The sequence below is a fragment of the Cololabis saira genome, chromosome 5 (assembly GCF_033807715.1).
Source record: "Cololabis saira isolate AMF1-May2022 chromosome 5, fColSai1.1, whole genome shotgun sequence".
NCBI classification, from domain to species: domain Eukaryota; kingdom Metazoa; phylum Chordata; class Actinopteri; order Beloniformes; family Belonidae; genus Cololabis; species Cololabis saira.
This window is the reverse complement of record NC_084591.1, coordinates 21,240,231-21,384,409: the sequence shown is the minus strand read 5'-3', so window position 1 is coordinate 21,384,409 and position 144,179 is coordinate 21,240,231. Positions and strand designations below refer to the sequence as shown.

General features: G+C 42.0%; 2 protein-coding genes across 11 annotated transcripts; both read left to right on the top strand.

Annotated features, from left to right (window-relative positions):
- Positions 1–30,351: 30,351 nt before the first annotated feature.
- mical2b (microtubule associated monooxygenase, calponin and LIM domain containing 2b) lies at positions 30,352–99,914 on the top strand. Of its 10 annotated transcripts, none has more exons than XM_061721182.1 (37): positions 30,352–30,479; positions 52,221–52,621; positions 53,880–54,087; positions 56,137–56,253; positions 56,824–56,925; positions 57,508–57,663; positions 57,765–57,865; positions 60,391–60,648; positions 60,730–60,845; positions 62,116–62,242; positions 63,945–64,032; positions 66,730–66,877; positions 68,006–68,205; positions 69,804–69,892; positions 70,449–70,517; positions 70,646–70,774; positions 71,115–71,291; positions 71,441–71,707; positions 71,802–71,924; positions 72,722–73,165; positions 73,776–73,877; positions 74,004–74,096; positions 77,097–77,283; positions 77,445–77,518; positions 78,527–78,608; positions 82,488–82,649; positions 83,538–83,588; positions 86,900–87,021; positions 87,311–87,520; positions 87,692–87,861; positions 87,959–88,326; positions 89,745–89,818; positions 89,909–89,998; positions 97,412–97,505; positions 98,134–98,242; positions 98,350–98,423; positions 98,506–99,914. In XM_061721182.1, exons 2-37 carry the CDS (start codon positions 52,358–52,360, stop codon positions 98,721–98,723), a joined length of 5,463 nt encoding a protein of 1,820 aa, XP_061577166.1. In that variant the 5' UTR covers positions 30,352–30,479; positions 52,221–52,357; the 3' UTR covers positions 98,724–99,914. The 10 variants fall into 10 exon arrangements, with proteins under 10 accessions (XP_061577166.1, XP_061577169.1, XP_061577163.1 ...); XM_061721185.1 differs by having other exon boundaries at positions 30,352–30,498; positions 70,646–70,762; XM_061721179.1 differs by having other exon boundaries at positions 30,352–30,498.
- Positions 99,915–100,873: 959 nt separating this feature from the next.
- parvaa (parvin, alpha a) lies at positions 100,874–129,861 on the top strand. The gene is made up of 13 exons (XM_061721178.1): positions 100,874–101,163; positions 110,934–111,023; positions 111,639–111,709; positions 112,342–112,444; positions 112,960–113,100; positions 117,881–117,996; positions 118,354–118,412; positions 122,459–122,478; positions 122,580–122,641; positions 123,805–123,873; positions 124,056–124,157; positions 126,952–127,024; positions 128,807–129,861. The coding sequence occupies exons 1-13, from the start codon at positions 101,028–101,030 to the stop codon at positions 128,881–128,883; spliced, it is 1,119 nt and encodes a 372-aa protein (XP_061577162.1). The 5' UTR covers positions 100,874–101,027; the 3' UTR covers positions 128,884–129,861.
- Positions 129,862–144,179: the final 14,318 nt, after the last annotated feature.

Here is a 144,179-nt window from a genome sequence, read left to right as displayed (position 1 = left end):
GCAGGCGGGTCAGGGGGTCGGTCTGGGAGCTTGGCAGGCTGGTCAGAGGGTCGGTCTGGGACTGCGGCAGGCTGGTCAGAGGGTCGGTCTGGGACTGCGGCAGGCTGGTCAGAGGGTCGGTCTGGGACTGCGGCAGACTGGTCAGAGGGTCGGTCTGGGACTGCGGCAGATCCATCCAGGATCGCCTCAGGAAGGGGAACAGAGACCACCTCCAGAACAGAGACCGGCGGGGCCGCCTCAGGAACGGAGACTGGCTGCGGGACCGCCTCAGGAACAAGAGTCGGGGCTGACAGGATGCGGGGAGCCGGAACCGGGGCTGACAGGATGCGGGGAGCCGGAACCGGGGCAGACAGGATGCGGGGAGCCGGAACCGGGGCAGACAGGATGCGGGGAGCCGGAACCGGGGCAGACAGGATGCGGGGAACCGGGGCAGACAGGATGCGGGGAACCGGGGCAGACAGGATGCGGGGAGCCGGAACCGGGGCAGACAGGATGCGGGGAGCCGGAACCGGGGCAGACAGGATGCGGGGAGCCGGAACAGGGGCAGACAGGATGCGGGGAGCCGGAACAGGAGCCGGAGCAGGAGCTGGAGCTGGAGCAAGCTGGGGCTGGGGCTGACGCCTTCGTCGTTGCCTCCCCTGAGCCTGCAGGCTCCTGGGCCCACCCAGAGCCAGGCGTGTTCCCCAGAAAGGGGGAAGGGACTGGGGTGGGTCTGGGACCACCTCGGGAACAGCAACAGGCCGGAACTGGGGGCATGTCCCCGTCCCCTTCACCGTACGGTAGTAGAACGCCACTTGGTCCCCATAAAAAAAATCCCACAAATCCTCTTCCTTACGTGGTAGGTCCATGTTGGCTGGGTTCAGTCTTGGCCAGATTGTACTGTCACGGCTCAGACAGGACAGAGAACCCAAATGCACAACACCAGGCAGGATCTGAGTCCAAGAGGCTTTAATCTTTGTCAAAAGGCAGGCAGGGGTCAAACCGGGTAGTCAGGCAGATCAGGCAAACAAAACCAAAACGGGCAGGCAAAAATCCATAAACCAAGAATCAGGCAGGGTCAAAGACAGGCAGGAACAGGACAGAAATCAGGAAGGCTGGAAAGTGGGGCAAAAGCACACGACAATCTGGCAAACTAGAAGGTGGAAATGGGCCGGTATATGAGGGGAACTGCTGATGAGGGAAACCAGGTGTGGAACTGGGTGGGGAAGCACAGGTGAAGGGAATGAGTGGATTTCTGGCTGATTAGGGTGGCAGGATCTGGAAAAACAGGGGAGTGAGTTAACCAGTAAAAAAAACCTATCCTACACTGTGAAACTGTGACATGCTCACTAGATTGGTCACAATAATTCAGTCTCTAGCAGAAAGGAATTTGGCTTTTAGGGGGACGGCAGCTAATTTAAATGAACCGGACAATGGTAATTTTCTTAAACAGGTAGAGCTCATGGCCAAATTTGACCCTGTTATGATGCAGCATGTTCGTAGGGTGGAAAGTGATGCCAACAATCACCCACATTACCTGGGCAACAAAATTCAGAACAAACTGATTGCCTGCATCAGCACACAAATTCTGGAGCAAATGGTGGAAGAGATCAAAACATGCAAATATTACTCCATCATTTTAGATTGCACACCAGATCAAAGTCACAAGGAGCAACTCTCTGTCATTGTCAGGATTGTGACACAAGATGACAAGCCACAAATTAAAGAACATTTTTTGGGCTTTCTTGTGGCAGAGGAGTCACCAGGAGAGAGCTTGTCAACTCTCATCCTCAAAAGACTGGAGGAGCTTAACATTCCGTTTGAGGACTGCAGAGGACAGTCCTACGATAACGGCGCCAACATGAAGGGGAAGAAAAAAGGCGTTCAGGCTAGGCTGCTTCAGCAGAACCCAAGAGCCTTTTATGTCCCATGTGGTGCTCACACTTTAAATCTGGTAGTAGCTGATGCTTCTAAGAGCTCACCAGATGCCATTGGCTACTTCGGATATTTGTCCAAAATATACACAATATTCTCAGCCTCTACCCACAGATGGGATATCCTCTTGAGACACGTCAAAATCACCCTGAAATCATGGTCAGAGACAAGGTGGGAAAGCAGAATAAAGAGTGTGGAGGCAGTGAGGTACCAAGCTGGGAAGGTGAGAGATGCTCTTCTAGAGGTCAGGGAAACAGCTACAGACCCTGTGGTGAAAATTGAATCCCAGTCTTTGACTGAGGAGGTTGGCTCCTACCGGTTTTGTATCTGCACAGTTGTTTGGCATGACATCCTCAGCAAGATCCAGCATGTGAGCAAACTTCTGCAGTCTCCCTCCATGCAGCTAGATGTGGCTGTCAACCTACTGGACAAAACCAAATATAAAAATATATTTAATTATTTAATACATCCTAAAGAAATTGCCATTCCGTTTCTGTGTGTTTATGTGTGTGTGAGTGTGTCGGGTGGTAGTGGACGGGACGGGACAGGACGGGAACAGGGTGGGGCGGTGGGGGGGCGCCAGCAAATATTTTGCCTAGGGCGCCAAATGGGTCAGGAACGGCCCTGATGACACGCTGCTGGTAGGAACTAGTTTTTTTATTTTCATTTTTATAGTACTTCTAATTTTTGTTTATAATTATCTTATTTATTTCAATGGTTTTATTATTTTTAGTGATGGAAACACCTTTTTCAAACACTGTAGTTTTTTTGTTGTTGTAATAGTTCGGCTATATTGTGAATAAGGCTGCTACCTCAGTAGGCTATACTGCTGACTTTAAAATAAATAGCTAAATAAGTGACTGTGATGTCTTGTATTCTTAAACTATCGAAAATACACCAATTTTTTTTTTTATTTATCAGGCACATTAGGTTTATTTGCACCATGTATTGGTATCGAATCTGTATCGCCGATACCAGTCTGAATTTTACTGTTCGGTTCTTTAAGATTTTCCCCACCGAACAGGGCGCCAGAAGAAGACACGTTGTTTTAACTCTTTGTGGTTTTTTATTAACTTTGTTTGTTGATCTTTTAAAGTTGTTTTTTAGTCCACAATAGCAGGTTATAAACCTATAAAATAGAAAAGCTATGGTGTAAACAGCAATATACATAATATATTATAAATTCTGAATAAATAAATTATGCAAATATAAATTACAAGTATAATTTAGTAGTAGTAAATATAATCAGTATTTGGTGTTATAATAATAAAATTTGAATTACAATAATTAGTTTTTTAAACTGTATATATGCAATATTTGAAGAAATGCAACAATTTCCCTCACAAGAAATATTGAACATTGCACATTTAAACATTGCACTGCTGCACACAAGCCACATTTCATTGCCACAAATTTGTTAAACCAATTCAATTACTTAAACCAAATGTAAATAAATAGCAATGCCACACATTAAAGCAACAGCCTTAACCACGAAGTGCTCTCAGTAAATTGGCCCAAAGTGCAAGTAATGAGTGTAGTTTTTTAGTAGCAACGCTGAGCAAAGCAAATCGTTACCCATGTAAAACAATTAACTACATTTCCCAGCATGCACCGCAACCAGGAAGTACAGTGAAGACGCCACAATTGAAACTCAAACATTTACGGATCAAGCACACAAACGGCGCACATAAACAATGCCAGCACAGCGGCAGCGTTTTCAAAACAAACTTAAACCAGCCCAATTAATATAAAACAGCACCTTACCGGTGGCGCATCTCTCCCGACGTGACAACATGCTGCACTAGTGCCAGCTCCCGTTTACAGCCCGTGCTTCAATCAGGTAAGTGAAACCTCCCACTCTCATCATCTCACCTGCGCCGCACCGCCGCTGAACACCCGTGACGTAGTGAACGTAACACCTCCCACTTGACCGTCTGATCATGCGATTCAAGGCGGTCACACACTAAACATTTCATCTTTTTTTTTTTTTTTTTTTTTTTTTTTTTTTAAAAGAGTCAAGAGTCACTGGTCTTCCACGGGGATGAGGACTACCAGTCTCCTTATGTCTCTCCGTAAGACGACTGCCGTCAGCTGCTGAGGGTTCCTCTTCAGCCCAACTATTAGGGAGGCAGGGAGGCCAGCACACGTCTTGACATCTGCGTCTCTCACAAGTCCTTTCTTGTCAGGGTGCACGGCTTCGATCCTTCCAAGCCGAAATTGCCCTCGCAATGCATTTTGATCAGCAATCCATACAATGTCACCGATGGCTACATTCCTTCGGGTCTGGTGCCACTTAGGCCGAATGAATAGGTTAGGTCCGGCAAGTTCACTCCACTTCTTCCAGAACATATCCACACCAATTTGGATGGCTCTGAGACGGCGCCAGGGGTGGGTGAACAAGTCGATTCCTCCTGTATCTCCTCCTTGCCTGGTCCTCCCGAGGAGCAGAGTGTTGGGGGTCAGATACTCTACAGAGTCTTCTTGTTCTTGTGCCCTTGCATCTATCGGCCGTTCGTTGGTGAGGTTAGCTGCCTGGAAGAAGAGGGTTTGGAGTTCACCCCAGGTGAGTGAGCTTGTCGTCCCTCCGAGGCTAGTGAGAGCCCTCTTTATGAGCTTAACTGCAGCTTCTGCAGCCCCGTTACGATGGGGTGCGTCAGCTGGATGAAAGTTCCATGCCCACTCTGTCCCATTCTTGGCAGCTTTGTCCTCTACGGATGCTTCCTGTAAGGTAGCTAAGTACCTATGCAAGTCTTGTAGGGCAGGTTTAGCTCCAATGAAATTGGTTCCCCTATCTGACCACAATTTTCTAGGATGGCCTCTCAATGCTACAAAGCGAGAGTAAGCTTGGACAAAGCTTTCAGATGATTGGTCGTCAACAATGTCCACATGAACTGCCCTTGATGCCATACAAGAGAAGACTATACCCCACACCTTTTTTCCTGTCCTCTTCTTGACAGCATCCTTGATTTCAAAGGGGCCGAAGAGGTCAAGTGTGGTATGCTCAAATGGGTCGGCACGCTGTGAGCGTTCTGGCGGCAGATCGCTCATTACCTGCTGGCACATCTTTGCTTTCAGTTTGCGGCATGTAAAGCAGTCGTTCACTACTTTCTTTACTGCTCTCCGACCTTGCACAATCCATGCTTTCTTCCTGGTGCGCAGAAGTGTGGCAGCGACACCCTCATGGTTCTCGTCATGGGCTTCTCTTGATAGCAGGGTTGCGAGCCATGAATTAAATGGGATCAGAGGAACAGCTGTTCCATCTTCTTTCCAGGACTGGATTCGTCCTCCACAGACAAGGATTCCTGTGTTCTCGTCCTTGTGGACCACCAAGCGGTTCAGTGTCGAGTCCAGGAACAGACTGCCATATTGGGTTGCGAGGACCAGGTCTCGGAATGCTTGCGCTCTTTCCTCTACAGACAGGATAGAGCAGTTTGCCTCCCACTTTGATGAGTCCGATGTCTGGCGACTTCCTAGCCAGGTTTCTGCAGCACGTCGAGTCCAGGCTATGGAACCACACAGTTTGGACAGAGAACTGAAGCGTTGAGGTTCCACAAGTTGCACCAGTCCAATTGTCCAGGGCCTTCTCTGTCTTCCTGCCACTGATGTTACACCCGGGACAGCTGGTGAGGTCAGTCTACCATTGGCTCCTTCATGCTTGAGTTCTGCCTTTATGCCAGGCTCGTTGGGGCCAGTTCTTCCTTTTGACTGGGACCTGGTGACCACTGCTGAAAAGGCTTTCCGCTGAAGTTTCCCCACATCTTCAGCAGCAGAAGGTGTAATTTCACTGGCCATCTTCATTGGCCAGTCAGTCACGGGCAACTTCAGGAACTCGGGGCCTTGCTGCCACTCTGACCCTTCATTCAGTTCCTCAGGAGTTGTACCTCTGGTAAGTATATCAGCAATGTTTCGTTTGCCTTCGATCCATCTCCAATCTTCCACTTGTCCAGCTTTCTGAATCTCACCGATTCGATTAGCAAAAAAGGTCTGGTAGCCATAGCTGTTCTTTTGGATGGCTGCCAGGATCGTTTGGCTGTCCACGAAGTGAATCCATTGCTTGACATTAATGTGGCAGTGCTTTTCAAAGTATATTTTTAGGCGGGTGGCAAAGACCGCACCACATAGTTCCGCCTTGATCACATCTCCCTTTTGGTCGAGAGGGGTTAGTTTAGCTTTGGATTCCACAAACTTCACTTCAACTCTGTCCCTGGTTTCCCACCGCAAGTAGAGCACAGCTCCATAGGAGGATTCGCTTCCATCTGAAAAAGTGATCCCTATTGGTGGGCCTATGGCTCCAGGTGGCGTGAGGCGTCTCTCAAACCTGACCTGGCCAAGTCTCACGTATTCTTCAAAGAGCGTTATTGCGGCTTCTCGAAGTTTTGGTGAGAGTGGGGCATCCCATGTGTCTTTAGATGGGTTGTCTTTGCCAGCTTCCTGGAATGATTCTCGTACCAACATCACTCCCTTTTGTTTGGCTGGCGAGGCAAGACCAATTGGGTCATACAATGCAGCAATTTGGCTAAGAAGTATGCGTCGGGTAAGGGGATTTGGTGTTGCTTCCCTAACATCGTCCATGCTCAGATTAAGTCCTGTCCTCATTTTCCCTCTTTTCTTAGAGAAGTTGATCGATGTCAGCAACCGAAGCTTGTCTGTTTCAGGTTCGTAGCTGACCCCGAGTGCTTTGTTTTCCCCATCATGCATTTGGTTGGGCAGTACCAGAGTCCTGGGTGCAGTTGTTTCTGCAGTAGAGTTAGCAGTTGTTTCAGCAGGGGCTCCACTCCTCCCACTTTGGTGTGACAGGACCCACGGTTTGAGGAAGAAGCCTCCCGCTTTCAACATCTCCTCCACTCCTTTGGTGATCCTTTCCAGCGTCTTGAGGTCATCGTGTGAGGTCAAGATGTCATCCACGTAGCTGTCCTCAGTCAGAGCTCGCCGTTCTTCAACCATATCAGCGAACTGAGGAAGGTTGGCCGTCTCCTTCATGGCAACTTGTGCAATACATCCTGCGGGTTTATCACCAATATTGACTCTGACAACTGCAAACACCTCAATGTCATCCTCAGGGTTGTCTCTCCAGAGAAAGCGGTGGAGGTGGATTTCTTCATCTTTCAGCCACACTGAGTTGTACATCTTTTTTACGTCACCCAGTGCAGCATGGAGTCCACTCCTGAACCTCAGAAGGACACCTCTGATGGGATTGAGGACATCAGGACCCTTGTGAAGAAGATCATTTAGGCTTATGCCTCGGAACTCCTGGCTACTGTTCCACACAATTCTCACAGGGGTTGAGGAGGAGTGAGGGTTTGGTGCAACCAGATGGCTGATGTACCATTTAGGTCCTTTCCAGCAGCTGATTTCCTCCTTTGTGAGTTTAGCAGCAGCTCCTCTTGAGACCATTTCATGGATTTGTTCTTTGTATGCAGCCTTCCATGCAGGTTCCTTCTGCAGACGTTTCTCCGTGTTTCTGAAGGTTGCCTCCACCGCATGCCGATTGTCTGGCAGTGTTGAGAGGTCTGCCTTCCAGGGATAGGCTGTGTCCCAGTGGGGTAAGTTGCTATGTTTGTCTGCCAGCACGTATGTTAAGCAATCTTTTATCTTTTCCAGGTCCCGCTCTTCCTTGAGGGTCATTTCTTTTCCTCCAGGGGGGCACCTGCCACACTTGCATCCGCCACATTGAGGACTGCACGCCGCTCCGATGCTGTCCCACCTGAACCACTCGAACACCTCTTTGTTGGTGGTGGCTGCGGTGCTCCGGACAAGCGGATTTCCTTCCTCTTCTTGAGGTATGACGGTCTCTTTATACGCCATTACGGCTGATCTCATGGTCCTCGCAAGGTGAGTTTCAGAGCGGTACACGGCCAGATCAGCTGTCTCCATGAGGTCGGGATGGGTTCCCCCGATAGTCTTTCCCAGCGGGCCGTCCCAGAGGACGAGGTCTCCCACAATCTTGATTGGCTGGGGAACAAGACGACCTTCCCGGTGACTGATAAGGAGGTCGATCTTTGTGGGACGGACCAGCTCGTCTCTGGGTACATTTGGAAAGAATTTCTGCAGCTGCTTGGCAGTGACTGGTTGGGTCACCTCCGCAATATTTTCCAAGCCATAGCAGAGAATTCTATGTTCTGCCACTTTTCCCTTGGATGTCTTCACCTTTAACCGCAAGGAAAATCTTCTGGACAGGACAGTCTTCTTCATCCCCCCGACTCCATGGACAATAAGCCTGATATTCTCACCGCATAGTCCAAGACGATCGGCTGCTTCGTTGGTAATATAATTGGTGTCAGATGCGAGGTCGATTAGGGCACCAATAAGGCAACCAGAGTTTGTTGTTATTTCCATCAGCATCATCACAACTGGATGTTCTTGCAGTCCATCTCCAGCCTTGACGCATACAGTTGAGGAAATTTTGTTTGAGAATGCGTTCTTATACTTCTCTCTTTGTTCTGGAGTAAGCTCTGCCAGAAACTCCTCTTGCTTGTTGGTAAGGCCAAGTTTCTTTCCCCCAATTTTTATGGTGCTCTGCTCATCACTGCTGCTGTCCTTCTTTGGAGTTGGTGGCTTAGGACACAGAAGGTAATTGTGGTCCGACACCCCTCCTCTCCGACAATCTGCTTTTGGGCAGAGGAATCTGGGTGTGCATCCTTTTCCATCCTTGGGGTGGGGCCGCAAACACTTGAAGCACAACCCTAGCTTCTTTAAATGGGCCCTTTTACTTGAGAGATCTTGCTCTCTGAAGACCTTGCATGCAAATAGCCTGCCGGCATGGGAGTCATCTTCACAGACAGTGCAGCTGGGATGGTCGTCCTTCTGACCTGCTGTGGACTTAGTGAAAGCCTTCCTCCCTCTCTTATCTGGGTAGTCTGCGCCGACCTTTTCCACGGGGCCTTTGTCTGCAGGGCTAGGTTCCAACTGATCCAACTCTTCAAGAATTTCCTCCTGCTTCTTCAAGAATCTCAGGAGGCAATCAAAGTGGTACAGTGGAGAGAACCCGTTTGCTGGGTTAGTTTTGTGCGTAATCCACTCCCTCTTGAGTAAACTGGGAAGCTTGCTTTCCAGAGATTGCGCAACAACACGGTTCTTCACAGCGTCCTCTTCACCAAGAATCTGGAGATTGCACAGTGCCCGTTCCACAGCCTGGATCAATTCAATGGTTTTTCTGGGATTGTTTCCTTTGACTGGGGGAAGAGACTGGACCTCGTTGGTAATCATTAGGACTATTTTTGCTTTGTTCCCGTATTTGTTGTCCAGCAGCCAGAATATCTCATCGGCGGATCCACAGCTAGATAGGACGAGATCCTTCTTGACCTTTTCGTGGAGACTATTTAATAAGTGGAACTTTTTTATACAATCCGTACCTTGTGGGTTACCCAGTTGTTGTAGGTCCTCCCACTCAGTCTTCCAACGGTAATAGTCCCTCATGTCACCAGAGAAAGTGGGAAGTCGTGCTCTTTCAAGACTAATTTGAGGCTTGAGATCAGGGTTTCTTGCGGTCATCGGGCTGCTTTGCCGTGAGAGGGGCTGGGTTGGCCGTGAGGGTAGCCGGGTGTTCATGTTCGAAGCCCCCATAATTGTTTTAGGCTTGACCTTGAGATCAGTCGACATGTCAGGGAGAGAGGGAAAAGATGGGAAATAAGCATCTTTTGGTGGATCACCAACCATGCTGCCATCATCTCCCAGGTTTCTTTCTCTACCCTTTACTTGGTCGGCTTCATCTTCCTCCAGTATGTCCAACAATGCCAGGACCCTCTTCTTTAGAGCCCTGTGGCGTGTCCTGAGATCTATTACCTTCGAACCAGGAAGTAACTCCTTACACTCTGCTATCATTTCTCCGAGTTCGTTGACCTCTCTTTCAAGACCTCTATTCCTCAGCCTTCGGTCCTTGATTGACTTCAGAGGGTTACCTTCCTCTTCCTCTGCCTGAGTGATGGCCAAGTCAGCCGTTTCGGCCTGCCTGAAGAAGGCCTCCTCTGCATAGCTGGTCCAAAAAGTTTCCTGGGCGGCTGTTTTTACCTCGAGGAACCTGTTCTCACACTCCGCTGTTTTTGTATCAATTTGGTCTGCAGATGTTATGACCTCTTCATCCGTTGACTCCCTCAGGGCTTCAGCATACTCATACCCTGCATCTGTGACTTTAGAAAAGTCCGTCTTGAAAATCTTCCATTCCCTGAGAATCTCAGTCGATTCCAAAAGTCCCGGTTTGGTGAGAGTATGGGCCCTTTTGGTGAATGAAGCCTGTGCTCTTGATCGCACACTTTTAAGCTTCTCCAAGTCTGCCATTATTACTCCTTTTGTGTTGACTGGAGAGCTGTCACTGTCAAAGTGTATACACGCTCCTTTATCCTTGATCAACGGGCAGTTTGATTAGTGGTAAAATTGGAGTAGCAGAAGTGAGAGGCCAGCTGGTCCTGGGTTGATTATTTAAGCTTCCTTAATGAAGCAGTCCGTGGCTATTTTTGCTGCACTCAATCCAGTGCAGTGGGCCTCGGTTTATAACTGTTCGGTTCTTTAAGATTTTCCCCACCGAACAGGGCGCCAGAAGAAGACACGTTGTTTTAACTCTTTGTGGTTTTTTATTAACTTTGTTTGTTGATCTTTTAAAGTTGTTTTTTAGTCCACAATAGCAGGTTATAAACCTATAAAATAGAAAAGCTATGGTGTAAACAGCAATATACATAATATATTATAAATTCTGAATAAATAAATTATGCAAATATAAATTACAAGTATAATTTAGTAGTAGTAAATATAATCAGTATTTGGTGTTATAATAATAAAATTTGAATTACAATAATTAGTTTTTTAAACTGTATATATGCAATAATTGAAGAAATGCAACAATTTCCCTCACAAGAAATATTGAACATTGCACATTTAAACATTGCACTGCTGCACACAAGCCACATTTCATTGCCACAAATTTGTTAAACCAATTCAATTACTTAAACCAAATGTAAATAAATAGCAATGCCACACATTAAAGCAACAGCCTTAACCACGAAGTGCTCTCAGTAAATTGGCCCAAAGTGCAAGTAATGAGTGTAGTTTTTTAGTAGCAACGCTGAGCAAAGCAAATCGTTACCCATGTAAAACAATTAACTACATTTCCCAGCATGCACCGCAACCAGGAAGTACAGTGAAGACGCCACAATTGAAACTCAAACATTTACGGATCAAGCACACAAACGGCGCACATAAACAATGCCAGCACAGCGGCAGCGTTTTCAAAACAAACTTAAACCAGCCCAATTAATATAAAACAGCACCTTACCGGTGGCGCATCTCTCCCGACGTGACAACATGCTGCACTAGTGCCAGCTCCCGTTTACAGCCCGTGCTTCAATCAGGTAAGTGAAACCTCCCACTCTCATCATCTCACCTGCGCCGTACCGCCGCTGAACACCCGTGACGTAGTGAACGTAACAGCAAACTGAGCAAACTTCTGCAGTCTCCCTCCATGCAGCTAGATGTGGCTGTCAACCTACTGGACAAAACCAAATATAAAAATATATTTAATTATTTAATACATCCTAAAGAAATTGCCATTCCGTTTCTGTGTGTTTATGTGTGTGTGAGTGTGTCGGGTGGTAGTGGACGGGACGGGACAGGACGGGAACAGGGTGGGGCGGTGGGGGGGCGCCAGCAAATATTTTGCCTAGGGCGCCAAATGGGTCAGGAACGGCCCTGATGACACGCTGCTGGTAGGAACTAGTTTTTTTATTTTCATTTTTATAGTACTTCTAATTTTTGTTTATAATTATCTTATTTATTTCAATGGTTTTATTATTTTTAGTGATGGAAACACCTTTTTCAAACACTGTAGTTTTTTTGTTGTTGTAATAGTTCGGCTATATTGTGAATAAGGCTGCTACCTCAGTAGGCTATACTGCTGACTTTAAAATAAATAGCTAAATAAGTGACTGTGATGTCTTGTATTCTTAAACTATCGAAAATACACCAATTTTTTTTTTTATTTATCAGGCACATTAGGTTTATTTGCACCATGTATTGGTATCGAATCTGTATCGCCGATACCAGTCTGAATTTTACTCAATAAAATGGAAAGGAAATCGGTGGTATCGAACATCACTAGTGATGACAATAAGGGTCAGGTGTGTGCCAGCTGCCTAACTGGAATTAAATTAATTTCAGCTCAGTTAAAGTGAACCGAGTTGTTGCTCAGGTCAGGACTCTTCCTCCAGTGTGACCTTTGCTGACTGCTACTGAGGTACAAAGGTGTCTGGGACGACTAGTAACTGCAGCTGGTGCTAGAGATGCTGACACTTTGCAAAATATTTTGTAAATAAACCATCTCAGAATAAAAATGGCAAAGACAAATTTATTTGAATAACATTACATGTAACCTCATCAACATGAATCAAAATTAATCAGCAAGAATTAACTCTGAGATGAATTAGAAAACATTTTCTGGCATAAAACAAGAGCTCAAATGCAATTTATTCTTTAAGGCTTCATTTAATCTCAAATGATTAGGGTGGGTGTTGAACTTCTTGGATGTTTTTGGTTGATTTAACATTTTTATAATCTTTGTCGTGGTTTAGGGCAGCACGGTGGCTTAGTGGTTAGCACTGTTGCCTCACAGCGAGAAGGTTCCCTGTTTGACTCCCTGGGCCGGGGGGGACTTTCCGGGTACTCCGGCTTCCTCTCGCAGTCCACAAACATGCATACTAGGTTAATTGATGAGTATAAATTGCCCGTATGTGTGACTATGAGTATGTCTGGTTGTTTGTCTCTATATGTGGCCCTGCGATGGCCCTGTCCAGGGTGTAACCCCGAGCCTCTCGCCTGAATTTAGCTTGGATAGGCTCCAGCAGACCACCGTGAGCCTGCAAAGGATAAAGCGAGTATAGATAATGGATGGATGGATAGACCGTTTAATTAAAAAATAACTTTTGAATCTAATGGGGTTTTGGGGAGGAAACTGGAGACACCAACTTCTGCTCTCCCAGTTGAGAACGGGGTCCTCCAAATATAACCCCCAAGTGTTTCATGAACAACATCCCGTGGTGGTGATGCTGCAGCAGGAGGTGGGTTGTGACTGAGCACTGTACTGGTCCTCTTTAGCAGAGCTGAAATCAGCAGGTGCTGGTGTTGAATGGATCTCTCAGCCAGTCATACGGAGCACTGTTGTCTGGGAAGTATTTTTGAAAGAATCCTCTCAGAGTAGAGATGCTAAAACCGGAAATCACTGTGGTGATTCCATGTTACTGAGGTACAAAGGTGTCTGGGACGACTAGTAACTGCAGCTGGTGCCGGAGACACTTGTGTGACGGAATGGATGTCAAGTTACTTTTATTTTCTTGACAAACTGATCAGAATGGAAGTTGAACTTAGGTGTTTTTGGTTGATTTAACAATGAGAACCTATATAGTAAAAGGTTTCTTTGAAATAGTTGTGGCTTATTTAAAAAATAAAGTATCAATCTAATGGTGTTTTTGGGGGATTTTGGGAGGACACCGGAGCAGCTGGAGAAAACACATCTGCGTAAAGGGAGAAGATGCAAATACTACATTGGATTTGAAGTTCTGTCCAATATTCTGTGCTGGTTAATCTGATTTTTTTCTTGTGTAGGCAAATGTGGACTTCCAGATGTTGACAGGAAATGACTGATCAGCTGGAGCCTGAAATTCACCAGAACAGCTTCCAAACATCTGAGGGGTTTCCGGAGGATTTTAGGAGCGATAAGAACCTGTTGGTGCATGGTTTGTTTGACACAGTTTCCAAATGTTTTATGACGGTGGAGTCTTCAAATGGAGAGTCGTCCGTAACCAAGGACAGGATCAAATATATTGGACACTTAAACTGTTTGTACAAGTCCTTTAAAACATCCTTGTCAAGTGCTTCCACATTTTTTGGGGGAATATTTAAGTCTTTGTCCTTAATTTAAATCCAGATTTGATCAAATAGACAGTCACTGAGGAAAATCTAACCTTGATTTTTCAATAATCAACAAAATCAGACTCAACTTTATTTATAAAGCATTTTAAAACAACCACAGCTGAAACAAGGTGCTGTACACAAATAAATCACAGGAAAATAAGACAACAAGAAATACTAAAATAATTTTTTTTAAAACTAATTAAGACTAACTAAAAACAAACCATAAAAACACTAAAACAGGAGCAGAGTCTCATGCAGGGTTGAAAGCCAAGGAATAAAAATGGGTTTTAAGATGAGTTTTAAAAATGGACATGTAGCAAAGCTCGCTACTTGGGGTCAACCGACAGGACAGAGGACACAAGGCTTCGTGAAGAAATTCTTACTTTATTCCGAATCACACGGCCGTGAACCAGCAGAACCTTCAGCAACTCTGTCCTTCCTCCCAGCAGAGACCCCTTGCTGGTGTGCAGCCGCCCTGTATGTAGCCAGGCAGGGTGGAGAGGTTGATTGGGCACAGGTGTGCCCAATCAGCTGAGTGGCTGCTTCCCCGCAGCCCACACCCAATTAGTCCATGGGCCAGACCAGAGATCAGTACCACTCAAGGTGACAAAACTTGCTTATCATTTTTGAAAAGATCCATGTTTGTAGATGATATTTTGGTATGATAATCCTTCCTGAGTGGCAGCTGTATCATAGTTATCAGCTCATGAAGTTACCAACCCCCTTCAGAAAATTACATTTTAGATGCTGGTGCGTATCCTGGTTTAGACTCATGTACAGGATATCTGTCAATGTTTCACAATATTGTGTTTGGTATCATTTTAAAGGGGCCTCTTAAGCATTCATTCAAGCTAAGTGAATGTGAATCTTTCTGACCAACATAGAGGTCACTGCAGCTCTTTAATCTATAAACAACACACATTTTTACACCATTTTTGTCTAAATGATATACTATCTTTTATCCCTGTGTCATCTAGGAACAACAGAGACACAAAATACAAACACTGGAATGCTCACAGGAGCATAAGGATTACCTGTTACAGGTCATTGTGAGCCTTAAACTAGAAGAGCATCATTAGGCTCCAATGAAACTATAACAGCCACTAGGCTAATGGTAACAAACTGGTCTTTATCATGCAAATACAGGACATAAAGGACACCACAATGAGACAAGGAATCAGCTTACTTTTATAAACAACATTATAAACATAACAATATTGTAAACAAAATTAACATAATTATTAATGGGAATATGTCAAGATCTGATTATAGTTGGGCTATCAAGTTCTGTGTGTACTTAAGATAGTGTTAAGAAGGTTAACCAAGTACAGAATCATCACATAATGTCACTCAAACTATGATACAGTTGCCACTCAGGAAGGGTTGTCATACCAAAATATCATCTACAGATATAGATATTTTCAAAAATCATAAGCAAGTTTTGTCACCTTGAGTGGTACTGACAAGTGAAATTTTGGGCTCTGGCCCATGGACTAAATCCTCCACCCTGCCACAGGACAGTGAGGAGGCTTGTCTAATGTTTAAAGGAAGTTCGTTCCATAATTTTGGAGCGGCAACAGAAAAAGCTCTATCCCCTCTGCGTTTCCGCTTTGACCTCGGTACCTCCAGGAGCAGCAGATGAGCTGACCTGAGGCACCGAACTGGAGCATGGGGGTGAAGGAGCTCAGAGAGGTAAAGTGGGGCCAGACCAATTAAAGATTTAAAAACAAATAAAAGAAACTTAAAATGGACTCTAAAGTGCACAGGCAGCCAGTGGAGGGAGGTAGGATGGGAGTTACTGTACAGTATGTGCTCCCTCTTACGTACTCCAGTTAAGAGGCGAGCGGCTGCGTTTTGCACCAGCTGGAGACGTGCAATGGAGGACTGACTGACTGCAAAATAAAGTGCATTACAGTAATCCAGCCGAGATCTAATCTAGTCTAATATGAAAAAAGATGGACTTCACCACAGCACTAATTTGCCGATCTAGTTTAAAATCACTGTCTATTTTAAAACCCAAGTTTGTGACTGTTGGCAAAATAATCTGCCAAAATGCCCAAGTCAACAGGGAGGGGTTTACAAGTATGGAACTAGAACAGTCTCATAATTCACAAATGCACAGACCGATTCACAAATGCACAGTACGAAATTCACAAATGCACAGACTGATTCACAAATGCACACGCCGATCCACAAATGCACAGAACAATTCACACGTGCGTAGGACAAGATACACAAGTGTATTTTTGATGCACACACAAATATAACTGATTGATATACAAGCGTTTTTTTGTCTGTGAGCTGCGCTGGATTTGCGTGTGACTTTTGAGACTCCCCTGACGTGACTCGATCCACAAATGTGTTTTTTTTAACGCGGAAGGATCTGCAACCAATCAGATATCTTCTCTTGTTTCAGCCAATCATAAGAGCGCACCCCATGTGGGGGACTTTACTCGTAAACCAATCAGATTAAAGGGGCGGGTACACCTGCTGTTTGAGCTGCGTTTGCGCCGTTCGCTTAGATTCAATATTTCGAGTTGGTGGAGTAAAGATAAATAAACAAGACAGCAACACGGGATGGAGAGGAGATCACTGCTCTGCTTTTCTTGTGATCTCGGTAAAGAAAACAGCGCGATCGGAGATGGTTTGTCGGGCCGTTCAACCAGAGCCGTTGGGAGACTGGAGAGCTCTTAGTCCTGCCGATGCAGCAACTGACGATGAGAAACAGTGGAGATATTTCTGCAGGTCCTCCGTTTGGTTAGACAACGTGTTACATGGGATTGTCCCGCTTTTGTGAATCGGTCTGTGTATTTGTGGATCAGTCTGTGCATTTGTGAATTTTGTCCTGTGCATTTGTGGATCGGTCTGTGCATTTGTGTATTTTGTCCTGTGCATTTGTGGATCGGTCTGTGCATTTGTGGATCGGTCTGTGCATTTGTGAATTTTGTCCTGTCCATTTGTGAATCGGTCTGTGCATTTGTGAATTTTGTCCGGTGCATTTGTGAATCGGTCTGTGCATTTGTGAATCGGCGTGTGCATTTGTGAATTATGAGACTGTTCTAGCTCCATATACAAGGGCCACTGGGATCAGACACCATCACCTCTGTTTTTTTCTCGTTGAAGTTTAAAAAGTTCAAGGCCATCCAGGCTTTGAAGTCTTCAAGACAAGCCAGAAGTGGTGTGGCCTCTCTAAAATGAGTTGATACAACTCAAGAGGATATCCTTTCAATAAAGGTTCATATAAACAGGGCTGCACATAATTATTTTGGTCTGGTGCTCAGAGGAGCCCCTGGATATGTGACTTGGGGCTCCAAAGGGGGCTATGTACAAGTGTGTACAGTCAGTCATTTTTTTTCCCCTCCACCCAGCTTTGTTTCTCTGCCTCATAGAAAGGAGAAGCCTGAAAGTCTCTCCAGGTCATCTCCTTGGCCATGCCCTTCTCCCTGTACAGAGAGAAGACTTTGGACGGGCAGTAGATATATTTCCCTGTCACGCCAGGGAAGCAAGTGTGTGTGTGTGGGCTGTTTGGTCCCTGTTTCAGCTCCAGGTGGCAGAATCGGCAGAGACGGCCTGTTTTCTCCTGGTCTGGGATTTTCCTCTTCTCTCTGTTCCCCTGTATGCATAATGCAGTGGCATTCAGCTCTCTTTGAAACAATTCAGTCCTCTTAAATTCTTCAAAGGGCATTTTGGGGTCAGAGAGTCCATCAGCAGCATAGGTCTGGTGCACCTTCTTTGAGCAGTAGAAGTACCGCACAGGCCCCTGTTGGAAGAAGAAGTGCACCGATGATCCATCTGTCAGATATTGGGATTTAGGCTGACCACAGGCGAGACAGGTCTTCGTCTGCCTTTTCTTCTGCTCAGGTTGCTGCTGCTGTTGGTGTTTCTGCTGCCTCTCCAAGATGCTCTCCACAATATTCTCAATAGAGTCTTGTTTGAGTGGTGTGGACAGGGCAGGTGCACCTGGATTAAAAACAGCCGGCTGCAGGGTGACCACTGGAACACTGACTGTTTCACTCCCCTCTGATAAAGCGTGCCACAGCTGCTGCGTCTGCACAGGTTTCTCCTGGCTTGTGTTCAGAGAAGAACGTGTATTGAGCAGTTTTGCCAGATGCTTCACATAGTGTGATATGTGAACCCTGGTTGTTGGATGCAGCAAGCTGTTGGGATCAGAGGCAGACTGATGGACCATTTCTGCATATTCCTGATCCACACGCTTCAGCATATCCTTCTCTCCACGATGCTTCTGCAACAGGCCATCGTTTGCAGCTTTCATGGGAGAGGTCCAGCGTGTGAAGGCCAACACAAACACACGCCCACCTGTCTTTATGGGACCGATGCGGGCACCAGCAGGAAATGACCTCAGTGGCAGTGGCAGGGCGTGTGATATTTCTGTAACACAATTAAGCAGTAGAGATCCTCAGTTGATCATGTTATTAAATTATACACAAAACTTTATACACAGAGCATTATGTTTACTTACCCATTGCTGCCAGATGTTTGTCATCTTCTGGCAGCATTTCCCACCTTAGCTGAAAACTACCAGAAAGGACAGGGCTGACAGATGGTGCTGGACCAGGAGATGGGATGGCAGAGGGAAGTGTCAAGCTGTGAGGGTGCCTTCTCTGGGGTTTGGACTTGGACAGGAGAGGGTGTCTGCACGACATGTCGGTCTTTCTTCTGCGTCCGGTGTTTGTCCCAATCCAGGGGGACTGGAAGACAGCCTGGCTCTTTGTATTCAAGCCCGAACCTCTCTCCGTTGTCTCTGTTGGAGAGCCGGAATGCAGGGTACATCTCCTGACCAGTCACGTTTAATGAGGCAGAGTTCAGCTCAGCTATTAAAGCTGGATCAAAAACAGCAGGGAGGACGACACCTGGCTGCTTAAGATCCACCAGCCGCTGGTAGTTCCACCGCACTAACCCTGTCAAGTTCTGGGCCTGGAACAATTCAGGGGAGACGTTAGTCCCAGTGACAAAGTGAGCCTGATGAGAGTGGTAACCCTCCTGCTGTGACGTACCCCTGACAGGGATCCAGACAGGGACCTTGGCACCCTCACCAGGTACATGGTTGAGCTGAAGGGTGCCACCATACCTGTACATGGTGCCGTCAGAAAGCACAGGGTCACTGAGGCAACCACGGAGAATGTGCACACGCTGTATGCGCCACGTCTTCAGCATGGATGCCTTGAAGAGTGGGACATTGTTCGGGTCTGTGGCCAGGTGAAAATGCTGCATTACTTGCTCCACTCTGTCCAGTAGCTCCATGGGCTGTGGCACTATGGTCCTGCAGTGCTCTCTTATGTGCTGCTTGGTGGGATAGGCAGGATGGATACCACAGAAGTCGTAGGCATCCCGGAGCTTCTTAAGGTCTCCCTGATCGACATCAGAGAAAGCAGCAGAGAGGAGCTTGCAGAAAGTGCTGAATAGAGAGTGATGCTCAGAGGTGCACTCCCGCGAAAAGCGCCTCAAGCAGTGGAACAAGTCCAGTTTCGCAACCATTTTGCTGTTGTAATGGGACCGTGATGCACAAGAGTTTTCCAGGGGTCCCAAGGTGGCCTCAGCAACAATGGACGGGGTGGTCTTCCAGGCATCCCAGTGTAGATGTTTTCCAGGAATGCAGTCTTGGATCCTAAATGCAGCACAGCAATCCCTAAACACAAGAAAGCAAGATGTACAGCAATTTCGATTTTAAAAAGATACAAATTCTGTTGATTATACATCACATTTGTAATTTGAAGGAAAGTGAAAAGAGAAATTGGCTGTTCTCACCTGTCCATCCAGTGGTAGCCTGCCTTTTCCACTCCAGCATCGCTGTATCTCTTGGCCATTCCCTGGAACAATGGCTCTAGAGACTTCTCAGTTTCGGATTGAACCATGGCCCAAGAAACAATCAGCCAGTTCTCATTCATGACAGCATAGCTGGACATAACCCCAGATGCCAGAGTTACTTTCCGGGCCACTTTCCTGGTGTGGTCAGAATGGAAGAGCTGTCCAAAAGTGCCCTGAAGAAGTCCGGACATGGCTGGCTCTTGACCCCTGAACTCATCCAGCAAGCAGTCGGTCAGGTAGTGAGACGACACAGAGACCCCACACCAGCCAACTGAATCCTCATACGACCTGAAAGCCTGTGGTGTGTATTCCTTCCTCAGGAACTGCCCCAGAGTCCTCTGTCCATACACCCCAGCTTCAGCATCCCTGACACTTTCTATTGCGTGCAGGTATGCCAGGTGAGCTCGCTCATATTTGAGGTGCAGGAGTTCATTCACCTGGTTGGCCATGTCTGTGGGTGACTTGCCTGTGCGCCTCAGCTCATCCATGACAGACTTGCAGATGGCCTTCTTGTATGTCAGGAACACTGGCAGGAGGTTGGTGAAGAGCTTGGGCAGTTTCTCCAGCCATCAGGGACTGTCAGCAAACCAGTATCCCCGACAGGCCTTGCAGAAGAGGCGTGAGGAGAAGATGTAATACTGCCCACTGGTGCCAACAATAACCCGAGGCCTGCCCACACCGGCAGAGACCACCTGAGGATGAGGACAGTCTTTGATGCATGGCAGAATGTAGTTGTTCCTCAGCCTGACCATGATCTCACTCTCCGGCTTCCAGATGAAAAACGGGTGCAGCTGGAAGAAGTTGGGGGACGGGAGGTCAGCCACCGTGTCGATGCGCTCAGGCTGCGGAGGAAGGCGCCACAGAGAAATGGTCTTCCCTGGGTTACGTACTGGCTGTGACCCGGGCCACAGCCCAAGATCCTGAAGCTCTGTCTTCATCCATAACCTCTGCTGTGGAGAGCAGCACCAGCTGCTTATGTGCTGCTCAGGCCCAGACAATGGCAGAGGAACGGGAGGCTGTGCGGGGGGAACTATGAACAAAGGGGAAGACAAATGGGATAAATATGATTATAATTATAGTTAGTGTGAAAAATTAAATTACCGTATTTCAAAGTCACTTAATTCACCTTTCTGCCCCGTTCTGATGCTGGTTTTAACTGCAGCAGATTATCTTGACCATGTGTAGTTGCTGCCATGTGATTGGCTGATTAGAAATTTGCATTAACGATCAGTTGGACAGGTGTACCTAATAAAGTGGCCGGTGATTGTATATAACAATGTCACCAGGAGACAGAGCCTCTGTACAGGCTCTTGGTAAATGCATTGAGGAGAATAATGACTGGATGTGCCACAACTTTCTCCAGTTCAACAAAAACAAAACTGAGGTTATTGTCTTTAGAGCCAAAGAGAACCGATCACAGGTCACAACAGAGCTTCAATCTATACAACGAAAAACCACCAACCAGGCCTCATGGATTCAGACCTAAATTTGGAAAAACACATTAAGGCAATAACAAAATCAGCCTACTATCACCTTAAGAATACATCAAGGTTAAAATATCTGCTGTGTCAGCAGGACCTGTAAACACTAGTCTGCATTCATCTTCAGTAGCTTGATTATTGAAACAGCATCTTTACAGCTCTTCCTAAAAGATCAGTCAGCTGCTCTAGAAAGCAATGAAAGGTCCAGGACCAGAGTACACCAGTGACCTCCTGACCCAGTATGAAACTTCCAGACCCCTCAGGTCATCTGGATCCAGATTTTTATCAGTTCCCAGTGTCAGAACCAGACATGGAGAAATTTAAATCATGCTTTTGATTTCTACTATGTGATGTATTGTCTCTTTAAAGCACTTTGAATGAACTTCTTGTTGATAGTATAGTATAGTAGTAGTATAGTATAGTAATAAACAGCCTTACAGTCATTTTGAATTGTTCTTTCTCTCCTCTTGCAGACGCTTCAAGTTTTTGTCTGATTCCGTTGGAGACACTGGGATAATTACAGCAGCTTCAGTATCATTGGGACATCAATCTGTTTCTGCTCAGACTTTGGCGCTTAATTTTTCAATCTAGGCTCTGAGATATTAGCTCCTGGTTCTTGGATCCGATTACTCTTCTCACTTACCTTTTTTTAAGCCTCCCCCTGAATTTGTATGGACTCAAGCTTTTTCTTGAAGCTCTTGTCAAAGTCATTGTAAAGAGATGAGAAAAATTTGGCATTTCTTTCACTAGCTGTTTTGATGCACTGGTACTACTTGAGAATTACACCAATGGTTGGACAAGGATGGAGAGAATTTTTAGGGAATCCAAAGATTTCCTGGCCCTTGATGATGTCTGGCTAATACACTGATTCAGATTCCCTAGAGCAGTGCTCTTGGATCTATGTGTTGAGCTGGTCCCAGTGTTAAGCAGACCTATCCACCAGAACCACGCCATCCTGGTGCATGTACAGGTGTTGACCGCTCTCAGTTTCTGGACACTGGCTCTCTTCAGCAGAAAAACTGTACGACAGGTATGTGTTTGATGGGATTAAATTGTTCTTGTTGCGGCTGCAGAGTGGAGGTATGATGACCTGGAAGATTGGATGAAGTAGGTTGATCCTCTTAATCTACTTGACAGCTTGATTAGCCTGATCAAGTCTGTGAGCAGCAGCGTGCTGAATCCACTGGCAAATGTTAATGTGCTCAAAGAGCCAATGGAGGACTACATCAGCCCCAAACTGTACCTTTCTGAGTCAAAGGCAGCTGAGCTTCACCTCATTCCTGAGGATGAAGAAAATGTTTCAAAGTGGGTTGTCGCCTTCCCCATCTTCCTCACTAATGATTTGAGGTTGAGACTGGTGGCATTGCAGCACATGTCGGTTGTCGAAGGAAACTCTAAAGCACAATAAGAGCCCTGGAAAAATAGAAAAAACAGCCAAGCTCCTCGGCTATTCCCCTGCCGAGATAGACAAGCCTGTCCAGAAAAGGCGTGCCATCCATATTAGTAAAGATACAAAAACATCCAGGGCTTCTGAGCGAGATTTGAGTGTTCAAGGATACAGCTGATATCAGCCCGTTTCAAGAACCTTCCATGGCTGCTGTGTCCATGTGGTTCTTTTCACAGTTGACTGCAGAAGTTGAAACATTATTCAACCAGATGAGCGCAGTAGAAACCCAACTTAGAACGCGGATGTCTTTGCAGAACTAGATTCTGTACACCTGATACGGACCGAGGATGTCTGGTAATTATTCCCATGAGCGCCAACTGCCTGATAAAGTTTTGCATCTTTTTGGCATGCAAGCTGCTCACTCATTTAAGTCAGTTCCCTCAGTTGCTGAACCTCTCATAAAGGGCCTTAACAAATGTGACAATGACCCACTCTTTCTGTGAGCCAGCACAGCCTGTGTATCTGTGCAGGGGGTCTGAAAAGAAACAAACAGCAACAAAATCAATTAATGGACAGTCTAGTTATAATCATTTGCTGACATTGCCATTGACAGGTTTTTTTAAATAGTAATTTTTTGGTGAATTTAGATTAAAAAAAATATTTAAGGTGTTTTTTGTTTACTCACTTTTTGTTTCTCCCACAACATTATCTCTCTCTTCTACACCGTACGTTACAATTAAGTGCACATGGCCATTTATGCGAATTAGGGGATGATGCCATTTGTACTGTAACTTGGCAACAATGGTTTAAAGTCTGCACAAATCTCCTCTGAACGCCTTTCCCATCAGAATTACATTGAAAAGATGTTCAAAAGATTATTTTCCATCTTCCAAACAATGTTTTCATTTGGTTGAAAATGTAAAGGTGAAAGCTACCATTTTCATCAGACGATAAGAGAGGGGTTAAACAACCATGATTGGACGTTTACCTTCAATACTATTTACTTAAAAATATTTCACAGTTTATGATCACACAATAGTTATTTTCAATTCTGTTTTACTTTTATACCTTTTATTTATTGGCTATACAGCACTTTTTTCCATAGTAGCATCTTAAAGGGATTTATGAATAAAGATTTCATGGTATGTTATGTTGTGTATTTCAGCAAGTAAAGACTTCTGTAGCTCTGTCCAGTTTAAATCCATAAATGATATAGATTATGAAAAAGGCTAATTAAACCAGAATTTAACAAACCGATTATGAAGGAAAGTGTTTAAGACAGACAGATAGATACGCTTTATTTATCCCAAGCTAGGAAATTTTAATGTAGCGGCAGCATTACACACAGTGACGGTGCACAACATATAGGATAAGAATAAGTAACTATAAGAACAGACTGTACAAAATGTACAAAATAAAATATCAACATATAATCAAATTAAATAAAGCAAAACAGTATCATAAAATAGATGAAGTAGCAGGCGGTAATAACAAAGTGTTGTACAAAGAGTATATACAGTAAATGGCAGTGTGTATAGGAAATAAAGTGCACATTGTATGTAAGTTATGAGCTGGGATTTTTTTTTTTTGAAAGCTGAAACTGGAAAATGAATCTAAAGATCTTCTGAGACAGGAAATGGCATCTTTAGGGGTGAAACTGGATCTTACTGTGGGCCTTTAGAGGGAATGGCTTGGACGGCGTGTAGTCAGGCGCTTCCATGTGACATGCTACTGTTAACCATGTAGACTGTGGGTTTCAATAAACAGTTGGAGAAAGATATGTCTGGTACATACCTGATGCTGGGAGCTGTCAAACACAATACTGACAAGTACGCTAAACAGAAGGGAGTGCGTGGAACAGATTCTTCCCAGGACAATGATAAAGTCAAGAGCAGACCACAGGGAGATAGAAGAAGTGGTGTTGTACGTCATCGCACTCAAGCCTCCCTGAGTCATAATCTGGATTAATAGGTGGGAGAAATACATCAGTGGTTAGCACTGTTGACACCCCGTGAGAAGGTTCCTGGTTCAACTGCCTGCAGAAGTTGGTGAGGATGTCTCCTGGAAGCCTTCCTAGTGAGGTCTTCCGGGCATGTATGAGGAGATCCCGGGGAAGACCCAGGACAAGCTGGAGGGACTTTGTTTCTTGGATGGCCTGGGAATGGCCTGGGAATGTCTTGGGATCCCCCAGATGAGCTGAGAGGAAGTGGCTGGGGAGAAGGAGGTCTGGGCTTCCCTGCTTAGGCTACTGCCCCCGCGACCCGACCTCGGACCCATCACTTGATAACCCGGCAATAAACAGAAGCAGTGATTAAGCTTCTCATCATTTCGTTGAAAATAAACGAAGCCAACGTGCAGTATTAAAATTGTAACTGCTTCTAAACCAACCTGTAGCAGACATAACTCCAAAAACGGTTCAAACACGCAGGACTTTGGACCTCAAAGCCTTCACAGTCATAGTGCAGTATGACAAGGCTATATGTGACTACATATGCCACGTTTTAGCTGTCATACAGATGCCTTCACATTTAACTCCATACAGAGGTATAGAAAAGAGGTTATGGTCAAATAAAGGACTGTAGGCTGTTCAGGTTCTGTGGCCGCAAAACAAACCTGAATCTTTACTCTCACCACAGTTCTTGACGCCGATATGAATTGTTGGGTGATTTGCTGTTCTTAGTTTTCAGCAAATATGTCTGAGTGTAACAGCTAAGCGTCATCCTTCCTGTCAACAGAACACTATTACAGAAGTCTGGCCGTTTGCTCCAAACCCAAGTATGCGCTCTGTAGAGAGACGAGATTTCTCCGGGCAACTCTTCCAAACAGGTCACATTGGTTCAGTCTTTTTTTAAAGGCGCTGTCATGAACTCTAATATCTGACAAGCTGGTTAATGTTAGTACTCTTAAAATGCACCATACACGCCTCCATCCAATCAGTCAGCATATTGGACATATTGGATGTTCCTGCTGAAAGGCTTGAATCCCATGTAGAGTTTGGTTCTTCTCCCTTCATGGGTTTTTAATTTTCTACCCCACTTCAAAAAAATAATATTAGTCTAAATTAGTCACGACTATCGATGAAACTGTAGCCCCCAAAAAATCTCCTTGTCATTGTTAAATCTACCAAAAACACGTCAGAAGTTCAATCTCCGTTGTGATCAGTTTCAAGAGGGGGAAAGTGACTTGATATCTGTTTCTCCACCTCTCCTACTTTTTGCTCCACTCTTTTTTTCGGGCAGCACTTGGGGATCCACAGAAAACTCCATTTAAAGTATTTTTCTCCCAATCCTCCAATATTTATCGATCCATGAATGTTAAACTCACTTTCACATTATAGTCAGGGGGCAAACCCTAAGATTGATAACTATGCTTACGCTTCTGGGTAAAGTTTGACAACCTTATTTTTTTGTTAGAAGGAACCCCTAGGAGGAATAATAGGGGTGTTGTCATCTTGGATTTTTTTGCTGATGAAAATTCATGCATATGGTCACAATAATGGTCAAAATGTACAGTTTATGCAAAATCAAAAAGATTTTATATTTAGGGAAATGGATAAAACATCAATTAAAAAACTTTTTTTTTTTAAATTGTATTGCTATATTTTGTCCAATATTGGTTAAAAAATATGACTTTTTTTATAGGTGTTTTTTACACACACATAATAAGCATCATTTTTTTTTTTTTTTTTTTACAGTGAAACACATTTTCTATGAAATCAGGCTTTTTTAGTATTGTTTTATCTATTTCCTTAGATATACAATGTTTTAATCTTGACAATTATGCATACAAATTGTACAGGTTGACCAAAACTGACCATATGCCTGAATTGAGAACTTGAATATTCTAGCGCCTCTAGTGGTCACCAGCTAAAAAATTCAAGATGACAACACCCCTAAAATTCCTTCTATAGATTTGTTCTAACAAAAAAAATAGGTTGTCAAACTTTGCCCAGACATGTGAGCAAAAGTCTTAACGGAGGCTCTTTTATAAAGTTGCCCCTTGACTATTATTCAGTACCTGCAAAACCACACCAAATCAATCAAATCCTTCCACAATACGGAAAAAGTTTCCTTGTTTCATTTCAGAAGTCATTCAATTATTCAGCTCAGAATGAATTATCTGTGATTGATGTTCATTAGGTTATTTGTAAGATTTTAAATTAATAAACTCATTTATGTAATTTTTATTCTTAATGGGAGCATGATCAGAGAGAAAATCATTTGGAAAGTATCCAAATCTGTGATATCATTGTTGTCACCAATCATAAATCAACACATTTTTCTCTAGAAAGTCAATTTATTCAGTTAGAGCATATTCAGGATGTTGTTGCAGAGCTGCACCACCTGAGGGCAGCACACAACCAGATATTGACGGAGCAGGCTCAGGGACGACACCTGAAGATGGAAAACTACAAATCAAATATGTTTATGCTCATCTGGATATATTTCACTAAACAATTACATACAACTAAGGAGTGTGCTGTTTTATATATATAAAAAAAAAAACAACAAACAGTGGCCTATACTGGATCCAACACCAGGATTCTTACTGGACATCCTGAGCTGCTGCCCTAAAGCCTTGAGAGAGAGGGGAGGTAGAGGGGTGATGCCACGAGACAGTCCCCTTTGGGCTCCAGTACAGGACATACCAGCTTCCAACAAGGTGTACTCTTCTGTTAGGGTGGGGGAGGAACCTCAGGGGGAGCCTGCGGTGGAGGTGCAACTGGGAAAACAGATGACATTTCTTGGGCACATTGCCAAGATGACACTAGGACCAGACCTGGTTCTGACGTGTGACACGTCCAAGCAGGTGGTCATAGAGGAACTCACTGAACCCTGGAAAGATTAAATTGAGGAGGCCAACGAATCCACAAAGTCCTCGTAACGAGAACTGCTAGAAGACTGCAGAAGGCATGGGTAGCGGGTCTGCTGTGAGCCCATTAAAGTGCCCTGCAGGGGCTTTACAGGACAATCTCTGCTTCACACTCATGGACTTCTTGGAGTTAGAGGGTTGCAGGGAAGGAGAGTAATCAGGAATACCACTGAAGTTGCAGAAAAAAAGCGTGAACATGGCTGCGGATCAAGAATGGGTTATCCATGATGGAGAACACGAGCTGGGGACGGACCAGACCCAGTTGGACCACCCAGCAGGGAGTCTTATGATTCAAGATCTGAAATATGATCCTGGGTTCGTCACTTGATAATAGCTTTTATTTGCTTGTCTTCCTTTTGTTTTGATCTATTTATTTATTGGTGTGTATGTTTGTGTGTGTGTGTTGTGGGGGGAAGGGGTTGTTAACTTACACTGGCCACGTCTGGGTTGCTCCCTTGTCCCCACATTTCTTTGGGAAATGGCTGAGTCATTGTGGCTTTAATATCCTCTCAAACAGTCCCCGAGGTGAATGCTGCATGATGTGAATGTTACACTGATTTAGTTATGTGGTGTTTTCTTTAAATTTAAGTTCCCTTACTGCCACTGATAAAAATAATGAAACGGTAGAGCACTCAGTTAGCACAAACAATAATGATACAACTTTTAATAATGAATATCATAGTTCTAAAGAGTATTTTAGTGCTGTATTAGAGTATAATGGGGGATGTAGTGGGAGTTTAAGTGAGGCTTAAAAACAAAGTTTATGTCTTAAATTGCATAACGTCCAGGGAGGGAAGAGTGAGATCCAATTATCTTCAACTGCCTGCATCCAGTTATTCTGAAGCATACCGTAATTGTTTTTAAGGTGGAATATTACCTCCTAGTGATAACGACCTTAGTAGAATGCAGCACATCCTGTAAACTGTTGTGTGCATGATCAATACTCAGTGGTTTTGAAAACAGGCATTTTGAACATCAAAATGGGGATGAAAGCTAGTCAGAGGCCTCATGTCCTCACTTTCTTTTGGTCTTTGTGTGTTATTTAATGGAGATGGGCTTATACAGCTCATTTTTTAATTAATCTGTTTCTGATTCTACAAACGTGGGTGAAGCGACACATCTTAGAGTAGAGAGCCTTAACGTGAACTGACTTTGATCAGAGGACAGAATTAGCGTTTATCAATAAAGAAAGCAATGCTAAAATAAGGCAACGTTGAAATGAATGGTTTAAACCAGTATCAGAATCAGAAGTTATTCACCAGTTCGTCCAACCAAACAAGGAATCTGATTGGGGCAGTCTCCGTCTCTCAAATCTCAGTAGATAAAATAAAATAAAATAAAATAAAATATACAAGACGAACCCAATACTACCAGACACTTTAGAATTCAGTCAGTCATCCAATATTCTAATCACTTTCAGAGTCACATGTTGCGTTTCCTGGATGATGTTGATAATGTTGAATGTCGTTCCGACCCTGCACCCCGGGGGGCAGCACATAACCAAACATTTCATCTCAGGGTGCAGAAAAGCCGGCTGAAGATGGACAGTTGAAAATAAGCTCCACTGTTTGAAGAAAAAGGTTTGTAACATACTTCTTCCTCCCTCCCCCAACCCACGACCATACAATCATGCCCACCTGAATATTTCTCATTATTTTACTGGACTCAATTTTATTTATTACAACAAAAATATGTACTCCACATTCATTTTCTTGCGGCTTTCTGTCTATGATTCTTTGGCTGATAGTCAAAAAAACTATTTAAGCTTCTGAATTCCTGTCAGCTGTCTGGGGATGCGCCGGAGTTGTTAAGCTCCCCAGAAACTTAAACAACATCGAGAAATTTGGATGCAATTTAATTTCAAAATAAATGTCTTAATCATTATCCCTGACCTGACACGACCTAAATTATAGCATTACAGCAGAGTACTAAATCATATTACTGTTACTGTCGTGTAACCTGTATAATTAAATATATTACTGAGAACAATTAACTCAAAACGAAGCATTTTTGCACGGATTTTTGACAATTTGATAATAATTAGCAAACATATTTTTATTTAAATTATTGTCGTCCTAATCATATTCCCTTTCTGCAGCAGAGTTTTGCTTTCAATGCGTAGTGATCAGTGGAATCACCTTTTTAAGCATTTCAAGTGCGCGACCAGCGCATGAAAACGGTGAGACTGGTGAAACCAGGAACCTTCATGCATATGGTCTGGGAATGCCAACCTGTTGCAAACTTCTGGCAACAGGTTGCAACTACATTATCTTCGATAAAAGTACAGAATATCCCAGTAAACCCTCAAACACTTATTTTAAATAATTTATCCACAATTAAACCTTCACTATGTCAAAAAGGAATCTTGCTTGCTGGCCTAACAGCAGCAAAAAAGATAATTGCAGTAAGATGGAAACCACCACACACGCTTAACAGCTCCCATTGGTATCTGACTTTTCTTGATATTATCTATCTGGAAATATCTACAGCCTGAATCCATAATGCAAAACAACAAAATATGTTATTTTGGTATATAGCAGCAGATCAAATCAAAGCCAAACTTGAAAGATGTATTTAAAATTGATATAGACCACCTTGTTGCAGCTATCCTTGTCCAGTTTTTGATATTATTATGTTTTGCCTTTGTTTTATTTTGTCCTTTGTTCTATTATCTTTGTATTATCTTTTTTTCTATTTTTCTTATTATTAATTATTAATTGTTTTCATTGAATGCTTAGGTCCGAGGGGTGGGTTTGGAAGGGGGTAAAAAATATGTGTTAATGTATGTTTAACATAATTGTGGATGCCACCGTTTATAATTAGAAAATCATGAAAGATAAACAAAAAACATTTGATCACAAAAAAATAAAACGGTGCGACTTTTATTCTGAAAAGCAGGCGGACATGTACACCTGGTGCTGTCCGGGCTCTTGACGCGGAGCTCAACAGGTCTGAGCTGCTGGTGATAAACGGCGGCGGACACGCAGGACGCCGGTCCGTGAAGGAGACACGCGGGGACAGAGACGAGTGTGTGAGCCGGCAGACGCTCTGTGGGTGTTTTTCCGACTGTTTGACCCGCCGGGACCTGTTTAATGGACCCTCAGGTGTGAGACGCGCACGGACGTAAGTGCTGACCTGCGTCCTAAAGGCTGATTTATGGTCCGCGTTACACCGACGCAGAGCCTACGGCGTAGGGTACGCGGCGACGCACACCCTACGATGTGCGTCGCCGCGTACCCTACGCCGTAGGCCCTGCGTCGATGATTGCGCAGCTGCAGATGATTGGACAAACCAATAACCTTAATCCACTGCTAAGTGATTCTGATATAACATTTGTGAAATGCCGCATCTGGTTGTTTTTTTTTTTTTATGTATTTTTTATAGGTAAAACTCAACACTTTAACTAACTTATGTCAACTAGTTGCGCCCCTTTTTTCTGAGTTGATTACCTATTCTGGTCTGCAAATGTTTGTTGTTTTTTATTCAGAAGAACTTCAAGCTAACTTGGTACAAATTGCTATAGAACAAATTTACACATACTGTACAAATGGCTGAAAACATGTTGAAACTTTATGTGACACTCATGCCATTAAATCTTAGGAAAAATCTTAGGAATAACACAATGAATGTTCTGGATGATAGATACTTGATCAGTTGTTTGGTGTTAGGACATTGTATTTGTGGTTCTTTTCTTTTAATTTTTACTTTTTTTTTTAGCAGAAGAATTCATGTTTCATTTCACTTTTACACTTGTGTTACTTTGTTAAAAATGGAATCAGAATTGGTAAGCAGGATGCTGAACAGGAGACATTTTAAGCCTTTCTATCCATTGTTGTTTTTTGCAGTACCAGTGTGTCCTCTTCAGTCTGCTTCTGGGAGTCTGCAGGTTTAGAGCAGTAAGGTGTGGTAGTTCAGCTCCGGCTCCACACAGCACTTCAGTCTTGTTTAGATTATTGAAACGGACTGAAGGAAGGAGCCTGAGTGTGCATAGATGTTTGTTTCGCTTGTCTCACGCCCCAGATCCAGAAAATAAATGGATGGGTGGTGTCTGCATTTCACACGGTGGTGTTGCGTGCCAACCATCCAGTTGGCTCTCGTCTCTAGCAGGTGGCTTCGCGTCCTCTGAGACCTGAAATCTAGTCAGGCGTAGAAGGCTCATCTTTAACCCCCAGTTGTTTCGGACTTATGCCTCAGGAGCAAGATCAACTTCCCTCAATTTTCACCTCGGTGAGATAATGGATTAGCTTTCATTAGAGCAGGATCTGCATGAAACCCTGATAAATGTTTCTATCTCTATTTGCAGGATCAGTCCTAGCAGTGTAAAGGTTGCTAGTCAGTGATGGTCCCGTGGTTGCTTTAGAGACAAAACAGAGAGTCCACTGTTCATTAACCACAGCTTTATATCTATATATAGGAAATCATGCATCAGAGAGAGGTTTGTTCGCTGCTGTGTTTTTAATTTTATCTTTTGGTTGTTTCCAGATGTGATTAGCTTTATCCAGATTCTACAAAGTCTAAAATTAGTTCAAGAAATCATGACTATGGTTCATATGCTGTCTTGTTTATGATTCTGCTTGAGGAGGTTTATTAAGGCTGTGTCTTACATCTTTTGTTGCGTCTCTTCTTGTAAAAGTCACCATTGTCGAATCTCAAACCTTCACAGTACAAGCTATAGAAAATGTTGCTGTATATGAATTTATTTATTAATTGATGAACTGTAGGAGACTGTAAATGGACACCAGGGTGGAGTTGAAACCTGACTAGATAGATGTGAGGCCTAAGATGTATTTAATTACTGAAATAACGTCACACCATAATGGCTGGTGGGAAAAGGGGATCCAATATCATTTGAGACGATCTTTGTGTGATCTTTTTTGGATGGAAGTTTTCAGCACCTTCAGACGAGGATATGTTTGCCTTGGACAAAACTCATTTTGTTTGTCGATTCGGTTGAATATTTCGCAGAGTAGAATAAATGATGGACAAAACTGAAGGTATAACTTTAATATTTTATTGAACAATCTTTGGCAGCAGTAACTGCAGCTCTCGGACCTCTGCAGGTATATTGGCATGCTCTTCCTGAGCAACATCCTTCAGGGGTCTCAGCTTTGACCAAGACCTTTTTTCCCACTGGATTTTTCATATCTTTCAATAGATGTTGAATAAAATAAAATGTATGTCTCACAGAAAGCCACTCAGAAGCAGCGAAGCACTGACACATGGGCGAGCCCACCTCTGTGTTTACAGTGCTGGTGTTTTCTTTGAAGAGCTTCGGTTGACGTGACTTGCCAAACACCTGCACTTGTGTCTCATCAGTCCAAGTGGCGTTCTCCCAGCAAACCTATGGCCCGCCAGCATGCGCTTCAGGACTTTCAAGCCTGGCTTTGGTATTTTGTTTTGACTGTGGAGTTTCCCTGGACCACTTTCTGTGGAACGCTATGGTTCAAAAAAGTGAGAGATTTCTATCATTCAGTAATGTATCTTGACTAGTTAGTTCAACTTGAATGTTCTCCTTGGGTTTTGTATTTATTTATTTTTTGTCTATCCTTCTGATCAACCTCAGCCTGCATTTCCTGTTGTAGCCACATCCTGGGAGATTGGCGGCAGCCAAAGTGCCAACATTTCAGACTGTTAAGACTATTTATAAAAAGTTCTTATGAAACATTTCAAACTTTAATTGCTTTACTTTATTGCATGCTAAATCAGTTTACTTGAGACAATTGTCTTTTTACTGTAATCAGTTTTCAGCAGGAATCAAGCTGTGAGGTATACCTACTGATTTATCTGTGCAGATATTTCCAGTGCCTCATGAGTCCCCGGTTCTGAGCTTTATTTTCCACTTTGACTTCATCTCTGACAGCGGATCAAGTTCATCTTCAGCCTGCGGTCTCTGGTAGCACTGCAGGCGGTCACAAGAACCACGGAGCCACACTGAATCCTAGGAGGAGGAGTTGCACGGTTTATGGAAAGGTTGCATTTTTGTGGGGTATTAGATCCATCAGCACATAGTATTGCTATTGTAGCGCACACATTGAGGGCAGGGGTGACGGCTTGAACATACAAGACGCTGCTGGATCAGATTGGCAAGGTTTAATGTGAAACCACTAAGTTATGTCACAGGTGGAGTAAGCCGGTAAGGTGGATAGCTTATTTTTCTGTTATAACTTGATGAATTAGAACGACTGAGTACATTTGCAGCTGGTTGTGAGCATTAATGTCTTCAATCATCTTTGTGGCCTTGAAGGAGACTTGTTTCATAAACCATAACTAGGCTTAATTGTATAACAATTGTGTGGATTTTTTTTTTCTTGTGTTCCCTTCATCTTCACTTCCTCGTGCCGTGCTGCCAACCCTTGAGATGTTAATCTCAGAGCATTTTATGCTGCCGTTTCCCACTTATCTGGGCTGTGGTGCCTGCGGGGCACAGAAAAAAGCCGTTGCACAAGCTGTCACTTCCTGCAATGAGCGTTTGACTTATAAGGGGGTGTCGCTGCATATCTCAGCTCGGAGGGGGGGCGGTAGGAGCGGTAGGACAAAAATACACCAGGGAGCGGAGCGTCACTGTTACTGGCTACCCAACTGCTGTCAGATGAGAAAGGCCAAGTTGAGTTTCAATGTGTCAGACGGTTTTGAGACGATTGGAAACCAACTTTTGTGGTCGTTCTTGTTTTGAGATTGTAGCAAACTTCAAATTAAGGCTTTATTGGACTGTGTGGGAATACTTTGATCAAGATATTGGCATTTTCAAAAAAAGAAAAGATGTGGATTATGCACCCACACAAGCATCTGTGGGGTTTCAGACTGTGTAAGGTATCACTTAACACGACAAAATATACATTTGTACCTTATTTAGCAGTTTTATGGTGCTGTCTGTCCAGTTTGAGAGCCTGTAAATTAATTGTGCTTCATCAGTAACAACTCATTAAGGTGCATTTAAGTCTGTTTTAGTCATTTCAGTGATAAACTCAGCACTGTCAAGTTTTAGTGTGATTGTTGGCACTAGTTTCTGTTCACTTCCCCAATTTGGTGAAATTTTATGGTTCAACATGGAAGCTGGTTGTTAGCTCATTTAAACCATAATTGGAGCAATCATTTGGAGTGAATTTTACTTAAATTGTTCAATGAAGTTGAATCAAAGTTTAAAAGCCTGAGGTTTGGGTTACTGTCAAAACGTTTTGGATCTTTGTGGCCTAGTTGATTAAACTGCACACCACCAATGCAGGGGTCTAATTCCCCTTATCCTACCAAATCCTGCACCTCTCCAGGACACATGGGTCCAAATCCCACTCCATAAGTTGTTGTCTCAAATTTAATCTAAAACAGCATGGAGTTAACATGGTCTTTTTAGCATATTTTTTTTTTTTTAAGTTTTGGCAATGGCACAGCCGTAATTCAAATACTGTATGTAATTGGCTGCTTCATTGTATCAAGACCCCCTTCAACCCACCATAACTTTGCCATTCACTTGCACGGGGCACATAACTGCTGACAAGTGGTTGGCGTAACTCAAGCCCCGCCGGGCTGCACTGTGAGCAGCGCTGAAGCTGTGAGGGATTAAGGGTTTGATTTCACATGAACCAGTTAAAGCCTCTCTCAGCACCACCAAACATATGGTGTTCAGTCCGGGCAACAGTAATCTGGGTTTTTACATGGGACAAAGTGAGACGTCACGAAAAAGTTCGCATTTTTGTAATTAACACAGATGATGTTTAGAATTTTATTGGATCACCAAAATATTTCCCTTTTTTACCAAATTCTTGTTTAAATCATAAAGTTTGTGTTACATTGACCAAGAGTGTAATTTGACATTCAAATGTTGTCAGAAATATATTCTTGCTCTTAAAGCTAATTGTTTTTTTTTTTGTTTTTTTTCAAATCTTTTTATTGGTATTTTTGGGCAATAACAAAATGGTAAAAACACAGATATCAAAACCAACCCTATCAAGTATGCCATTTTTTAAACCCCAACCCACCCCACGATTGCATGGCTGTACAAAATAATATACAGAAGTGCAGAGAAAAAAACTAAAAGCTAATTGTTTAACTCTGTGTCAATTCTAAAATATGCTATTGTGTTTTTTCACAAATAATAGATCAATAAACGTAGGATATGATATGTGGCCAGGACTGGAAACGGCTAAGAATAACAACATAATTTAGTCAAGCAAAAGTTTAGACATTAGATTAAAAAGTAAGACTTTAATAAATAATAATTAAAACAATTACAAGGGTATTTCATCTTAGAAGTGATATTTTTAATGTATTTATTTTATTTTTTTGAGGTGTAGCTTTACTGGCAGCTGTCTTACAAAGGTCCAGGTCTCCCAGCCTCCCAAATACTCTCAATGCTGATCTGAGCTCAATGAAGGTATTGAACTGTTTTTAGAAACATTTGCGTAGTTCCTCACTGATATGGTGAATATTTGTATTGTTTTTGTTGTTTTATATTGATGCCACTCATGGCCTTTTGCACCCATGCTGATTGTATATGTGTTTATGTGTGGACACTCCCACACGTGTCAATGCAACCTTTGTACCAAAGATGACAGCCAACAGTATGTCCTTATTAGTAAAACAGGCTTCAGAGAAACAGGCTTTTTCACCTGATCAATCCCTATTCGGAGTCTCCTGCATAAAGACATTATCTGGCTTGTTGTCATCAGGTATAAATAAGAGCAAACGGCTAACCTTATTCAGAGATCACGGAGGCTGTGGTGGTTTTCTTCGTTTCATGGTATGTATGAAAAATAATGTTTCCTTAAGTTTTTGGAGCAACGTATGCATCCATATGCAATAATTTAGATTTTAATTCTGACCTCAAGATTTAAATTCATATAGACTTTCAATCCCCGGTCCCTTTTCAGGGATAGACCGAAGAAGACAGTTTGAGGCTTGGAAAAATGTTAATAACCCAGAAAGTGTGTGAGAATCTTGGCACGGTGATGCTTTGCTGAATTGTTTTCAGTGTCACCTTGTAGGCTTGTCAGGGCTTGTGTTTGAGAGTAAATCAGGACTGATTTCCATGCATTTTGAATGTTTATCTGGAGGTTGCAGCTATCCTTCTGTAACGTCTATCTGATTAGATGCAAATGCTCCTCTGCTTCACCAGCTTCCCTGTTTTATGGACCAGGTGTCAAACACTAGTGGATTGTTTTATTAGCAATAATCTAATCTCCCTGCACCTTTTTTATCCAGAAATCATGACTTCTCATTCATGTCTTTGTGTAACTCATTTAGATCAGATGCAGCATGTGCTTTTGAAGATTGGGACAATTTTACGCTGTTTTTGTTTCTACATTTCTAAAATGTTAATGACTGTCAGAGCAATCATTCACAGTAAACGGGAGGTTTAATCAGATGATGGTGTTCATGTTTGTCTGCCGTGACAAACCAAAGTTTCAGTGAACGTTGACATTTTTGTCAATTTCATGCTCTGTTTGAATTTTCTCAATATTTGCTCAACCCTTTTATAAGGTACTAAATTAAGGAGTTGCCGTTTTTGCCATTTCAACTCCAGGGTTATTGGAGAATATCAAAGGACCTTTAAATGTTGTAACTTTTTTTTCCCTCTATTGTACAAATAGGGATGTTGAAGTCATCAAATATTGTTATTTGCCCAGTAAAAGGTTAAAGGCTTGTTAGATATTCTTCTGAACCACTTTTTGCTGTTACCTGAAATTTTCTTTACCCACTGATGGCAAACAATTCAATGTTTTTCAATTGTTTTGTTTGGTTTATCTGCAGTCACGAGGCAAAAAACATAGACCTGCAAAACACTGCCCGGTTCTTCCTGAACCTTTGTTCGTGCTGCTTTCATTACAAGAAGTCTGACAAGACTCAGACGAGGAAACTGTGAAACTGGAAATAGGATATGACTGTACTTTATCCTCAGGGAAGTTTTGCCATAAAACTCAGCTGCTGTTCTTTGGCCTTTGTGATCATCATTGTTGTTGTGCTCATCTGGGTTTTCAGGACTCTCAATGTGCACATTTACAAGAAAGACTTGTGTGTTCTGCTTCATGGTGTTAAGTAATTAGGTGAAGATATTTCAGGGGTTGTACAAATTAACTTTTAAGAAGGCGTCCCACAAATGGAAGAGTGAAAAGTCCAAACTTAGTATGGACCTTTTTAAAGTGTTGATCCTTTTTATAGAGTTGTAAACTAAGCATGTGGATTGTCCTCTGGGATAATTGACTTGGATGATCTAAATACCTTTGATCCATTGTTAAGTACAACAGTGAACTGTTTTATCTCAGCAAACTGAGTTTTGTGTCTTGGACTAAAGTCATAAGACTGAGCTGTCCTCGGAGGCGCGTTCATGGGGGAGATCTTAAATTTGGGTCAATTTGATAAGGTACTAAATTAGTGGTCTTTTTATGTTAAACTACTCTTCCTAAATTATTCAATTTGTCTTTAAATCAGTTCAACGCATATTGAAAATGTTGCAAAAAGTGCAGGATATAGAACTTTAAGTCATGTATCCGTACATTTCTTTTTTTCATATACATTGCTAGCATTTGTGGTGACATGTTTGGATTTGGGCTTCAGCTTTTACAGCAAAGACGTTATCGTTGCCATCACCAAGGCTTACTGACATCACAGTCTACAGACCTCTTTTAAGGTAGTGTTTTAGCTGGCTGATCTAATCAGATGGATTATTTGATTCCTTTTGATAATCACTGTCAGCAAACAGCAGAGCATGTTTAGTGGGTTGACATGTGGGCCATCTGTGTGTTGCAGAGGGGGTGTGCTTCTTCTTTTTTAATACATTATATAAATTACACTATAAATCTTTAATTTAAATGAGCATGTCTGCGCATTATTTTTTTTTTTTTAAACAGATGTATCTTGTTATGCGGCAAGGACAAAAAAGTCAGCCCAACATGTAAAAAAATAAATGAATGCAAATCATAAATCAGATTCCTTCAGTTCTGAAAGTCGACATCAGCCGTAAAAAATCCCACATCCATCGACTTCCGCGTCCTTTCTGTCAGTTAATTAAATTCTTTCTGTGTTTTGTTATCTCATAGATTTGTCCCTCCCCTTCCTCAAGTTTGGAAAAAACCCAACCTCATTTAAAATTTTAAAGAATGACATACTTGCAGGCTCAGGATGTCTGAAAGCAACTGACACAGATGCAAACCATTTTTCTTCATTGGCATACTCTTTGTTTTTATAAGTTGGGGCCTGTGGTCGTAGCTGAATTAATGGGGAATTGTCTAGTGTTTGGTCTTTTGAGCAACATGACAAGTTTATGGAAATTTCTGTATGCATTACTGCACAGTTGGCTACATACCTCCATCCTTCATCTGCTTTTCCTGTGCTGTTGGCGGTGCAGAAGGGAAAACCTTTTTCTTTTAATTTATAGTTTCAACATATCTTCTCATGCTCTGACACGTTGAACACCTCAGACATTACAGATTGCTATTGTTGGGTCCTCCTCACTCCGATGATGCTTTCAGCTGCTCAGCCGTCGGTGTACAGTATCTGCAGCGAGTACTTCATCATCCCGACTTTCTGAAATGTGGTTTTTGCAGCGTTGCGTGAGGTCTGATTCAGGGAGTTATGCTGCTCTTTCCTCATCATTTCCCCGTTAGTCATCATTGTCTTGAACAATTTAAATCTTTCCATTGTAAGCCACAAAGTTATGAGAAGAAAATCATTGTGTGTGTGGTTTTATTTATTATTTGGTATATTTGCAGCATGCCTTCTTTACACTTCCCTTGCTGCTTCTTGACAGTTGATTCTCAAACTGTTTTGTTTTTAAAGCATCATTATTGAACATGTTGGTCGTTTTTTGAATTTCAAAGAAAGCTTACTTAGAATTACTAAATTAGAAGCACATGCACGTTTGGTTGTACTCTTTCCATCAATCGCCCCCTTCATTGAGATCTGGCGTGCTGCCCAGGGAATAACAAATATGTAGATGATGGGAGTGTGATCCCTCTCCTCGCCCCTTATCTGCAGGTTAAGTACGGGCGCGTCCCTCTCAGCTGTGGAACAGTCTGATGTGGTTTAGAGATATTCACGCAAAAGTTTTCCCTCCGGAAAGGCTTTTGGCAGTCTTTACTTTTTCAGTTGTCCTTCACTTCCTTTGAAGTAATTTCTCCCACAAAGGGAATGAATAAAAAGGACATTTCAGAACACGCGCCACAACATACCGATACATATTCATAGTAAACTGGAAAAAATAGATACAGAAACAACTTAAGTAATATTTGAAATGTAAAAGCTGAAGGAATATTAAATGTGAGGACCGGACGAATTAAGGCGTTTTTTATAAGTAAGTGGAAGCATTTGAAATTTGGTGAAATGTTACGTGATGATGGTTAAGACGAAGGTTTGTAAGATGGTAGTGATGGCGCTTTACATAATAACAAAGTCTTTTCTAATGATGTGCTAAGATCATGTCTGTTGGATGACACTGAAGTATTATTGAATATGAGATTTCTTTTGTTTTTAAATCAAAACTCTTTCCCACAGGTTTACATAGTTTTGTGTATTTACCCAACTTTGCAGGCTGACTGCGTTTTCTGCATCTTGGCATTATGATAATCTCAAAACGTATTTGATATGATCGAAAGTATGTCATTTCGTCTCATGCATGTTCCATAGGGCAGTTTGTGTCGGTGACCGACTGGAAGAGTTGTTGTGCTTTGGTTCACAGAGGAATCAGGTTGTGGTTGTGTAAACAGTGACCCGGAAAATCTCCCTACTTAAGTCTGCAACATAAAGCTCTGGCTTATAGTCTTTAGATGTGAAAGGGTCCAGTACAGTCATCTGTTTCTGCAAAATATACTGCGTAGTCGTCATGAGAAATATAATCAAGCACATACAGCGGCAGCTTCTGTACCCTATTAGCTTCAATTTGAGCTTTTTAGCCTTCATTAGCCTCCTTAGCAGGCTAATGCTCTGAGTGTAACATTGATTTTATTTCCTCATATATGTTGGTTCCTCCCCCTCCATGGATTATAATAGTTGTAATTGCTCTTCAGTTTTGTACAACAGCCCTGAATTAATTGCCGCCATAGTAATAATATGTAGTTTTAATAGAAACAGATATTTTACGGTCATCTTTGACACTGTAGTATAAACTTCTTTCCAGCAGTATGTGTGCATTAATAAATCAGGAAATAATTGACTTTTTTCGTTCTTCCTGTTGGTAAAAATGGCAAGTGTGTGTATATGGGGGGGAGTTTGCACCGGACAAACCAGGGTGTAGACTCCTGTAGACCCCGTGACCCTGGATGGGAATAAGCAGCATGGATGATGGATGTTGTCGTGAACTGTGGTGCGAGCTGCCTGTACGTCACAGAGAAGCAGCATTTTTCAGAGAGGACGGCAGGTTCACGCTTCAGCTTCTGGACATCACGTCTGTTCACATTTCCTGAGTTGGAGGTAAATCGCTGCAGCAGAGGCAGCGTGTCTGCTCAGTGAGGCGTGCATTTATATTCCATGGACTTCATAACTCCAGATCTGCACCACTGCTCCCCAAAGCAAGCACTCCCAGCGTGTCTCCCTCTAATCCACGTCTGTGGCCTTTTCTGTCTCTCCCGTCTCGCCGGTGTTTTCCTCTCCCCTACCGTCCTCTCCGTCTTGGCAGGAACTTGTTGACTCAGCTTTGATCCCACACTTATCCACGGGCTGTTGACTCCACAAAAGTCAAGCTCTCTTGTGTTTAACATGACAGAGATAATCTATTCTTTCAAAAGCAGACATTCATCATTTCTCTACTGAAGACTTAATGGCAGTTGTTTTTTAAATTATTATTATTTAGTAGTGTGATAATTGGAATTACGACTTGGTTGACTAACTTGCTGTTAATATTTATTTCTAGTCTAGCGAATAGTAAAACAGTAACTGGGTTCATGGGGCATTTATTATTACGTCATCCAGCATTCATTGATTTATTGACAGTCACCAAATGAAATGTCTGTTTTTTATGTAAGACAGGTTTTTAGTCTTTAACACTTTGTACAGTTTAAAAAGCATCCTTCCACATTGACATGGTGAAAACTGTAAAAGCGTAAGGATTTAAATCAGCGAAGAGGTCATTTATAGATCAGTTGGTCCCCCTGATATGAAGATGCCGAAGTAATACCACTTTGATGTCTTTGTCCAAGATTGACTCTTGTTTTGTCTCCTGCTTGGTCAGCTTTTTTTTTTTTTTTTTTTTGTTTAATCTTAATAGCTTGGTTGCCTCTGCTGTGACGTCCACTGTAGCTCTGTGAGCTCGTTTCATCGTTGTTGATTTTGTGCCGCTGTTGTACGATACGTCAAGAGTCCAAAAAGCAGGGACGAGAGGTGGCAAGAGCTAGGCAAAGGTCCCTAAAAGTAATAAAATAAACCTTCAGTTACAGGCCCTGTACTGAAATAAACACAGTAAAGTGTGGGAATGGTGGGATCTAACATGAACAAAAGAGGATTTTGTTGTTGAAAATGTTTTTCAATAAGCTGAAAATCTGACTAAGCTCTTGCAGCGTTGGACTCTTGGTTAATATTACGTGGCTTTAACAGATTACGGGTCATTTCTGGCCCAAGGACCAAGCGTCCTTTTTAGTGTGGGTCACATCGGATGGGTGTAACCTTGGAAGTAACGCTTAATGTAAGTGTAATGTGTGTACCCCTCGATAGTCTTTAAAGAAAAGTGAGATCAAAGCTTGTCTAGGTAAAAAAGAAAAACAGCTAATTTTCTGTTGTCAGTCATCATGAATCAAGTGTCTGTCTGTGATCCAAGCACACATTTCTCCTGCTCCATTTGTCACCTCCACGCTCCAGTTGTTTCTGTCTCAGGTGATCGCTTAACTGCTTCCAATGTGTGAAGTGATTTGTCACCTCCAACCACGTCATGTTCTCATTTCTGACATCCTGCATGACCTGGAGCTCTCCACGGACATTTCTGGAGGATTCTTCAGAGAATAAATTCATCTTCTTCTTGAAGATTCTTCACACTATTCCGATGTATGGAGTTCTAGGCTGAAGAGAGTTTTTGAGTTTGGGAATCTTCCTGAAGTATTTAATTTCAAATGCGGCTGATGCCACTAGCTGTTACGATCAATGTTGCACCGGATTTTCTTGAACTATATGTGAGATGCAAAAAAACGTTCATTGAAAGGTGCAAGTGCAGTGATTATTTTATAGCCTTGCAAAGTGCTACTCAAGAAATACACAATAATCTGGCCTAAAAACATTGAAACTCTATAACATCATGTGCATTTGGAAAATAATGCATTTAAATTTTTTGATTGACCATTAGGTACGACGTTTAATTATGTGTGGATAGTCTTGGCAATCTCTGAAGCTCCCCTAGGTGTAATGGATTTGCTTGTAGAGGTGTTAATTAATGCATCGTTACTGCAAAAGAGCTGACGGGATTAGTTCACTGGATGCCAGGAATGATGGTGCAACACGTTGTGAAAGAGAAGGTGGCCTCTTTTGGCTGAGAAAGGAGATGACGCACATGTGGGGTGCTGAAGACTGCTCATACTCACAGAACCGTAGTTCCAACCTTATCAGCTACTCTCTCAGGAAGAGATGACCTTTCTTTACCTGCGTGAGTGGACCACAGTTTCTGATAGGCACGAGTTTCTAAGAAGTGCCTTATAATTTTTGACTGGACTGAAGGAGTTGGGCTCATGCAGCAGGACTGACGGGGAGTTGCCGTCCTTAAAATTGATCCTTCATGCTTCTGTTGTCCAATATTTACTCAACATGTAAGAAAGTGGCTTGCAGCCTGAAGTACAACACATCAAGTAAAATGGTGGTGGGGGGAGTCCCATGGTCCTGTGTCAGTGCAGATCTGATCTGGACCTGCAGCTACTGACGGGTCGTTTGATGAGCGACTGAATGTCAGTTTAGTCCTTTCCCAGTGTGAACAATAACAAGTTTTTTGTTTTGTTCTCTGTATTGGCATTGTGTCAATGGATGAACTTCATGATTGCTAGTAGACTTTGCTTAAAGGAGCTTGAGGCTCCTTTTAAGAAATGAGACTCTCTAGCGCCACCCTTCACCACGACGGTCGTTGGGGGTACTGCAGCCAACAGCGGAGCCGGCACGGGATAACGGGGAGAACGCACATGCAGCGTCATGTGACGTCACATCAGCAGCACAGCGCGGGAAATTCGGCCCCCGAATTGCAGCACATTTTGCAGCACACAGCCTGTTCAAGGCAAAGGAGAGATACACTAGAGGGCTCATTCTTTTGGGTTTGGAACGCTTCATCTGACATTATTACTAGAAAACTTAAAACGTATACGGATTTTTTTCATAAATCCTGCCACAATCCGGCCTCAAGCTCCTTTTAAGTAGGTAATGTGATCAGTTTTCCCATCGCATGTATCTATGCAGCAGCAGTGCTTCTAAACTTTGCTTTCAGCTCAGATGTTTTTCTGTTTTGTGTGCACGAACAACAGTTGATCTCTGGTATCGTTAACATTGCTGTGTATCAATAAATGTCCTCAAATGCTTCTGGCATTTTGTTACTTTGGAGAGGTTCTTGTATTACATGTCACATCGCCCCTATGGTCATCCATGATGTCAGTATTCAGGTCCAAGTTTTTGTACCCGTCAGAGAACCTTTTTCGATTCACATTGGTGAATGCTTTTCTTTTTCAGCCTCCTTAAATTATGGGGTCCCTCAAGGCTCTGTTTTGGGCCCTTTGTTATGGCTTTAGAAATGTGTATAGTAATTCATTTATTTGTTTGATTTAGATGTGTAAATAGAGTAGAAGTTATTAAAGTAATAATTGGTTTGTCATTTGTTTGGTTACTCCTTACCACACGGTCGCAGCAGCGTTCAAGCTCAGGATACTTTTGAACAAAGACACAAAGAAGAAGCAAGGGATTAATTCGGTACTAGGAAAGGAGAATGCATACATTTTGACTGACAATATACTGTAACAGTGTGCAAACGTTCATTACACATTTACGGGAAGATATAAAATGTTTTGTCATTCCGCTAAGTTCACACACCCTATGTTTTTACTGCTCATGTTGCCTGTGGGGTCAATATTTAGGAAGCATAATATTGCTTTTCAATGTTTTACTGATGATATCCAAGTTTGTTGCCCATCAGATCAGACGGCAACATTTTACTACAGCCTCTCTTGGACTGTCTCAAAGATATTTGATGAAACTCATCGTTCTGAAGCTCAATGAGAAGAAGATGATAGTCATTTTGGTTTGGAGAATCAGATGAGGTCTGCGGTCCGGCTGACGTTCTTGGCCTCCTGCAGTTGTTCTTGTGTCAGGAATCTGGGTGTGATGGACGGCTTTCTTGAGTTGGACAAACTGAGGAATGCCTTCGTTAAATTAAGCGTTTTTCCACAGGTCATTGCTAAGGTGAAGCCCCATGTCCCTGATAAGGACCTAGAAAAAGTTTTCCTTTTATTTTTCTCCCCTCACATTTAGACTTCTAGACGCAGCAGCTCAACTTCTAACTGGCACCAAGAAGCGTGATCATATAACTCCAGTCTCGGCGTCCCTCCACTGGCTTCTCATCTGATTCAGTATTTAAATTTAGGATTTTATTGTTGACTTGTAAAGTTTTAAAGGGATTGGCACCTTCTTATTTGTCAGGACTCCTGCTCATCCATGTACCAGTAAGAGCGATGTGATAAACCAACCAGCTGCTTCTAGATGTCCCACAGTCACGATTAAACCATAGCGGGGACGGTGCTTCTGCAGTGGCAGACCCAAAGCTGTGAAAGGGCTTGCTTTTTTTGTTTTAATCGCACTGCTGTATTGAAATGTGATTTATATAAATACATTTTCAATTCAATTTTATTTATATAGCGTCTAATACAACAGATGTTGTCTCTAGACGCTTTCCAGAGGTCATAACAATATAAGCAGAAGACAACACAATCCTTATCACTCTTTTAGCCATGACTCCCAGGCATGTTTTCATTCAAACATTTCATGGCCATTCTGAGTGCTGAGCTTTCCAGCTCGAGAAAGCGCTGGTTTCTTTGTTGCACCAGCAAATACAAGTCTGCTAATGCACATTTGTTTCCACACAGCGTGTGTCTAAGTTCTCAGGTATATTGATTTATCAGAGTTGATATGAAAGTTTGATTGACAAAAAGAAAACCTCAAAATCTTGACTCTAATTTGCATCGCTGCACTCCATCACGCAGGAGCTCAGTCGCGCCATCTGGCTCACAATTAGTGAGTTTTCGTCTGAAATGGGAAATACTGAACAAACTTACATTTGATGTTTGTGTCTGACTGATTAGCCCTGATTAGTTACATGATATTCTCTACTACGCTCTCGTATGTGAAGAAATGTTCATTTGAACCATTTCCTGTAATGCACCCTTCCAGATGTGGTTGTATAAATAGTACAGCTTCCATGTTTGGGATCTTTTCCCATAACCTTGTCTCTCAATGCACATTTTGTGTAATTTGCTTTGCCCTCAGCTCCGAGGTCTTCTGTCTCCATTTGCTAATGTGGCCCAAGGGTTTGTCGAATAGACAAACACAGTGATTTGTGAGGATTACTGCTGGCTTGTGGATCAGGGTATGCTCTTATTTTCCCCTTCAGCACTGTGGAAAACAAAGAACAAAGGTCTGGAAACTTTTTTTGTTTTTTATCAGGGCATGTCTTGAAATGACATGGATGGTATGAGGGCGTTATGTCTGTGCGTTAGTAGAGAGTAACAGAAGCTGGGAGGCTGTCGAGCTGTGAGGAAGTGGAGACCTGAGAGCCCCTCTGGGCCACTCAAGGATTTAAAGGGAAAGTGTGTGTTTCTCTGGGACTGAGGGATATGTGACCGGCACACAATTAAAGACCAACCAGGTTTTGTGTCACTGTCCCTTGATACGATGCCATCCTGCAAACAGTGCTATTGCACACTGCGTTTAAGCAAAGGTATGTGCAGTGTATTATCTGTGTGTGTGTGTGTGTGTGTGCGTGCGCGCGTCTCGCATGCGTGTGAGAGAGAAACACAACCCCTCTCAGCTCCTACAGGTCAGCACTTTCCACGACTGTGAAAATAATGCTGAGAGGCTTCCAGCTATTGGGATTTGATACTCGACTTTGACAGAACTGTTATTCTGGAAATGCTCGGCGTCAGCTCCAGATAACCAATACCTGTCATTAGGTGGAGTTGTCCTTGTATGGAGCAAAATGGCAAATGATTCTGTTAAAACATGCTCCAGTGTTTCATAAGGTTTGCACATAAAAAAAATCCAATAATAGTTTTAATTTTGTTTTTAAATTTAGGCCTTTTGGATGCTTGACTTGAGGTTAAATGCAAATGGACTGAAAGTCTGCAGAACCGTTGAGTCGGAGACTAGAAGCTGATAAATCCAAGGTTAACCCTCCGGGACACCTTTAATAATTGTTACACTCTGACCCCTTCGCGCAGAAAACGCGCTTTTCATAAGGTAGCTATAAAACATATTATACATTAATATTATATTCCACTTTAATTGAGCTAATTTCTTTCACCAATATCTGACCTAAGTGTTGATATCAAATATTAATGATATTTTAAAGATTTAACCCTTTAAATGCCAGGTTTTTGTCACGATGCCACCATGTTTTTAGATGAAAAAAACAGAAAAATTGAATTATTTTCAATATACTACATGCAAAGTAGATTTTTTTGTTTTGGGTTATTACAGCCTGGGATATGTCAATGATGAGTAGCAACATTGATTTTCATGCATTATTATTTTTTGTGCAGTGTCAAATAGTTACACTCTGACCCCTTCGCGCAGAAAACGCGCTTTTCATAAAGGTAGCTATAAAACATATTATACATTAATATTATATTCTACTTTAATTGAGCTAATTTCTTTCACCAATATCTGACCTAAGTATTGATATCAAATATTCATGATTTTTTAAAGATTTAACCCTTTAAATGCCAGGTTTTTGTCACGATGCCACCATGTTTTTAGATGAAAAAAACAGAAAAATTGAATTATTTTCAATATACTACATGCAAAGTAGATTTTTTTGTTTTGGGTTATTACAGCCTGGGATATGTCAATGATGAGTAGCAACATTGATTTTCATGCATTATTATTTTTTGTGCAGTGTCAAATAGTTACACTCTGACCCCTTTGCGCAGAAAACGCGCTTTTCATAAGGTAGCTATAAAACATATTATACATTAATATTATATTCTACTTTAATTGAGCTAATTTCTTTCACCAATATCTGACCTAAGTATTGATATCAAATATTCATGGTTTTTTAAAGATTTAACCCTTTAAATGCCAGGTTTTTGTCACGATGCCACCATGTTTTTAGATGAAAAAAACAGAAAAATTGAATTATTTTCAATATACTACATGCAAAGTAGATTTTTTTGTTTTGGGTTATTACAGCCTGGGATATGTCAATGATGAGTAGCAACATTGATTTTCATGCATTATTATTTTTTGTGCAGTGTCAAATAGTTACACTCTGACCCCTTCGCGCAGAAAACGCGCTTTTCATAAGGTAGCTATAAAACATATTATACATTAATATTATATTCTACTTTAATTGAGCTAATTTCTTTCACCAATATCTGACCTAAGTATTGATATCAAATATTCATGATTTTTTAAAGATTTAACCCTTTAAATGCCAGGTTTTTGTCACGATGCCACCATGTTTTTAGATGAAAAAAACAGAAAAATTGAATTATTTTCAATATACTACATGCAAAGTAGATTTTTTTGTTTTGGGTTATTACAGCCTGGGATATGTCAATGATGAGTAGCAATATTGATTTTCATGCATTATTATTTTTTGTGCAGTGTCAAATACTCACACTTTGACCCCTTAGCGCAAAAAATGCGCTTTTCATAAGGTAGCTATAAAACATATTATACATTAATATTATATTCCACTTTTATTGAGCTAATTTGTTTCACCAATATCTGACCTAAGTATTAATATCAAATATTCATTATTTTTTAAAGATTTAACCCTTTAAATGCCAGGTTTTTGTCATGATGCCATGTTTTTAGATGAACAACACAGGGAACACAGAGCAGCAACATTGATCTTCATGCATTATTATTTTTTATGCATTTCAAAAGGTAGCTATAACACATACTTTTTTACCCAGAAGTGAAACAATGAACAATGAACCAGGAACAGTGAGCCAGGAACATCAAAACTGACTAAATAACATTCAATAACATTCAATAACAGCAACAAAATTGTGACAGAGAGAAAGAGACTGTGTGCGTGTGCGTGTGTGTGTGTGTGCGCGTGTGCGTGTGTGCGCGTGTGCGCGTGTGCGCGTGTGCGCGTGTGCGCGTGTGCGCGTGTGCGCGTGTGCGCGTGTGCGCGTGTGCGCGTGTGCGCGTGTGCGCGCGTGCGTGCGTGCGTGCGTGCGTGCGTGCGTGCGTGCGTGTGTGTGTGAGAGTGTGTGTGAGTCAGTTCAGGTGAGGCAGGAGCTGCAAACAATTTGGTAGTGCTCCTTGCAGATGGGACTGTCGCACTTTCTGCAGGTGGAGTACACGTAGGAGTTTGTTGCTGGTGCTCAAAACACACTGCCTCCTCCTCTGGGTGGTGTGTGGGGATGGGCTTGCACTTGAGCTTGGACCTGGGTCTCCTTTGAGTTCAGCACCAACACCAAGGCCGCAGCAGCTGGTGTGCGGGGAGGTGGCGTCTCCTTGCCATTTGTGGAGCTACAAGAGTCTTCCCCAGCTCCTCAATGAACAGCCTCCTCCGCTAACTTTTTCCCCGTTGCCATGAGGGATCCACGGTGGTCCAAAGGATGAAAGCAAATTTCACCGCCACTGAATTTTCCCCACTTCTGGAAGTCTGATCTTCCTCACTGTCAGAGGACACATCAAAGCTCTCAGAAGACGATTCAGACACCGGTTCCTCGTCTGTAGTATCTGTGTTCTCTGTGTCAGATTCCTCTTGCCCGCGATCAGAATCAGACTCCATCGCTATGTCCAAAGCGTTGTGCACTCAATAGGCTCTCTCCATCTTGCCAAATAAGAAATGACTAGTTCCACAGGTTGCATTTTTATAAACTTTGGCTGCAGTCGCAGCTGTGTAAACGACTCAACAAAAAGCATGATTCTCTCTATGGCTGCACCTTTCATGTGATTCAAAATGCCCCATGTTTGGATTTATTTGTGTTTATGGACCTCTTGTGTAGGTGTGTGTGGTGTGCATTTATACAAAATAATCTTAGAGGGGCTTTAAACTTCTGCACAAAAACCATGTGAATGAATGAAAACAGTGGCACTTGAAAGCCTTTGCTCATAATGTCATAAGGTCACACACACACACACACACACACACCACACACACACAAACACACACACACACAAACACACACACACACACACACACACACCCATATACTAACTGTACATGCACACATACACACACACACACACACACATTAAGGGAGGGGGAGGGGTGAACTGTGACGGTGCCATCCAGTGGAAATAGCATGTTTTTTCTCCATATGCCAAATATGGTAAAAATGAGGTAATCTGGTTCAGAGTAGTAAATATGATCAATTCCAAGGCAAAAGACCAGATTGACACCTAGATATAATAAAATGCATGTATCATGCTTTAATGGAAGCGAGATCAAAAATTGAAGTTTGAATGGGTTTCAATGGCGCGTTTTTTGCGCTAAGGGGTCAGAGTGTAACAATTGTATTTTACAGAGTGTATTTTAGACTTACTGTAGGAGCTGAGCTGGAAATTAAAAGATCATATAAAAATACACAATCTCACCAAAATTCATGCCATATGGATGAACTCAGCCAAAATTATCCAAAAATGAAAAGTGAAAAGCGCGTAAAATGCGCCTAGGTGTCCCGGAGGGTTAAAGGGGACCTATTATGGCATCTAATACCTATTTTAAACAGGCCTTGAATGTCTTAAAAACAAGCTTTTGATTGTTTTTGCTAAATAAATTAGAAATTCAGCCTCTGATCCATGTCTTTATCTTCCCAGGCTCTAACCTCATTCTCTATGTGGGATTCTGAGTGGGCGGGGAGGCTATGATAATGAGGCTCTGTGCTGATTGGCTGCCTGAATGACGCAATACACCGCTACAAAAAAATGGCGGAAGCTCTGGCCGGCGGAGTTAGTTGTGGGCGTGGTTTCACGCATTGGAGGCCAACCTATGTAAATCGCGCCCGTCGTCACGTAACGACGGAAGCAGAATCTGAACGGCTCGTAGAAGCCACATCACGCCGGCTGTACAGACACTGCAGAATTTGGTTGCTTTCCTCCTTCTCTGAGTTGGCAGGCTGAGGGGAGACCACTTTATATATGTTAAAGCAAGAAAAAACGTGTTTTTCATAATAGGTCCCGTTTAAGATGGTTAACGGTTGAGGTATGAGCATGATGGTGGGTGGGTGCAATGGAGATAAACAAAACAAAAGCAGTGGAACTATGAGAAGGCTGAAATGTATTTGTGTTGTAAAAAAGAGAAATTCCCTGAATAATAGAAGAAAGATGTTGGTGGATACGTCTGGTTTGACACCTCTGAGTCGAGGTCTCTCCCACCATCTCTGCTCCAGCTCTTCCTCCGCCTGAGTGGATGAGAACACCACATCCAGGTACTTTGCTGGTTTACCTAAACAACCACTCTGGATTTGAATGGCAATGCAACTCATGAGGTGTTTGCTCATATAAAGGTGTTCAACTGTAGACACACTGTTGCTTATTTGATGCCCAAATCACTTACCTGCCAAGCAAACACTCCTACAATGCTGTTACTGAATCACCACAGTTGTATGGATGGAGCTTCGGATGACGAAGGGGGGTTGTACTCAGCCCGCCTCCATCAGACTGGATGAACGATGCCATCAAGTGACCAGATGTGTCGTATCCTGGTGTTTATAAACTACTTTTACGAACCGTCCTTTTCAATGGAGCATCATATTTGAGTTTTCTGACTGCTGAAATGAGAAGCAATTGCTTTTTAAGATTTATATTCTATTTTTTTATGTTTATTCACTTACCTGTGAAGGTGTATAGGTGACAGCTGGTCACATCACACAATATCCTGTTTACATCATTTCTGTGGACTTTGTGGACTTCCTGAACTTGCAGATCTCGTTTACTGTCCTCCTGTCACGGAGGAAATGGACAAAGATCCAAACTTGTACATGTGTCTCATGAGTTGCTGTTCGTGGCAGCAGAGGGACATGCGCTGTGCCGTGGGAGGCTTTTACATTTCATTTCTGTGCCACACCGGGTTGCTGCTGGCGTGTGACTGTGAAGGTCCCTCCTCCGTATTCCTGCTCCCATGACTGCTCAGCTGAGCCCCTCCATGTGCACGCTCATAATCCCATCAGGCATTCGGCATAGCTGCAGGAAGAAAGTGTCTTTGTGCACAGAGAACTATGTGCAGATTTTTAATGACTGTTTGAACTGCTCAGGTTGGTTGGTGCTCACTGGAGGTTTGAGGTTACACAGAAATGTGTGGTTGTAGCAGTGTACATCCTACAGAAAGCAAACATCTGAGTGTGTGAGGGGAAACACTCACTTTGGTTATTTTGGGTGTGAGCTGCAGATCTTACTTTGGGAGTACAATCTCTTCCTTGTTATCTTGAGTTTTCCACCCTGAAGCTTGTTCAATCTCATGGTCCAAACTCAAATAACACATCTTTCAGGCTCTGAGAATATATTCCTTTTATTATTTGAAGTGGGAAACCTAGATGAAAGCCGTCCCCTGTTTGGTAAATGACAGGTTTTACAGTACAGTAACTTGTATATTGGTAAGAGCTGCTTCTCGGTTATCAACAATTGCAGTAAACTGCAGTTTCATGTGCCAAATGTAAAAGCAATGATCATCCGTTTGCTCTTTTTTTTTCTCCATTCTCTAATATTTTTCCTTTCCTTGTTTCTTTTAGAAGCATTTGAATATGCCAGCACATCTGAGAGGAGACTGAAGTGCTGACCGTGGAAGCTCAGAGCAGAAGAAGAAGGCAGAAGTGGAAGAACTCAGCACATTGTTAAGGAGAACAGCCTCCAGTGGCTCTCGGGGCAGATGGGGGAGACGGAGGACGAGCGCACAGCTCAGGCCAGCCGGCTCTTCGAGACCTTTGTCCAGACGTCCACCTGCAAAGGGACTCTGCAGGCCTTCAGCATCCTCTGCAGACAGCTGGAGCTGGATCCGCTGGACTACAGCAACTTCTACAGCTCACTGAAGGCAGCAGTCTGCTCCTGGAAGGTCAAAGCCTTGTGGACTAAACTGGACAAGCGAGCGCAGCAGAAGGTGTACAGCCAGGGAAAAGCCTGCCAAGGCACGCGGGTAAGAAAAGGCCGGGTCAGAGTGACGTGTGCAGGGATCCGGGGCCTGTCGGAGGTGGTGCACAACTTCTTAGCAGTTTATAGCTAAATAATACTATTTGAGATGTTTGCAAAATGCACTCGTACCAAAGAAAGAACATTTGTGTATTTGGAGACGACTCAAAAAAGTAACTACAATTCAGAAACAACCTTAAAAAAACAACAGCTGCAGGTATTTTTAAGAATTATTCTTGAAAGATGAGAAGAAAATAGGCCCTAGATGAACCCCTCCACATTATTGTTGCAGTCTTCTTCCTCTGCTCTCCTTTCATGCTCATGATGGACTGGAAGAACCTGCCTTGTTCTAAAGTAATAAAATATTCCCCAAAGCGGTTATACGCAGAATATACACAGTTATAACAGAAACATAATGTGTTACATGCTGTTTCCCTCAAATAGTGAGAAGAAAGTCCTGAGTTCAGGTTCATCGTGTAGAAAATGGAGTTGAAGTGTTTTGTTAGAGAACCAACATAAGTGGACTGTGTTGGAAAGACTTCATATCTGAAAGAGAAGATAAGACGTACGAGGAGTAGCCGCAGACTTGCAAGGGGGAGATAACGCAGAACAGTTTAGCCGAGGGTCGGCCAAAAATAACAGCGACACTATTATAACTTTTTTTTTTTTTTTTCCGTGGGAGAGACTGCTATTTGGAGATAGATGACCACGTGAAGCTGGGGGACTTTTACTTTTAGATCTAGTTTTGGAAAATAGATAAACTGGAGGGAGATGTTTTTGGATTCTGTAATTGGTTGTTTTTAAATGTACTTTGGTTTTACTGGGAAGTTGGTCCAGTTTAGACGATTTATGCTCTTAACTGCTAACGTGGCATTTCCCAGATGGCCGCTCTAATCGTTGGTGCTGGCCTGGAAATGGGTCATTTGCTGTAATTGTAGAGAACCGTTGGAAAAAGGGTTTTCTTTTCCATTAATGATTCTTTTCTGCTGGTTTTCTTTTATCTTATTTATGTCCCCCACAGTTAATAACAGAGTTCTCTGACTTCAGCCTAAACAACACCGATGCTGTGAAATACACAACTACTCATGTTTCCCATGTTTGGTTCTGAATAAAGAGTAGGTCACCAATTTACCAGAACCAGCTTGTTTTAACATGGCAGGTGTGTCTTAAAAGAAAAAAGAAGATGGTTAAGTTTGAAGGAGGAGTAGTTTATGCACATATCAATGATATGCAAGTGCTCATCTCTGCTTGGCCTCTACCTCCAGTGTCTCATCATCGGCGGGGGGCCCTGCGGTCTGCGGACGGCCATCGAGCTGGCCCTGCTGGGCTGCAAAGTGGTGGTGATTGAGAAGAGAGACACATTCTCCAGGAACAACGTCCTCCACCTCTGGCCCTACACCATCCACGACCTCCGGGGGCTCGGGGCAAAGAAGTTTTATGGGAAGTTCTGCGCGGGCGCCATCGACCACATCAGTGAGTGGAACTGGCTTTTACTCTCGTTCCTTACGGTGCGGCGACTCAAAGATGGAGCTCTTGTGAAGTGAGGGGACAAAGGTGAAACGCGGACTAAAGATTAACCGTTTTACTTTTCATAGAGCCAAGAAGTTAATCAGTACTCTGTTGTTTTAATGTATTTTTTAAAGTTTCACTTACCGTATTTTGCGGACCATTAGGTGCACCACATTATAAGGTGCAGTATCAATGAACGGGTCTGTTTTCATACATAAGGCGCACCGGGTTAAAAGGCCAATGATAAAACATATAAAGAAAAACAAAACAGTCTGGTATGTCAAACTTTATTCAACTCGTTCACAAAATACACATTTCAAATTCGTTTTCCACAAATCCACCAATAAAAAGTGGAGGAGTTAAGAATCGTACTACGTCCTGTTCTCTGATTGGTTCATCGTTGCTAGCAATAGCCGACACCTGAAATTAGTGTGAGGTTGGAACAACGTTGTATTCCAACATTTGATTCTAATTATTGCAGATTATGATTTAGATTTGAAAATCGGGTTTATGCTAAAAACCTAACGTTGGCTTGACGTCTTATTATATTAAGGTAACATTGACTAGATGTTGGATCTTGGTTGCTTGCCAGCACTAAGTAATTAGTTATCTAACGTTGTCTGACGGTGCAACCCGTATCCAACCAAGGACAGACTTAATCTGTCAGATGAACGGTCCGACAATCGATCAAGCAAAGCGGCTTCGTCACTACCAAAGTCCACTAAAACTGCACTATTTTTGAGTGCAGTGTACCACATAAAACTGGTTCAAGGTCAGTAAGCACAACAAAATTCATACATAAGGCGCACCTGATTATAGGGTGCACTACCGGTTTTTTTTAGAAAAATTAAGGATTTTATGTGCCTTTTTATAGTGCTGAAAATACAGTAGTTAATTAATGAACAAATGTTACGACAAGCTATGGGACATGTACATTTGGAAAAAAAAGTCCTATTTAAAAAGTCCTATTTAAGGATCCTCTTTTCTCTTTTTTTACTTCCTGTTTTAATAGAAATCATGCAAAATGCTCCAGAGCTATAAATGTAAATAATTTCTACGTTGTGCGTTCAATCACTACCAAACATATACGCGAGCCCCTTTTATCTCAAAACCACACTTGTGATAAAAATTTACTTTTTTTATTACATTTCTCTGTATTTATGTGTTTCGGGGTTTCGGGGTTGTGTGTTCTTCTGTGTGTTTATCTGGTGGGATGTTTGTGTTGGTGCTTGTTGCTCACAAGCTCTAGTAACATTGATCTATATTAAGTAATTACAAAAAGAATGTGACTAAAACATCTTGACTTGCTAGCACATCTTCAGTCTTGAAAAAGTAGCTTTTGAATTCCAGTAATTCGTTAAAATGTAAAACTTTTACTGAATCTTTTTTGGGTTTTAATTTTCAATATGACTAATACTTCAGACTGTATTTTCAGAGTTACACAATTGTCTCCCATCCCTAATCTATTTAATTTAGCTTGCTTGGTTAGGTTTAGTCTCTGAACCTACTTGGTCTTTAAGTAGATCCTCTCACAACATCAGTCTACTTCACATCCAGCCAAGGCTTGGAATCCACCTCATCAGGGACTCGACAAGTTTTTCAGGCACCAAAAGTTTTGAATGAATATGATTTGACCACCAGGGAGTGAAGTTGATCAAACTGTCTTTTTATATATCAAACATTGTTCACATCATACTTGCTGCTGTATGAGAGTCAGTCCTGTTTCAGGGTAACTTTGGGCACCGTTCTGTTATGTAATGAGGTACATCAAATGATAAGAAACTCTGATTTCAAATGTTAGGATCTGGGTACTAATTAAAGAAGAAAAAGTTTGAGTGCTGCATCTCTATTACTGGCAGACAAGCTTTGTTTTTAGTGTTTGCTCATTTTAAAGGGCATCCTTAACAATTTTGTTTCAAAATAAGGATAAAGCACCACTGTAATTCCCTGGTTAGGTTTTCCTGGTGCAGATTGCTCTTGTCTTCATAGCACGTGCACATGTGTCCACTGCAGGTATCCGTCAGCTGCAGCTGATGCTGCTGAAGCTGTGCCTGATCCTGGGAGTAGAGATCCACGTCAATGTGGAGTTTGTTACGCTCGTGGAGCCCCCTGAAGAGCAGACGGAAGACGGTAAGTCTGTCAGATCTGAAGGACTCCTCCAGGTTTGCAGACCTTTCTAGGCAAGACGTTTTCTTTGAGCGTCACATCTTCAGATGTGATCTGAAGAACTGACTGAGAGGTTAGGATGCAGTCCAGGACGAAGGGTTGGTTATAGGGGCCAGGGAGACCTATTATATCTCAATAATGGTCCTCACAAGTATACGAATAGAAACATTGACTGAAAATCTCAACCAAATATACAAATTTCATGTATGCAGTTGAAAGTTATCAGAAACCCTCCTGGCAAGTGGAAAATAAAGCTGTTGGGCTGTTTTTTTAGTTACATTTCTTCCTTTTTTTGGCTCTTGTAAGGGTCCTAAAATACCCCAAACATTTTCCACTGGGATATTTTCACTTAATGCTTCCATTTTTACTGACTTAGCCAAATGAGATCAGAAAAAGGAATCCGTTTTGCTTTCAAACTATTTTTCACATGAAAGGAGCTGTGAAATGTCTATTGCGTGACCCGTCACACTGTTGTCTTGCTGTCCTGTGGACGCTCCCTCTCTCCTGAAGTAACACGTGTGTTGCGTTCTCCAGGTCCTGCTTGGCGAGCAGAGGTCCGGCCCTCCGGCCATCCCGTTGCAGACTTTGACATTGACGCGGTGATTGGAGCTGATGGGCGCAGAAGCACGTTAGAGGGTGAGAGCTGAGAGCGACTCACTGGGGGGAGTAAATGTTGACATTTGGTTCAAAGTGAGAACCCAGAGAGGTTTTGTTCCTGGCCCACATTTGCAGCGTATGATCTTGAGGCCAAAGTGCTACTTGTTTTGACTGGAAATGAGGTGAAGTTTTGCCAAACTGTTTCCAGCTACTCAAGCATTTCCTGTTGACGTGTTTTCAGCTGGAAACTCAGTGGTGTGTACAGGCTCAGCCGTGTGTGTTTGTGTGCATGAGGGTTCGTGCTCAAGGGCTTATTAACTGTGTCTGTGACAAATGTGTGTCAGTGTGTTTGTGTATCACGTGCATTTGTTCTATCTTCAAATGACTGGTGACAAACATAAGTTAGCACCCATAAACCACTACTGAAGCTTGTGTCAATGTTTACTGAGAAGAGGCTTCCTGAAGTGAACACGGTGGTGCCTTTCTGCATAATTATGTTTATGTACTTTAATGACAGATTTCTTTTTTCCCTCAATGGTTTCTTCTCATAAGTGTGTGTGTATGTGTATGTATGTATGCATATATATATATAATAAACTTTTTTTTTTTTTCTCTTGGAAGGTTTCTCTCGCAAGGAGTTTCGGGGCAAGCTGGCCATCGCTATAACGGCCAACTTTGTCAACAGAAACACCACAGCGGAGGCCAAAGTCGAGGAGATCAGTGGCGTGGCCTTCATCTTCAACCAGAAGTTCTTTCTGGAGCTCAAGGAGGAGACTGGTGAGACAAGGCTTTTTTCACACGTCCGGATGTGTGATTTTTTTTTTTTTTTTTTCTTAAGTACTGGGAGGGTTCTGTAAACACAAAATGTATATTTTCAGGAATCGATTTGGAGAACATTGTTTACTACAGAGACAACACCCATTACTTTGTGATGACGGCGAAGAAGCAGAGCCTGCTGGATAAAGGAGTCATCAGAAATGTAAGTTGACCCAGGAGTACATACTTTCTCGTTACTGTTCCCAAACTGTGTGCTTGCCGGGTTCGTGCTGCCGTCCATCGCTTCTGCAGAGCAGCAGACACCCACAGATTTAGCCACCTGCCTGTCACAATAAGTGACAGGCAGGTGGCTAAATCTGTGTGAGTTTATACATACCTATATGCATCTCTCACTCGTCCACGCACGCAAATATTTAGAGTCAGATCTTTGAAGCAAAGGACCTGGCTTTAAATACTCTCTGGCCAGAGCAGCGACTGGTGTCATGGTGGTGGGTGGTGGTGGTGGTGGTGATGAATTGGGCTCTAATTAAAGGCTCGCTCTCACGTTTCTATTATCTCTCTCACACACTCATGAATTCTTGCTCCGAGAAAAAGACTGAGATTAAATGGTATAGTTGGGTTATACAAAGGAATGCATGTGGGAACTTTAGTTGTTGGTGTACACGTAAACTGAAAAAAACCCCCAAAACATTCACGTGTCACTGCCACAATACTAACTTCCATGAAATACTGGCTAAACAAACCTGTAACCTCTGCTACGTAACTCTAAACACCAACAGACTTATCCTCATGTTGCATGTGCTGCACGGTAGCATGCATGCACGTGTTGAAATGGTGCCGCTGCTGTGCCCTCAGGGGTCTTCCTCTCGTCTTACATGAGCCATCGCTGCTGACTGACGCCTTCTTGTGTCAGCAGGGTCACAGCCCGTACAGGCTTTTTCTGGTTGTGCTAATGCACCGAGGTTGAGCACCGCTTATTTTAATACATACTTTCTTTTAATTTCACTAGAAATGTCTGTCTCTATTCCACATGTTTTCATAACCAATCCCATTATGCCTTTGCCCAAACTGCACTGCTGCCTGTCAGGAAATGTGAATAAAAAAGATTAGATTGGGATCTCCGAGTCACTGAGAGGATGACGATGTATTTCTTGGAAAAGACATGTACAGGCTGGATCCGTCAGGACAGTCATGTTTACTTGGTCGCCTAAGTTTTAGAGACTAATGGATTTGAAAACAGTACAGCTACAGTGAGGAGAGAGAGAAATGAACTTAAAGGGGACCTATTATGAAAAACACATTTTTTCTTGCTTTAACACATATAAAGTGGTCTGACCTGAGCCTGCCAACTCAGAGAAGGAGTAAAGCAGGGTCTGTCCACCCCGCCCGGAGGATCCTTCCAGTGTCATGTGACTTCTACGAGCCGTTCAGATTTGCGCATTTTCGTTACGTAAGCAAAATGCAAACCACGCCTCGGTCTCCTCCGCTGCTGAAACCACGCCCACAACTAACTCCGCCGGCCGGAGCTTCCGCCATTGTTCCGAAACAGGGTGTCCTGTGGCTGTTTCCACAGCGAGGGACAGTAAACATTAGGTTTTGCATCAACATTTACCCTCATAAAAGGATCAGTACCAACAGTACAGACCCGGCAACTGCACACGAGTCAGCGGTAAGTGACGTTAATTTTTTATGTTATTTATATTTGTCTACAAGTATGATCTTTGCATGGGCTAAGTATTTAGCTTAGCTCCGGTGTTACCCGTTAGGTAACACCGGAGCTCTATTAGTAATACATTTTTTTCTGTTTATGGTTTCAGATCTTCCAAGCACCTGAAGCTGTTCAACGACACCTTCAGAAGACGCACGGTCCTTCCTTGAGCCAGCAATAGTGCATACATGTTTTTTTTTTTTTTTAACAATAAAGTTGCCATTTGTGAACATTCAGTGTTGCGATTTCTTTACAGTTGACATGATTCATTTGTCTTGTAACATAAGAAATGAAATGATGAAGTATCGGAGTAAAGAACTGTTAGTGTGAAGACGGGGTGACCCGTTCCCCTCTTCAGGTAACTAAAGGCTTTATTTATTTTATTCCGCGTTACACCAACGCAGAGCCTACGGCGTAGGGTACGCATCGATTTAACGCAGAACCGTAATTCAGGCTTTAAGATCCGTTTACACCGTGTCATAACTGCATGCGAGCGTCCGACTATCGCGTCGAGCTGCGTGACATCGGACGCTCTCTGTCCACACTGAAACCGTTAAACTCGCGGCCAGTTAGGACAGTCCAATAGAAAATAAAGCAATGGAATTGATTTTGTCGCTGACGCTCGCTCGCATGGGACACGCTTTAATAGTGTACGCAGCCGCTGCTCTTCTGCCCGGAGCGAGGCTTTGTGCCCTCCCCTGCTACACGTCATTCAGGCAGCCAATCAGTACAGAGCCTCATTATCATAGCCTCCCCGCCCCTCAGAATCCCTCACAGAGAAGGTTAGAAGCGGTAAAAATAGAGACCTGGCCCAGAGGCTGAATTTCTAAATTATGTAGAAAAAACAAGCTTTAGATTGTTTTTAAGACATTCAAGGCCTGTTTAAAATATACATTAAATGCCATAATAGGTCTCCTTTAACTGATTTACTGCAACATTCATTATCTTGGATATCGTGATCATACATGTAGAGATACAGTATGAATGTCCTCACAAACACTCCTGTCTTCTTGAAACAGGACTACATAGAAACGGAGCGACTGCTGGGTCCTGACAACGTCAACCAGGAGGCGTTGCGTTCGTACGCCCGGGAGGCCGCGGACTTCGGCACCAACTACCAGCTGCCATCCTTGGACTACGCTATCAACCACTACGGGCAGTCGGACGTGGCCATGTTTGACTTCACCAGCATGTACGCCTCGGAGAACGCCGCCCTGATCCGGGAGAAACACGGACAGCAGCTGCTGGTGGCTCTGGTGGGGGACAGCCTTCTGGAGGTACGGCGAGCCGCGCTCACCTGTCCCGACAGTCACCTGTCCCCGTGTGTTTTATGACCGCGTGATGTTCTCCACTTGCAGCCCTTCTGGCCGATGGGGACGGGCTGTGCTCGGGGCTTCCTGGCTGCCTTCGACACTGCTTGGATGGTGAGGGGCTGGACGCAGGGAAAGAGCCCCCTGGAGACCCTCGCCGAGAGGTAAATGTGGTGATGCTGAGAGATGATCAAACCCCAACAGAGAAAAGGGCCAAACCCTTTGAACAATGGCACTTTTCCACTAGCACCTACTCGGCTCGACTCGACTCAACCTTTTCTAGTTTCTGTTCCATAACAATTCAGCACCCGGAGCAGAAGTAGGCGGGTTGGAGTGAAGCTGCTGTGACATATTTGATTGTGTGATCTAAACGAAGAAGACAACACTAAAGATGTAGAACCTGGAGGAGAGGATATATGTGCTGCTGGGTCTGTGGCTTGTGTTCGATATCAAGTTAAAAAATGAGAATGAGAGAAGCTTCAAGTGGCAACGCTTTTTAATTTATTTTAGTTTGTCTCGGCGCTGCTGAAAAATCCGTTGGTAGCTGAGCAGCTGTGAAGTGACAGAGCTCCTGGTAGATCTGGTCGTTCCTTATGGCCCGTCTAGATCCCTTTTTTAATTCTCTCCTCAGCCACCAGGTTTAGGAACATCTGCACCTCAGAGTTGGATCACCAAACAGACTTTTGCTGCTATTACCTGTCTAATAAAATGAACCAGAAGCCGCCGTCAGAGTCTCTCTTTCGCTGATTTCCGCCTCCTGACTCAGACGTCTGACTCCCAACCCCCCGACCAATCGGTGGACTGTAGTGTGATGACGTCAGATGTAGTTACAGAAAAAGTATCTACTCGGCACGGTTGGACCCCTATTGGAAAAGCGCAAAGGTGAGTCGAGTCGGGCTGTGTGGAAACTAGTGGACTAGTGGAAATGTGCCACAACTGACATCCTACGAGCTCCTGTCCTCCCAATTTCCTCATCTTCTGACAGTTTCTTGATGCCTCTTAAAGAAATTAGGAAAACCAAACAAATTTTTACAATTCTATCTTGTCTAAATGCACAATAAGTTAAAGCAGCATAAAAGACTCTCTTGCATGTCGAAAAATCAGTTTCATTTTAAGGAATATTTTCTTTTTAGGAAGCATCATCCTGCTGCCACGTATCACTTTCGTCTTGTGACAACAGGGTATCACTTACAGCGCTATGTCAGTGATGACACACGCTCACAGAGCTGCTGAGGCCGTCAGAGACTGACTGAGCTCAAGCTCACATGAGTAATCCTGGGTAGCATCGTGACAGAGACTGAACCTCAACGCCTAGCTGTAGTTCTCTAAAGCTTCACCTGTCCTTGCACACACATCTACCGGCTGCAGTAACTGGGAATGTTGAAGCTCTTTCTTTAACTTCAAGTCTGACCTTTTGTCCTTGTCTCTTCCCAGGGAGAGCATTTACCGACTGCTACCTCAGACCACCACAGAGAACATCAGTAAAAACTTTGAGCAGTACAGCATTGATCCTGCGAGCCGCTACCCCAACCTGAACTCCAGCTGTGTGCGTCCACATCAGGTCAGTCCAGCGCTCAGAAACCAGCGCGTGAACAGAGTTTAGCTTCGGTTGAAGTTCAGGGTCCCCCTTTTGCCTTACAAACTCCCTAAACGTTCGTAATGGCATCGATTGAACAAGGTTCCTGAAGTATTCCTCAGAGATGTTTGTTGATGATCAGATGTTGACGTAGCTGCTACAGACTCTACTGGACCGACAGCACTCCTGCTTGGTCTCAGTGAGCCTGTGTGGATTCTAGCCTCGTCTTCACGTTGTAACAAACATTTGTGTTTTATGTTGACGTTTTTGAACCAATCTGGCGTCTCATCTTACCTCTGGCATCAACAAGGCATTTCCACTTAGAGGACTACTGCTCACTGGACAAGTTTTTAATTTTAAGACCGGCCTCTATAAGCCTTGGACGTGGCTGCGAAGGGAAATCTCTGCAAGCCACAGCAGTCCGTCTGGCATCAACATCCATTACGCATCCAAGGTCACTTAAATCACCTTCTTCCCCGCCTGATGCTCAGTTCAGACTTCCGCGGGTAGTTTTGGCTGTTTGCAGTCCTGAATGTGTGGATCTGCTGCCAGATGGATGGGAAGATGGATATGGAAACTAATGAAATATTTCAATACATGACTGAGAAGTTTGGTTTGTGGTTGGAGTCGATGGACTCGCCTCACCTCCCTTTAAAACCAGTCGGTAAGGATATGAAATAGTTGTACTGTGACTCTCAAGCATTTCATGAAGACTTTACAAAACTGTCTTTGGGGAAAAAAGGTCTCATGTCTCCTTCAAATCAGAGGGATAAAAGAGAATTTCACCATAATTACTTTACATAATACATGAATATTTTCCGTATTTGAGGAAAAAACATGTTTTTAAAACTTTCCACAGTGGCAGAGAAGCAGCTTATTTTAAATCAACAAACAAGCAAAAAAACAACGTACTAGCAAGCACAGACTTGTTTTGATGAGTTCTGACTGCACTCGCTGTGTCGTAAGATCAGATCTGCCCTCCCACTGTACTGATGCACATCAGCTGCCTTCGTGCAGGAGCAACAAGGGGCGCTTGAGGCAGAGCTCTGGCATGCAAAATTTTGTTATGAAAATAAATGAACTGAGGAGGTTATTTATCCTGATAAAAAAACATGCAAAAATATGGCATTTGCTTGCATAACTACTGTACTGAACAATGGCTCTATGCAGTTGTGTCTTAACTCATGTACACTGTCACCTAAATGTGGATGCCAGGTGTCTTCCATCAGCTGCTCAACTTCCAGATGCTTTGAAGTGCAGGAATTTGTGATTAAAAAATAGTGTCTGTGTGGGGCTGATGACCAACATCCACTTCTCAGATCCACACAGAAACTGACTGGATGATTCTGAGGGAGGCTGGTTCAGCTCCTACTTAAGCCTGTTGGGAAGCTTGTTGAGTTATTACATGAAAGTTTTGCTTCAGTAAAAGCATGAGTTGTTGATTTAGGTTTACCCATGTATTAAACGGTCGGTCAGTCCATCCATTAGATGCTGATCTGGATCTTAGTCGCCTTAAAAAAAGAGCAAGTAACCTTCTTTCTCACTTTCCTTGTGCAGTATGATTTGTTGTTATGGTTTCTGAATATGCTAAAAAAGGCCTCAGCTCCTTAATATAGAGAGGAAACGTATTATTCAAACAGGAATGTTATTATTCTGTCTGTCATCCTTTTCTTTTACATCCTTCAAGGTGCGTCACCTGTTCATTAATGGTCAGCGTGACTTAAGTCAAGTGGAAAAAGGGCCGACGGGGAGATCTGTCAACCTGTCCAGAAGAGGTACGTACTTCCCAGACTCCACTCACGCCGTTACAAGTAAAGCAAGTGAGCATGGGAGACGTAGAAGACTTCCTTTAGTCCTGTTGTACAGTGAGACCCACCATATTAAACCTGGCTCATGAACATGAACCTCCTGAGACCTGGCGTACACATGTGAACATCACACTTTGTGTTGTCTATATAAGAATTTTTAATTCTTTAACGGTGGTCAAAAGCAACAAGAAAAAAACTGCACCAGGTCTTAGGAGGTCAGTATTTGTTGGCTGATTAATAAACATTTAGTTATTTTGCATACTGACAGAATGTAATGTCTCTGGTGTGAAATGCCTTGCTGGTGGTATAATTGAGTGGCTTCATCAGCCGTCTATAAAGGTCTGGTTCTGTCATCTGCTGTCTGACTCGCTCTCAGCTATACTTGGACTCACGAGGACGATGGTCGGTGCCGGGCCCCCGCTCATCTCCTGATTTATACCTGCAGAGTGTTCATGCTAAAATTATAAAATGCGGACTGTATTCGCCTGGAAGTACCACTGGACAAAATAGTGATGTACTGGCTGCTGCCAGCTCATGAGATGTGACTTTACTGCAGGTTTAAAGCTCCCTGGCAGCATTGTAAAGGTGACCCAATCAACCAGGGGTCAACACAGGAAATCATCTTCTGCTTCCTCTTCTCTCACACCAACTACATTCATGTCCTCATTCACTACATCCATAAATGTCCTCTTTGGACATCCTCTAGAGCAGGGGTATTCAACTAGATTCAGCCGGGGGCCACATCTGCAAAAAGACTGTATGGAGAGGGCCGCACAATTTGAAAATGTGGGGGTTCAAAATTTATTTTGCACTCAAAGACGAAGACTTATGTATATATAATACATTTGTATTATACATTTGAATATATCTAGTTTACATATTAATTATGTATTAATTGTCTCCAGATTTAGTCATTGTGAATGTTAAATATAATATTCAGATAAAGAAATATTATTTTGAAGGCAAGTTCATTTTGAAACCATGCATTGTGCAAACTTAATGAAATTGATATTGACCTACTTTTAATGAAACAAGCCATAATGACAAAGCACCACTTTCCACCAAGACTTCCTTATTTGAATATTATATTAAGCATTGAGCACAACCATTTTAGTCCATAGTAGCCAGTTATAAAAATATTATGGGGAAAAAATAAATAAATAAAAAATTCAACAAACACCCCCTTTTTTGAAATATGGCCAGGGGCCACATAAAAGCTCCTGGCGGGCCGCATGTGGCCCGCGGGCCGCATGTGGCCCGCGGGCCGCCAATTGAATAGCCCTGCTCTAGAGCTCCTTCCTGGCTGTTCTGACCTCATCATCCCTTTAGAGATGTATTCACTCTCCCTCCTCTGTACATGTCCAAACCACCTCAGTCTGGCCTCTCTGACATCCAGAACATCTCAATGTGTTGTCCCTCTGATGTCCTCTCTCCTGACTGCTACTTCCAGCTCCCCCTCCTGTCTTCTCCTCGGCACCACAGTCTCTAAACCACACATCTCATCTTGGGTGGCTCTCATTCACACACATGTATTATGTCTTGCTGGAGCTAACCTTCATTCCCCTCCCGTCCAGGGCATCCCTCCACCTGCTCCCTGCTCTGACTACAGATCACAGCGTCATCTGCAAATAACTGAACATGACGAGTATCAATAACCGTGACTGAGTTAATAATTCTGTTCACTGGACTCGTGGCATCGTGTTCGACATGTTTCCAGAAACTCAGACACACCTCATTTCAGACATGGCTGAACGATTGTACAGTCAAGAGGGTCAAACATGCTTGGGAATCCTGATCATAAACAGCGTGGGGGTCTGCACTGACCAGCTTTATCTGAGCAGACAATGTAGTCGTTTAGAGTTAAAGATGTTTTGATGACAACCTGACATGTCAAACAGCGTGCGTATTCACGCGCTGAAAGCAGCTTTTAAATCCTTCTGGATTTACTTGGGAATATGCTCCATTAATTTTAGCTCATTTTTAGTTTCCGACTCTGGAAAAACTGTTGTTGTGGTTGCTATCTTGTTGTAAATGACGCAAGAAAAGAGAAATTAAACTGAAAAGTTTGCGGGTCATTAATCCAAAAGAGGAAGCTAAAGGTGCTAAAAATGGAGCTTAGAAATGCACAATTTATTTTCCACTCTGCTACACTTAAATACATGCAGCTCCATCTTTTTCTTTTTCCTTGAAATAGTGCTGGTCCGAGTTTTTTGTTATGTCAGGTCGCAAAACTTCTGTTGTTGTTTTTATAGTGGACACTTTCACAAACACCCCCCCCCCCCAGGGCATTGGTTCAACTGTAAATCCTGATGTGTGAAAGAAAACTCTTATGCATTATAAAATGTTTGAAGGTGTGCCACTGCTTTTTCTAGGAAAGTCTTTTCTGTTCCCTGTCCTGCTGCTAAAGTTAGTCTGCTTAAGCCTAAGAAGGTGGATAGCTTTTTACAATGTTGTTTTTAAATTTTCCTCCAAGTCACATGGCTCAGGTCCAAAAGAATCTGCAGTTTTCACATTTCATGGTGTCAACACGTCCACTTCCCAGCCCAGACAGAAATAAAGCTCTCCGGGGAGGACGATAGCCTTCCTGGCACGAAAAGGGCCTTTCCTTTGATTTGACGCAGCCGTCTGAACAGTATGACCGGCATGCCGTTCCCTCTCGCGCAGGGTCCGAGGTGCGGCCCAGCCGGCTGCTGACCTGGTGCCAGAAGCAGATCCAGGGCTACAGAGGCGTGGACGTCACCAACCTCACCTCCGCCTGGAGGAATGGCCTGGCCCTCTGCGCCCTCATCCACCGCCAGAGGCCCGAACTCATGTAAGAACACACACAATGTGCCCAGGATGCACCTGCCATTGTTGTTCAGGTGTGGGTAACTTCCTCTTGGCCTATGAAGTGTCAGATATCCTGGCTCTCTGTAAACGAGCAGGGTTGAATCTAATCCTGTTCTAAGATGTTTTCTTTCTTTGTTACTGCAAATATCCTTTGCAGTCTTCAGCAGATATTTTCAGAGCCGTGTGTCTCGTCTTTGGTGGATGTTTAACTGATTTCCTTGAGTGATGTTCAGGTTTACAGCTGAATGTGAAATTGCATACAGTCTCAATACTAATCAATAATCCGACTCATAAAGCAAGCTGGCAGCTGACGTGCTTCGTCCTGAGCACTTTGTTTGGTCTGCTCTTCACCGTTTGTTTACATACAACCGAGAACGCTGATCCAAGATCCACAGTGATGCCTGTGAATGACTTCATCTCTAGTTATTTATTTAGCTTCATGCACTCGTGTCATCTCAGTGGCTGCCAGATTACACCAACCAATGTTTGTTTTTTCTTCTTCGTTTCTTTTTTATATTACTCAGACTTTGTTTTGGCCGCATGAACCTTTTCCAGGAGCGAGTCTCTCTGAGGCCCTGCCCATCTCAGTCACGTCACATTTAACATCTGTTAACTGCAAGTCGTCACAAAAATAGACGTTTCTGTTCGTAAACACATCAGTTATGGCCTTTAATCTTGAAACCACTTAAAATACCTAGAAATGTGAAATAATACATTTTTGGAACCACACCTCATTACGGAACCAGCTGGTGGTCGGAGTGAGAGGGTTGGGTATAATTAGAGTCCTGGAGTTGGTAGTGACCTCAAGCAGACATGGCAATGTTGTCTAGCACAGAAAAGATGTTTTCCCCTCATTATGATCATTTTCCTATTATAACTAATCAATTTAGTAGAAGCACAAACAAACAACTGAGTCCAACAAAGGAAATCATAGTACCGCTCATACATGTCAATATCATACTGATCAATATGGATCAGTTGTCATCAGGATGAAATTATCGGCAGGACAGTTTAGGCCTTTCATAGTGATTGTCGTGTATGATATTTTAAAAAAAGATGAAAAATGAAAACTTAACGTTCCTCATACCTCCCTTCTTTTTTTCAATTTCAGTGACTATGACTCTCTCAACGAGGAGGACGTGGCGGGGAACAACCAGTTGGCGTTTGACGTTGCCGAGCGAGAGTTCAGCATCCAGCCGGTGACGACGGGAAAGGAGATGGCTGCAGAGGCCGAGCCGGACAAGCTGCTGATGGTCCTCTACCTGTCCAGGTTCTACGAGGCCTTCAGGAACTCACCGAGAAACAACAACGGTCAGTCTTGACTGCCGTAGACACAGAATCACAAGCTTGACCCTCTTATTACCATTTACCCCAAATAGATAGATTGTTTTTCTTTCTTTTTTCAACACAGATTTAGTAGTTCCTAAAATAGGTGTTATTATGTCAGCTCTTTTCAGACGGTATTTCTTGTCCTCATCTTCTCAGGACTAGTAGCCATGAACAATACTGTATTTTTAGACAGTTAACTTGGGTATAGTTGGTTATGTACCGAGTGAACATCCACCAGAGGTTTAATTATGGAGCTGAAGTTACTGAACTAATAAAGCTTGTAAACTGTAGCCTCATAAGCTGTCATAGATTTCTAAGACTTGGTCTCTCTGACTTCCAACCAGAGTTTGACATAAGGAAATGATTATCGTACAAAGTCACTCCAGCGTATTACAAAAAGAATCTGGTCCTGCAGGAGGAAACGGGAGGAAAAACTCTCGGGCCAATTGAACTTTTCACTCACTGAATGCAAAGCTTCCCTTTTAACCACCAAATATGTGAAATATTTTACGCCCACCCTTTAAAAAAACCATCACACTGTAACGGCACAACAGACCTTTCAGTGAAAAGTGAACTGAAGGTGGATGGTGCCTCAGTGCTGCTGCTGCACGTTTTAATTTGCTTTTCAAACCACCTCTTAGTCAGTTTAAAAGCGGACGTGTCTGCGTCTGTGACATGAGATAGTTGCGTGTTACACAACTGCGGTGAGGTTAGTCCCTGCCAGAAGCTCGACTGGTATGCCTGCTATGTTTGCAGCCATATCCAGTCACTCCACGTAACTCCGCGGCCCTCATCCACGCAGCCTCGGCAGGATACGGACGGTTCCACGTGTCCAGCTTTATGTAAATGTCATGTGACAAACCTTTGTCACTCTGGATGAAAATGTGGGGACTTTTCACGTTTGGTTTAAAATTCCCTACCGTTTTAAATTTAATTTGGTTGTATATAAGCATTAATGAATGTATAAATTCACAACTTGGTCAGGTTGGACACAGTAACCTAACATTCTTGAATAAAATGCACGATTTTAACAAGGATTATCCTTTTGAACGCAGATTTTCAGAATAATTTGAAGGAGTTGGATGCGGTTCACCTCGTTACATCCACTGCTGACGATATGTAGATCCTCAATTTTAGCTCAAAGATTTATAGCAGTTTAGTGAGGGGGGTTTTAAAAAACCTGCGGATAGTCGTGCAAAAAAAAAAAACACGAGGAAGAAGCTCTGATTGTGAGTTATGCAAACAGGCACCAGGATCAATGTTTTGTCTGTTGGGCTGATGTTATCTCTGTGTGTAGAGGTCTACTAACTTCAACATTTCAGAGGCAGTGAAAAGCTCCAGGTGTTCAGACTCTTGTTATATCTCCCTCTGCCTGTTCATGAATAGTGCGCTTTTTTAACTGAAAGATTAACTGAAAACAAGGTCACTTCTGTTTTTCCTCTCACGCCACATTGTCATGACCATGAGGTGGAGCTTTCTTTTAAATCAGTCTTGCACTGCTATTAAACCATCTTAATGCTTTTAAGGGTTTTTTAAGGATGCTCTTTATGTATTTAACTATTTGTGTGTCTTTCTCTTAGTTTGTAAAGGAGCAGATGAAAATGGTGAAGAGTATCCGTACAACACCAACCACAAGCCGGTGCACCAGCCCAGGAAGAGGGTTCCCAGGGTAAACACACACACACACACACACACACACACACACACTCCTCTTTCCTCCACCAGTCACTTCAGTGGAGGTATAGGTTTTTCTTCCTGACTGGAGATCCATCTGACCTTTTCCTCTGACCAGTTCCTCACCCGTGCATCGAAACGTCAGCATTAGATCACATGAGATAAAACACAAAGGTATCATACATCACCTGGCGGGTTATCTAATCATCGTTCTCAGCTGTCAGACTTTGACATGATACTTTACATGGATAATGTTCATATACAATGCAAGTAGTTTTAGCTGCAGTTCTTGTTTTTAAGATGCTTTCTTTTTGTTGACCTTAGAGACTTCCACAGTTCTGACAGGTTTGCCACTTAAGTGCGGTGGTTTTAGTTTCATTGTGGCAATAACCCAAGACTTATTTCCCCAGAGACAAAGTGTATTTGATCTTGAATATTGATTTTTTTTTTTTAGTTTTTTTTTTTTTTTTTTTTTAAACAATCTAATCAAGGTATTCTGTCTGGATTTTGAAAGGGTAATTCAGTTTGTGAGTGGATCTTTTCTGTGACAGGATGACAAGAAACAGGAAGAGGATTCTGTAAACAAGAGACAACGGAGGGGCAACAATTACCTCTCAGAGGTAGGTTCAGGAGTTAATCAGTGGTCTTTTGTGTTTTCAAACGGGTAAGGAACCAGGAAGTGTGCTTACAGAGCTGCATTTTCATTTCTTATCATTTCTTCTAATCCCATTTTCCTGTCTGGCCACAGTTGTCCTGCCACAGTGCTCCCCCTGTTGGTGAGGACGGGGAGCTGCGGGAGAACAAGGTCCGCTCCATGGCAACGCAGCTGCTGGCCAAATTTGAGGAGAACTCCTCGACGGTGAAGGTGCGCACCAAGGTGAGAAGTTCACCAGCTGAATTACAGATGAAGTCTAATCATGGATAAAAATGTCAAATGAAATATAACCTTATATTTCATTTGAATATGTTCTTAAACCTGGAGATATTTTTATGGACTTTTATTGTTTTACATCTACATGTAAAAAACTTCCAATCCATTATCTGATCTTCTTTTGAAGATCTTTAGATTTTACAGTGAAAAATTAACTCAAGAATACTTATTCTTTTAAAATTTTCTTTTAGATATCAGTGAGTGTTTGTTATTCGTTCTTGAAATGTTTTGAAACCTGCCAAACTCTTTCCTCGCCTGTCCTTTCCTCTTTCTTACCTTGTCCCAGTCTGATGAGGACCTCTCAAGTCCATCCCTTTCTCCTCCTCTGTCTCCTTCCACCACCTCACCTCCTCTCTCGGAGGAGGAGGATGAGGAAGAAAAGGAGACAGAAAACCCCCGTTTTGCTAAACCCAAAGACCCTCCCGCTCCTCCTGCTCTGTGTCCTCCTCGCCCGAAGTGGCAGGTATGCTTCTCTCCGCTACTCGCAGACTCCTCTGCAGGATGTCTCTCAAGATTGATTCCAGAAATACAGATGAGCACCACAAACATGTTGATTATTTGTTGTGAACTCTACACTTCCTCTTTCTCCTCCTCTCCACCTCTGGTGTCCAGCCTTCCGTCTATCTTCGCTTGCTGGAGAATCCCGGTACTGTGGCTGATCAAGCCGGTTTCCTCTGTTCCCCTCAATCATCTCCCTCTCCGAGCGGTTACAGTCGCTCTCCATCACAGTCCCGATCTAAGAGTCCTCTAACTACCAGTCCCTCTCCAAGCTTTGGTGTCTCTGAAAGCGTCTGCCCTGACGCTCCAGGTGGTTTCTCTGCTCTGTCTGATTGTGGTCCCGGCCGGTCCTCTGAGAGATCAGAGGAGACTCTGCAGCAGGTGACTTCCATCCCACCTCCGAACACTATTTTCTTCATAACAGCTCGCTTCCCCATCCCCTACCAACTTTGATCACCACTTGCTTTTCCTTCAGAGTAAATGCCAGAGATTGTCGGCCAGGGAATTTTCAAAGAAGAGTATCAAGGAGAGAGCTGTGCTCCTCTCTAACTCGTTTCACGGCTCCAGTAAACCATCTGCTCGTCTTCCTGTTTCCCAGGTTTAGTATCGCAGCAGCTGCCGGCATGAAAGTGTTCACACTCCTATAATATAGTAGCTGAGGCTGCAGCATCTTCATAACTGCTTTCATTTACTGGATTTCAAGTACAAGCACATTCAATTACTTTCTCACATTTTTCATCCTAAAGATGTTACTTTTCAGTGATTTACTTGGTTGAGCAGAAGCATTTGAATATATATGCGTGCGACTGATTGCATATTATAGCTGGTCTTAACATATAAGGGCCCAACACCCTAAACCAGAAACATTTCCACCTTTGTGTCTGTGCTTAATTCCTCTACTTCCACTTCATCAACTTGAGTAGTTACTTCTGTTTTAAACATAAGGAGGTGAAATGGCATTGAGGAAGAAACACAAGCTTCTGCTCTGTAAATGGAGAAATCCTCTTTAAACACAGTGACTCTAGTTTTTTATTCGGTCTGTCAAAACAGTTTCAGAGGAAATATATAGCTTTAAAACAGTGAAAATGTGACTCACTGTAGTCTTTACAGGCTGCAGCTAAACTGGGGGCTGTAACAGCTGGCGGTGGAAATGTCTACTCTGGACCTTTTTTATTTTTTAATTCACACTTTTTCTATATGATGAGCTGACAGTTATCAAATGGCATCCTTGAACTGATTTTTAGCCACAGTCCCAGTAGTCTTTCTGTTGGGTTTGAGAAAACCAGCGAAGCTTCTTTTGACGCATTTCTAAGTTTTTCTTTTACAAGATGATGTTAATTATCCTGTAATTTCATCCCACTCGGGGTTTGACATCTCTCTGGCTCCCTTCTGTAGATGGAGTTATCTGCATCCTCTCCTCCCTCCTTCCCCTCACCTCCTCCTGCTCCTCCTCTGTCTGAGAGCTTCACCACCCACCCCGGGCTCTACCCGGCGGTCCACCCTGTCCCTGACCCCGCCGCCCAGGCTGGTTTCTTCTCTGTCCCGCTCCTCGCCCCGGGCCACAAGGACAGGACCCTGACCCGCTCTCTCGCCTCTCTGTCGTGCTCCGACTCGGAGCAAAACTCTCCTCACACTAAGTCCTCCACAACCGATGACAAAATATGTGGTGGGGGTTGCTCCCCTTGTGACACAGAGAGTCTGGAGATCTCCGTCAATCGTGACGGTCAGAGCTTAAACGAGGATTCACAGACTCGAATGGAAAATGAACGAGGGAGAGAACACAGAAGTCCTCGGAGAACATTTGATGACAGGAAATTAGCTGAAGATGAGCAAGTGAAGGTAACAGGCGTCTGTTGATTGCAAAGGCATATTGATTCGGCTTTAATTATGCGTTAGTGACCCTGACACTATTTGAGTGGAAACATAGGACATGTAAAGTTTTTATCTTTTATGTAAAACATAAAAGATAATACATCTACATCTTATGTAGTTTTTACAGCAATCCTAAAACATTGAACATTGTTTGGTTCCCATACTTCATGTTTAATAGTCTGCCATATTTCATATGTCAAGTTTATTTGCTTTGGCAATACTTTTATTGGTAAAGAATAACAGCTGCATCTATATATGAGAAATTTCATAAATAGTGTGTTTTTTTTTAATTATGACTAGCAAGCAACTTGAAGTTCTGCATTTGTAGCACATCTTCAATAAATCCTAAAGTTTTGGTTTGTAAGTGATGCTGTTTATACACTAGGAACTTTGTGGGGAACAACACACAACGTTAGACCTTGTAAAATGTAGATTACGTTTAAGCAGGACACAAACATTTCTTTGTGTGAGAGCTTATATTTATGTAGCCGCGTGTTCAGCACAGTCTAACATCAGTGTCATGCCTGTCTGTAAGTGTGAATCCTAGTACCAGTGATCATCTCTCATGTTCATTCAGCGCGCTGCGGGCTGTGACACCGACCACATTGAAGGAAACGTCCCCAAATCAATAGTTCGCTCCGAGAGCTGTCCCACCGGAGCTCCTCGTTACAGTAAAGAGGTACCAGTCAATACCTCGGTCCTAATACAGCTCTGCCTTTTCTAAGTCAATCATGCCTGTTCTTCTTTACCCGTCTTCCTTTTCCTCTTCTTTCATCATCACTGTTGCACTTGGCATTAACTCTAGCGTACAGTTGGAAAGGTGTCATCGGCCATTGATGCTAAAGCTCAGATGCTGGCCATCCTCTATGAGACAGACCACAGGCCCGGTGGCCCGCCGGTAAGATGCATGCGGATGCCCAAGTTCGCTTTAACCCAGAGTTTGTGGTCTTTTTGAAACTAAGCGTGCGCTTCAGCTCACCTGTTAAACTATCAGCCTTGCCTTTTAGGAAGGTGTGTGTGTGTGTGTGTGTGTGGTGAATAACCCAGCTTTTGACCATTATTTGCCTTTTCAGGCTCTGGTTTCCAGGTCTGGGAGTGTGTAGGGTCCGAACATGGAGAAATATGATACCTCTGCAGTAGGGCTGTTCGATTAAATCGTAATCGCGATTATGTAATTAGAACGATGTTAAAACGTGAAAATCGTAAAATCGATTTTTCACTTTTTTTTTTTTTTTTTTTTTTTTTTTTTATATCTTGTCTGCACACATATTAATGATTGATACCATATTAATGATTGATGGAAATACCTCTCAATACCTGCGACAAGTGCCCCATCGGAAAGGCTCTTTAGTGTAGGAGGGGGCGTTGTAACAAGCCATCCTCAAGCCAGATGCGGTAGACCGGCTCGTGTTCCTTGCAAAAAACTTGCAAATGTGAACAGCAAATGTGTGACTGACATTACACACCTCTACCTCCTTCATGGGTTGCATTATTATTTAGCATGCAAAGACCCAGTTTAGTTTAATTAGAAAATGTCTTGTTCTATTTAATTGGAAATATAACTTACTGTATGTTTGCAAGTTCTGATTTGCTGATTTTTTTTTTTTCCAGAGATAAAACTTTATATTTTATTATATTTTTTAAAACTTTTTTTCAACTTATTTTACAGAGTTTTGCACTTTATTCATTCATTTTTGGTTTAATAAGAGCAAAGTTTGCACTTAAAGCCCAATGGGGCAAATGTTCAATAAAAAAACAACATATTTGAAATAATTTCTTTGCCTTTTGCAAATTCACAAAATAATCGTAATCGGATTTTGAGAGAAAAAAAATCGAGATTTTATTTTTGGGCAAAATCGAACAGCCCTACTCTGCAGGGGGCCAGCTTTGTTTTTGTGGAACTTCTGCACCTTTGCATGCAGTTATCACTAATTATACCAAGGTCTGTGTGAATACTCGATTCTGATTGGCTGGCGCAATGATATTAAAGATATCAGGCAATTTGACCGAACTTGTTTTCTAGGTGTCCATTAACACTTTTAATGGACACCTAGAAAACAAGTTCGGTCAAATTGCCTGATATCTTTAATATCATTGCGCTGGATCAACTGCCAGGTGGTAACCGTCCTAGTTACTGGAGAAGTCAACACTGTGTCCATTGCATAAGGACCTTATGGGACGGTAGTGATTGTCCCAGGTGTTAGTCAGACCCTCAGGTGTTACCAAGGAAACTGAGTTATGGCTTGGCAAAAAAACTTTAACTAACCAGGTTACAACGGCTGCAGACGAGAGAATAAATAGTCCGCTCAGCTGTGGCTTGTTATAAAACTAATGATTTCAACTGAAAACACATTAAAGCATTGAAGCAATTGGCGGAGGCAAACCGTCCTCTGCTTCGCGTTGGTTAATGGACTTCTCGTCGGGCATTATCCCTTACCTGTAACACGCTGCCTGCTTAGTCATTTGAGATGATCCTTTGTTTCCTGCTACCATTTTCTGCAGTGAAACCTTATTTTATGTTTCTCAAACAACTTGAACTTCATACAAGCTCCACATTTCTCATTCATTTGTGGATGCCTTGAAACAGCTCTGGCAGTTTTTACAAGCACAGAAGCTTGTGGTGATGGTGTGACTCGCTCCCTATAATCAACTACTGTGCGAAACCAATATTCTACATTGGACCGTGGTTTTAGTGGCATGAAATACCCCGGGGCACCATTGTTGTTGCGCTGCATTGTTTGGATTTAAGCACTAAAGCAACTCCAACCAGGTCCTCAACTGGTTGGAGTTGGGGAGGTGGTCATGGTCTGGAAACTGGTTTCCCACAAAGCATCTTTGATTCATCAAGGAGCTAACAGGGAACTTCTGGAAGGGATGTGACTCGATTCAAGTGCCATTATATGGATTCAGGCCACATTTGGTGACTTGGTATGTAATGGGTTTGATATATCAGGAGAATCTGCTGACCCTGGTCCGGGGTTCTAGTTTTGTAAGTTTTGAGAAATAAATGTTGACTGGAAAAGCGGTTGGAAAAATGCAGATCTGTCTGACCAAGAAGTGTGTTTGAGTTGATGTGTTCCTGACACGGATGATAGATTCTCTGCTTTTGGTCTCATTCACCATCCTGGGCTCCCTCCCCTCCGTTCGCTCTTGATTTAACTTGGTGTGCGCTGCTGCCGAGCGCCGACATCAGTGGCTGAGTTTAAATTAAGTGTTTACAAAGAGTTCCAACTATTCCTGCACTGAAACGTCGAGGAGCTGAGTGGAGAGCCGGTGCCAGATGCAAAACAGCAGAAATACTTACTTGATGACGGCCCAGTCTTGTAAATCCTTTCTGTGTTACATGGTACGTTGCTAAGGCTGCTCTGTTGTTCTGCCACCTTGTGATCTACTGACACCACGAGCTACAGTCGTGGTCACGGCTTAAAAATAACTGTCTTTATCATTCCTTAGTTGTTGCAATGCTCAAAAGGCACAAGTTGTTGATTTTTCATGTTTCCAAAATGTGGATTTCCGTGACAACCAGACTCATCAGAAATCTTCACTGCTGCAAACCTTTCCCAAAGCTTCTCTGCAATCTTAAAATTCATCCTGACTGTCTTGCTGGAGAAAGGAGACACTTGTAGAGAGGATTCCTGGAACTTGGAGATTCCTGTGGTATCAAGGCAGCAGTGTAGCTCACTCATCACCTTTCTCTGCTAACCGGGGGGTCTGTGTTACCGACTCAATACTGACCCATTCCTTCGTGTTGCCGTCTAACTGCTGCTCTCAGAGGTTCGTTTTGTACGTTGTTTTTGTTCCTCAGGCTTCTCCTGGATTCAAGCACCCCTGAAAACACACCAGAACCAGCTCCCGGTAGGATCTCTAATGCTCTCCTGGTCTTCTGTCGTTCCCTCAGTGTGTGGGCCGTAGAAACTTCCCTCCCGGGATTGGCGGCAGTGACGTCTGCCACTTCTGCACCAAGCGGGTGTACGTGATGGAGAGGCTCAGTGCAGAGGGGTTCTTCTTCCATCGCGAGTGCTTCCGCTGTGACGTCTGCAACTGCACCCTCCGCCTCGGAGGACATGCATTCGACTCCCGAGAGGGTGAGTTTGCCCCTGCTTACTTGTTGTCTTTTAGTTGTAGTAGTACTGTATCGGATTCTCTGGGACTGAGTCCAATGTTTAACATGTCCTTTTAAAGGACATGTTTGCTCTAGGCTCAGATGAAATATCATTAAATTTGATTTTTCTTTCTTCCTTTACAGCAAAATTCTACTGTAAGATTCATTATTCTCAGCGCCAATCCAGCACTCACCAGGGCAAGTTTAGAAGGAGAATGGTAAGAAACTTGGCATTAGTTGTGTGCATCACTGCTTGTTATGTGACCTCAGCAGAATGTGTTACTGATGAGTTGTGTAGCAACTTTCAGTTTGACAGAAAAACTGCTGAAGTGTGAGAACACCTATCAACGCATACTGCCAAGTGAAACATATGGCACATGAACTGTGTTTCAAAGAGCATCTTCATAATAACACATCTTTGGTAAACCACAAAATCCACGTCTGTAAAATGAAGGCAAATTTTCATTCCACGTAACGTTACTTAAACCAGTCTTCAACGGACGCCAGCTTTAGTTTAGAGGCAAGTCTCCAACCATATACTGTAACTTGACTAGCAGCTAACAACTCTCACCTGCATGAATCTGTTTCACCAAAGATGTGTTATTGTGAAGATGCTTTCCGATACAAGATTCACGTGAATATTTTTAATTCAAAAGGCGTTTGTCACCAAAAAGCAACAGGAATTTTTGTGGGCATGACTATTTACAGAACTAGTCATCATTATATAGTGTTGTTTTGTAGTCCTCTTGTCGTTGACTGGTGGTTGCACACACTCTGCATGCAGCTTGGAAGCATAAATGCCTTAAACACAACAAATGGGGGGAAAAAAGAGAAACTTGAGCAGAAGGATGTTCCTCTACATGGAAATGCATCATCAGACACTGTTTTATCAACATTTTGAGTAATTTTTCTTTTGCAGTATTGTAAGATGTCTCTGTTGTTGAAAAAGTGTGGCAATATTTGTGATGAGGTTGCTACAGTGACCCCGAAGTGTAAATCGCAAAACCAACTTGGGAAGGACAACGGCATTCAGCTGTTGTTTCTTTTGCCGTTGTTCTTTATCTGTCGTCGTGATTTGCACTTGAGGGCCACGTAGATTGAAGGCTTACGATGTCTTTTTGCATCGTAGTTCTGGACCCATTTCATTGAGCAACTCTTGTCTTTGCTGCGTTAAAAGGTTGTGCTGCTTCTCATTTAGTTTCTTTTTCCCTTCTGGATTTCTGCAGGAAGACCAAAGCCACGTCAGGCCGTCGCCGCTGGACAGCGGGATCTGCTCCGCCGCAGGCAGCGCCCAGATCCAGCCCCCAGGTACCCTGGTTTCCCTGCTTAGGCGAGGCCTGAGCTGGCCGAGGCATGCTAGTCGGGCGGTGTGTGCGTGGCCTCGACAGCTGGGGGGAAGTGTGTGCGAGTCTTTCACAGCTGTGGGGTCCCACGTCAGGAGCCGCTCCCATGATTTTGTGTTCCTGTTTGAGCTGCTGAGCCTGGGCTGTCCTCTGCTCTGCATGATGCATGAGGTTTTGGGACAGATCTACCAGGAGCACCAGCTGGCCTCGCTCCAGCTCCTCGGCAACCAGCTCACATAAGGGGACTAAGAAGGTGCCGGTACGGGCCGGGTGGCCTCACAGAACTGAGGTGGATTTCTTCTCTTGTGCGGCCCAAAATGTGTCAATAAGAGCTTTGTAGAGAGTAATGCTTTTGACACCTGGTAATAATTGTACCTCCAACACTCCAGGCATCCATTCATTTTGGTTTTAAGTATTTGAAAAAGCAGTATTACTATTGTTTTTTTTAATTTTTTTTTAATAATTCAGTGTTAGAAGCTGCTTTACTTAATTATCTTGCATTTAGTGCCTGGTGTGAACCTTTTCCCTTCAAGGCGGACAGCACATGAAGTCCATCTTACGCACACCGGTTATTGTGAATATATTGCTTATGTGGCTCTCCGTGACTCCAGACTGCTGGTAGCGAGTTCACCTGGTACGTGTTTGCTGACGCTGTTGTACTCAGTGGTGTTGCACACAGTTCAGTGGTCCAGTTTTCATGCTTCACTTTTGAAGTTTAACGGTAGTGTTTTTCTTTTTTACAACAAAAAAATTCTGTCCTCCAGCTGGGTTTTAAAGTACACGAAACATTGTGTTGGGGACATTTAGGAGCTGGAACAGTCTGAACCCAGAAAACCATCTGAACTGTGGTTTTTGTTTTCACTTCACTAAAATGATGTAAGGCCGTTAATGGAGACTGACGACCGCATGCTGTGTATTAACTGCTCAACAGAGATGTGCAATGGAAATGCCAAAACAGTGTCCCCACCCCCTTTTTTTTATTTTTTATTTTTTAAACATGTCATTTCAGGAATACATACTTGTCAAAGGAAGTTTTAGTGTTTTTTATTTGTTAAAACGGTATACTTTTCTTTGACAGCCCATTATTTATGTTTTTTACTTCATGAAATGATTTTACTTCTAAAAATCTTTTTTATGTGTATGCTTTCTCTTAGATTAATCCTAATTATATTTCTGTCTAACTATTCACTTTTTTCTTGGATTATAAATCTAAAATCTGTTTACGTTTGTTTTTGGACTCGGAGAAAACATCATTCACGTTGTTCTTCTCATGATGCGGTGCAATTATTTTGTAAGCTTTAAAACTCTTTTTTGTAATATTTCTTACAATGGCTTCTTGAAATTCTCGGTACTTTGTGCATTTTTCTTTCCATCTTTCATCCTCTTGCCATCCCTTCGCTTTCATTTTCCTTTTGCCTCGTTCACTTCGTTTTGTTCAGTCTGTTTTCAAGTTTCCACTGCTGCATCCTCTGATTGGCTTATTCCTGCCAGCGAGAAGGTGACGATTGGCCAGCTTTGGTCATAAGATCTTGTTTGTTGCTTTTGCATTGGCTGCCTTTGTAGCTCTGCCCCTTTACCCCCATATTAACCAATCATGAACCAGCAAGAATGCAGCATGCTATACACTTAGAGGTGTCATGTGCAGCATTGTGCAACGCTTCATACACTAGCATACTGAATATTATTCTAATGAATTGGTTCCGTTAATGCTGTTTTTTTTTCTCTTCTTCTCAAATATTCAAGGATTTAGTTTCCATCATATCATTCATAGTCAATAAATCTCCCGAATAGACCAACACCAAGTGAATTCTGTTTTTTTTTTTTTTTTTTATGGCTACCCTTAGTGGGACTAATATTCTATCCTCCACTTTTGGATGACGTAATGTTTGGATGTTGAATAATGACTCCAGCTAACCTTGATGGTTTCTCTATTTCTGACAAAATATGTTAATTTTGACAGTTTTAGTGATACAATTTCAATAGGTTTTGGGAGGATTAGGTAGAAGCTTTCTTGTTTCTGGTACAACTTTTAGTTTGCATCACCATCTGGCTATATTTGTGTGTAAATAACATTCCCCAGTTGCTGATCAGGAAAGGTCAGACTTGGGCTTAATGGCACTTTGGTTGTCGACTCTGTCCTTTTGGAAGTGTACAATATAGATTAACAACTAAAGAACAACATAAATACCAACGTTTTTTTTCTTTTTTTTAATCAAATCCTTAGTTCGGTCTTTTCTTGGGATTTGTTGACTATACAAGAACTCCTCAGAAAAAGTGGAGCCTTTAGTGTTCAGAGCTTCTGTTAAAGGGTTAATTGCACACATAGCACCTTGTCGCTTGTTGGTTTGTAGCATAATCCTTCCATTACCTTTGCTCTCACATGGTCCGGGATGACCTCTGACCTCTGCAACCCTCATGCTGTGCTTGCTCGTGCCCCATCACCAAAATCCACCTGAACGGCCTCTGAATTGGTGTTCTGTCTGTGCCGGCGGCAGCCTCCCCTCCTCTTAGGCCCAGTTTGACGGTAACGTGTGTCCACATGTCTGTGGTTCCCTCTGTTTCAGAACGAGGCCTCCCCACCTCTGCGCCGCTCTCCAGGTCTCTTTCATGTACTTCCTAGTTGTTGTTTTGCACACTGCCAGATACATTTTTGTTGGCTGTACAAATAATGTTTTGTAGTTGTTTATATTTCGTCTCCAAGCAGCCTGTCAGCTTATTTTATTTTCCCCCCCTCACTGATAATTTCTGTAAAATTGCTTAATTTATGATATTTCAACGCTGTAAATATATTCAGAAATAAATCCATTTGATTGCATTATTTATTTGCGTTGTTGTTTGTTGCCAGTCGGTTCAACTGCGTCACTTCAGTCATTCCTAGCTTTTTTTAAGTTCTCAAACATTTGGCATGCAAATGGAAAACGGATGTGTATATATTTCCACACCTTTAGCACAAAAAACATTAACTTTGTCAAACGCAAATCCCCGTTTCCACCTCTGTTCTCAGTTCACCTAACATCACCCACACCGATCTTGTTCTGGATCACAGCTTTTACCATTAACGCACGCTTTGTAACATCTGATCAGAAGAAGAACATTGATTAGCTTTAAATGCTGCTAAATAATCATCTTCACTTGACTATAAAGGCACAAAAGCAAGAACAGGCCCTCGTGCAAAAGCTTAACTGTAATCTCAAACTGTCCCGCTGCAGAGGAACCATTAAAGACTCGAGTCCACCTGAACAGAACTGAAGTGAATGTCGTCAGCGCCTCCTGTCACCTTCTCCGTGGGCTCTGCTAGCGGGTCTTCTCTATCCTTCTTCTCTGATTTCTGTCACTTCTCAAATGTCTTGTGAAAACCGGTGAACCAAACCAACACAAGATCGTTTAGAAAAAGTACAGTTTTCTGTTTATCTAACGGCTCATGAGAACATTTTCTTTGCTGTGACCAAGTGGAATCATCTCTGGTAAGACTCTGTACATTGTTGACTTCATTACTCTGCGAATACTCTGAAATATGTGATCTGTTGGCACGTGAATGAGACCAGCACCGCTCCTTGAAATCAGCTGTAGATGTATTTTTAAATGTGTAAACAATTGTTTACCCAGCATGTGTTGATCCCAGGTGTAGAATCTGCTTCATTGTAAATCTTTTTTCTTTTTCTCCTCAATATGTTTGCTGGATAATTTTGAAGTACCTTGGATCACTGTATACTTTTGTATCAGACATATTAGAGTAACTGTGACCATGTGCATGACATATGTTAGTTGTTATCACTGCAACTTATTTTAGCTTTAGTTTAATACCACTTAAAACGTCATTCCCACATACTGTTGTTATTTGCAGGCGGGGCGTCCAGCTTGCAGTCGGATCAGCTTAAAAAAGGTCTTGATGGCGACCCAGAAGAGACAGAGATGGCGGTTGAAGCTCTCCATGCTTCCTGTATCGTCGGACCCACAGAGGGAGACGGCACCAGGGCCAGAGGCCAAAGCCAGGACGGCACCAAAGGTCGGTCTGGCTCCTGCAGTGCTCCGTGTGTTCTGACGTTCAAGTTATTAAAACAGCAGGACGATTAGTTTGTTTCTCTTAGAGATATTAAAAGATTTAGTGGAGCTCAAATGAGTTATTTCTTGAGGACATGATACTCCCCGAGGGAGAACTACAAACTTGCTGAATGTTTTCTTGTGACTCTGCCACACTGATGCTGACATATTACAGCTTTCCCACCCACGTTCAAGTGTTTGTTGTTTTATCTCGACAGTAGAGAGTTCCTCAGCCACGTAGCACCGTCCACGCTCTCGTGCACACGCAGGAGCAATGCAAGTTCAAATACGTTGTATATGAGGCACCCCTCTTGTTTGGTGCTAGAGAAACTAAAATATAAAATCTTGTTAGTTTTAATATTCGGCATTTGAGGGAATCTTTAACCCTTTTTCCAAAAGTGTTACTATAACACAGAAAACTACACGCAGTCGCTAAAGTCAAGGGACGAGGTGATACAATATTACTTGCAGTTAAATGGAATTCAATTCCATTTTTTCAAAAATGTCTTTGGCTTTTAACATTTTTTTTTTATTTAAAAAAAAAAAAAAAAAGATTTTGTTTTTGTAATCCTATTTAAATTGATTCAATACTTCCTATTTTTATTGCATTTCACTAAAGAAACACAAAAAACTTCACACAAAAAAGTAAACGTCACGTCTGTGAATGTGATTTTTGTTGTGTGAAATTTGTGAAATTTGATGGTGACGCAATTATCAGACGACTGACTCATAACTATTAGTTGGACAAAAAAACGTTTTTATTGACTCTAATGATAGAAAGTGTTAATTGTGATCATCTGGTCTTGTGCAAAAAAGGAGGTGTGCCTTCCTCATTTTTTTTTGTTTTCTGCAGGTCAATCCAACAGCAAACACAATCATCGATGGAAACGGAAGATTCGTGCAAGTGAGTGACTCTGTTTTTGTGGGGCTTCTGTGTGTTGAGCTTTAAAGTCTCTGTCTTCAGAGACTGTACTCATCAAAGTCTTCAATGATATTCATCTGAATAATGATGCAGGCAAATCCTCTGTTCTGGTATTACTGGATCTCAGTGCTGCATTCGACACAGTTGATCATAACATTCTTCTCAGCAGACTGGAAAAGTGGGTGTGACTTACCGGCACTGTGCTTCAATGGTTTAAATCTTACTTGCAAGAGTAAGATTGGGACCGGCGGGCGCGTCAATTTAAAAGTTGAAAAATCTGAACTTTATGCAAATGAGCAGCGGCGACGCCGAGGCGTCGTCCAATCACAGACCGGGATTCCCGGAGCGAGAACTCTCAATGCAGATTGTACTTTCATGTAGACACAAACGTACACTGATTCACATGCGTACAGGAGCAGAGCTGTCACTAACACACTTATTTTATCAGGAATTAATATATTTCATCATTACATTTTGCTGGTTTGACTGCCGTTTTACCTGAACTGATCACGTGAAACATGTATCTGATGGGTGAGGAGCTGGATGGTCCCAACGATTTTATTTGTTACATTGATCCAACGAAAAATAATTAAAACCTGTGCTTATTAATCACAAAACACAGGTTAAACATCATGACCAAATCCGCTCCGACCCGGTGTGTCAGTGATCAGCGCAGACAGACTGCAGCTTCGCCTGAATTATGGTTCTGCGTTAAATCGACGGTGTAGCCGACGGCGTAGGGACGCGGTGCGGTGTGCGTCGCCACGTACCCTACGCCGTCGGTTCTGCGTTGGTGTGACGCGGAACCATAAATCAGCCACCGGGAGCAAGTGCTCGCTGGGTTGATGTTGATCCGCGGACCAAACTTGTTAAGGAGCATCAAACTCACTCTTATCTACGCGGAAATAACGCTAAAATATAAAGAAGGCGTCCCAAAGTGTGATCTATGGTGAAATAGGAAAATTAAGATGTGTACGCTATATGTGTAGGCTGTTCCCACCGTTCCCTTCAGTTCTGCAGCGCAGCTTAAAACCCCGCCCATCCCCGCCCCGCTGCAGGCACTGACGCTTTCAGTGTGAACGCACCAAGCGGCGAGATGCTGGCGTCGGGACGCCCGTGACGCTTTCAGTGTGAACGAGGGGTAAGAGAACCAAGATCACATGTGGGGTTCCTCAAGGGTCCATTCTCGGGCCGCTTCTATTCAACATCTATATGCTACCCCTAGCTCAGATTATGGAACATCACAACATTTCCTACCATACTTATGCCGATGACACACAGCTTTATATTTCAGTGTCACCACATGACTACAGTCCCCTGATCTCATTGAGTAACTGTATTCACCAAATCAATGAGTGGATGTGCCAGAATTTTCTCCAGCTAAATGCAGAGAAGACAGAGGTGATAATTTTTGGCCCTAAAAATGAAAGGGAAAAGATCAGCGCTCACCTTGGCTCCATGTCATTGACAGCTACAAATCAAGCCAGAAATCTGGGTGTAATTATTGACTCAGACCTGAACTTCAACAGCCATCTAAAGTTTATCAGTAAATCTGCCTATTACCACCTGAAAAACATTGCTAGAATTAAGGGGATTCTGTCTAAACAAGACATGGAAAAACTTATTCATGCATTCATTTTCAGTAGGTTGGATGCCGCCAGAGTCCTTACAAACACCATGGAAACTGGACCGTATTACACCGGTCATGAAATCACTACACTGGCTTCCAGTGATTCAAAGGATAGAGTTTAAAATCTTACTGCTGGTCTACAAAGCACTGAATGGTCTTGGACCAAAATACATGGTTGATCTGTTAGTTCCCTATGAAGCTCCCAGACCCCTGAGGTTCATCTGGATCTGGTTTGTTGTGTTTTCCAAGAACCAGAACCAAGCAAGGTGAGGCAGCGTTCAGTTATTCTGCTCCTCACCGGTGGAACAAACTTCCTGTAGACCTGAGGTCTGCTCAAACTGTCAGCTCCTTTTTAAATAAGGGCTAAAAACATTTCTGTTTACTCAAGCGTACTCCTAAATTAAATACTTACCTGCTGTACTCTACTGCCCTTATTTTTAACAGCTTGTGCTTTTTATTATTTTACTTCTTTTCTTCTTATCTTTATTCATACCGGTAATTTTATTCAATCTTATTTGTTATTTACTGTCTAATTATATCTTGCTGCTTTTAATGTCAATGTAAAGCACTTTGAATTACCTTGTGTTGAATTGTGCTATATAAATAAACTTGCCATGCCTTCAGGGGCTTCCTTCAGGCTGTCGGTTGGGTCGTCTGGTTGTTGTTGTTGTGTACAACTGTGCTTGTATGGTTTGCTCTCGAACTATAGATGACCTCCTGCTGGCGCTGCTTGAATAGCTGTCCGGTATAAAACATGTTACACTAACCTTGCTGTGTTGCATGTCCAGCACTTGATGTCAGTGTTGCTCAACATTTGTGTTGATTCCGGGTTGAAGGGTTTCTGTGACTGACGGATGAGACTCTTCTGTTTTATTTGGTCTGATACATGAGTCAAAAACAGAATACATCAGGAAAAGATCATCAAAATAACTATACACACAAATAATTTAAATAGATAAAAGTTGGAAGCATAACAACAAATGATGGAACTTAAAATAAAAGCATTTTAATATTTAATTGAGGCCAATTTAATATTTATGTAATTCTTTACATATTTAATTACCAAGGGTTTTATATACTTGTCTTTTTTTCCACTTTTATTAATTAACCTTTTTTTTACTCTTTTTTTCCATTTATCTTCCCATGTTCTTGTTGGATGATTTACTGCTATATCTTTCTAGCTGTGACTTTGGCCCAGTTGAGCTTAAACAGCTGCTTCTTTCTGCGCTGCAGTTCTTGTATTAGATCGTCAAGGTCTGACTGAAGTTTGCAACGACCTGTGTGAGGGGTCACAAGAGCCTGAGGGGGTCACAGAACTGATTATATCCAAGTTTAGTAATGAACACTCCCATCAGGGTCAGAACCTTCATTGATCTGCTAAGATTGAGTCATCATGTAGTGTAGGTTTGTCAGATAGTGTTTACGTGTAATTTTTCTGTTATAATAACACCTATCGAGTATGTTAACATTATTCTGTATCCTCCACCTCTTTCATGTCTTGTTTAGTTTGTTTTCTTTAATGATTGCTCTGTAGCTCACATACAAAGCCTAATGCAATCGATTATGAATTTTTATGAATAGATCCATTTGTAGAGAGGAAGAAAAAGACCTGCCCCAGCGTTTGCAGTGGATTTAATGTGTTTCCTGTTGCATTTGTGTGCAGGCTTTCCTCTGATCTTCGTCAAGCACTTTCACAGAAGTCTGCCAGTGGACAAAGATGGACCGGAGACTGTCCCTGAAGCTGAGTCTGACTGTGATCAAGCTTCTCCCACTGTGGACAGAACGGTTTGTGACACTGAACATGAGGCGAAACCTGCTGGTTAGATCTCATAAGACTTGTTGGGCAGGGGGAGAATGAAAGAAGTACTTATTACAGTGAATTCAAATATTTTTGTCTTTGTTTAAACTGTGAAGCATGAAGGAAGGGGCAATGGCCTCGTGCAGAAGATTTGCCGTCACGCTCACCCATCTAGTAGATTTATTTTGTGCAAACCACTTAACTAAAGAGGGTCTTCTGCATGACTTATTGATTTATCTTCCCCCCTTTTTTGTTCACTGTGTTGCTGCTGTTCAGCGATCCAAAGGCACTTCCAAAACCTCCACCAATGCCCCGAATCCTTCAGGAGGATGTGAGAAGAGCATCCGCAACACGTCAGCTCCGAAGAAGCGGCTGACGTTTTCCAGCGCCGAGAAAGAGAAGCTCCAGAACCTGGAAGTGGGACTCAAACTGGAGAATCAGCCCGTCAACGGCAGCACCAGCAACGCATGTCCACATAAAGAGCAGGTGGGGACTTTGTTGCTCTAGTGAATAATTAAAGAGAGTGTGTGTGTGTCTTTGTCTCCTTCCTGTTTACACGACGCAGCAGGGAGCCAAACACAGTAAGAGAGAGCGATACCAGGAATTAATTCCACATTATGCTGACCGCATTTTTCCTTTCTTCTGATGTTTTATCAGGTGGAAGCAGATGCAGATAAGCCTGAAACAGACTGGAGCGAGGACGGGGCAGCGTCCCAGAGCCAACCCCAACCGTCTTCCCCCTCGGCCCTCCAGGCCATAGCCAATGCCTTCAGGAGGGCGTTTAGTTTGAATAGTCACTCCAGAAGCTCCAACGACACAGTCAAAATGTTTGTATCCAAATACTGTGATATTATATTTAGACACCACATGGCTGCAAAACAAGTTGGGTTATTCACCGGTGTCACCATTATTTTACTTTATCAGGAGGCCAAAAGGTGATGGCCCCCGCAAACCGAGGCCCTTGTCTGAGGGAGCGCTTAGCTTTAGCTCACTCTACGGCGCTCCGGAGTCGTCCGTGGACGGGAGGAGGACCAGCATGCACGACGCCCGCTGGGGCTCTTTTACAGGAGATCCCTGGGGTGCAGGGCAAAACCTGCCCTCCTTGTTGCAGCAGGTGGGCCGGAGGGAGTCTGAGGGAGTGATGTCTGACAACATCAGACCCCTCTCCCGCAAGAGGGTGGACTTGTTCTCATCACTGAGGCTCAGGAAGAAGGAGACGTCGAACAACGACGGGAAGGACCAGGAAGTTCAAAAGGAAATCGGCACCATCCTCTCCAACCTCAGAAATAAAGGTTAGACTCCCGAGCCTTTCTGAGATTATGATATTTATCTTTCGCACATCTGGTTAGAGGAATTTTAACCCAGAACAGCTTCTCCTCTGGAATTTAGTTTCCTCAGAGGAACTTCTTGGTTCAAGTTTTTTTAACAAAACATTTGGATTAAGATCGGGGTGTAACTTATTTGTAACTGTAACTCATTAAAAAAAATAGTTACCATTTTAAATTTTTGCCAATATTTGTGCTTTATAAAGACCCAGATTACTTTTTCATTTTCCTGGTATAATTTAGAATTAATTGCGTCAATGATTGAAGTCTGGCCCGACTGAGCCCAAACCATCACACTCCTCCACCGTGCTGTACAGTTGAGATAAGGCTAACTAAGATTCTGCATTTTCCTTTCTGGAATTGTTTTACTTCTCATTTGAATGCTAAAATAAAGAATTTCATCGTAATCATATTAAACCAAAACTGTCCCCCTTTTTACCTCTCCGAGTTCCTTTTAAGGATATTTTGAGTTCGACAGAAGCAGACTTTGGGAAAAGTTGGAAAATACAAATAACACAGTGATTCTTCAATTCACATAGACTTGTATTTCTTTACAGGCAGGTGATCTCCACTTTGTCAAAAGATATGTTGGAGAAATAATTTACATTTTTAAAAGCAATAATCTTTGCAAAAAGACTTGAAAGGATCAGTACGTTTCTGCTTCTACAAAGTCGAATTTTAAACCATTAAAGGAATTTATAGGAATTTGAGTGTATGAAGTGCAGGGATGCAAGCCTTGGCTGAGTAGCCATGATGTTTGATTCCTCAGACGTCACTGCATCGATACCAACGTTTCTATACGCTAGCTGATGAAACCACATGGGTAACAGATTAATGTTGGACAGCTTTGACCAACATTACAGTACTGAGCTTCTTTCACAAATGCCACTAAAATGTTCACCGCACATGAAAGAAACCTTGTGTTTATCTAATGCAGCGGATGTCTCTGGACTTAGAGCGATGAACCAGACAGTGAAAACATGTATTGTAGCCAGGCAAATCAGGATTCCAGATGTTTTTGACTAAAGTAGAAAAGAACCATCCAAACTGTTATCAGCAACAAGTGGAAAGGCCCGGCTTTGTGGTGGTAGGGGGTTTCATCAGTGCTGCTGGAGAAGGTTATACGTATGTTTCTGTGATGCAGCTTTAATGCAGAAAGAGACTTTAGATGAACACATGCGGTGCTCAAGACCACAACTTTTTCAGAGCTGCCTGCTGCCGGCATGCAGAGGTTTTACAAATGCTGACATCAACTTGTTTCATAAATGAAACAAATCTGCAAAAAGCCATGAATGACTCCGTTTTAACATTTCCATATGAAGGTGACGGCTTTTGTGTTTCATGACATTTCTAGGTTAAATTCACCTTTTTATCTTTGTGTCCAGCCTCCAGTCAGGAGCATCTGGAGGAGCTCTCCTCAAGTGATGATGAAAATGAAACCCTGACATGCAATCGAGAGGTTAGTTCAGGTCATTTCTACATACCGACTTCCATCAAGATGCATTGAAGTGTATAGTGTGTCTGAAATGTCCTGTAACCCCTCTAACAGCAATTTCCCGGCAAGCAGAGGAAGAAGCAGGAAAAGACCGCGGCCCAACAAGCAAAACGAGAAATGCTGAAGAGGCTTCACAGAGCTCAGGTGCTACTCTTAGTAGATTCACCGAGTTTTAAATGGAGATATTTGTGCCAGAGAGCCGAGCACGGCCTCGCTAAACCGCATCTAATCTGAAATCCCTCTGAGTGGAGAGCTATCTGCTGCCAAGAATAATGATGCTTTTTATTTTTCTAACATTCAGCTGGTGCTTGTAAAGTACACAGGTTTCTTGTTTCTGTCGGTTCAGTTTGATGAAAGTCCAAACAGAGATGTTAGTATTGTCACTTTCCTACTGAGTTCTGCTGAGTGGTTACAGGCAATTTTTTTTTAAATGAATTTGATTTATCTTTATTTCTTTTATATAGTTTTGTTTAAAAGTGTGCAAGTTAGGTTGGTAGAGGGAGCAATGCCCAGGACTGTCACTTAGGTAGGAGCACTGGGTGATAAAATGGGGAAAAAATTGGGATGAAAATATAAAAAAAAAAAAAAAACAAAGTGTGTGCAAGTTGCTTGGAAAAACATGTTTTCTTTTTTACTTTCGGGCCATGGGAAGGGACAGTAAAGTAATCGTTTGCAGTGTTCACGGCAGTGGCAACATCTCTTCCCAGCGCTGTGGCTGGAGGAGCCACAGGTCGGCCTGTAGAGCAGATTGTTCTCCCGCCAGCAGGTCCGATCACAGCTCCATCCTGCGGCGTGTCGAAATATCCTTAGGCAGGATTGTGATTCCCAACACAGCTCTTTGATTCGATCATTAGAGCAGGGGTTCCCAACCTTTTTTGTGCCAAGGACCAGCACAAGTATAAACAAAAAGCTCATGGACCGGTTGACAATTTATGTCAATTTTAATAAACATTTTAGAAAAAAAACAATGCATTTTAAATAGGGCGGCAACTAACGAGTATTTTAATAGTCAACTAGTCACCGATTATTGAAACGATTAGTCGACTAATCGGATAATTAGTAATGTTTTCTTAAATTTAGTATGAGGTTGCTTTAATTATGTGGCAAACGATAATAAACACGAGAAAGATGGGTACTTCAATGAAAAATAGATATTTTATTCAACTTTGCTGCTGTTCATACAAAAAGTAAATAAAAAAACCAAGGACAGGCACAGTGATCAGTCAGTATAGACATATATCCATAAATAAATAAACCTCTGTCCATTATTTTTCATGTTTTAAGGACAGGCAATTATGTTATATAAAAAAATAAATCATAAAATAAAACGTCTCGTATTTTTTCTCCAACAAGTGGATGAAATGGGTTCTGGATGGCAGGACGTTCTCTGGGTTGAACTGGTAGGTTCAAACCCGTCAGCATCAGCCGCGGAGAGCCTCATATCACAGATCAGCTGCAGTATTGATCAGTGAGCGCAGTCGTCTGGTGCGAGGAACACGTCTGCTTCTTTTGCAGAAAGGGGTCCATGGTGGCTCTTCATCGGTCTGCATGCATTTAATTTAAAATACTTTTGTCAGGCATAACGTTAAAGCTCTCTTTTAAAGCCAAAATACGCTTAATATCTTACCAAGGCGAGTCCGTTTCGTTCAACTGTCCGAGGTGCTTTTTCTCTTCAAATGCTCATGCATTACAAACGTGCTCCGGTGATAAGCAAGGTCTGCTTTGCAAACCTTGCAAGTCTTCTTTTTATTCGCTGTATCCAGGCTAAAATGCTCCCGAACTTTTGAAGTTTTGTTACCCGCAGCTGCGCTGAGACGCAAAAAAAAAAAAAAAAAAAAAGCTGCGCTGAGACGCTGTCGGGCAGCGCGGCTCTAGGCAGAGATTGTATGAGTTAGTGAAGTGTGATGCCTCACTCCATTGGGAAAAAAACGTCTGGTGACAACTGCCGACAATTTTGATTATCGCTTTTTGTCGACAAATCGTTGCAGCCCTAATTATGATCGGAGCACAAGCCATTTCACGGCCCAGTAGTAACGGCTCTACGGCCCGGTCCGGGGACCGGGGGTTGGGAATCACGGCATTAGAGCACTCCATTGAAAGATATGTGTTCTTTTGTCTGGTGAATCAAGAAAGACTAGTGGAAAGAATTACAGGTTAATTCAACTTTTAATCATGTCAAGCACAAGGTTTTACCGGTCGGAGGTACAGTTGTCTCCGGCCGGGGTACACTTCTTTCAGACCGCGTGAGTCGGAGAGAAATGCACACCGTTTTCATGAGTCTAGTTGATTTTATACTGAAAAGGAGGATGTTCTTTGCAAATGATTTTCATTGGTTGAGGGAACGGGAAAAGACCCCCAAACGTGTCACTTCCAGCTCTACATTTCCTTCACTGTTTGTCTCCCATCTGAGGTGTCAAACCAGACCGCAGATCAGACCCCCCAATGCTAAACATCTGTGTCTCCCCATTGTCTTCTCTCAACAAATTGTATGTGTATTGCTATCAAGGGGAAATCACCTTAAGGTGTCACCTTTCCCCCGTCTCCTCTCCAACCATATGTGTATTGTATTTAACTTCTAATCTAATTTTTGTCTACGCTTGGCTCTTAATCAGAATGAGATTACTTTGAAGAGAGCCTAGACAGTTTTGAGCTTCAATAATTTCATAAAATCCTAACAACTTCCACTCAAAACATGATTAATTCATGTTTTTCAAATCAACCATGTAAAAATGTCCACTGGGATATAAAAATATATGTGTTGTTTTTGTACCCCCTTTCTTATAAAATAGAACACCCTGCTTAGCTGTATAGACAAAACAGAGTCCCAATCCTGCAATATTACACATGACCACCAGATGTGAAGATACAAGTAGAGCAACAGAAGAGAAAACCCACAAATATCAAGAACCATACATACAGATTAATATACAAATACATTCAACAACAATCATAAATTTAAAGCTGTGGAAGTCTGAATATTCATGTTGTAAACAATTGTACATCTCATAATGGATGAGCATTTCACAAATAAACCAAATAAATCAGTATAACCATGTGTCAAGTCCGTTATACATCCCAGTCAAAAATGGGGAAATCCAGGTGTCCAGGTTTACGGCAACAAAAAATAATCCATTGTTCTTCTGGAGACGAAAGCACACCCACTCCATGATTTCCTGTAGATCGGAGTCCTGCGTCCAGGTGATGAAAGTTGTCCTCCGATGTCTCCCAAGTTTTTTGCTGTTGCATCCAAGTAGCCTTTACTCAAGCATCCACTCAGGCCCTGGAATGTCTCTGTCATGGTCCTAGAGTGGCTCCTGCCACTCTGATAGACAAGGGAGTCTTCTCCTAGCCTGGAAAAGGTTTCATTCCATATCCCTGTATGACTCAAAAAACAGAAAGGACAGGTTGCACGGTAATAACTGTCAATCTATAATCTCAGTTGAGCCTTGCCCCTTTGTAACAACTTTAAACAACAGATGTTAGTTATTAGAAAAATGGCATGCAAGTAGTTTGTATTCCTCTGACGTATTAACATTGTCTACTATCATTGTCTACTATCCCCCCATTTTTTTTTTTTTCTTATTCTTTCAACAGGCACTTTGGACAGATAACCATCTTTTCAAACTAATCCCCCGAAAAACATAAAATAAAATATAAAAATCGTAAAATAATATCCAACCAGCTCTATGAAAAAGTATGTAAAACCGATGACCCATTGGAACAAAACAGTAGGAAATGAGTGTGTGCAGTATACCCATAATCACCCCAATACTGCAACACCAGGCATCCGCAGAAAACCTCGGCCTTTCAGCACCACAGGCTGTTCCCAGAGCTGCAAGCAGATAGACCTTCGCCAGTGTCCAAGCATAGTTTCGGCAGATACAGTTGCACCTTTTTAGAAGAAGACCCGGTCGTTATCCATCAGTCTTTTCTTCGTCAGCGTCTTGGGCGAGAGCCCACCTCGCATTCAGATGAAGTTCATACACAGCTTTGCAGCGTAGGAGATGGATCTGAAGTTGATTTCTGCGGTTCTGTACCAGGGGTAACTTTCCAGTCAAGGTCCCACAGAAACCAGTGCAGCTCTACTTAGCACACTGCACACACCACATTTCTCTGGGTCATCAATCCTCCACCCTCTTTTTTTTTTTCTTTTTTTTCTACTAAAATCAAAAAAAAACAAAACATATAAGATCTGCATAAAATAAGAACAACCACAGCCGTTACAATACAAATTGATACCACCACACCTTTCCATTTACCAAAACATTAAGAGAACAAATCTCCAAGAATATTCTGAATACACTGTAGACACACTGTAAGGAGGCTTCTCCTCCCTGACTTGAAGGAACTTTCTGGCTCCTTAAATTAGGGGGGGGGGGGGCTCGCAGGGGGAGAGAGCGCAAATTAATAACAGATATACATTATACATGACAAGCAAAACAATAATAGACAACAAAATTCTGTTATTTGACATTCTTTTCATTTAAGTGTGTCCTTATGTGTTCAAACTTTACTTATGATCTGAAGTAATCGAATCTCTGACTACTTTAAATACTTTTAACACAAGTAGAATGTTTTAAGACATGGGAGTCGCTTGTTACGGGTAGTTTAAGGCAATCCAATAACTAAGGCAGAAAACTGCTAATCTCTGTATATGGGCCCAGGATTGCTTAGACTTCCAGAAACAAAACCTCCTGTCTGCTCATCGGTGTGGTTAACCACTGCAAACGTCATTCCAGATGAGGTCCCAAAATTATCTGAACTTCAGAATCATAAACAAAGTTACCCAGCCGTGCACGGACTTGACACACTATATTCATCAATACGTTAAGACATTAATATTATTATTCCCAATGGTATCACGTGTACACACATGTGTATTTATATTCTGATTCCACTATAGTCTACTCCTACTAAGAAACCTACAGTCGAACCCTACTACCATGAGGTTGACCAGCAAAGCAAGCTCCACATTGTCTCGCCCAGTGCCCCGACCGTCCACAGCGGAAGCACAAGTTCTGACCAGATCGTGTATTGTTTGTCTGTCTTCCCCGTCCCCGGAAAGGTACACCACGCATAAACGAATGTGGTCTCACCCCAGAGTGGGGGGAGTATGTATGGGGGGGGGGGGGGAGACTGAGGTGTCGGGACAGAGGAGGGAGGAGGGCCAGGGGGGTTGGGATCATAGTGGGGGGGGACTTGAGAGGGAGGGGCTGGGGGGGGGGGGGGGGGGCAACTGTGGTGTCGGGAGAAAGGAGGAGGGAGGGCCAGGGTGGGGGTCTCTAGTTTGTAACATTTGTTTCTCAGATTTGTCATTATTGATCTTATACCACACATCGATCATTTTAGTAGACAACATTCGTACACGCAAAATTATACACTAGGTATGTCCAGCTGCAAATGGATTCATTTCCCTGGATGGAGCTGTCTGATAAGAAGTTTCAACACGAAGTCACTCCGTGTGCTCAATCATTGAGGGTAACCCGACTCTCCACCAGCTTTATTTAACAGCTGGATACATCACCCTAGTAACATACCCTTTTTTAACTACACCAATCCCAAAAAAAAATAAATCCCCGACAGTGTATCCGATCTGTTCAGGAGCAGCAATTCTGTTCTCATATAAAATGAGTTCATACACTGAACCATCAAATCAAATCGGATAAACAACCACCCACAAAAACAAACAATTATTTATTTATCTTACTAACTACTAACAGCTGACCGAATTAAACCCGGATTTTTAAGTGCTTTTTTGACTTCCCAAATGTAAACAGAAGAATTCAATTACACACAATCGCAGGCGCGCCAGCAATAACTTGCTGAGTTACAATTTTCACACAGTTCAAACGATTTTCTAATTTCACACAGTACTGACCGAGCCCATCTCGGATTTAAGCAAGCCCAACTTGACCGAGCCCAACTCGGATTTAACCAAGCCCAACTTGGATTTTCTAATTTCACACAGTACTGACCGAGCCCAACTCGGATTTAAGCAAGCCCAACTTGACCGAGCCCAACTCGGATTTAACCAAGCCCAACTTGGATTTTCTAATTTCACACAGTACTGACCGAGCCCAACTCGGATTTAAGCAAGCCCAACTTGACCGAGCCCAACTCGGATTTAACCAAGCCCAACTTGGATTTTCTAATTACTTAAAAAAAAAAAAAAAAAAAAAAAAATAACATTGTGCATGACACACCAAAAGTCAAACCTGTCTATGTAAAAACCTATTTTTAATCTTTATGAGCTTGAGAAAAATTCAATCAGACAACCACTATTAATTTGATAAATCCAAATGTGCAGAATTTCTACTCATCAGCGGTTTCTGCTTACCTTATTTTGAGTAGTCAGGTTTTGGTTGTCTGCATGAAAACTTCCAGAGCTCCTCTCCACAATTCCACAGTCAGGAAACAACCAGATCACGTCGGGATCACCATTGAAAGAATTTCGTGTTCGTTTGTCTGGTGAATCAAGAAAGACTAGTGGAAAGAATTACAGGTTAATACACTTTTAATCATGTCAAGCACAAGGTTTTTTCCGGCCGGAGATACATTTGTCTCCGGCCGGGGTACACTTCTTCAGACCGCGTGGTTCCGAGAGAAATGCACACCGTTTTCATGAGTCTAGTTGATTTTATACTGAAAAGGAGGATGTTCTTTGCAAATGATTTTCATTGGTTGAGGGAACGGGAAAAGACCCCCAAACGTGTCACTTCCAGCTCTACATTTCCTTCACTGTCTGTCTCCCATCTGAGGTGTCAAACCAGACCGCAGATCAGACCCCCCAATGCTAAACATCTGTGTCTCCCCATTGTCTTCTCTCAACAAATTGTATGTGTATTGCTATCAAGGGGAAATCACCTTAAGGTGTCACCTTTCCCCCGTCTCCTCTCCAACCATATGTGTATTGTATTTAACTTCTAATCTAATTTTTGTCTACGCTTGGCTCTTAATCAGAATGAGATTACTTTGAAGAGAGCCTAGACAGTTTTGAGCTTCAATAATTTCATAAAATCCTAACACCATACTGAATGGAGAGGGCATATGTGCAACAGGAAATGCTGCGTGACGGGTTGAGGGATGGCTGAAGGAGAGAAATGTAGTAAAGCGCTTTGTGGAACCAAGACGAGGTTAAAAAAAAAAAAAAGTATTATTCAAGTGCCGACCATTCACCAGTCTTTGTAAAGCTGAATAGTTGATTGTAGTTACTCTCTACCAAAGACAAAGGGACTTTTAAAACGCTCCATTATGTGTTCTTAGTCCCACATATGGATAGCTTGTATAAAGTAGAGCTTTTATTAGTGACAAATACAACTGAAATTAGATCCATTCATAAAAGCAGAAGGAGCAAAGACAAATGTCTCAGAGTAATTGAATAATACTCTATTAAGCTTTCAAAGTGAAACTGTATTATTGTAATGATAGATGGATGAACACGGATGTAGTAAAAGTATGTTGACAAACTGCAAAACAAATGTTAAGTGTCCAAACTACTGGAGGTGATACCCTTTTTGCATGAAGTACCTCCACATGACACATTTCTCTGATCTACAGGTTATCCAGAGGCAGCTTGAGGAAGTTGGAGAGAAACAGCGTGACGTAGAGGAGAGAGGGGTGGCGATAGAGAAGATCATTAGAGGAGAAACAGGTACTTGTACGTACATGCACACATGCAAATGGGTCCTTCCCAAGAAGTCAGAGCCATGAAGTGAAGGGAGCGCCGGGCCTTCCTCTCCATCGCTGTGGATCTGGAGGAAGGACTGAGAGTGAAGCACATTTTAGTTCTTTGTTTAAGCCGTTTCCGTTGAGCAGCATCTCTCTTTAGCCCTCGCCGTTGTGCTTTAGACGTCTAGACACTTTGCTGCAGATGAATGGAGTTCCAGTGAAAGCCTCTCTTTTTCTTCTCCATCAGTTTAATTGCAGTACTTGTACTTCTCGGAGCATTTACAGAAAAGCATTGCTTTGTAATCCCAGTCTGGTTAAAAGCCTCTGCATACACTTAATGGCGGTTCTCACAATACACATTGAGACTTCATTGTTGCTTCATCGTTTTTACAAAACAAGCCTTTGTTTATTGTAGTGAATAAGGAAGCCTTGTCTGAAACCAGAATCTGTCATGAGTGGGACTGAAGTTGTTTTGTGCTTGCATTTGCCTTACAGAATTTTATAAATCTGAAATGTTGGTTTTTTTTTTTTTTTTTTTTTTTTTTTTTTAATCCCTCTCTCTCTTTCGTCTTCCTTGCTTTGTTTCCTCTTTGCCCCCTCGCTCCACCCAGACTCTCCCCAATCTGAGGACCATGACGAGGCCCAGCTGTATCAGTCCTGGTTCAAGCTTGTTCTGGAAAAGAACAGACTGGCGCGCTACGAGTCCGAACTCGTGATCTTGTGAGTGATGCCATCAGATTAAAGGGCCCACACAGGAAGCATGAATTATAATGTGAGGTTCCCATGTTTCACCAGTAGAGGTCACACTCTCTTCTCCTCCCCCCCAGTGCTCAGGAGCTTGAACTGGAGGACACCCAGAGCCGGCTCCAGCGAGATCTGCGACATCGAATGGCAGTTGAGGGTAAAGCTTTCCCTTAACAAGGTCACAGTTAAAACACAATGAGCGTCTACTTACATCTTTTCTTTTTTGTGCATTAACTCAGATACGCAGAAGAGTGCCTCTGAGCTGCAGGAGGAGCAGGAGATCCTGGCGGAGATGATGAGGACAGTGGAGAGGCGGGACATGCTGGTGTCCGTCCTGGAGGAGCAGAGGCTGAAGGAGAGGGCTGAGGACAGGGACTTGGAGAGTCTGGTGTCCAAGGGCTACGAGTTTCACTGGGCTCGCGGGAACGACAGCTGGGTGCAGGACAAGCTGGAGTGAGGGATGCAAGCTGAGCTCCTCATTGGTCAGGACAATGAGGAGATGGGGTGAATTCGTACCATGTAGTTTGCATCTGGTGTATTCTCATCAAGCTGCAGCTCTTGATGTGTAATATGGATGGATAAACCTGTTGAGGGGGTTCGTTCACCCCAGAGAGGGACCGAAAGGCTTCATGTAGTCCAACTCTGCACTGGTGTTGAGTTTAGAGACCAGTTGGAGGATCCACGTGGAGTTTAAGCCAACAGCTTCCCGTAAAGCAATGAAGGCTAAAATCACTGCCACGAAGGTTCATAAGAATTATATATCATGTCATAGGCAGATGTGCGATATAATTGATCACCTCTAAATTAGAACAGCTGGCTTGTCATTTTTTCCACTCATAAACCAAACTGATTTCCCATCAAATGCTTTATGTGGTTGCTGGCTTTAAGACTGGATATTGTCTGTTACTACAAAGCTTCACTGGAGTGCACGTAACACGACTCAACTTATGAGATTTTAGCGTTTTGCACAGCGTGAATTATTTTAAATTTGAGGATTTCATGAATGTTTTGCAAGTGAATCACTGTCCGTCACTGTGTGTGCAGTAATTTCGCTTGCACAATTTTATACTGTTTAATTATGTGCTGGAACACTATAGGAAGACTTGTTGTATTTCCATGCAGATGCTGGCATGTTTTACTCCTGCTGAAGCTCTAAGAATGAATCTCAGGGCAAAAACTGATGCTGCACAGTGAAACTTTGAGTCCTGTCAGATGTGTGGCCACGTCCCAACCTGCTCTGCAATGACTGGACGTGTGCCTGAGGGCTTGCACGTTCATTTTATCCTCTCTTAGGTTCAGAATTGCTTTATCCTTTTGTTTATCTGTTTGTCAAATGTAGCTGTTTCAATTGTTTTAAGAAACAGCAAAGTGCTTTGAGTAAATATATAAGGTTTGTGTCCCTTGTACTACTGTGTTTACGTGCATTTTAATCCCAGGACGAGCCTCCCTGCCTCTCGTTTTCCTGTTTGTGAGCTTTGAATGTTACTTGTTTATGTTCATTAAAAAATGCAACACTGAATTTATAGTAATAGTCATGAAAACATAGCTTTCTAAAAGAGACTCAGTTGTGTGCCCGTTTCTGTGCATTATCTCACTTTAAATCTTTAAAATGTAAAAGAATCTTAAATAAAAATTAATTCCAATTTTTGAGTACCTTTTGTAATGTCTTTTTGTATTTGTTATGGTATTGGGTTTAAAAAAGTACTTATATATTTGAAGAAGTCAGTGCATGGGTATATTGAGAAACAGATGTTTGCTGTTTTACACATGTAGTGATGATGATGGAGGAGAAGAGGTGACTCGGGCTCTTTTCGAAGCCATGTACTACTTTCAATATAGTATCCAGTATATACTCAATAGTGGTTAGTGGTGTGTAGTATGTCACAGTAACAACAAGCATTCTGCAGCACATAAGACTGTCATGTGACTGCCAGGAGTTACTCCTGTACTTGTGGTGCAATGCATTAATGGATGTAGTCAGTTGGTCATTTGCACAATGGAAACCTCAACATACCACTCAGTCACTTCTTGCATACTTCATTTTGGCAAAATCGTATCCACTTGAAGTAAGTGGTATTTAAAAACTGACCTCATCTCCCAGCTGTGGCTTACACATCAAGTCAATGTCTGTCCTACCCAGCATCTATGGTTTCTATTTTTATAACAATCGAAGTTTTTACATAAGAAAACAGCTGTTCTCCATACAATACAGTCATAAACGCAACATAATCACAGAACCTAACCTCACATAATAGACATAAATACCAACAATAAATCAAATACACAAATAATACTTGAGCTAATATATAAGTAAAGTTGGTTTCTGGACCAAGTGACTTATAGATGAGTCCAAATGATATTAACATAGAATTCAAATGTTGCTGGAGAATGAAAGCTTGCAGCTTTGAGGAGAAAAAGATGCTTAAGAAAACTAAATGTCATATTTGGCGTTGATGAAGCGGTGTTGCCCCCCCCCGGTCCCCCGCCGCCTCCGGCGGGGCCCTCGCTCCGCTCCCCCCGCCCGCGGGCCGCTGCCGGCGGCTGCAGCGGCCTCCCCGCCGGCCTCTCCCCCCGGAGGAGGAGCCTCTCACTGCAGCCAAACTCGGGAGAAAATGTCTGGAATTCCGTTTCCGCTTTAGGGAGTGACGGAGATTTTTCCTCCTCCCTGTTTTTTTTTTTTTCATGAAAACTTTCTCCCGAACTTTAACTTCCCCGTAAGTCGGAGCGTTTTTCCCGGGACCAGAGAACCGCCGGCTCCAGCATGGCCTCGTCGCCCCAGAAGTCGCCCTCCTCCCCGAAGTCCCCGACGCCCAAGTCCCCGTCCTCCAGGAAGAAGGACGACTCTTTCCTGGGGAAACTTGGTGGGACTTTGGCAAGGAGGAAAAAAGCCAAAGAAGGTAAACAGCTATCTAAAGTACTAACCAGAAGTTTTCCAAACGTGTAATTTACCAGTTCTTAGAAACTATTGAAGTGATCAACAGGTTTTATTCTCTTTAGATAATAAAGCGGACACATTCACAGTTTAAAACCCCGCAAAAACGTATCACCAACTGGCACGTATAGGTTCAGAGAGGTAGCCAACACACACAACCTTGTAAATTGGTGTTTAGCTGAGGAAAAGCATCTGAAAGTGGAAGTTTTTTGAAAGTATTTGGTGTTTCCGCGGCGTCTCCATGTAAGGCGCGGAGCGGAGCCTCCGCGGCCGCAGCAGGAATGAGTAAACACGGCCGCCCTGCTGCTGCTGGGGGGTGGGGGCTCCAGGGCTCCAGGGCTCCAGCACAAGCGTCTGCTGCAGGTTTCTCATTACAGGACAACATAAACAATCACAGGAACACACTTAAACAAACAGTAAACACGCAGAAACAGGGACCAGTTTTGCCAGGGGCATAGAAAGGGAAGACAATACAGTATATCAATCAATCAATCAATCAATCACATTTTATTTGTATAGCACCTTTCATCCAGGTACATAAAATACAAAATGCTTAACATTTTGACTGAAAAATAAGCTATAATTAAAACAAAAATAAAAACTGGGAGACCAATGCACACTGACATGCATTATAGTTAATTAAAATGAAATAACGATAAAAGTTCAAGAATTAAGGCTAAAAAAAAATAACACAACAATAATATATATAATAATATATAATTATATATATATATATATATATATATATATATATATATATAATAAAGACATTACAAGAAATAGATAAATAAATAAAACAAATACATCTAAAAAAAATGTTAAACAAAATAAAACTATAAAATTTGATGCTATATAAAAGCCAGACCAAAGAGATGAGTTTTTAGTCTATGTTTAAAAATGTCCACATTTCCAGCTCCTCTCAGATCCTCTGGCTGTTCCACAGTTTTGGAGCATAGTGGCCAAAAGCAGCATCATCAAATGTTTTAGTTCTACTCTGTGGAACAGCTAGAAAGGAAGAGCCAGAGGATCTGAGGGGCCTTCCTGGTTCATAGAATAAAAACATCTCTGAAATATACTCTGGTGCAAGCCCATGTAGTGTTTTATAAACTAATACAAACTTTAAATTCAACACAAAAACTAACAGGTAGCCAGTGTAAGGGTTTTAAAATGGGCCTAATGTGTGCTCTCCTTCTGGTCTGAGTCAGAACTCGCTATGCAGTTATTTTCTGTTTGATTTCAGTAACAAAAGGATATAAATTGTAGACTTATATTGTTAAAACATAATCATTTTTTCCCTTATAAAATCTACTTTTGTGTTTTGAAATTTGGCCTAAAAGTTTAGCAGATTAATTGCACATTCCTTTCACTTCACATGCCTGTTGTGATGGGAGGCCAAATAAAACACGTTTCCATGGTAACGGAAAGTGGGTACTCAACTTGCAGCGGATGCAATCACAGAAATGATGCCAGAATAATTTGGTGTGAGGGTGGAACCAAAAACCATAAGCAGTGGTTACAAGGAGATAAATTAGGCCAAGTACAGCTTGTGTCAGTGCATGAATTTCTTTTTAAATTCATTTTTCTAGTCGGGTTAAATCTGTGGGAGAAGTTTTAATGACACTGCTTTCACTTAGAAATTAGAAAGGGATTGCAGAGTTGAAGGATAACCATCTATGTCAAACGACTGTGTGGTGATTGGTCGATAAAACATTAGGATACAGCGATTGGTTGAGTGTACAACACTGCAGCTTTACAAGAAAGAAAAAAATGTTGACCCCTTTAAAACGTAAACAACACAGAGAAGAATGAAGCAATTATGAAGCCTCGGGATTATCGAGCCAATATGTTATGAAGGAAAACAACATGTTTACTTGTCCGTCATACATCTCCATCACCTGGCTGTTTCATTTCACCCTGTAAAAGCACTTCCTTTTGGGAACATCTCAGTTCCTAAAAGAAGGGGTAGACCAGGCAGCTAGGATAATAGATAGATGGATAGATAGATAGATAGATAGATAGATAGATAGATAGATAGATATTGAAAATATTTAGAAAAAAACTGACTGGTATTTTAAATATGCGGGGAAAAATAGTAAGAAATTACTTTCTACAAAAACAGTCATGTCAGAAGATGCATCCTGTAGTCATGACAAAGATGTTACTCTGCTTAGGTTTGCATCAAGCAAACAGAGCAAAGGAATTGTTAATCAATACCAAGAGCATGTATCAATGCAAAAGAGGAAGATTTAAAAAGAAAAGAGGCCCTAATCTTCTTGGGACTGGACCAACCACTGGAGATTGGACTCTAGAGCGAGGGAGACATGGAAAACTCTGGCGCGTACATACTCCCTGGGTTGAAATGGGTCTGTTTCCCTCCTCAGATCAGAGCCATTTCCACCAGTACAGACCATACTGGACCTGTTGCATCAGCTTCATGCAATGATTCGTACGGGGCATGCAGCAAAATAACACCTCGCATCAACATGTTTTACTGCCAAAACGATCCGTTACTCACCAGCATTCCTACCCCACTACTCACCACTCTGGCTATACTACGTCAGTCTACTCAGTCATGCTCTGTTTCTCTGGTTGATGGTATGCACAGCCATCGCTGTCCAGAGGCGGTTCTTGTTCCGTGTCTGTTTGGAAATCAAAGTTGAATCTAAAGGAAGCACTGGCTAATGTAAAGAGGCCATGTGTTTTTGTGAGTTTACTCTGTTGCAGAGTTGTGGGCACATCACGGTAGGAAGAGTGGTAACTAAGCGACAAACCCATCATACTTTATTCCCTACGGTCCTCACCTGTAGGTGGGGAGGTCTGGGGTGGCTTCCATCGCTCAGGTCTGGGGCGGCCTCCATTGGTCAGGTCTGGGGCGGCCTCCATTGGTCAGGTCTGGGGGGGCCTCCATCGGTCAGGTCTGGGGGGCCTCCATCGGTCAGGTCTGGGGGGCCTCCATTGGTCAGGTCTGGGGAGGCCTCCATTGGTCAGGTCTGGGGTGGCTTCCATTGGTCAGGTCTGGCTTCCATTGGTCAGGTCTGGGGTGGCTTCCATCGGTCATGTCTGGGGCGGCCTTCAGCAGTCAGGTCTGGGGTCAACTAACGGTTCTTTTGCACTAGTGCCGCTTCACCTCGGTTCTACCCGCCACAGCCCCGTCTTGCGCTTTTGGACTAGGGGCTGAGACGGGTAGAGCCGCTCCAAGCCGATACTATTTCTGTAACCATTCTGGCGAGGTTCTATCCGGGCTGAGCCGGGACTATTTCTGACGTCATCACCCTCCGCGCCTCTGATTGGTCGGGGGGCGGGGGCGTCAGACGTTTGAATCAGGAAGCGGGAGTCAGCGCGAGAGCGACTCGCGGCGATTTTATTATAAAGCGCAAAACGTCTGTTTGGTGATCCAACTCTGAGGTGCAGATGTTCATAAACTTGGTGACTGACGAGAGAATTAAAAAAGGGATGTAGACGGGCTGTTTTACTCTCAGCCGCTCGCGGCTCCAGCTGATTTCTGATCAGCGCCGACATGAACAAAGCGGTTGCGCAATCGAGTACGTCACAGCAGCTTTACCCCAACCCCCCCACTTCTCCCCTGGCTGTGGAAAAACAAACGGGTAGAGGCGGGTAGAGGCGTGACGAGCCGTGTCGGGCCAAGTAAGTACTAAAGCAAAAGTACCATAAGAGACTGGTTCAGGGAGCACGAGACATCATAGTCCAGACCCCATTGAGGTTTGTGATGTGCAGAAGAAGATTGTATGAAGCTGGTGATAAAGAGTATGACATCTTGGCTCAGAAACCTTGAAGTACTGTTTTTGAGAAGGGTGTGAAGGGTTTCAGGCAGGAACCAACTCGGATAACGCCGAAAAAGTTTAAAATTTACCGATGAGCTGAAAAGACCTTAGATTGTGACCTTTGTGCGGTTTGTTACCCAAAAAAACACATTTCCATCATCAATATAATTGATTTCTGTCAACACGTCATTAGTGACTTAATCTCTTACATAACCTGCTCAAAATAAGGTTAAGTTACCTTATTTTGAGCAGGTAAGGTTTCTCAACACACGTTGCCATGGTGATAAGATGCAAATCACCTTTTGTGTGACTGAAAAGTCAGGATTAACCTAAAGGTACCTTGCTAAGTAACTAATCCTGCTTTATGATACAGTGTCTGGGTTTGTGAGAGCAGCCTAAGCTGTTTAAACATCCAACACAGAACCAGCCTGACCTAGGATTCTGCTTCAGACATCTTTGGCCACAACGTTACTGCTGTACTCACCACAACCTTTGCAGAGCTGCTTTAAAGCTGTGATACGTACATGTTTGCTTGCTTTATGGCCCCATCAAGGTTTAGAAATGAGATTAACATACAAAACCGCGGCGCTGGAGTTCATAGAGATTTACTGTCGTACTCATGGGCTCATCAGTTTCCCTCACTTTTATCTGTAATAGGTCATAAACCTTGCGATGTTGGACCTAAACAACTAAGGAAATCCTATAAACGGGGATATTCCAGACGCATCTTTTTAAATGTACAGTTCAGTCATTGGCATGAAGGGCTGCTTTGGAAATACAACCGGATTCAGATGACATTTATAGCTGAAGGCCAGGTTTTATCGTGAATGGAAAAGGTCTCTTTCAGTCGGATGATTACTTTGTGTCAGTCGGGATGCTCTTTCACAGCTGAGCCCCATTTTTATGTTGCCTTTTTCCAAAGGACATGCATACAATCACATTATAGCTCACGTCCGGCTTGCTCGTGTTCACGGCACACACACTTGCGTGTGTGTGTGTGCACATACATACAGAGCAGTGAGTAGGATGTCTGCAAAGTGTTCGGGGGATTTGATGTAGAATACGGGCTGCTCGCGCTGATCATTGAATAAATTTAAGTCAGTGTGACGTTTACGGCAGTGGCTGCGTGTGCTGGGGGGGGAAAGGAGCTGCTGGCTGAGACAGCCGTAATGACCGGATAAAAGGCAAATAGGGTTAAAGGGAATCTAAAGGATGAGAGGAGAGCGAAGCCGTGAGATTGTGAGGAGATGGTATGAAAAGAGAGGTCAGGAGGTTTTCGGAGAGCGTCAGTGCAGCCTGTCTGTTGCATACAGCCAGACGCCAGCCGTGTGCACTGATTTAAAAGCACGTTAATCTGGAGAGGAAATGCATGTTCTTTGAAAATAGAGCAAATTTGAAAAGTAGTCTTGGGTTTACATGTGAAATCAGAGGCTGAGCTGCAGAGGAGAGAGCTGGTCCTGCTGGTCAGGAGAGGATGCTCCAGGCTTGGGGACGGAGGTGGACAGACATGGGCTGTGGAGCGCTCTGTCCTCCAGGTAGGACATGGTACCAACACGTCATCCAACCTCCTGTACGCTTGTACAGGATGCATGAGGCTGTTCATCGTTGCACCCATCGACCCAAAGTGGACGGATCCTCATTTCATCATGGACCAAAAGGGGGAGGAGTGATGCATCACAGGGATGCCGTGAACGCTGTTCACTCTGCTTTTGAATTAAAAGGGAGCCGTTAAATTAAATCTGCTCGCCGCATACGCTTTGTGTTTTGAGAGAGGTGAAAAAAAAAAAAAAAATCATCAGTATAACTGATGGACAAAAAAAGTCTGAGACCAGCGTAACGCAACAGCTGGTGAGTAGAACCATACTGGCTTTCACATTTCAGGCGGATTTACCCACCGAACGATGTTTATCACCCCTGCCGGGCTGTCAGCACACTTGCTCTACCTTTAAATAGCGCACGTGATGATTACAGTCATTGCAGACTGTGTTAATTGGTCGTGTGTGAGACTATAGTATAACACCACTTGAGCCTGTGGATTTGTAAACTCTGGGAGAAGGTTTCTCTTCATCAGCTTTCCTCCATAATATAACATCTAAGACTGTTTTATAGCCAAATAGATTCTCCCTAAACATGTTTTTACATAAAATAAATAAAAAAGAGAGTATGTTGATGAGGATGTCTGCTCCTGCAGGTGAATGAAGGAGTCCTGTGATCGTCTGTTATTTATTTTTTTATATCTGCTGACTTCAACATGTCTGGATTGGTAGCGGCTTCCTGTGAAATATTTTGGTTTGAAAAGAATATTTGAATTTTGATCTGAAAATAGTGGAAAAAAATACACTATTATTTGCTCATTTTTACACTGAAACTAATTTTCATGGGAACATTTTTCTCTCTTGGATACTGATACCTGGGCTTTGGGGAACTTCTCCAGATGTTCGTTCTGCATTTCCTGTTTCTTCCTTAAACTTGTTCTTTTTCACGATGGAGCTCCGTTCTATAAATACTTTTAAAGGTGAAACGTGTTTCCTTAAGATTGGACATTTAAAAAAAGAATCATATGCATCATTTACTCCCTCTGTGTAAACCTCATTCAATTCTTCTTTTTGTAAATCATTTCTAAATTTAAGTATAGCCTCCTCTGATCTTACCCTTGTATATCTGTAACAGTTTTCCTTTACCTTACTCTTTATGTGACAATCATATATAGCATATGTAAAAGCCAAGGTGGCGAAGAGTATATATATTTTGAATAAGGTTAAGTTTATTTTGAATACTAACACACTAAGAACTCTGTATTGTACATTTATCTTGCCATATCTAAATTATTGTGTGAAAGTGTGGGGTAATACCTATGTAAGTAACATCTCTCCTCTGTTTGTGCTACAGAAAAGAGCAGTGAGAGTCATTCACAGGGTAGGCTTCAGAGAACCATCAAACAGATTATTTATTTCGGCAGGTTTATTGAAAATAGCGGATATAGTTGAACTTCAAACTTTAAAAATAATGTTTAAAGCAAAAAATAGATCATTACCAGAACAGTTACAAAATGTGTTCAGATTGGAGGATGAGGATAACAGACATAACATACATACTTTTGCAAGGCTAAACATAAAACAAATGTGTATTTCTGTTACAGGTGTAAAAATATGGCATGGACAAAGCAAGAAACTGAAAAGTTGCACAAGTTTGTACCAGCTTAAGAAAATGTTTAAAAAAGAAAAGATAAGTGCCTACAAAAAAGAAGAAGGAGAAAGAGAAAAAATAGATAGAAGAGTGGTATTTTTGTTTGTTTTCTTGTTTATAAATATATGTATAGATAGATTGGTGTTCAGTAAGTCAATGTAATTGTATTAACAGAGAGGGGCAGGTATCATAAGTTTTCTTCTTCCTGCTCCTTTTCTTTCATGGTGATAATGTGTACTTCATGGAATTTTGTACAACATTATTAAGAAGATATACCATGAATGGAATAAATGAAATGAAATGAAAAAGATGACCTCAGATAATTGTTAACAAGTTGATACAAGGAAGGAAATATGTCCAAATGAAACTAGGTACCAAGGACCCTTCAGGTCCAATCAGGTGTTTAATATATTGACGGATAGTTCCAATCCGTGGTTGATGAACGAGGCTTTAAATCCATTTTCTTTGCCGCCAGAAACTCTGAGCGCTTCCTAGATTAGATTAGTAATGTGTTGGACAACAGTGACCCGAAAAAGAAAAGCTGATCTCGACTCTGGTCAACAAGTTCCTGGTCAATCCTGCTGATGACTTCTGTCCTGTCACTTGTGTAATAACATTATTGCCATTTAAAAACAACAACAACAAACGTTTCCAATCCCTATTTAGTGTAAAAAAACAACAGTGCATTAATATGGTGCCTGGTGGTGTTGAAACAATGTGCCCTTTTCAGTCAAATGTCTGTTTTTAGCGTCGGGTGATGAACACGGAGATGATGCACTTAAGGCTTCATACTAGTACTTTCTCTTGTGGAATTAAACTCCCTTTTCAAGATATATTTTTAAATCCTGTCCTTTCTTCTTTGTTTGCTGTGTCCTCCTCTTAAGTGACACTGAAGCACTTTAGCTTTTATTTCTTTTTTGTTCACCTTTTGTTCATCTATCATGCAGAACCAACGAGCTTCACACTGCCGGTTGTTTGTGTGAAGAATTCCCCATTATTTTACAACGTTTTTAGATAATTCCTTGGAAATGTGTCCATTCATGCTCACTTTTAATGCTTTCAGTAGCTCTTTTTGAAGTTAGCAATTCTTTTTACAAACTGTAAAAGTGTTTTTTCTCCTTCTTTTTAAACCAAGTGTGTTGTATGTCAGCATAGCTGGATATTGTGTGGTTATTAGTAGGCGGGTGGTAATTTGCAGAGTGAGCTGGATGAACCGTGTGTCGCTCTGCAGGAATAGTCTGATACAGCTCCACGTGTTGTGATGTGTGTTCATGTGTGCATGTACACATGCAAGCCCTGGTGGATGGTGTTGATTAGGAGGATGCTGTTCCGGGGGGGGGGGGGGGCAGAGAAATGCACAGGATGTTCACTTCATGCTCCCCACACCCTTGCATCCATGATGCCTCCTCAGGTATCTGACACACGGAGAAGAAAGGCACGGTGGCTCCTGGGAAACCCGCTGAGATGCAGGACGCCGCGCCGTTCTGTTTGATGTCAAGTGGCTCTTAGTGGAGGGCTGCTCGGGCTTATTTGTGGGATCAAGGGACCATTTATATTTTTCCAACCACCTCAGCAGTGGCGGTGTGTGTAGTCCTAGTGTGTTTCAGCTGACGTAACCTCTGAACCCAGTAGATATCACATGTGCCATACAGCTTTGTTGTGATGAACTTTGCATCCTTTTTCTTCCCATTGCTTTTCTTCTGCTCTGACAAGAACGTTGAGGCTGCTCTTGGTTTCTTCTTTCGATATATTTTTAGGTGTCTGATTACGTGATGCAGGAATGAACATAACAGCTGTGATGACGAGGTCCTGAATCATTTCAGGATGAGTCTCACATGTGCATCCCACCAATGTTACTACACTCTAAATTCAAATAGTTCAGTTCAGTTCATATTTATTTCGAGCGGTACAACATTTTTACAACATAAGTGACCTGCGTGCAACAGAAGATTAAGCAAATACCTTTAATTTAAACCAGAACAATTAACAAAAGACCTTTTATCAAATTGATAATAAAATGATTCTACAGTATTTGCATTTCATAACCACAACGTGTGTAAAATTCGGAACAATGTATACTGTCACCACGGGTGACAGTTAACCGTTAACTTACATTTATAACAATAACAATGGGTCACACAAATGTGCTACTTTTCATATTTCATACATCATTTAGAAGGTGCGTCCTAAAGGGTACAATATTAATAATTCAATTCAATTCAATTTTATTTATATAGCGTCTAATACAACAGATGTTGTCTCTAGACGCTTTCCAGAGATCCAGAACATGAACATAAACATAAACATAAACCCCCGAGCAATTATTATATAAACAATGGCAGGTAAAAACTCCCCTAGTGGGAGAAAAACCTTGAGCCAAACAGTGGCAAGAAAAACTCCCCTTTAGGAGGGAAGAAACCTTGAGCAGGACCAGGCTCATGAGGGGGGACCCTCCTGCCGAAGGCCAGACTGGGGGAGTCGGGGACCTCAGCAGCCCACAGCAGGCAGGTGGAAGCAGCAGCGGGATGACCGGGGATGGGGGGAGGGGGGCCGGGAACACAGGCCAGAACGCAGCTCCCGAGGCTCCGGCCTGCAAACATGCACAAAAGAGAAAAAAGGGGGGCCGGCACAAGAAACTACAGGAACGATGGACAAAAATGATAGCTATGAGATATTTATAATAAATAAAAATGGTAATGGAGTGTACTGTGTGTGTGTGTGTGATGTAAATTTATATGACAGCATTTGTTGAATCTGTTTCTTCTAGTGTCTGAGCTGCAGGAGGAGGGGATAAATGCCATCAACCTTCCTCTGAGCCCTTCACACTATGAGCTGGACCCTGAAGACACGATGCTGGGTAACCAACACGCCTCCTGTACTGCTGATTCAGATGTTTGAGTTGACACAATAAACACCCAAAGCTTGTGACTCTACCGTGCACAGCAGGGCTGGCAGATGGGAATACAAATTCAAACCCTGGCATTTTTAGGCCGAACCCCCATTTTCAATATAAATTGCTATTTTATAGGAATGATGCTTAATGGTAAATGTAAACTCAAGGCTAATTATTGAATGTAGGAAACATTCTTAATAAAAGACACACATCTTCAGTTTCCTGCTCAACAAAACTCAGATGTGGAAAATAAACACAAGCTTTTCATTTGTTTTAGTTTGTAGCACTGTATAAAAACAGATGAATATATGCTCCAACATAGCTATCCATTGTTGCTTTATAATTCTGACTTTATAAAATCAAAGATTCTGACTCAGGAGAGACACAAACGTGCAACAAAAACTTGTTTTCTTCTCCTTCTCCCTCCCTCTCTTTTTTTTGCCTGAAATTACAAGATTCTCATCAGCTCATGGATTTTGAAGAGACATTTAAGATCAATCATGCGTTTGGGAATGCTTTTTTTCCTCTGAAATGTTGGTATATTTTTAACTACTTCTTGTGATTTCTGTCCCCCCCCAGAGGAGAATGAGGTCCGCACCATGGTGGACCCCAACTCCAAAAACGACCCCAAACTGCAGGAGCTTATGAAGGTTTGAGTCCTTTTAGTCCACCGTTTCACTTTTATGCTCAGTTTTTTAAAGTTGTAAACTGGAACAAAAAACGTAAAGATTTAAGAGACCAAAATAAAAAAAAGAAACACAGACTCTAGCGTGAGAATTTAGCGGTTTCTACAGCTACCATTAGTTGATTTTATCGCCTCAGTTAAATGCAATCTTCAGTTTATGCCACTAGGTGTCAGCATGGTCCCGCGGGGTTTGAGGAGTTTGGTGGGAAGTAGCTGGAGTGAATCAGTCACATGTGGTCAAGAAGAGCATTTGTCTGAATGCTGTTGGTTACAGACAGAATTGAACGGGAAAAAACATCTTCTTAGCTTATTGCTCAGTCAATGACATGTTTAATTTGGACTATACAAAAAGTGAAGTGAACTAAAGCTAGAACTGCTGACAAATCCACCTGCAGGACGATACACACAGCTAAACCCCAAACCCGCCGTGTTTGCTCAAGCCCATGTGCAGTATTTATAGCAGGCCACCATGTGAGTCTTTTTATGTGCTTAACTCCATGAATGACTTCTTATCATTGGGTTTGTACGTCCATTTTAGTTTCAAACAGCCATGGAGATACGTTCACAAGGAAGTGTTTTTCTCTCACTAATGTTCAGGTGTTGATCGACTGGATCAACGACGTTCTGGTCGGGGAGCGGATCATTGTGAAGGATCTAGCTGAGGACCTGTATGATGGTCAAGTTCTGCAGAAGCTCTTTGGTGAGAATTCACAGAAATGTGGCTTTTACTGCCGCATTACTTGAGATTAACATACGAGTGCATCTTTAACAACCTCTCAGGAGATTTAAAGGAAATGTGGAGGATGAGCGGTGCCAAGAACTTGAAGGAAATGTGGTGTTTTTTTTAACCTGTGTAATATTTTCCCATCTTTCTGGTTTAAAATGATTAAAGGGGATAAAAACTAAATCCCTGGAATCGATGCAAAACAACTGCAGTTTTTATCCCAAAGGGCAGTTCTCCGCATCAAAGCAAAACGCTCGTTCTTGTCACTGACAAGCGCAGATTGTCACAGAAATTAGCAGCCTTTCTAATGGCATTATCTTCACCATGGCATCTGAAGCCATCACTGGCATAGTCATGATGCATTAATCTGCAGGTGCCAGCTTGTTTACATGCTGACTTGTTCTCGGGTCTCTCCTGATTTAAGGCGGCCCTCGTGACTCCCAGCTGCTGGTTGTAAAGCCTTTGCTGTGTGTGTTGTTTTGTGTTTTTAGAAAAGCTGGAAGGTGAGAAGCTGAACGTGGCCGAGGTGACCCAGTCGGAGATCGCCCAGAAGCAGAAGCTGCAGACTGTTTTAGAGCGCATCAACGACTCGCTCAAGCTCTCCACCAGGAACATCCGCTGGAATGTCGACTGTAAGCAAACCCTGATGTGTTACACAACTAATTTAATTACATAATCCAAAATGTACTATTTTACTTATTTCTGCCCACTAAACTAACCAAGTCTTTTAACATGGAGGTTTTACTTTTCATCTCGTATTTTCACATTGGTCTGTGTGTGGTAGAAAGCTTCAGGAAAACCTTCCGTGGAATAAAGTGCAGCCAGTTTGTTAGATCTGGATAGTTTACTGACTGAAGTCTGTAAAAGAGGACACTTGTACCTGGATGCTTCAGTGCAATTTGAGAAAATTAAAATAAGGAGGTGAAATGAACGAGCATCTTAGACCGACCGACCCTTAATGTCCTCGGATATTTAAGAAATGCCTGTCAGCTGCCCAGTGGTCTTGATCCAGGAGCTAATCTCTCTTCAAAAATGGGATTTCTGACGTTGCACAGAAATATATATATATATATATATATATATATATATATATATATATATATATATATATATATATATATATATATATATATATATATATACAGTACAGACCAAAAGTTTGGACACACTTCCCCATTTGTTTGAATGAGAAGGTGTGTCCAAACTTTTGCTCTGTACTGTATATCCTGTTGAATAAAGCCACGGATCACAGCATTATAAAATCAACCCGCTCATCTTCACTGGAATTTGTATTTTTTTTTTATTTTTCATCTGCTGCTTAGGTTGGTTGAAGTTTTGTCTAGAAATCCCCAAATGCTGTAGCTAAGGAGATATTATTTTTTCAAAAGACAAGACTGGATCTAAAATGTGATCACATGACAGACGTTTCCATCCAGAACCTTCCTCACTAAAGAATGAAGGAAATACTTTTCCTGTGCTGTAATTGATTTAATAAATACACTTTTATTAATATTTTTTGAATGAAAAAGACGTATCAATAGCATCCCTGGTAAAGGGCTCCAGCAGAATTCTGTTAAAGCGTTTACGTCGGGGGGGATCTTGTCTTTCTCGTGGAATATGCTTCTTATTCATTCAGATTAGGAACGAGGCAAATGCAGCTGTGCATGTGAAGAGGACTCTCCAGTGCACAAGTAGTAACAGTAAATTACTTTTAGGGCTCTGGCACACTGTACTTCAGTTATTAGAGGGAACATACAGTTCCAGCTAATAAACGGCTTCAAACCGCTATTGTACTATTGTGTGAAAATACGGTCCAAGTTTATACCATGAATAGATTTACAAACCAATAATGAAAAACAATGCAAAATGGTTTGGAGAATACAAATAAAAAAAGCTTCATTTAATTTGTTAATATCAAATCAAAGTGCTTTACATCACAATATGAATTCATGTTGCCCTTTCAGGAAACATTAAAAAACCATAATAAATGTTGGTATGATGGCAGCTTAGTCCTGCGAAGGAGGAAAAAGAGAAAAATACTGATGTATGATTTTAAAGGTGATGTAACAGTATTTGTTAAAGAATACCGTTGACATGTTTAGGAACGATGTTCTTCAAAGGAAGATTTGAGTGTGTTTGCATCGGTCTCCTTCTACAGTCCATACTATTATAACACGACGCAAAGGATCTGGAGGATTTTTATGTTTTCCAGTGCAAGTATACAAGACTAAACTGACCTGCAGCCCAGTTCTGTCAGCTACTGGAAACATCTGGGATGTTATGAAACAGAAGACTTAGACAGCCGAGCCCATAAACTAACGAGCATCTGAAGTCTGAGAATATTGCACTTTTATCACAACAGACATCGATCTCCCCGGGGCCTGAATACTTGGTGTCAGTGGAGAGAGCAGAGATGCACCGCAGATGTTAAAATGCCAAAAACAGACCTTTTCTGTGATGTTGTTTCCAGCATCCGGACATAATCCTGCATATTTACTTTAGATGCAGCACATTTCTCAGTTCCACTTCAACCTTCTTGTATTTAAGTAGAAATGTCTTGTCCGTTGTTGCAGGACCAGAGCGACTCCACGATCTCCAGAGCGGGGCTCTGCGGGGGACGTAGCATCTGTTCACATTTCCTGTTTCTCCGATCACTAAACTTAGCTCCTTTGACAGTATGGTCGGGGTCATCGGTCGCGCTTCCTGCTTGCTAAAATTGTTTTGAATGACGCAAATTAAACAAACAAAAACTAAATGTGCCTTAAAAATGTCCATAAATTAAATAAAGCCCACGTGAGAAAAATAAAGAGCAAGGTCTATGAAGAAGGTGTAAAAATAAATGACGGTAAAAAAAGAAGGGACATACCAAATACGTTTCTCATTCTGAAGGAGGCTCTGGAGGAGTGTTTGTCCTTGAAAAACTGGCGGCACAAAATGCCCTCAAAAATGTTAAAGAGCACAATCGATAACGTGGAATGCAATTAAATTAGCTGTTCTTTTATGTGGAAAGTCGTCTTTTTAATCAGTGAACTTTTGTTTGTTTTGGCTTTCATCTTCTACTCAGGAGCCAGAGAAATACTTTCATTCCTGAGGCAACCTGTTCGGGTCCTGGCGAGGGTCTCTGGTTTAATGACGGCTCTTAGTGCCGTCTCTGTGATGCACCATAGCCATGCAGGACAATCAACTCTCAAACTAGTGTTCACTGAATTAAGAAGCTATTTATGACTAGAAACACCTTGTGCTCATCATCATTTGGAGTTTTTTTTATTTTATTTTTTTATAATTTGGATGAATTTAGTTTCAAAGCTACTTTTTAAACCGACTACTGCTACTACTCTTAATTGTAAATTCCTTAATCTTAGAAAATATGTTGCTGCTTATTCTTCGTCCCAATTCCAGTTTATCAAAAGATACAATGGATATCTTTCAATAAACGTAAACAAAATAAATATTTTATTTATATATATATATATATATATATATATATATATATATATATATATATATATATATAATATAACTGGGAAATGGCAGGATAAAAATTGCAAATCAGTTCAATATAATTATGTTTTTGTCATTTATTTAACATAATTTATGTCTAGGTAACATGCATGGTTTAATTAAGAGGAGTGAAAGTAAATACTCCCACCCTCCCCTCCTTCTTTGGATTGTTTTCTTGATGATTTATGACCCCAACCAGCAGCTGCTGCACATTCGGACTATTCCTAAAATAATAGCGTGGATCTCTTCTTTCTTTCATCCACGTGTTAATCATGTACTCAGCGGAGACTTTGCTTTCGTGAGCCAAAATTATGCCTTCATCTCCCAACTTCAACTGCTGACTCCATCATTGTTGCCAACACCGTTACAGTTTTTCACAATTGTTTAAACACATTTATTGGAACATCAGACACAATGTGCACAACCTGAAACTCATGTTTCAGGTGGCTGAACCAATCCTGCTGAACTCCAAGCACATTTACTGCTCTAGACTCAAATTCCCATTCCATACCACACATTTCTCACAACACTACACACAATTCCCAATATCCTGCACACTCTTCCTGAATTCCCTCTCTTGCTGTTCACACAGAACACACAGTCAATCACATTTCTAAACTCCAAAGACTGTTGTACAATATGCAATCAGCAATTTGCTATTGAATTCATATTCATTGATGAAGTGGGGTTCAACCTTGTAAAAAGAAGGCGCCGAGGGAGGAATATCATCGGCCAGCGTGCCATCACAGAGGTCCCTGGCCAACATGGAGGGAACATAACAATGTGTGCTGCCATCAATTTGATTGATTTGATTTGATATGTTTATTTGGTCACTTTATAGAAGTCAGTAGTCAATACAAAGTTGTTTTTTTTGCATGTATATCAAACAAGGACCAAAAGGTGTAGACTGAAGCCAAAGCTTGTTTTGTCTACCGTTTTACAGTACCACAATGTAACCACTATAGTGCAAGATTTGAAAAAACAAAACAAAATAACTACATGAGAAAAAAAAAAAAAAAAAAAAAATATATATATATATATATATATATATATATATATATATATATATATAAAGAAATAAAGTAAATAAATAAGAAAAATAAATAAATGTTGCTCAAACTGGCAAACTGGACTCAATCACCACGGCGTCCTCCATCACCATGCCACCCTTGGCCCCTACAACACTGCACTTCTTCTAGCATTCCTACTCATACTGTAAAATATTACGTATTTGTTGTTACAGTAAAGAATTGTGTGTTGTTTTTTATTTGAGTAGCCTATACATAAGAATACTATATGGTGATATATTCCATCCAACAGCTGAAGGTGTAACACTGAACATACAAATGCATGATTCTACTGAGGCATTCATTCATTCATTCATATAGTGTTCTTCCATTCATACTATAGTGTCTTCCATTCTGCACATCAGTGTTCAGTGAGTGTTTAGAAATGTCTACTCAAATGATGTATGTGTTTGGCATTTGAGAAGGAAATACCATTTAGTGAAGAGTTAACACTGTTTTGAGGGTAGAGTGTGCTTTTGCAAGAGAAGTGTAGGATTTAGCATTTTGTGTGTGAGTTTTATAATTTGTGTTTAGAGTTTTGAGAAAGTGAGGTAGTCTATCAGGAAATGTGTTTAAACAATTGTGAAAAACTGTAAATACTGGCACCAGTATCCATAGCAACATCAGGACGGCCCCCTAACGCAAGACTCGGGTTGTTTTCTGCTTTGCATGAATGTAGCTTGAACGAATATTAAAACGCTCGAAGAAAGGAACAGGTGTATAATCATTTAAATTGCATGTCCAAAAACAATTGACTCAGATAAATTCTTTGATTTTAGTATGATTGTTATCCTTCTAATGAATAATGTTTGTCTTTTTGTAATTTTTCACCTCCTCATATTAGCGGTCCATGCGAAGAGTATCGTTGCCATCCTGCACCTGTTGGTGGCGCTGTCGCAACACTTCAGAGCACCCATCAGATTGCCGGACCACGTTTCCATTCAAGTTGTGGTTGTCCAGGTAGATTTAATGCTTCTTCTTTTTTCTGAAGGATGTTCAGTGTCCTTTTAAACCAGCACAGAGGAACGTTTGCAGCTTTTAGCTCAGCAGGTCCCCCTACAGGCGGGGAGGTGCAGCTGCTTTCCCGACACGTTCAGACTTCCGTTTATGTGGATATGTTTATGTTTGCTCGGTCGTTGGCATGTTCCCTTCTCTAATGACTTTCTCGAGTCTTTTTCACCTCTGTGCTGCCCTGTAGCTTCATTTTTACTGATGTGTGACATTGTGCCATAAAGCAGTTTTCCAGTTTTTTTTTCATTTCTCAGTCAAATTCAGCAACACATGTGAATAGTGCCCCCCCACCTTGATGTTTTTCAGAAAAGAGAGGGCATCCTTCAGTCCAGGCAAATCCAGGAGGAAATCACTGGCAACACAGAGTGAGTAAACCTGCCGTGAGGCTGAGTCTTTCACCCCCCAAACACGTGACAGAGGTTCTTGCTGCCACACAGGCCCTGTTGGGAATAACGCAGTGGAACTAACTGTTTACGTTAGGTAGCAGTCTGGAGAAATGGTTTCCATGCGTCTTCAAAACCCCAGACCAGTACAAATGTACGGGGTTGTTAGATAGCTCATATTTAGCACGTATCTAAATTGAATCAGTATATAGTTGACAGGTTAAAACTAAATGATTATGACTACATATCTAGTTGTGAAACTCAGTACTGGAGACTTTTCTGAACAATCAGCAACTCAACTCTGAACAGATGTTGTCCTGCCAGCTCGCTGCTATTTTTTGTGCACGTTTGAATGTCTGTGTGCGACGAGAGCAAGTAGGCCTTCTGGAGAAGTCATGAAAAGTCTATTTTCTGTAATGCATACAGACTATTTTGACCTGTATATCATTTTCTACCCATCTGTAAATATTGTAGATTTGTCAAAAACATTTTTTTATAGAAATCAACACAAAAACAATCACTTAAGGAAAAGAAGGGGCAACCGTTCAGTCTTGATGTGCTGCGATTAAAACTAGAAATCTCTTCAGCATCGTTCATCCTGAGACCTTAAAGGCTGGAATATACTTGCTGGTTGAGCCTGTGTTCAAGTGTGTGCGTGTACACAACCATCTGTCCACCATCCACCACGTGTCATACAGGAGGTAACCGGCTGGGGGCAGGAGAGTTGGAAAAGGAACCAAGTATTTCGTAGTAGGAGTAGTAGTAGTAGTAGCGGGAGAGTTAGTGGCAACAGTTACAGTACTTATAAAACAGGTAATAGAACAACGAATAAACAACATGTCAACACTGGAGGAAGAGGAGATCATTACATTGCTTTATTTGCAAACTCTTATCTCTTATTTGTGAAGGAAACGGCACCATCGGACATGTTATGTTAGAGACTAGCCTCGTATGATGATGAGAAACACTGGCGATATTTCCGTTTATCAGCTTAATTTGGCCATGTGTTACATTGGATTGCTAAGCTGAAACCATTTTAGAGTTTTTTAGAGTTTTGGTAAAAAAGCTAATTTCAATTTTTTTATTGATTTTTTTGTAATTAAAGATGGGCCTCTGGTCCATAATCTATATTTGTGTAAACGATTACTTGTGGATTACAATAGTTTATCCTCAGGTTCTGCTGTGGGTTATATCAGGTTTACCCCGCTGTCACAGAGGAGGATGAAACAGGTGAAAACATTCCTCGGCTGCTGTCAGAGACGCCCTGATGAAACTGAGCTGTTCATGCAGCAACGCCTCAGTCATTTCTGGTTTACCATCAGTCATATCGAGCATCTCTGTCTTCTTTTTCTCATGAAAATGTTAGCAAACATCAAGCTTTCTAAAGCAGATTTATTTATCTGGTAACTGAGGACTTCAACTCAAAAATCACTAAGTGCGTCACAAGTGCAGTATATAAATAATATAAAAATAAAACGATGACACAGTTAGGTAAGGTAATGTGAATACTAGTAGTGTTTGGGGATGCTGTGACGGCTGGTCTCGGCACCTCGGTCAGTTCAACCGTCAGAGATCTGGGGGTGACCTTTGACACTCATCTGCACTTTGACAAACAAATCAACAATGTGGTGAGGACGTTTTTTCCAGTTCCGTCTCCTGGCCAAAGTTAAGATGTTTTTAAGTCAACATGACCTGGAGAAGGCACTCCACGCCCTAATTAGCTCACGCTTGGACTACTGCAACGTACTTTATGTAGGAGTCTCCCTGTCTTCAACTAGTGCAAAATGCTGCTGCCGTATTTTAACCAACACTAACATCACTCCTGTCCTTAACTCCCTCCATCGGCTTCCCGTCCTTCATACAATTGATTTTAAACTTTTATGTCAGTTTTTAAAGTTGTTAATGGCCTCGCACCCTTGTATTTATCCAAGCTTTTAACAGTCAAATGAGTAGAGCGCTGAGGTCAACTAATCAACTTTTGCTGGAAGTCCTGAGGCCAGAATATAATTACTGGTGTGACCCAGCCTTCTCCGTGGCCCCCCCAGGCTCTGGAATAAGCTCACCGCCGAGATACCGCTTATTTCTGACCTCAGCATTTTTAAATCTTGGCTAAAAAACACCTATTTAAGATGGCTTTCAACACCCAGTAGTGTGATTAAACTATCATCTTATTATATTTTGTTTTATTTTATTTATTTTTATTGTTTTTGTTCTTATTAATCCTCCTTTTATCTATTAATTGTTGTGAAGCACTTTGGCACACCAAAAGGCTTTTGAAAAGTGCTGTATAAATAAAGTACACTACATTACAAAAGATGGAATTAAATAAATTAAAACCAGTCGTTTTAAGCCAGTCAACTTAAAGTGTGTCTAAATAAAAGGGAATCTTAACTACTTTCATGATTTCAGATATTTGGCAACAAATGCATTTTGATCATGATCTGAAAAAGCTTAGAGATTTCACGTAAATGACCATTAACCGATTGATCAAAAGGAAATTGTTGATAGGGGACGTTTTTAATTTTTTCAAGTGATCATAATGACAGTCACAGGAAGCATGTCTCCAGTTTGGACGTTGTTTTTTATTTTTAATATTCAGCACAGGGCGACCAAATCAACGATCTAGTGCGGATGGTAAAATGGAAATAATCTGTGTAGGAACAACAGACGAGGACCGTACCATCCTCACCGTGCTGAGCATCCCCAATGTAATGAAGCGAACAAACGTTGAGAGCCTAAAAATACATCAAAGCAGCACAAAGCCTGGAATCTGCTCTGGCCGATCGTGTTGATTTACAAGTCTTCGGGAAACAAACCTTGGCCGCAGTCGAAGTTGGAAGGTCAGAAATAACTAATTGCATTTGGCAAAGAAAAACTGCAGTTGATGCATCTTTGCTCACGACTCCAGCAGCACTTGAATCCAACACATGTGGAGGTCGTTCTCGTTGCAGACGAGAACCTCGACGTGGAGCTCGTATCGAGCCGTGGTGAATACACGGGCCTTGCATCTGTACAAGCAGTGTGATGGCACCCTTAACAGAAGAATTAGAGCATTTAAATCACCCAGCACACACATGCAGGCTTCCACACACTTCTTTTTTTTGTTTTTGTTATTTTTTGGGGGGGGGTTGTCTCCCTGTGAGGCTGTCCTGCAGCCTGACAACAGCAGCGAGGGAGATAACGGCAGGCGACACAAGCACACACGTTTTGTCACGGTAGATGGATAGACTGCTAATAACACACACAGTGAGGCGTACACACACACACACACACACACACACACACTCAACCACGGACACAGTGGAAATACGGTTATTACCACACCGCCAGGACCGCTGCCCAGACCTGCCTCTGTTTGCCATCACAGATTACACCATGACCGTGTGTGTGTGTGTGTGTGTGTGTGTGTGTGTGTGTGTGTGTGTGTGTGTGTGTGTGTGTGTGTGTGTGTGTGTGTGTGTGTGTGTGTGTGTGTGTGTGTGTGTGTGTGTGTGTGTGTGTGTGTGTGTGTGTGTGTGTGTGTGTGTGTTGGTGCCTGCCCACTGCGATATCTCTTCCTGTGGGACAGTCATGCTGCAGAGCCCCCCCCCAGAACCATCTGACCCCTCCAACAGCAACATCCTCCAGCGTTAGCGTTAGCGTTTCACCAGTGGACAGGAGGCCTCCCCATTCCCATAGAAAACCTGCAGGACAGTCTCATGTCTTCATTCATTGTATTAATACCCTGCTGCATCATTGTTGTCCCGCTCAGATTGCTGCATTGTGATGCGGTGTGTGATGACAGCCAGGTTATTTGAATACCCCAGGTGTGCATGCATCTATTGTTAATCAAATTATGAGACCCGGCGATGTTATTGCATTGTCATTTGTGTAGCATAATCCTCCCGTTCGCTACATTCCTCTGCGATTGAACTGGAACGCGGTGTCCTTTTCATTTTCTGTCGTTTATCCTGAAATGCTCAGTTGTGAAATGTTGAGTGCGAATAAGGAGAATCGGCCTTCATCCCTGTTTTTCTTTCTTTTTTCAGGGCTTTCTCCGGCAGACATGGTATGTTTCAATCAGAAAAGCGTTAAAGTTTACATTTCTGTGCTTTTTGATTTGTTTTTTTATGTATTCTTAGATGTAGTGATTTATTTTGTCTGTCACAGAACGCGATGCTTTCGACACCTTGTTCGACCACGCTCCAGACAAGCTGAACGTCGTCAAAAAGGTTCGGATTTATCTTCCTCGTTCAACACAAACAAATGATCCCACAAACAAACAAAATTATGGTCTGGTTTTCATTTCACCTTGCCCTTGTTTCAAGTCTTGTTCTAAACATTTTTTCCAGTCACATTTAATGTAATTGGCAAGAGAAACTAAGAAAGGTGTTCAGACCAGTTCCTTGTGTAAATAATAAGTCTGACTGCTGTGAGTTGGCACACATGCAGCCTGTAATCTGTTTCTGCTTTCATTTGTATTTGTATTCATCTATTTGTCTTAACAAGAAACCAGCGATCAGCTTCAATCGTTTGTGTTCTTGAGGTTGTGATGGAGGTTGAAAGAAATACGCTGAATATTTTGGTTTTATACATATATCTTATATCTTTATAATCTTGCAGATTTTTCAGAAATTCCACTTTTGAAATGCTGACCCGTCTGGACTGCAGGCAGGACAGTTTAGTACAAAGTTTCTTTCCCCATGGAGCCCTGCTGTAATAACACGTGCACAAGAACATCATCTGTAATCTTGAAAGAAGTAAAAAATAACAAACAAAACAGGTTCATTCATTTATCCTCCCAAATATCTAACTTCCTCATATAAAGTATACAAACTCCTCCTGAACGTAATGAACTGGTTGGTCTCACGTACGTCTGGAGCTGTCGGCATTACCGACTTCCACACAGTATTGTGAATTTTGATTCAAATGACAAAAAAGAAAATAAAAAGTAATTTATTTGTTTTAATAGTGCAGAACTTCCTGTTGATATTGGATTTCAGCCTTGCCCCAAGATTTTCCAGGTCATGTGGATTCTTTCATTACAATAAAAACTACACTGACCTTGAGAAACATCACCCTTAAATTGCTCTGCTGTTTACTTCATCTTTACTTCTGAAAGGCTCGGCCTTAACCTTTAATTACGCTGCTTCTGAGGTCGTAAGTTGGCCCGGGTTTGTTTAAAAAGAAGAGATGTTGGCATCTACAGTAATTTAAAAATGTGCCAATGCACTCTGTTTTTGTTATTTACACCAAACTGCGTCTCAGAGCTGTGGAAACAGGCCTGTTCCTCCTCTCAGCGTGTTGGATGCAGATGGTCTTTTATATCCGTTGTTTGTTTTGTTCAATCTCCAGCCAGCTTGTGTGTCTGACGTTTTTCTTTGTTGTTTTGCAGACGTTGATTACGTTTGTGAACAAACACCTGAACAAGCTGAACTTGGAGGTGTCTGAACTAGACACACAGGTGGGTTTCAGAGCTGCACACGAGCCCCGTCCTGTCAGAACTCTCTCCTCAACCTGTTAAGACGACACATTCAGGCTCATGATCGCTGACCACTTAATGCAAACATCTATGTTTTTGTTTTTCTCAACAATATTGTTAAGCTCGTCCGTGCTCACTGGCGGGTTTGGGGTTTGGGGTTTCAGTTTGCAGATGGGGTTTATCTGGTGTTGCTCATGGGGCTGTTGGAAGGATACTTTGTCCCTCTCTACAACTTCTTCCTCACACCAGAGAACTTTGACCAAAAGGTAAGCTGTGATTATTTCTCCCCAAAAAGCTACATTAGATGGTGCTTGTTGTGAAGTATTTGTGGGTTCCCGCCACACAGCCGATCAGGGTTTCAAACTCAATCCCCTCTTCATCTGTGGGCTTATCCATCAAGCTCTCAAGCGTGTCATGTCTTTAACACACCTGGAAACTAGTTGCTTTGCACTGAAATTCACAAACTCTGAATTCTTCATTAACGTGAATCATGTAGCTCAGAAATGTATTTTTATTTTTATGATGTTCGTGATTATGTTTTGATGTCTATGGGGGGGTTGTATATGTGTGCTGCGTGGGTATTAAAGCGAGGATGTGTGTTTTTAACCATGACTGTGTGAGTTTTTCTATGTGAAATGTTGATTTAATTAAGTAAAGCACTTTGTGTTACTCGTGAATGATTAGTGCTATATGAATAAAGTTTGATTAGATTTGAATAACACATCTGTGGTTGGACTCAACACTGCACACGTGTCTTCAAGCTGCATTCGCGACTTAACCGGCAGGTTTTATATTGTCGGAGACTCGCCTGAAAACTAACGCTGGGGTCCGTTGAAGTCTGGTTGAGGTGCCGTCACAAAGCATGAAACATTGCCGTCGTTAAACTGTAATGGAAACGAAGCAGCCGGGAATCTGGATCTTGATTGTGATTGGTCAAAAGTCTATAGCAGCTTTGCTATAACGCAAAGCTGCTTTGCAGATCTACACAGTTCACGTGACTGAAATATTTAGATACAAACGGCGAATTACATCGACATGTAACTAGTTTGCAGGTATATATCAAAGTCATGCAACTACTCGAGTCATCGATGTAACTGCTACTTCCTGGTGACATGACCTGTTCTGCTCACATGGTTATTGATGGGAACCAGGTCTCAACTCCTCTCTCTGTTTCCTCGGTCCAGACCCACCGTACATCCTCTCTGTTTATTCCCCTCATCCCATCACTCCCTTTCTCACTGGTTGGAGGTCTTTGGGAGCCTGAAACAGAACGTTATCAAAGTCTCTATTTAATCAATATCTATTCTCACTCACTCACTCACTCACTCACTCACTCACTCACTCACTCACTCACTCACTCACTCACTCACTCACTCACTCACATTCACACACATACACAATAACAACAGTTTTTGATACATTTCTAATTTTACATTTCACCAATACTCAGTTATGTTTCACCGAAAGCATTAAAACTCGAGCCGTGTCCATGCGTCCAGTTTTTGGTTGTTTTTTGTTTTTTTTTGGTTTTCAGATCCGTGAAACATGTCTGTGACTCATCTTTGGTCCTGAGTCTGACCTGCAGTTTCAGGAGCACTCCTAAATCAATACGCCATTTCTGAGGAGCCGTGTCCACTTGGAGCCAAGGCTCTCCTCTCAATAGCTTGATAAATGTCGTCTGTTTTCCCCGGAGCCCATTCAGCTCAGTGCCATCGCTCCTCTCCATTGGCCTCTGTAGTACTACGGTATTCTGAACAGGCAATCTGCAGAGACACCACAGTAGCCTTTTGTTTGGGCCTTGGCCAGCAGCCCTTGCCAAGCTGCGAAGCAAAATGGGCATCAGTGCTACAATGCACACAACTGTTCTCAACCACACACACACACACACACACACACACACACACGCACACGCAGACACTCCTGGCCCGGACGAATGGGCACCAGCCCCACAGCATCTGTAATCTCCTATTGCACAGGGAAACACTGGAGTGGCTTACGGGCTCAGCTCTTTTTACTCTGCGTGTGTGTGTGTGTGTGTGTGTGTGTGTGTGTGTGTGTGTGTGTGTGTGTGTGTGTGTGTGTGTGTGTGTGTGTGTGTGTGTGTGTGTGTGTGTGTGTGTGTGTGTGTGTGTGTGTGTGTGTGTGTGTGTGTGAGGGCCTCGAGGCCTATCAACGACACACCAGGGGTGGGCTGCAAAAAGTAGCACACTGCATCAAGAAAGCACTCCTGCTTCTGCTGGCTAGATCTCTTCTTCAGGCGGTTCCTCTCTGTTTTGTATTAGACGGGCTAAGGTCACGGTTTTCACACAATAAACCCTTGTTGGGCAAAGCTTTTAGTACTTCACAACAGGGCGAGTACACACACGCACACACACTTGTATACAATCGGGAGAAAATAGAAAGCATCTTTCAACGATTCCATCTTTTATTTCTTATTCCTCCAGAAGTCTTTTCTGCTTCAGCGAGCAGAGATGTAGCTCTGCTCCGCGGAGGCAGCACAGCTCAACGTGGGTGTTCCCTTTCCAGAGTCCACCTGAAGAAAACTCCACTTCCACATTTTGAGCAAGTAGCAGCTCTGAATTCTGGCATTGGTCGTCTGTACATCACAATCTTGGAGGATATCCTGAAATCCTAGTCCATATCTTCAAAACACGTTTCTCATTTGAGCTGCTTTAAAACACAACATGACAACCACTCTTCTTCCTCGGGGTTTTGATGTCCGGACACATTGAGCTCATGTTACTCACTTGTTTGTAATGTCAACACTGTTTTTCTTGGCATCAGCAGGGTTTTTGTTTTTTTTGTTTTTTAGTGAGTGATGCTGGTGACATGAGTCGGTTGATAAATGAGGGCGCAGAGTGTTTGTGCAGCTGCCGAAGGCTCACGCTCTCGCAGCACAGAGCCGTGTGCTGTTTGCCCACACATGCAGCCCAGGCTGCAGCCACGGATCCACCTGGACTGCCTGTTCCCTTATCAGCCGGGGGGCCGTGTTGTTGGAGTGGAGGATTTGTGCACGTGCCTGGATTTACGCGCCTAACGGCCTCACCGCTCTGTCTGCAGGTCCATAACGTGCAGTTCTCCTTTGAGCTGATGCAGGACGGAGGACTGGAGCGGCCGAAGCCCAGGCCCGAGGGTAGGACTCCCACTCCACACATTTAGGAAAGACGGCAGCTAGGGATCCCATCAGGTGTTTTTGGCCCCGATCCGACTCCGAGTCATTTGATTTTGAGTATCTGCTGATACCGAGTCCTGATCCAATACTTTCATAACACATTGCAGTTCTCTTCGAGGTTGCTTGAACAATCAAGTAATAATAGTGCAACTATTAACTAGTAAAATAGTGCAATTTAAAACATACATTTGAATTAAATATAAACAGCAGCTCAACTTGTTTGTTTTTTGACTTGTTTGTCAACTTATTTGTTTATAAGGCACAGATAAGCAAATAAAAGAGCAACAGAGTCATAAGGTTATGCCAGTAATGTCCTTTTTAGACTGTACTCTTACTTCTTACTGACCTTTTCTGGCTTAAATAACAAAACATTTGTGTTTGAAGGGACCTACAATCTTTTAACACGGCTGTGCGCTAGGGATGGGCGGTATGGACTAAAAGATTTATCACGATAATTTCTGGCATTTATCCCGATCACAATAAAAATTACGATAAAAAAAATACCAATTCAACTCCATCTTTTTAACTATAAATCTATCACCACATTCAGCCTTTGGAGCCCCCAAATCACTGCTCTAAAAGAATACTAAATGCTACTAAACTACACCAATTAAATTGGTACACCTGTACTGCAAAACTGTAATGACTCAAATGAAACAAGTTTTAAATGTAAGAACAGATTCAACATTTATTCAAACTGTATCGGCTTAAACAGTGGGATAACAGTGCAAACAGCAAAAGTATCATTGTCCTTCAAGTTTTCCTAGCTTATAAAATCACAAAGTAGAAAAAATACAACCTGATAAATAAAGAAACAGGACAAATAAATAAAAGTTCACTGAAAATAAAAACCAATCAGTGATGACCTCTTCTAATATAAATAAAATGTGCAAATTAACCTGTGGTTGGAACATGCCACAAATTTGATACTATTGCAATTTTTTTTTCGTAATAGTCAAACGTTATATCAAAATGTAACAACCATTTCCTTCTGTTTTTGCAGACTCTGCATATAATAGATGATGTTTGCTCCTCGTCTCTCTTTATAATTCCAAACCAGTTCCAGTTAATGGAGCTGGAGCCTCGTTTAACGACGAGCTCCTCACTCTCAGATCCGCCTTCCGCCATGTTTGTTACACAAAAACGGAATCAACGGAAATGTATCCTTTTTACCGCAAGATGACTAATTCTTACCGTGGGGAATTTTTTTGACGGTATATCGCGAACGGTAAAACATCGCCCATTCCTACTGTGCGCATGCACAGATCACCAAAAACACAATTTTATTGAACTCACTTTACGTGACACGGTCCACACTCCGCACCCCCACCTCACCCGTAGCGTTCTTCATATTAGCAGCGTTGTCGTGCAAAATTACGTGGACCTGTTTCTTGTTGATACACCAGTTGTTTAGCATTTTTCCATAGTTTGTTTGATGCTTTGATCAAAATAATGAGAATAAAATATACATCTGATGGGATCAGGACATCTGTAACTGCAGGAGTTCAGACCTTCTTAGGCTATGTGTTTATGTGACTCTTAACTGAGAATGGCGTCGCTAAATGAAACAGAAAAGCACCAAGTGGTCATTCAGAAACGACAGAAAAGGAGATGTTTGAAAGGGACATAAAGGACAGGTGGATGTTGAGCTTAAACTGTCGAGGACAGACTAAAGACTTGCACATGCAGATACTTGTCTTCACATATAAATGCTTTAATTTGTTTCTGTTTTCCTCTCTGCAGATATTGTGAACTGTGACCTTAAATCAACTCTGCGCGTCCTGTACAACCTCTTCTCCAGCTACAGGAACGTAGACTGAATACGCAGCAGGAGGCAGCCCTCTACGCCATGGACCACGTGCTACAGCGCATCAGTATATGTTTGCTTCCATTTCATATATGAACTTCTTTTTTTGACCGAATGCATGAGTCACATCTTATAAGTTGGATGATAAATCGCACACCAATATGTATTCCTCTTAATTTCTTGCAAAGACAATAGGCATGTATACGTGTATACGTTCCATCAGATGCTTCTGACTGAGTAGAATAAAGTCACCAATAAAGGTATTGCCATGGCAACTGACGTCGCCCTGGACTGGCGTCCCGGCCAGGATATTTTCAAGCTACATTTGTAACTTTGATTTGGGAAAGAAGCTGTTTTGCTGTATTTATTGTACATTTTGATACACTTTTTACTCCTTGATTTTCCTTCTTTATTTCCAATCTGTTAATGTCATCCGTACGATTCTTAAGTGCCTTTATTTAAACATGTGGACACCGTCAGCTACTGGGATGCCTCTGTACCCCCCCGTCCCCCGAGTCGTCTTAATGCTCCAGGTTTCCTTTGTTGATGTAGAGCAACACTTAAAATGATTGACCAAAGCTGTTGGATTCACACGGTTAAACATGTACAAGTAATACTGAGGAGCCACCTGCTTCATTGTATTTCCTTTTCTTGTTAAATGTCTTATTATGCCTGCAGTGTCTGAATGTCAACATTTCATAGTTAACCTCAATTAATTTCAGTTGTATTTTTTGTAATCTGATGAAATATGACCCAAATAATTGATTTGTTTTAAATATGCACCATATAAATCTAATATTACCAGATGAGCCCCCTTGTCAACTATGTTTAATAACGTTTTCTTTAAAAGCAGAAAGGCACTGAACTGGAAATGTAACGGAGAGGTTCCTCGTCGTCAGCGTCTGGATGGGCTCAGGCTCCAGCATTAGTGTTATCTAAACGTTGTCCGCTGTTCGGTGCCTCGCAGGTGGAAATAAAGACCTCAAGTGATGCAGAGTTGTGACGTCGTCATTTGGCCGCTCACTGTGAAAACAGCAAAAGCTAATTTAGCAGTTTTGCTGCACAGCAGCAGGTCCGGATGATCAGAGCGGGGTCTTTGCACCTAAAAGGTCACAAATGAGTCACTTATAATGCAGGAAATTCAAACACGTATTTAATCATTTTCAGATAACGGGTCTTCGTGCATGACTCAGAAATACCAGAGTGGTGTGTATTCTTCCTGGTAAGGTTTATGCAGAATTAACTTTTGGGCATTGGAAGCTAAAGCTTTGTCGCAAGCAGGCTGAGATTTGATTTCTCTGTTTACTATTATTATTGTTAACAATATTTATAAGTGGAAAACTTCTTTACTTTCGTTATTAACTGTGTACACATCCCATTCTCTGACACCACCGTAGTTTGCGCCGTTCCCTTAAAACGCAGTACTGTTGAAGTTTCCCATCAGCCTGGCAGTTTCTCCTGTTCTGCATTAACTCAGCTCGAGGCTGGGGTGTGTTTGCTCTGGTGTTTGCTAAGGTGAATCCATCCATCCACTAACTTCTAACTGTCTGGGTTTGGGTCATGGGTGAAGCACCCTCAGGCGACACCTCCAGACCTCTCTATGGAGACCTCCTCCAGCTCTTTAGGGGTGACACCGAGCTGTTCCCAGGCCACCGGAGAGATATGATATATAGGCCGGATGGTCGGGTGATGGGGGTGTGTGGCAGGGTGGAGGATTGGGCGTGGTCTGCGGGGGAGCAGCACACAGGTGGCGCGGGCCTGGTTCGGCTGATTGGGCACACCTGTGCCCAATCAATCTCTCCACCCTGCCTGGCTATTTAAGGAGCGGCTGCACACCAGCTAAGGGTTCTGCTCGAGGGAAGACACGGAGCTGCTGAGTGCTGGTACACGTCTGGGTGAAATACATATCACAATTTCTCCACTAAACCCCATGTCCTCTGTCCTGTCTGGCGACTAGGGTTGCCACCCGTCCCGTAAAATACGGAATTGTCCTTTATTTGAGAAAAAAATGTTGCGTCCCGTATTGAACTAATACGGGACGCGATTTGTACCGTATTTTCATTAACTTTTACACCATATTCTAGTTAAATTATTGAAATAAATGAACCTTTACACCATATTCTAGTTGAATTATTGAAATAAATTAACTTTTACACCATATTCTAGTTGAATTATTGAAATAAGTTAACTTTTACACCATATTCTAGTTGAATTATTGAAATAAGTTAACTTTTACACCATATTCTAGTTGAATTATTGAAATAAATTAACTTTTACACCATATTCTAGTTGAATTATTGAAATAAATTAACTTTTACACCATATTCTAGTTGAATTTTTGAAATAAATTAACTTTTACACCATATTCTAGTTGAATTATTGAAATAAATTAACTTTTACACCATATTCTAGTTGAATTATTGAAATAAATTAACTTTTACACCATATTCTAGTTGAATTATTGAAATAAATTAACTTTTACACCATATTCTTCACCTGTAGGCTATATTATACATCTGGGCTGATGTGGACATACATAGAATAGGAGGATATTTCAGTTGCTAGTATGGTTGTCTGTCTATACAGTCATGCAAGTTCAATGCTATTAAAGCACTTTTAAACTTTAAATCAAAGCATTTAGTTTTTTCATATAAAATAAACACATTTTTATTCAGTTTAGAAGTTTTGGGGCTTTTTTTTTTGGCACCTGCGCTGCTGAAATCAGAGCGTCCCTTATTTCTATTTCTGAAAGGTGGCAACCCTACTGGCGACCCCAGTAGCACGAGATTGCTACAAGACTCTTGTAAGCTGCTTGTATATACTCTCATTATTTCATATCTGAGGAGAGGAACAAAGATTGACTAAGAAACTGAAAGCCTGGTCTTTTGGCTCCATCTTGAACTCAACAGACTGGTACAGAGTCCAAATGACTGCAGATGCTGCACACATCCACCTGTCGAGCTCTCGCTTCAGTCCTCGCTCACTTGTGCACAAGACCCCCATAATCTTCACCTCCTCCACCCCCATCCTGGAGGGCAACCCATTCTTCAGTGACTCAGGGCAACAGCCGTGGTTTGGGAGTGCACATTCGCACCGAGCTGCAAACTGCTCCAGTAGGAGCTGAAGGTCGTAGCTCAGTGACACCATCAAGACCATATTACCTACAAAAACCAATGATGGAACCCTGAGACCACCAAACCGACCCCCCTCTACCCCTTCACTGCTGCAGGAAAGTCAATCCATTGAGGCGATCCGACCTATTTGGATTAAGGTGATCAAAAATGTTGTTTACACAGGAGTGTCTTAAGGTCTCAGTGAGGTCAATATTGAAAAATGAGTGTGCAAACACACTCGCTGGTGCACTTGAATGAGCAGACCAGCAGGAGAGTAGAGAGACGATTACATCCAAATATTGGATTTATATCAAACTCTGAGGATGGAGATGACTAAAAGCAATCAAAGATCAAACCTGTAGTCGAGGTCACAAGTAGCACACCAACCCCTATGGTTTTAAATAAACACTTCGGGCTCTGGTCATCAGTGAAGACGTGACTACAAGGAGCTCCTGATTACAGTTCTCAACGTCTCCAGGTATCTGGAACACAGTTGTAGGCAGGACTCGAGTTGAGGGGGGATGAGGGGGGATGGCATCCCCCCTGAAATAAATACAGTCAAAATCATCCCCCCAGTAAAACTGCCATCCCCCCTGCCCTTTCCATCCCTTATGTCATTTCATCAATGAATGTGGTTTTACTGCTATTTCAACATTTTTAGTCATCACCAGAAAAATTACTTATTTGACAATTTTCACCTGTTTCAAGTCAATTTTCACTTGAAATAAGTAGAAAAATCTGCCAGTGGGATTTATCTTCTTATTACAAGCAAAACAATCTTGTTCCACTGGCAGATTTTTCTACTTATTTCAAGTGAAAATATCTTGAAACAGGTGAAAATTGTTGTTTTTTCCAGTGATGAGTCTTGTTTTAAGTGTAATGAGATTTTTTTTAACTAAAATTAGACATTTTAACTAGAAATAAGACAAATATTCTTGTTAAGATTTTGAGTTTTTGCAGTGATCCATTTTACTTATCCTGTGAAGGACAGAGTCATATTGATAAGTTCAGAAAACTGTTTTTTATTGTTGTGTTTTGATGTATTTGATGTAAGCCCAGTGGATATTTTAAGCTTACAGAAGGCTGCATTTAACTGCTGCTATGTCATTCCTGCAGTATTTCTGCAGGTGTTTTGGTCAGTGCTATTTTTTGTAATATATTATATTATTTGTAATCAGCACAAATTATCTGTCCCCATATGATAAAATCCACCATCCCCCCTGATTTTTTTTTTACAACTCGAGTACTGGTTGTAGGTTTCCAGGAGGTTGACATGTCCATTTTTACAGAGATCGCCATCTGTCCCGTCATAGATCATAGACGACTGCTAATGATCATGTTTGATCTGTGCCTGTCTGTGTGTGATGTTGTCAGCTGAATATACTCCAATAACGCAGTTATTCAAAGAGTAAAGCGCCGTCTCTTCCTCCTGATCTGAATTTCTACCGTCATCCGACATTCGAGGCTGCATATAACTGCAGAGTGGTGCAAAGGTTCGTGATATTCCATTTGCAGACATTCATTTAGCAGTGCATTGACAAGTTTTGCAGCTGCTTTGTGCTGAGCATGTGTTGTGATGTTTTTCATGTCTGTTTTCAGTTCTGAGGCTGGAAAGTGTGTGCCTTCTCGGAAATACTTGACCCAAGGCCTCATTTTTTTCTCTTTACTGCACAATAATGCAGTTTTTGCATCACTGAAAAGTGCTTCAGCATAAAATACATCAGATTACACATCTTACTGTTGGCCGGGTAATTATTATGTTGCAATCTCATTTCTTTGTTTCCTGCCAACAATGCTCCCTATATGTCTTCCATTTACGTTCTGATGTATGACATTCAATAAATAGTTCAGTCCCTGAATGCAGCAGTATTGTTGTTGTTGTTTTTTTCCTCCAAAATGTAAAGGGAAAAAAAGCAAAGAGGAATGTTTTCCAACAAAACATAAATTGGGGTCAGAATGACTTCAATTTTGGCCACACAGAAAGACAATTGAGCCTCCACAACAGTTTTCTTTTCACTAAAATTGACAGTCTGTCAGACAGGCGGTGAAAAAAGCTCTCTGAATTGGAGCTGACCCCTACACGGGCCGAAATAGGTAGAACACTTACTGAATGGATGAAAAGGTTCATTTCTCCTCACATTCCACAATAGCCCTCGAAAATGTGGGCGGAAATCTGTGTGTGAGTGTGTTGATGTATTATTGATAAAGCTGTGACATTGTGCTGTTGTCTGTCGATACCTACGCGCTGCAGAAGCATTCGGTTTCAGATGCTTTTGAGTCCATGATGTTTTCAATTAATTCTGTGCCTGTTACGTGTTCAGCCCCTAAATTATATATATTTTTAAATCTGTGTATTTTATATATATATATATATATATATATATATATATATATATATATATATATATATAAAATTTAATGTCCAAATTAAGAGTTTGTGAGAAATGGCCAAAGCCCTTCATAGAGGCTATGCTGTTGAAATAAAACCGATACAAAAAAAAGGTCCATTTAATCCGTGATAAATCAGATGTGGGATTCATATGAGTGTACGTTTAAACAGTACGGACATGTGAAAAGCTGATTATTACCAAATCAGCTGATCTCCAGGTTTCAGGTAAAGTTGTCATGGTAACCTCAACGAAAGTGACTCAAATGTTGTCTCGACCTCCTGTCTCTCTGAGAAAAAGCAGCGAGTTTCTGTGGCTACAACTTTGCAACCAGCACAAATCTTTACTGTGCTCCTCATGTAGTTTCTGTATTCCTGGTGTGAAGAATGTGAAATCACAGCGCATTAAAAAGGACTTTTTGGAGGAGGACTTTTTGGGTCCATCGCTGTCATTTAAGGATTTCAAGGAGGATTTTCTTGCGATGTTTCCACGATGCCTCTGAGATTTGATCAGGTTTAATTGACAACTAGAGTGAAAACCATTACCACAGCAGTGGGTTACATACGAGAGTTTGTTCAAAATTCCTCCTAGGCCCAACCATCTTCAATGAAGAGTTTCCTTAGCTGTTATAAATCGCCTTTTTATTGAAACATATACAATGTATATCTGAAAAAAAAACGTGGGATTGTTTATGCACAGCAGTCTCACCAACTTTCATACCAAAGAATTAAAAAGATTAAAACATCAGGCAGAAACAATGAAATAAATTACCCTACTTAAGTTGGACTTCAGGGAAGTGGAAACTTTTCCTGCCGGGTGAAGAATTTTGCAAAGTTTTAATGGGAGTCATAAACATCCAGAGCTTCCTTGACCCACAGCCTGTCACACCTCGACCGTCTCATCTTCCACCCCGGTCATGGACCTTGCTGCTGTCTCAAGCTGCAGGTCCAGATCCGATCCCTCGGGTCCTAAAAAAGTCTACCAGCTATGTAGGATTCTGCAGCACCTCTATAACGTCAGCCCGAGCCGGGAGACGGTTGCAGTGCTGTGGAAGAAATCCTGCCTTCTTCCAGTACCAGAGATATCTCTGTCCTTCATGACACTTGTAGTCCTAACATCTCATTTCATTTCATGACCAAGTGCAGTTTGCTTATTGTTGTATGGCCTTGATTTAAGACACCATCATATAATGGCTTCAACCAGCCCACAGTCATCTGGACAAAGCTGGCGGTTCTGTGAGGACCATGTTCTTCCATCTTTGGTGTGAATTTCACATGATTCAGCCCGTTTTACTGAGTTGGAGTCTCATCATCTGCAGAGACGCTCAGATGAGTCTGCAGTTGTGGGGCGTATCAGTGAAGGACAAGCAAGTACAGAAAAGTGCTGGATCACTCTGAGGCATCGTGTGGGAACAATCATCTCATCTTGAACGTAATCAAGAAAGAGAGGATGAATTACCAACCAGTAAAAGACCAGGGATGGATGTTCTCTTAAACCTTTCAGAATTTGTGATAATATTTGACATATCTCGGATCAATATATTTTGACTAGTACAATAACAGTTTCTGATATCTTACAATATAAATAAATTATTATTAAAACTAATAAATTATTTGTAGAGTCATGCATATTAAAATTCATAGATATTGTATATTTAAAAACATTAGAAATTTTGTTTCGAGTTAAGAATAATAGCCTTCCTGCTTGTTTTCAGCATTTCTTTAAATTAAGAGAAACAAATTATAATTTAAGAAGGCTGTGGGTCTTTGAAAGATGTCGTGTGAGGACTAATGTTAAATATAGATGTGTTTCATTTTTGGGAGTCAAATTATGGAATCAACTTAGTGATGAAGTGAAACTGTGTAAATCTCTGTTGAATTTTAAAAAAATATTGAAAAGTAAAATAATTAAGGATTACAATGCTAAATGATTGAAGTATAATTTGGTTAAGCAGAACAATTTAAAGGGAAATTTCTCTTTTTGTTTCTTTTCATATTGCAGATAATCTGGGTTTTCTGTTGGAAAGTACAGGGTAGGCAAATATAAGCTTTGGCTTCAGCCTATTCCTTTTTCGGTTACAGAGTTTATTATTATTTTTTGTGTGAAACTGATGAGTGTAAACTTGTATGAAAGTGTTTTGTCATTTACACACACACAGTTTGAATTGCAAATAATGTAATGTAACTGAAATAAACAATTCATTCATTCAATAAAAGTGAAAGTAGGAAGTGTTCTGAATGTTCAATTCTGATCATTATAAAAAGAATGTAATTTTGACTCAGAGGCCACAAACTTGTTAACGGCCATAAACTCGCCGTAAACATGTTGAGATATGTTGAAAAATAGGATTTGTCAACTCTGTGCCAGGAGCACCATGTAGCATCTGATCATCAGCGTCTGATGCTCTCACGTCAGTCACAACTGATCCTGAGAGATCTGAAAGCACATTATGTTCATTTCCTCCCTGCTCGCTCGCCCAGGGAACAATTCAGCAGCTGTAGTTATGGCCTTGTTACATTGCTGTTATTGTATTATATTACTCTTTTGTTGCTCCGTGTGTGGGTTCACGTGAATGCGCAGCTACATTCCTCTGACTGAAAACATCACGGCTACATAGAGATGGACAAGTGACAGTTCTCTGTCCGAGTTTTGCTTGGTAGCGGGGGCCGAGGGGGGAAATGCAACCACATTCTTTGATCATAAAGTTTCAGCACAAAACCGGCCTCTCAAAAGGCAAGGCGGTGTGCTTATTTTCACATTTTACACATATCTGAGGCTGTTGGGATTTTTGTGCGATTATCTTAGCAGGAGGTTTTGCTTTGTTGCGTCTTTGGGGTTATTTTATTTGTTCTGTCTGATTTAAATTCAAATCTAGAAATGTAATGACAGTGACAATTCAGCCTTGAGTTGAAATCCCTGTGATGTTGTTAGACACTGACTATCAATCTGAGCCTCTTGATTGCAAACACTTTGGTTTCCCCACATGTATTTCCCTGCCATCACTGGGCTCTTTCTCGTATCTATCCCTCTCCAAAGATTGTTTGTGTTTTCCAGTAATTTAGACCACTGTACAAATCTAGACTTATTTACAAGCTCCCCTACTAGCAAAGTTACCATTTTTATCAAATGCAGCAAAAAGTTACCTCTACTGATTAACTCCATTATAGTTAGAAGATCGTAACAAATTTAGAATTTAATTCCAGCAACAAAACAGAGGTTGTGAGCGAGACGTGCTTACCAGCCCACATCGCTGGGTACCAATGCAGTTTTGAAAGACATCTATGCCATTATTGTTGAAAGCAAGATGTAATTCATAATTCACCAAATATTCATCTTCATGTTGCTTGGTCCATTTTCACAGATCTGGAGTGTGGGCGACCTGTCAATCACACACTGTATAGGCCACACTGTGGACAATGATGTCTGACATTGTCTCGCTGAAATATTGAAATAATGGCGGGAAAAGGTATCACACTGATGGTCAAAATTCCATTATTTATATATATATATATATATATATATATATATATATATATATATATATATATATATATATATATATATATATATGTACATGGGCTTGTGTACTTGGTATTGATTGAATCACAGCTGGCAGACTGACATTCAGAAACATCTACAGGTTAATTGAACATGAAAGAAACACTGAACACTAATATGACTTAGAATTCCTTAGACTCCTGTGGTAAAAGTGTTTTTTGAGCGTCACTTCACATGATATAGTTTTAAATCAGTTTTATACTTTTTTATTTGAACCTTCTTATAAATCAATCGATGGAACAAAAAAGAACGTTGCAGGACATTTTCAGATAAGCTTTATCTTGATAACCTAACAACAATTTCAAACTTAGAAGAACTACTGAAAACTTGCATTGTCCTTTTTCGTCATTCTCCTCTGTCATCACAGGCTTGTTGAAGCTGACTGGACTCCTTGACCAGATGTGCGGTTTGAGATTGAGCAGTACTTTGACTGTGACTGTTGATGTGTCACATGTACAGACAAGTACTCATACTGAGAAACAAATACCTTCACAAACGCTGGCGTTTGCATCTTTCACTGACGCTTGGATGCTCTTTGTCATCTTTAAAACATATCATCCAACAAGTGTCTGGTTTGTTTTTATGACCAACCCCAGGATGAATGCTGGTGTGGTGGAATCCAGGAACCCTAGCCCACCGTCCTGGAGCCCAACTGAGAGGAGCTTCTTCTCAGAGGACGACCACTGAGCTCATCGGCTGTACCAGAGACGATATATGATGGTGCCGCGCTGCCTGAGGAGCTGAAGGTCACGTTTGTCCAGCAGTAGTTTCTGCCATTAACGTTTATGCACTGAGATCACACTCCCTCAATCAATTCACATTAATGCACTGCACACCGAAATAGTTTCCTTAAGTATTTAATGATCTTTTCACGGAGCTGGTGAACAATGTTAAGCCTTGGCGGATGTTTCTTTCATACCTTCATCTATTATCAACGAGGCTGATCTGTGCAATCTTGTGTAAACTTTCTGTCTCTTTCCTTTTCTCTAATTTTTGAAGGCTTAAATAGGCTAAATACCTTTATCTGAACTAGGTTAGCGTTTTAGTGCCTCTTAAGCTTTCAGCAGGAGCTAAAACATGAGGATGTAGAAAAATCAAGTGCTGCGCCTGTGCTGCAATCCTCTGCAGCAGACGACTTCTGTTCTCTGCATTAACCATATTGAAAGAGTCTTTTCTCTTTTCAAGGATCAATGAAATATTATGTTATTATATTACGTGGCGCAAGATGAAAGGCCCGGCCGTAATGCCCCATGATGTTTTGCTCCCACTCCACCAAGATAATGCTACAAAGCTGAGCAGGATAGCTTCATTAACCATATTGATGTTGCACAGTGTGTTTGTGTGCTGGCTCGTCTGCCTTCTCAGTGGCTTCTTCAAAGCTCATATGCAGTCTTCTGGATAAATGTCTCTTCTGCAGCTGTACGCCAAAGTCACGTCGTCATTTTGAGAAGAGACAGATGCAGCAACAGGAACAGACATAACAAGGAGAAGGTATTATCAAATGCAGTGTGTGTGTGTGTGTGTGTGTGTGTGTGTGTGTGTGTGTGTGTGTGTGTGTGTGTGTGTGTGTGTGTGTGTGTGTGTGTGTGTGTGTGTGTGTGTGTGTGTGTGTGTGTGTGTGTTTGTGTGCATATACATTGCCTTCTGACTGTTAGTGTAAAGTATTTTTGATGAGAGAGCTCTCTGGTACCATGATAAAGGCCAGCATATACAAAAGCTTGCTTTTATACATCAAAAGAATAATACAAGCAATGATGAATAGTAAAAGGGTCCCATTGAGCGATTTAGTGTAAAAAATGTAAGGATGCACATGAAAATGAGGTTGTGCTGTAAATGCAGTGAGTACACACACCGATAACAAGGTTTTGAGTTAAGCCCTCCATTTACCCGTGGCTTACAAAAGCCTGTTTTTCGGTTGCTTGTGCAACATTATTTTGAACAATATTGTGGTTAATGTCTGAGCATCTCAGCCCCTATCTCTGACATTTGCAGAGAAAATTGCACCACTTTGATATCTTGTTGCCAAAGGTAGGAGAAGCAGCCTTCTTTTACCAGTAAACAGTGCCGTCTACCCATCAAATCAGTATCAAAGACACTGCAGATAACATCAATATCTAAATTAGTACATTTGAGATGGTCAAATACTGTTGAAAGCTCTGGTATTTGTGCACATAGAACGGCAAAACTAATAAAAAAAATATATATATATACATATATATATATATATATATATATATATATATATATATATATATATATATGCATATATTTATATGAATACATACATATAAATAAATATAGAAACACACATGCAAAAGACTCTGAAAGTGCCTTTAGGTGATGAACCCCTATGTGGTGTAAAAAAAAAATCATGTCAGCATGTCATGTTACCTCTTAAACCGCTTTGTACCTGGTAATAATAATAATGATACATTATATAACAAGAAACTCAATTTGTAATTTGCTGTCACCTATTTGATAATGATGTATTTTTCTGATCTATTTGTGTTATATCTGAGCTTCTTATTTTATTTTTGGTCATCACTTTGAATTTTCCCCCAAAATGTTCAGCTTGATTGAATCAACTGGTGGCTGCCAGTGGATAAGGTTCATGTAGCTATGATACTAAATCTGGTTCTTCTGTCAGCAAAGATCCACTCAGACGCAGTTCATCACACAATAATCAAACCTGTCAGTTATTCAGAAAAGCCCTATATCTCACTGAAACTCCAGTCTGAAAGATTAAACACATGTGCCATAAATAACTTCTGGTCAACGATCACATTTCTCTCACACTTGCAACCTTTGGGGTGGATCAGTGAAGTCTTGTTCCCGATTTCAATGCCATTCTTCTCAACTACATGCACAAAATGACACAAAAGGGAAAACTGATTAGATCGGCAGTCCTTACTCTGGAGGTACCGAGAGAGTAAAGGGGCTTGGAGCCTCCTTTGACGAGGTCATTCTTCCTCCCACTTACTGAGCCACCTGATCAATGCTGATCGGGGAAATTGAGTCCTTTAACAGGCGTCCAGTATCTGTATCTTTCATGTCTGTCAGGTTCTTCTGTGTAAAATAAATGTCAAATGTTTCAAAGGGAGCCCGCTGTTCCCCATTTATGAATAAAGTTGAACATTGAAACATATAAAAGGACTGGAGGGTTGATGTACCTGTGGCCCTGTGGTGCACTTCATTTTTCTTTTTTTGTTTAATTGTTTGTTTTTAAGAGAGTTTGAGCTGATTTTATTGTACTAAAGAGTGGAGCGGTGAACACTGCACATTCCAAGAAGACAAATTCATCTCAGCTCTCAGAAATCGGCTGTGAACTACGACCTCTAACAGTTATATGTATAATATGTGATCTTGTCCAGCGTGAATATTTATAATGTGTATGTAATATCTGTTTCTGTGAAAACAAAACTGACTCTTTGAAGTGAAAAACATACAAATCATTACAGATCACAAAAGCAATTATTTTCTAAACTGCGACGTCAAGAAGCTGAACAGTGACTGTCATTCACAGAGCTGCCCGAAGCCCTTTCCTCTCATAATGTCACAGTTTTGGGTTTATGTCTGTTCTTTTATTTTGAAAGCTTGTGTTCTAGTTCTGTTTTGACTTCCCGCACCGGTGTCTGGTCCAGTCTTGTGAGTATTTCTGGTCATGTCTTTCCCTTTCTGCTTGCTGGTCACTTCTGTTTCTTCCTGTGTCACTGCTTTCTACCCGACTGCTTCTTGCCGTGGTTTCTGTTTGAGGTATTTGGTTAATAAACTACTTTTGTTTGTAACTCCTGCTGCGTCAGTCTCCTGCGTTTGGGTCCTACATTCCTGGACACCGTGACACATATATAGCGTCTTGTAGTTGAACATCCTGCCCACGACCTCTTTGGCCTACCAAAGACCGAACCACCAACCCTGTAAATAGCAGACTATGACCTGAACCACGACTGCTCAAGATACTCATTTAAATGTTTGCAGATTTATCAAAAAATGAGGACATTAAACTTTGTTGACTTTTGTTTCTAAATGCGTGTAAATTGATGTCCAATCTCAAACTCATAATCAGCGCGAGCACGAAAACCTGATTGGAAGAAGTCGAAGCAGTTGGTCAGATTTAAGAAGGGATTTAAGAAGGCAGCTTTTTCAATAACCTTACTGATGAATGGAAGATTTGAGATGTGTCCGTCATTTTGCATTAGCAACTTGTCCGGACTGTTCTGCTAGTAGACCGATCACTGTGATCGGTCCACTTGTTAGCTCTGCATGTTATAATTCCTGCTAGAGTACGGTTATATCAGTGAAAGCAGCTGTTGTTCAAGGCCCCAGAAAGGGTTAAACACAAAAATGTACAAATCTGTGTAGTGGCGACGCAGAAGCATAAGTCATATTCTGCAAATGAGCAGTGATGTTCATCACCAGATTGTTTCACAACCACTTACACCTTTATTCATGTGTCCAAAACATCACACACCACACTGACCAGGTAACTCGCGGTGGGCAAAAGACCCTAATGACCCATAAAGAATACTTGTGTATGAGTGACATTTGACTTCATAACTCTTTTAACACATTATGCAGAACTATGTATTCACCCCAAAATACCGTGAATAATACCTCAGATCACATCTCCGTTCCAAGTGGAAAGTAAAAACAGCTGTAACTCTGAAAAAGCCTGAAAAGCACAGCAGCGCAACGTGCTAGATGGATGAGACGCCGACCCTCACGTTCTTTCATATAAACAATCACTATGAATCCAAATGAACATAATACAACATCTATTATAGCTCAAATAAATACAAACATATTTTAAATATGTTTCATTTCACATTTCATTTCATGTATTCATTCATTTCAGATGTCAAAACCATTGTATAGATTCTAGAACACAACGTCGTTAACACTAGTATGAATCAATATATCTACAGCATAAATAGATATAGATACACATATACACACGTGCAAACACACACATTTTGAACATACAGAAACCCTTGTAAACAAATCTATATAAATAAATGAATCTGTTTTGTATGAATTTACACAAAATAAATATATCTATAAAACAAATGTGCACACACCCATCTATACATACATACCTATATACATGCACACACGTAACAATACACATAACTCATAAATCTCTTTTAAAATGTCATGTTACCATTTCCAATGTTGGATGGTAAAACAGGGATGTCTGATGTATTTCTGGGATGCAAAGGGATCAAGGAGTCGATCAGCAGGAGCTGTGTAATTTGTGTAATTCAAACGTTAAACCATTTGAAAAATATTGCTTCCAAAGTCGATCTTTCCAAATATATTCAATAGGATATAAGAAATAAAGGTTCATAAGTGCATGTATAGGGGAATAAAAGTAGACTTTAAAACTGCGGGGAAACATTAAAGCAGTGAGAGTAAGACTTGAAGTGCTTTACTACGTTGAACAATTAGACAGCTTTGAAACAGCAGATATGAAAGGAAGTACAAAAGGAAAAAAAACTATAATGAACTGCTTGAATTATGAGAGGTGAAGATGTATTCACCCTGGTCTTTGTGAAAAAAAGAGAAAAATAAATTCCACTTTAAATGGAACGTACACACACACATACGTACACACACTTTACAGGAAGCTGAATAGAAATTCACCCAAACTCTAGACTCAGATTCTAATGACGGACATGTGGAAGGATGCTCGTGAGCTGCAGTCAGAGCTCAAGGCTGCGCAGTAGCACATCACTCCAAAGCAAGGGGCTGAATGCTGCCGAGCCTCAGGATGTTCACGCCGGAGCCTCAACCCCTCTAATACAATGAGTTCAATCCCGTGAGAGTGAAAATGAATGTTTTGCTCTCCTTTATTTTTGGTGAATTATCTGTTCAGAGGTGGATTGTGCAGGAACAGGAATGTGTCAGAGTTGAAGTTCAACTCCGCTGTCCATGAAAGCCACAAACACCAGGAGAAAGAACCGGCAGGTTTCCTCTTCTCAGCAAATTTAATTTAATGCAAATAAAGCTTTTGAAGTGGGTGAACACAGCCGTGGGCTTGACACAGGGTCACCCATTAGTGGAATTTAGGAGTGAATTAATTATAAGTATGTTACGTAATATTATATTACATTAAAGGTAATTGAATAATAATGGTTGTAGCTTTGTGATTTTAGCCAAATTTATGACAAAATAATACCAATCTGAAAAGCACAAATAGTCATCAGGAACTTTATACAGTATAATTATATCACCGTGCATATGAAGGATTTCTT

Bases quoted from the DNA above. Each gene is read 5' to 3' on its own strand.
- mical2b (XM_061721182.1), top strand. From the start codon at position 52,358: ATGGGGGAGACGGAGGACGAGCGCACAGCTCAGGCCAGCCGGCTCTTC. The intron at 70,518-70,645 runs GTAGGTTCAGGA...GTCTGGCCACAG, and splicing joins GCAACAATTACCTCTCAGAG to TTGTCCTGCCACAGTGCTCC. The intron at 73,878-74,003 runs GTACCAGTCAAT...CATTAACTCTAG, and splicing joins CTCCTCGTTACAGTAAAGAG to CGTACAGTTGGAAAGGTGTC.
- parvaa (XM_061721178.1), top strand. From the start codon at position 101,028: ATGGCCTCGTCGCCCCAGAAGTCGCCCTCCTCCCCGAAGTCCCCGACG. The intron at 112,445-112,959 runs GTGAGAATTCAC...TTGTGTTTTTAG, and splicing joins AGTTCTGCAGAAGCTCTTTG to AAAAGCTGGAAGGTGAGAAG. The intron at 122,479-122,579 runs GTATGTTTCAAT...TGTCTGTCACAG, and splicing joins GGCTTTCTCCGGCAGACATG to AACGCGATGCTTTCGACACC.